Below are 144179 nucleotides of genomic sequence, written 5' to 3'. Positions count from 1 at the left end.
ATCTTGTGTTTAGAGTCATCCCATTAATACTATGTGTTTATATGGAAGGCCACATTGCCATGTGAACTATTACATGGAACATATGTTCAATTCAAGAGCAATGTTCAGAAGAAAATCGTTATGTAAAGGAGATTCTATACAGCTAGATCTGTTCACAGACCCAACATGTAGCAACAAGAACAAGAGCTTAAATATCTGGTGAGAGAATTTTATTACTTATGCAACAAATAGAGGGGATATATCCAACTCCAAAGAACTCATTATGGAGAGGATTGTAAGTGAGTTTTACATTGAAATCTCTGCTCCAAGGCTACTACGGTAAAGTGCAATGATGTCTACTTTTCCCAATACATTTAGATTTAGATACTCAAAAGCAAAGTATACGTAGGAGTAAAAATGATCAAAGGGCTTTTCTTTCTATTATGTCTGTGTGTTCAGGGAGGTGTGTGTGTAAAACCCGGTCACGGTGGCTCACGCCTGTAATTCTAGCTATTCAGGAGGCTGAGATCTGAGGATCGAGGTTCAAAGCCAGCCCAGGCAGTAAACGACCATGAGACTCTTATCTCCAATTAACCACTAGAAAACTGGAAGTTGCACTGTGTCTCAGGGGTAGGTCAGTATCTTGAGCTGAAAAGCTCAAGACAGAGCCCAGCCCCAGCGTTCAAGCCTGAAGACCAAAAAAATAAAATAAAAAAGAGGTGTGTGTGTGTGTGTGTGTGTGTGTGTGTGTGTGTGCATGCATGTGTGCATGCACTCACACTTGGAAACAAATGTACACATATAATGAAAACAAATTATTTTAAAAAGGAAGCAACTAAGGCAAAATGGAAATACAAATCGACATATACTGAATGCATATCTGAGATTCTCCCAATGGAAGCCTTCTAAACAAAAGAAAATAGTGACTTAGAGGGTTGGGGGGAGGGAAATGGGGACAGAAACTGGAGAAGTTGTGTCAATGTGTGTGAAGTAATTGCTCCTTCTATCTGGTAAATATAACTATAACTCCTCTACAATTACAATAAAAATATATGAAAAAAGAAAACTGAATTTGAAGATCTAATTGAACATACACATATGGAGAAGCAAACTGAAAGCTAGAATGAAGATATGTGAAAAAGAATATTATGTCAAAATTTGACAGTAGGCTTCTGGGAAGATTGTGACACTGTTAGTTGTCTTTGACTAAACAGAGATTTTGGGTCCATATACATACATCACCTCAAATGAGTCACACCAACCAAACTATAAACAAACACACATATTCTAGCAAAGAAGAATTTGTACTATTGGTGTATAAGATCAGAAATTGGCCAACAGCCTCTGCAGCAAAGTGATTCCTGCTTCACGGCCATGCCAGGTGCCACATACCTGAGCCCAACTACAGGAACTGTAAGCAGCCCATCAGGGACCCCTCACCAGAGAGGAGTTCCTGGCTTGACCCAGAGTGCCTGGTCCAGAGCCCCAGCATGAGAAAAGGAAAGCAACTTTTCCTCACCTTCCATACCTAGCTGGGTAGAAGGCTGGAATACAGACCTGCTTTCTTATACCAAAAACTCCCAATAGTGGACAGCAACACTCCTTGTACCTGGGAAAGCAAAACCAGAGAATGTGAATTTCCAAGCTGAATGTTCTGTGTTTACTTGTCTGATGATTTGAGCTATCTAAATACGTAGTATATAATCTGTTGTTTGTGATATAGAGATAGACCATACATTATCCTATTCTTCTCTATATTACCTTTCTCTGCCCCAAAGTAGAAGTTTAATTAGCTAGGAGAGTGTCAGCTTAGGCTTTTGAGAGTAGCTAGCATAAAGTCTCAGGTTTTTGACCCAAATTCTCTTTACTTGACTTTGGCAAACAAGAATGTTTTCCTCTCTCATTTGACTCCTCCATCAAATTCATTCACTGTCCTCCATTCTTTTCTCCTCTAACTCACATATAAAGCTGTACCTTTCTCTTACGCATCCCTGGAAACTACCCCCAACATTCTAGGTTTACTTTACAATCTCAGTACTTTTATCTCATAGTCAAATTTTAACAGTACAACTCCTCAGCAAAACTGAACTCTATATATTCACTCAATAGTTTTTATAAGCGCTGAATTTAGATACATAAATCTCAACACAGGGACAGAACACCAGCTATCTTGTCAATCAAAGTTGAAATTAGAAACACAAATCCATTTACAATTGCCCCCTCCCCCCATAATAAAAAAATACCTAAGAATTAACCAAACAAGTAAAGGACCTCTATACTGAAAATTTAAAAATTTGAAAAAGGAAATTGAAGCAGAGTTAAGAAAACAGAAAGAGGCAGGGAGTTTGATCTAGTGGTTAAAGTGCTTGCCTAGCATGCATGAAGACCCGGGTTCGATTCCTCGGTACCACATATAGAAAAAAAAAGCCAGAAGTGGTGCTGAGGCTCAAGTGGTAGAGCTCTAGCCTTGAGAAAGTCCAAGGACAGTGCTCAGGCCCTGAGCTCAAGCCCAGGACTGGCAAAAAAAAGTGGAAAAACAGAAAAAGAAAACAGAAAGATAATCTGTGCTACTAGATTGGAAGGATTGTAAAAATGGCAACACTGTTTCAAGTGCTTTTTTAATATCAAGTATCAAGTCATTTTTCTTTTTTATCTCCTTTTGTTTCAGTCTATTCTTTGAATCACAGTATCATTAAAGAGCATACATGGAGAATGATAATATTAAGAAAATACTTCAAAGAGGTGATATCAATCAAATGAAATGCATTATATTTATAAGCTGCCTTGTTGAATGGCAACACTTTCATCCAACTACCTTTTTAAGAAAATGGCAATACTGCCAAAAGCAATGTACAAATTCAATGTAATACTCATCAAATCCTCCGAAAATTCAAAGACATAAAGATATCAATCCCAAGATTCATACAGAATAACAAAAGATCAAATAGCAAAAGTAATTCTTACCAGGCAGATCAGTGTTGAAGGAATAGCAATACCTAACTTCAAACTCTATTACAGAGCCATAGGCATGAAAACAGTTGGTTACTGACACAGGAATTGGCCTGAGTAACAATGGCATAGAATAGAAGGTGCAGAACTTACCTCACAGATTTATATCTAATATTCAATAAAGAAACAAAAATATAGGGTTCAAGGAAGACAGTCTTCAACAATTGGTGCCAGAAAAACAATATCCCTTTGTAGAAAATTGAAACTAGATACACATTTATAACCTTGCACCATCATCAATTGAAAGTGGATCAAAGACCACAATATAAATCCAGAAGCCATGAGACTTTACAAGAAAATGCTTGGAAAATTCTAGGGCTCCAGAGCACAGGTGAATACTTGATAAATAAAATTCCAAAATCACAACAAATCATAAAAAGAATTGATAAATGGAACTATATCAAACTTAAAAGTTTCTGCACAGCAGAGGGCATAGCCTGCAAGCTGAACAGATCACAGAATGGGAGATTTTTTTTTTACCAAGTATCCATCAAAGGGCTTAATATCCAAAATATAGTTAGAGCTCCCAAAATTGAACCCTCAGCCGAGTGCAGTGGCTGTAATCCTAGCTACTCAGGAGGCTGAGATATGAGGATCAAGATTCAAAGCCAGCCAGGGCACAAACAGACTCTTATCTCCAATTAACCACCAGAAAACCAAAAGCGGTGCTGTTGCTCAAGTGGTGTGGCACTAGCCTTGAGCTGAAGAGCTCAGGAACAGTGCCCAGGCTCAGAGGTAGGACACTAGCCTTGCACTGAAGGGCTCAGGAATAGTGCCCAGGCCGAGTTCAAGCCCCATGACCCACAAAAAAAAGTCAAATCAAAACAACTTTGAGATTCTACCTCTCTCTAGTTAAATGGCCATTATCAACAAATCTGATAGCAGTAGATGCTGGCAATGACCTAGCCAGTAGGGAACACTGTTGGTGGAAGTGTAAACGTGTAAAATTGTGGTATAGTTATTCTTCAAAAGACTAAACATAGAGCTCTGCTATGACCCAGCAATCCAACTCCTAAGCATTTACCCGAAAGTCCATAAACAAAGGCACACAAAAGCTACAATCATGTTTGTTTCATTCTCATTTACCATAGCTAAAATATGAAACCAACCAAGATGCCCCACAATAGATGAATAGGTAAAGAAAATATGGCATTTATACACAGTGGAATTCTATGCTGCCCTCAGAAAGAATACATATATGTATGCATATGCATGTATATGCATACATATACATGCATATGCATACATATGTATATGTATGTATGTGCTACTAAAGAAAAGTTCTCAGACTACTGGCCTAGCTGGGTAAGGAAGTGGGATTGCATCATTTCAGTACAGAACTTGTGCCAGTGACTCAGTTGTTTGTGATGACATCAGTTCATGTTCAGCAATGATAATTGGGCTGGAGACAGTACAGAAATGCCAGAATAAAGTGAAGAACTTACTCACCTGGAATGGAAAATCTACACAGAAATAGAATCCTCTCCTACTAACATTTTTTTAATCACTCAACTGTTGCCAGGAGTTTGGCCTAGTGGTAGAGTGCAGAGCTAGCATTCATGAAGACCCTGGTTTCATTCCTACATATGGCTTACAGAGAAAAAGCTGGTAGTGATGCTGGGGCTCAAGTAGTAGAACTATTGCCTTGAGCAAAATCCAAGGACAGTGCTCAGATTCTAAGTTCAAGCCCCAGGACTGGCAAAAAAATCACTCAACAGTGAAATAAGACAAAATAATGAAACGGAGCTGTGCCTGGAGCAATTGGGAGAACAGTGTAGAGGGGAAAGAAAACAAGGAGGTGTGCACTCAAAGTTCCCTCAGCAAATATCCTTCTTCAGAATAAAATAGTAAATGAGACTAAAATGATGAGTTACATATAGCATGTTCTCTTCATGCCCAGAAGCATCCCTGTTACTACTATCTGTCCCCAAAGTATACACAGGGAAAGAAAAACCATAAATCATCACTTCTCTATCCACCTGTGTACAGTGCTTCACTGGACATAAATAGGTAGTTCCAGCCAAGGACCTGATGAAGGGACAAAAAAGAATGTAAAAAATCAAAGGGTACATCCCTGAAGCATCTGCCAATATAAAATTCTAGCTGCGACTGAGGTCCACGGTATCAGAGTTGAATATTAATATATCCTTGTAGATGTGCATATGTGTTATTATTGAAAGAGATCTACACAATAGCTCAACTTTCATGAAAGCCTCTTGCGAGTCCCCACAATCAATTGGTAGAACTCTTCCCCTGGTGTCTGCACCTGAGGTTTTGCATCTAGGAAGAAAACATGAGTTGTGAAACATGTTTGCAGATTTGCCTTCTTCACGCCAGGTGTTATGATTTCATCCAAGTCCATATATAATGAAGCCCCAGAAATGGAGTTATCTTGAGTGTATTTTGTGCCATACCTGTGTTGAGACTCTATTAGCATGAAAGCCATTTGGGATAATGAAACTAGATTGCCTCAGTGTACAGTGAAATAGAAACAACAACACTATGCCTATGAGATTTCAACCGGAAGTTATAAGGGTGTCATACTCACAGGGTTGATTGGCACACACACAATGTCTATAATCGCCACAAAACACTGTTTTTTGATCCAGGCAGGTTTCAAAAGGAATTCCAAATGGAGAGCCCTCCATAAATGCACCCATTTAGTACCACCTGAGGAAGAAATGATGCTGATGCTATTACATATCAATAACTCAAGGTCAATGGAAAAATTGAATTTCACTTGTATATCCTGAACGTTCACTTTCAAACAGGTAATTATGACTAACCAGGCTAACATTGATCAAGATATTTGCATGATGCACTGGACTGAGAATATATGGTAACAGAGAACATGATTCTCTATCACAAACCCAATTCAATATCAAAACCAAGTTTATGTTTTCTACTTAACATACATTAGACCCAAATTCCCTGCAGACCCTTCAATGGACCAGAAATCTAGAGATACTTCAGGGCAATCAACATAATTTGTTCAAGACTGTAGTAATGGGTTCACATTTTGGTAAGAGATGCCGATAATCATGAATTTGGTGTCAGAAAATATGTTTTTCTTTGTGGGTCATGGGGCTTGAACTCAGCCTGGGAGCTGTCCCTGAGCTCTTCAGCTCAAGGCTACCACTCTACCCACTACCCATTTTCTAGAGGTTAATTGGAGATAAGAGTCTCATATCCTTTTGTGCCTGCGCTGGCTTTGAACTTTGATCCTCAAATCTCAATCACCTGAGTAGCTAGGATTATAGGCCTGAGCCACCATGCCCCAGCTTTTTGTTCTTTTTATATTTTTAATCTTTTTTGAAAATTTACATTGCAAAGGTGATGTACAGAGCAGTTAGTTATGTAAGTCAAGTAATGTGTACATTTGTTTTTGAACATTGTCACCTCTCTCTCATGGTCTCCTGGATTTTAACCTCTTGACCCCCTGCCACGTTGTGTAGTTATTTCCAACATGGTCTCTAGCGAGTGGAACTACTAATTAGTTCACACTTTGTCCCACTTCTTCTGTGCTTCCCTTTATTTTCCCCAAGTCAGATAAATTTACATATAAGACAAAGATTACAAAAATCAAAAATGGTGAAATAAGGTGGAGGAGAATCACAACCCAAACCATAAAAAAAAACTGGTTTCAGTTTCTTAGAGCTCATTTAGGTAAGTATCGTTTTATGTGGTCATGTATACATAGTTATTGGGCCCTTGCGATCCTCTCATAAAAATACACTCCTCTGGCCTCACTGTTGAATTTCTCATGTGCAAGTGTTGTCCTTTTGTCTAGATTCACAGGCACATTTTTAGTTACCAAACAAACAAATGAAGGAAACCATGCAATTTGTTTCTCTGGGTCTGGCTTTATTCATTTAATATAATTTTTTCCAAGTCTATCCATTTCTTTCTGTTTGGGACAATCTCATTCTTTCCGATGAAAGCATGAAATTCCGCTGTGGGTCTACAACACATCTGAGTTGATATTCCATTTCTTAGCTCTGGTAAACAATGCTGCAACAAACATGGTTGTGCTAGTGACTTCAGTGTGCTCTGGTTGGTAGTCAGTTGTATAAATGCCCAGGGGTACAGTAGCTGGGTGATAGGAAAACTCTTATGTTCAGTCTTGAGAGGAACCTCCATATTGCTTTCCAGAGTGACTACAAAAGTTTATATTTCCACCAACAATGTAGTAGTGTTCCCTTTTGACCGTATCTCAGCCAGCATCCGTTACTGTTAGTTTTCTAGATAATGGCTTAACTAGTAGGTTGTGGAATCTCAACGTTTTTTTTTCATTTGCATTTCTTTTATGGCCAAAGATGTTAAACATTTCTTCATGTGTCTATTTGTCATTCTTATTTCTTTCTCAGAGAAGTCTCTCTTTAAGTCTTTAGCCTATTTATTGTGTTGTTTCTTTGAGCATTTGTTGGGTGGGTTAATTTGTTGAGCTCTACGTATATTTTAGCTATGAGTCCCTTGTGTGATGCATAGCTAGGAGATTTCTCACTCTGGGGGCTTTCTATTTATCTTGCTAGGTCTGTCCTTTGCCATGCATAAATTCTTCAGTTTGATGAAATCCCATTGCCTTTCTTGGATTTGTTGTTGGATCTTTCTTTAGGAGGTTTCAACCTGTGACCGGGAGCCACAGTGTTTCCCCTACACATTCCTATAATGTTTTCAAAGAATCTGGCCCTAAACTGGGACATCTGATCAATTTGGAATTGATTCTGGTGGAGGGTGAAATACAAGTATCTAGCTACATTTTTTGCTTATGTATAGTCATTTCTACCAACACCATTTGTTCAAGAAGCTGTCTTTCTTCTACCCTGTGTTTTTTGTTCCCTTATCAAATATTAGGTAGATATATGTTTGTGGATTCATTTCTGGGTTTTCTGCTCCATTCAATTGGTCCTCAAACTTAGTCTTGTGAGAAATTTTAGTAAATTTTGACTGAGAAATAAATTGGTGTGTTGTTTTTCATATGGAAAGATTATATAGAAAATTAACAATTAATTTAATTAATCTAGCTTGCACAAAGACCCAGGTTCAATTTCCCAATTCTACATGCATAGAAAAGGCCAGCAGTGGTGCTGTGGTTCAAGTTGTAGTGCTCTAGCCTTGACAAATTACAAAGATCGTGCTCAGGCCTGAGTTCAAGCCCCAAGACCATGAAAAACTTATGTTTGATAACTTCTAGAAAACAGCAAGTGGGGCTGTGACTCAAGGGTGGTGTGGTATCCTTGAACTGAAGAGCTCATGGACAGGGCTCAGGCCCAGAGTTCGAGCCCCATGGCCCACAAAAAAAATACACACACACACACACACACACACACACACACACACACACACACAGATATTTGTTATATGTAAGACATAGTCTGAGCAAGAAATGGCAAGATGGAAAAATTCCTACATAACTATTGATGATAACACTGAATGCCATACGCATTTATTCAATAAAATATGTTGAATGGAGAGTTTAAGTGAATCTTTCAACTAATTGTTGCTTATTTAAAAAAACAACAATAACAGCAGCAACATACTGCCACCAAATAGACATTACCTCAAATGAAACCATGAAGAAAGTAAAACCCCAAAATACACCTATAATTAGGCAGGAGGATCTGTCCTCATATTGGATAAAGAAGATAGCAAACAAAATTTAGTCAAACAGACAGAACATCAACTCATATGGACACAAGTTATTAGCAATCAAGAGAAAATAATTTTTAACTCGCATACACTTTAAGAATAAACTTGTTGAAATCATTAATGAACTTAAAAACTTTTAGAAGGATTGTGAGTTTGGCCTACAGGCAAAGTACTTCTCTAGCACGCATGAAGACCAGAGTTCTGTTCCTCAATACCACATACACAGAAAAAAGCCAGAAGTGGTGCTGTGACTCAAATGGTAGAGCTCTATCTAGCCTTGAGAAAGCCCAAGGACAGTGCTCAGGCCCTGAGTTCAAGCTCCAGGATTGACAAAAATAAAATAAAATAAAATAAACTTTTGAAGAGATTTTTAAACAATTAATTACTTTATTTTAATTGTTGTAGAAGTGATGTACAGAAGGATTACAATTTCATTAGTTAGGTCATGTGTACGTTCCCTTTCCCACAGTATCTTCTGTTCCCTCACTGTCTCCCAGTTCCTTCCTCCATCGCCACAAGTTGTATAGTTCACTTTCATCAGTGTCCAGTGACCTCTACTGCTGAATCTTTTCACCCATTTTCGCTCCAGTTCTGTGCTCTTACCACATCCTCCCAAAGATATGCAAGTGAACACATCATACATAAAAAAGAGAGAATCATCAAAAACTAAAAATATAAAACACAAAATAAAATCACTTATTCATATATCTTGAGGTACATTTTGATGTATACATATATATACAATTTTATGTAAATGCAAAGAGTCACCTAGGACTTGCACTTTCATGTTTATGTCTTAAGAATATCCTCCTTTTCTCTCACTGTGTTAGAATCTAAAATCCTATATAATTTATCATATTCCAGTGTATTTTAGATCTAATTTCCACAATATCAGAAGTAACACATGTCTTTGTCTTAGTTTGGGTTATCTCACTTAAAATTATTTATTCTAATGGTTAATTTTATATCCTGCTACCCTTCCAAAGTTTTGAATCAGCTCAAGGAGCTTGGGAGTAGAGTCAATAGGATTCTTCACATACAGAATCATGTTATCTGCAAAGAGGGATAATTTTACTTCCTCTTTCCCTATTTGGATCCCCTTTATGCTTGTTTCTTGCCTTTTTGCACTGGGTAGGAATTCTAATACTATGTTAAAGAGGAGTGGAGAGAGTGGGCATCCTTGTCTCGTTCCTGATTTTAGAGGGAATGGCCTTAGCTTTTCGCCATTAAGAATAATACTAGCTGTGGTTTTGTCATACACAGCCTTTATTATATTGAGGAAGGTTCCATGGATTCCTAGTTTCTCCAGAGCTTTTAACATAAAGGGGTGTTGGATCTTGTCAAATGCCTTTTCTGCATCTATTGAGATAATCATGTTATTTTTGTCCTTGCTCCTGTTGAAGTGTTGAATTACATTAATTGATTTGCATATGTTGAACCAGCTTTGCCTCCCTGTGATGAATTCTGTTTGATCATAGTGTCTAATTATTTTTGACAAGTTGTTGTAGACGGTTGGCCAGTATTTTGTTGAGAAGTTTTGCATCGATGTTCATCAAAGAAATAGGTCTATAGTTATCTTTGATGAATCTTTGTCTGGTTTGGGGTTGAGGGTTAAACTGGCTTCATAGAATGAGTTTGGTAAAGAACCTTCATTTTCAATTTCGTTGAAGAGCTTGAGGAGTATTGGTGTGAAGACCAATACTCTGATTTGAAGACCTTATAGAATTCAGTTGTGAGTCCTGTGAATCCATCTGGCCCTGGACTTTTCTTAGGTGGAAGGTCTCTTTTTTTTTGCCAGTCCTACGCTTGAGCTCAGGGCCTGAGCACCGTCCTTGGATTTTCTCAAGGCTAGAGCTCTACCACTTGAGCCTCAGCACCATTTCTGGCTTTTTTTTCTATGTATGTGGTACCATGGAATCGAACCCAGGTCTTCATGCATGCTAGGCAAGCACTTTAACCACTAGGCCAAACTCCCGGCCCTGGTGGAAGGTCTCTTATTGCCATTTCTATTTCAGTGCTTGAAATAGGCCTGTTTATTTGGGTTAGTTCTTCTTGGTTCAATGTGTGTATGTTAATATTGGCCATAAATTCATCCATTTCTTCTAGATTCTCAAATTTGCTGGCGTAAAGGTTTGCGAAGTATTTCCTCATGATACTCTGGATCTTGGTAATTTCTGTCATGATATTACCATTTTCGTCTGTGAACAAATCAGAGAAAGGCTGAATAAGTGGGACTGCATTAAACTGCAGAGCTTTTGTATGGCAAAGGACATAGCTAGTAAATTGATTAGGAAGCCTACAGAGTAGGAGAAGATCTTCACCAACCATACAGTGGACAAAGGCCTCATATCTAAAATATATCAACAGCTCACAAAATTGAATCACTCCAAAACTAATCTCCAAAATAACAACCATCCCATTAAAAAAATGGGCCAAAGACTTAGAGAGTCTTCTCCGAAGAAGAAACAAAAATGGCCTATAGACACATGAAGAAATGCTCCACATCTCTGGTCATAAAAGAAATGCCAATCAAAACAACTCTAAGATTCCACTTCACTCCAGTTAGAATGGCCAGGATCAGGAAAACGAATAATAACAGATGCTGGAGGGGATGTGGCCAGGAGGGATCAATACTACACTGTTGGTGGGAGTGCAAACTCGTTCAACCACTATGGAAAGCTTCAGCAGCTGTCTCCTGTAGTTTACACAGAAACTCCCTTCTTGGAGCAAAATAAACACATCGGGGACACACTGAGCCATAACCCTTGTCTTTTTTTCTGCCAGTCATGGGGCTTGAAATCAGGACCTGGGCACTGGCCCTGAGCTTTTCTCTAGGTTAGAACACTACCATTTTGAGCCACAGCACCATTTCCAGCCTTTTCTATGTATATGGTACACAGGAATTGAACCCAGGGCTTCATGCACATCAGGCACGCACTCTACCAGCAGGGCCCTCAATCCTATTCTTCATCTCTGTTGTGACTATGTTTCTGCATGGAAACAAACTAAACAAATACTTAAATGTAAACATTTTTTAGTTATAATCCCCAAACTGACATTTAAGAACACATAGTAGTGTCTCAAGAATCTTTATAGCCTCAGTAATGGGTGCCCTGTTTGTATTCAGTTTTCCAAGTGTGTTAGATAAATGAACAATAAGTGACACGAAACTGCTGAAGCTAAATTATTCAAACAATTCCTAATTTTGTTATACTAACTGCATAGATTTCAAGTGTTTAAAACTGTTAAAATGTTAAATGGATGAAGACAGAGCTTAGTGAACTTGACTGACACACTAAATCCTGGTTGCTCAATCCTATAATCCTAGCTACTCAGGAGGCTGCGATCTGAGGATCGCAGTTCAAAGCTAACCCAGGTAGGAAAGTCTGTGAGTCTCTTATCTCCAATGAACCATCAAAAAACAGGAAGCAGTGCTGTGGCTCAAAATGGGAGAGCACTCGTCTTGAGTGAAAGAGCTCAGAGACAGTGCCCAGGCCCTGAGTTCAAGCCCCACGATTGACACAACATACACATCCACAACCCACCCACACACGGAAATTTTACCTTCAAAAAAATTCAGATATTACCTATGTACATGGTATATATGTGGCTCAAAGTAGTACGTGTCACCTATATATAGTATATATATATGTGTGTGTATATAAAGATACATATGTACATATAGGTATATATATTATATTGGATATTATACAGTATCTATTATTATCTATTGCTACATATATTACTTATTCCTATATTATATATATGAATCATTTCCAGGTATTCTCATTCAATATATTCTTGAGTTTCTGAGGAACAAAATGCTATATTTCAAGTATAACCTGGGCCTTGTAATGGTCCAACACAGGCATTTCTAATATTTTAAATCATGTTATCTGTTCCTACTCTAGTGGTTTGGAAATTGTTGGCTTCTGTTCCCAGGAGAAACTACAGAAGAGCGGTGTGGCCCTTTTGGTCCCTCAGATTCAGATTGGTTCCATATTCTAGGAGAATACTCAAAAAGTTCAGACTCCATGCTTTCAAACTCAGTTGAGAATGGAACAGGAAACAAATCATCCTATCAATCATTGAAGAAAACTTAGGGCTGGGAATGTGGCTTAGTGGTAGAGTGCTTGCCTAGAATGCATGATGCCCTGGGTTTAATTCCTCAGGGCCACAGAAACAGAAAAAGCCAGAAGTGGTGCTGTGATTCAAGTGTTAGAGAACTAACCTTGAGCAAAAAGAAGCTCAGGGACAGGGCCTAGGCCCTGAGCTCAAACAAGGATTGGAAAAAAGAGTAAAAAAAAAAAGAGGTCCGGGAGTTTGGCCTAGTGGTAGAGTGCTTGCCTGGCATGCACGAAGACCCAGGTTCGATTCCCTGGTACCACATACTTAGAAAAAACCAGAAATATTGCTGAGGTTCAAGTGGTAAAGTTCTAGCCTTGAGAAAAATCCAAGGACAATGCTCAGGCCCTGAGCTTAAGCCCAAGACTGGCAAAAAAAAAGAAAAAGAAAAATTTAAAAATGCATGAGACACAGCAAACTCCATGGCTGAGTAGTTTGTCAATGGGGAGCTACTCTTACCCTAAAACTTCTGCCAACAGCCCCTATAATTCTAGAGCATGTGGAAAACATGGCAGACACACCAACCTGAGTGCCATGTCACTGGGGTGAACTGAGAAACAGGCTATAAGGCCAGAAGTGGACTTGAAGTGTTTAATATACGGAAACGTCCGCCATGTATCAATTTTCAGATACAGTAGGCCTCGTGGTCATCGAACCAAGCTGATGCCAGGTCCTGGATACATACACCCTGCTCATCTTACAGGCCTGCACAGGAGCTGGCTAATTTAGGCAACTGAAAGATCTACTTCTAGATGGCCCAAGGTTATCATCAAACAAAGTACAGAGGGGAACAGAAAGACTAGGAGAAGGTCTTTTTTTTTGCTTTTTAATTCAAGAATATAGCCTCTTGTCCACTTGATCAGAAATGTTTCTCGACTGTGTTAGGGTCTGAGGTTGATGACATTATTTGAAAATTTTTCCCTCATGATTCACTTTTTTTTTGCCAGTCCTGGGGCTTGAACTCAAGGCCTGGGTGCTGTCCCTGAGCTTCTTTGTGCTCAAGGTTAGCACTCTACCACTTAGGACACAGCACAACTTCCCACTTCGGCTGAGTCCACTGACTGGGAATGGAGTCTCAGGGTGATTTTGCTGCCCCGGAGTTGGCTTCGAACCGTGATGCTCAGTTCTCAGCCTCCTGAATAGGTAGAATGTCACTGTTTTTGAAAGTGACTCCACTGAGGGGACTTGCTGGATTATTACATTTTGTGTTTGCGTGTGTGTGTGTGTGTGTGTGTGTGTGTCTGTGTGTGTGTGTGTGTGTGTGTGTGTGTGTGTGTGTAGCATAGATTTGTAGATTTGTCAATGAAGAGCTTCAAAATGATCTGAACCCTAAACCAGGCCTGCCCTGCTGCTAAAGCCTGCCTGGGCCCCAGGCATCTCCAAGGTGTGCAGGGATAGGAGTCCAGGGTAGGAAGAAAGCTTAGTGGCTTGGGGTAGGAGGGGCTGAGCCTCCCCTATCTGATTCCACCCACCCAGCTCTCTTTCCCTCCCTCCCTCTCCTGGGCCAGCTGGAGATAATGGGCATTGCAGACAGGACCCCCACTTCCCTGACCCCCTCAACCCCCACCCTTGCCCAGTCTCATAACCTCTTCCTGTGCCTGTGTCCTCCACAAGGTAATCTGGATTCAGGTGGTACTCCGGGTGGCCCTGGTGGAACCAGTCGCTGGAACAAGGCTTGCGCAACTCCAAGGGCTTTTTCCCAAGCATGCCCTGGAGCAGAGGTGGGGGGGTTAGGAGCTTGGGGAGAGTCCCAGGAACTTCTACAGGGATTCATTCCCCACACCAACTCTCTCCACACATTGTCCCACCAGAGAAGAGGGAGGAGCCAGCAGATACCCCACATACTCAGTGTGCCCAAGCCATCTATCATTGCTTGGCAACACTGGTAAACACAGGATGGGCCTCCTCTAAGCAAAGGGAGTGCAGTCACGCATGTGCACAGCTCTTGGCTATTTCAAGTCTAGGTGCTCTGCCTGCTGCATCCACTGTGGGTCAGCATTGTCACTGGCCAAGTTCAGGAGGCCTAACTAACACCACAGCCAAGCTGAGCTGTCCAATACAAGGCTTCCAGAGCTACTGTGCACCTAGGTGACTTTGTCCTAAAGGACTTGGCTTGGAAGCTGATGGTCCTGGACTATACATGTTCACCACAACCCTCTCCAAAGGGCAGTGACAGCCTAGTCCACCTCAGCTTTAAACTCAAAGTCCTGAGGGAAATCACATTATATACCGTGAAGATCTGCTTTGTCTATGTCTCTTCACCTCACTCCCTCCCCCAGCCCTCTCACAGATAGATACATAGATGGATATATGCGTGCATAGATGGGTGGATGGATACATACGTACATGCAGGCATATATACATAAGATACATAAATTAGATAGATTGATCAAGAGATACATACAGACAAATATATACATCAATTAGATCAACAGATAGACAGATAGGTAGGTAAGTAAATAGACAGACAGAGATAAGATACATAGATAGACAGATTGACAGAGTATTAGGGATTGAACTCATGACTTTTTCATGTTAGGCAAATGCTCAACATTTCCAGCCCAAGTTTTATGTCTAAGACAGCAATATTAGTTTCAAGTACATATTTTCTTTCTATGACATGCAGACAGTCAAATCCAAGAGAAAAACATTTTTTAAAGGTAATGTACAGAGGGGTTACAGTTACATGGGTCAGGTATTCAGTACGTTTCTTTTTGAACACCTCTTCCCTCATTTTCTCCCAGTTTTTCCCCTCCCAATCCCCTAGCCCCCCAAGTTGTATAATTCATTTGCAATATATTGTCTTGTAAGTATCACTGTTCAATTGGTTCATCCTTTGTCCCACCATTTCTGTGCTTCACAAATCTGATAAACTTACATACAAGACAAACAGTGCAGAAATCAAAAACAACAACAAAAGGGGGAAAATGAAAAGAAAACAAAAAAGAACCACAAATAGAACAATTTAAAAAAAATCTCATGTTTTCATTTCTTGGAGTTCCTTTTAAGAAGCATCATTTTATAGATTATATGCACATGGCTATAAAGCCTTTATGATCCTCTCATAAGAATATCCTCCTTTGGTTTATTCTATTGTACTGTTTGCAGTTATTTCTCCCCCCTCCAATCTTTGGTTTATTCTCTGTGGTCACTGTGTAATTGTTTTTGTCTTTTACTATCCATTGGGCTTACTTGTAGATCAAAAAATTTTAATATTCTAAACTTAAATTTAGGAAAGATAGTCCTATTTATTGAAAATTAGGACTTGACTTTGCATACTGTCTGAGCTTAAAATATACAAAAACTTCCATGTGTGCTTTACAGCCACACTCTGCTTGTGCAAGGAAAGAGCTTTAAGGAAATCATGCTATTTCTCTACACAAGTAATTATCTCTCAAGGGACCCAAAAAATCTCCCACTCAAAGCAAGTCTTCAGCTGGGCACCAGTGGCCAATGCCTGTAATTCCACCTACTCAGTAAGCTCAGATCTCAGCATCATGGTTCAAAACCAGCCCAAACAGGAAATTCATGAGATTCTGATCTCCTGTAAACCAGTAAAAAGCTGGCAGTAAAGCAGTTACTCAAGTGGAAGAGCACCAGGCTTGAGCAGAAAGGTAGGGCCAGGCATCCATGCCCTGAGTTCAAGCTCTGGCAATAAACAAAACAAAACAGAGTCTTCATGAAAGCCAATCTGAAAGTTATTTAGGGTTGTGAAAAACACTTATTTGTCTATTAGAGGCTATGCACTAATGATTGTACAGAAATTACTACATGGACTATCCAGGCACTAGCAGCTCACATCTGGCATCCTAACTCCTCAGGAGTCTGAAGATCTCAGGATTCTGGCTCAAAGCCAGCCTAGGTGAGACCCTCAAGATGTTCTGGTCCATTAGTTGTCCTTTACTCTCACAGAGTGCCTGAGGCCGTGTAATTTAAAAAGAGTTTATAAAGATTCCTGCATTCATGGTTCTGGAGACTAAAAAAATCCAAGAGCCTTTGGAGAATTGCCTGCTGCTGTGTTTACTGCTGGTGGAAAGTGGAAATGATTGCAAACGCATGTGAAGGAGCCATTGTGCCAGCAGGTGGCAGTCTCTCTCCGCAACCACTTGCTCTCCTGCTACCCAAATCAGCACTAGGAATGAAGTCTTCCACCCAGTGAACCCAATACCATGAGAAAGAAATGAAAACCTGAAGTCCTAACCACCACTCAACAACTGGAGAGGGAATTACAATGGGAACTGCATTTCACCCTATATTTAATTTTATTTTTTCACTTTTTTATTTATTGCCGGTACTGGGGTTTGAACTCAGGGCCTGGGTGCTGGCCCTGAGCCTCTGTATGCTCAAGGCTAGCACTCTACCACATGAGTCACAGCTCCACTTCCCAGTTTTTCTGAATAGTTTATAGGAGTCCCATGGACTTTTATGCCCTGGCTGGCTTTGAACCACAGTCCTTAGAGCTCAGCCTCCTAAGTAGCTATGGTGACAAGTGTGATTCACCAGTGTCTGGCCCGTCAGACCCTTTCTATTTGCCTGCCATCCTCTGAATGTTTGATGCAATTATTATTTTATATATATATATATATATTAATTGCACCAAAGAGCTTCACCCAGATATCTTGCATGTATGTTAATCAGATTAACCTATTCTATGCCTCTTTCCCCATCCCCTTAGTCATATTGTTTGATAGCAATCAGTGAGACTTCACACACACATATAAAATGTGTGTGTGTGTGTGTGTGTGTGTGTGTGTGTGTGTGTGTGTGTATGAGAGAGAAAGAGAGAGAGAGAGCGTGCACTCTAGGTTCCACAAATGAACAAAAACATGATATTTGACTTTCTGATCTTGATTTATCATACTCTACAGGATGGTCTCCAATATTGTCCTGCAAATGCTGTCATTTTGTTTATCTTTACAGCTCTATAGTAATCCATCTTACTCAGATAATACTTTTTTTTTATCTACTCATCGCTTGGTGGACAACTCCAGTGATTCCATCATTTGGCTCTTGTTGAGAGCTTCAATAAACACAGTGTGTCAGAGCCTTTCTCATATATTGTCTAAACTTATTTATATGTCTATGAATGGTATAGTTGGATCATAGTATAGGTATATTTTTAGATTCTACTGAAATCTACACACTGATTTTCATTGTGACTTCACTAGTTTACATTCCCAACAAAATTATGTAATGGTTCCTTTTCACTGAGGACTGTCATTTTGACCAGAGACCAGAGGTATCTTAGAACAGTTTTTGTTCGGTTGGTTTGTTTTGGTTGGTTGTGGGGTTTGAATTCAGGCCTTGGGTACTGTCCCTGAACAATTCAGATCAAGGCTAGTGCTCTACCACTTTGAGCCACTGTACCACTTACAGTTTTCTCGTTGTTCATTGGGGATAAGTGTCTCATGGGCTTTGCTGCCCAAGGCTGGCTTTAAGCAATGATCCTCATATCTCAGTCTCCTGAGTAGCTAAAAATGACAGACATGAGCCACCAGCACACAACTTATTTCCTTTTATTTTTATGGCCCATCTACTTGGGGATAAACTAGATTTCTTGTAGGGCTTTTAGTTTTTATTTCTCTAATGACTAAGTTGAGCCTTTTTTTCTGTGCTGATTGGTCAGATATAGATCTGATCTGAAGAAATATTTACTCCATTTCCCTTTTCCTTTTTGGTCCTAGGGCTTGAACTCCGGACTTTAAGGTCTGGTTTAGCCTCCCCCCACCCAAATTACCACTTCAGCCAAAATTTCATTTCTTGGTTTTGCTGATTCATTGGAGTCAGGAGTCACAGGGACTTTCCTGGCTTTGAGCCACAGTCCTCAGAGCTCACCCTCCCATGTAGCTAGGATTAGAGGTGTGAGCTGCCAGTGTCTGAATTTTTGCCATTTTTGAGTTGAGCCCTTTGTATTTAGAATACTAGATGGAAGCCACAGTGTTTTCTCCCATTATTTGGTTTCTGTTTGTGTGCATGTGGAGTTGATAATGGAATCAGGTTTTTGCCTGTCTTGCCATCTCTTCCACTCTGTTACTCCCATACTGACCCTCCTCCCTTCCTTTCTTCCTTTCTTCCTTTCTTTCTTCCTTCCTTCCTTCCTTCCTTCCTTCCTTCCTTCCTTCCTTTCTTCCTTCCTTTCCTCCTTCCTTCTTCTTTCTTCTTTTTGCCAGTCCTGGGGATTAAACTTAGGGCCTAGACACTCTCCTTGCTCTTGCTCAAGGCTGGCACTCTACCACTTGAATCACAGAACCACTTCCATCCTTTTCTATGTATATGGTACTTGGGAATCGAACCCAGAGATAATTGCATGCTAGGCAAGCACTCTACCACCAGGTCAAGCTCCTAGCTGTCTTTTCATTTCTTCATAGCACATTTGGAAGCACAGTTGTATTTATTTTCATTACATCCTGTTTATATGACTTTGTGTGGGTTTTTTATTGGTTGAGATTTTTTATTGTTTTTGTCTGTTGTTGGATTTTTGTTGTCCCTGGCTTGAGTTTTCTTTTTCTCTGCTATACTTAGTGTGTTATTTAAGAATACAGTGTGAGTCAAGTGCCATTGGCTCACACCTGTCATCCTAACTATTCAGGATTCAGAGATTTGAGGAACACAGTTCAAAGCTAGCCCAGGCAGAAAGTACCTAAGATGCTCAGGTCCAATGAACCATTACAAAACTGGAAGTGGTGCTGTTACTCAATGTGGTAAAGTAAAAGCTCAGGGCCAGTGCCTAGGCCCTGAATTCAAGCTCCATGACTGACATAAAAATATGAGAAAGGAGGGAGAGAGGGAGGCAGGGAGGGAGGAGGGAAAGAAGGGAGGAAAGAAGTTAGGAGGGAAGTTAGGAGGAATGGAGGGAAGAAAGGAGGGAAAGAGAAAGGGAAAAGGGAGGGGGAAGAGAGGAAAGAAGAGGGAAGGGAATGAGGGAGAGATGAAAGAAGGAAGGAAGGGAGGGACAGTTTAGGTGCTAGGGTCTCATACCTGTAATCCCAGCTACTCAGGAGGCTGAGATCTGAGGATTAAGGTTCAAAGCCAGACCAGGCAGGAAAGTCCATGAGACTCTTATTTCCAATAAAATAGCAGAAACCTAGATATGATGCTGTGTCTCAACATGGTAGGGCACTAGCCTTGAGCACAAAAGCTCAGGGACAGTGCTGAGGCTGTGAGTTCAAGCCTCAGGTCTACAAAAGAAAAAAAGAACAAAAATGGGAGTGAAAGAGAAGAAACAAGAAGAGATATAGAGAATCAAAGGGAATATTTGTGAGTGCTACTATGCTTATCATCACAATAATGTTGATACTGGCATTTGATCTAAAATGGCAGACATCTGATACTTCCACCAAGGCAGGCATGATAGCAAAATTTCTATAGCACTAGCTATACACAAAGGCATGTTTTTGTTATCTCTAGTTTAAAAATGACAAAAATGGAACCCATTGGGATTTGAACCCAGGTATTCTAACTCAGGGTTTGCATTCCTCAACACAATGCTCCTATGATGAGAGGGACAGGCCAGATACTATCCGTAGAGTGTCAGGTGGCTTACACCTGTCATCCCAGCTACCCAGAAAGCTGAGATCTGGGGATCCCAGTTCAAATCCCAGCCTAGGCAGAAAAAGTCCCAGAGACTCTTTATCTCCAATGAACACATTGGAATGTGGCTTAGTGGTAAAGTGCTTGCCTACCATCCACAAAGCCCTGGGTTCAATTTTTCAGTACCACATACATAGAAAAATGCCAGAAGTGCTGCTTTGGCTCAAGTGTCAAAGTGCTAGCTTGAGCAAAAGAAGCTCAAGAGCCTGGAGTTTGGCCTAGTGGTAGAATGCCTGCCTAGCATGCATGAAGACCCCAGTTCAATTCCTCAGTATCATGTAGAAAAAGCTAGATATGGTATTGTAGCTCAAGTGGTAGAGCTCTAGCCTTGAAAAAGCAGAAGGATGGCACTCAGGCCCCGAGTTCAAGGCCCTGGACTGGCAAAAAAAGAACGAAAAAAGAAAAGGAGCTCAGGGACATCACTAAGGCCCAGAGTTCAAACCCCAGGACCGTCCAAGAAAACAAACCCGGGGAGCTGTGGCTCAATTGGTAGAGTACCTATCACGAGTGAAAAACACAGGGACAGCACCCAAGCCTTGAGTTAGAAGCTTAAGTACTAGACCACACACACACACACACACACACACACACACACACACACACACACACACACACTGTTCCTCACAGATCTGGAGGCCTGGCCTTCCTGTGATGGAGCAACCTGCCAGTCCAATTGGCTTCCAGGTAGACCCTGTCATTATTATTATTATTATTATTATTATTATTATTATTACTACTACTACTACTACTACTACTACTACTACTATTTATTTGCAGAAAAGGCTCCCCTCACTGTGTCCTCACATGGGCCCCACTCACAACTACCTCTGGTTTACTGCCCCATCTGGTTTGCACCACAATTGTTTTCCGGGAGAGGGGGGCAGAGTAGTCCAGCACCTGCTTTCTTTGGAACCAGGCCACTGTGAGGTGCCACACGGAACGGGTCTGGGCACAGTAGGTGCACACCAGATCCAAGAATCCTGTCTGAGGGTCTGCAGGCTCCCTTGTTCCTCTCCAGACTCCTGTGACACTGCAGGCTGGGGCCACAGGGGGCAGAGCCCCCCCGCTGCCTTCTGATTCCTTGTAGCCTGTCAGGTGGCTGTGTCAGAAAAGCTGCAAATTTCCCCAGGGGAGGACTTGGGAAAGATCCATCCCAAATTCAGCTCATGTCCTCCTGTGTGAATGAGATGGGGTTTGGATGTGATCAGAGCGTTTAATCTGTTGGGGACCCCAGTCCTTCAGAGAGGGAAGCCTGGGTCCTCCACCCCACTCAGCCTATGTCCCCCTTGGGCTGAGAGACCATCAAAGACACCAGTGCCAAAAAGTCAATGGCCAATCAGGGAGTCCCATGACACACAGGGGCCCCAAAGACTCAGATCACAGAGGGGGGAGTCCCAAATCACAGAAGCCTACTGTCAACTTCTATCACAGGGTCCCAGGGGAAGGTGAGGAATCCATGCTAGGCCTGGATGTCAGGAATGGTTCTGAGAGACCCTCTCAAGTAGATGAAGAGATCAGTGTAAAGAGAAGTAGAAGTTCTTTGTACTTCCCTCCTCTGAAATATGGATGCTCACAAGAAAAGATTTTCTTCCATTTATATTTCCATTTGGGTCTCAAAACATGTTGAAGGCTTACCTCTGTTGGTAGAGCGCTAGCCAATGAGGGAAAGGAGAAAGTAGTGGGTTCAGGTTTCAGTCTTGGAGAAAGAAGGAAAGGAAAAGAAAAGAAAGGAAAGAAGGGAGGGATGGAGGGAGGGAAGGAAAGAAGGAAGATAGGAAGGAAGCAAGATAGGAAAGAAGGGAGGCAAGAAGGAGAAGGAAAAGAAAGGAAGAAACAGAGAGGCAGGAGAGGAAAATGGAGAGAGAGAAAGGAAAGGAAGAAAGAGAGAGGAAGGAAGGAAGGTAGGAAGGAAGGAAGGAAGGAAGGAAGGAAGGAAGGAAGGAAGGAAGGAAGGAAGGAAGGAAGGAAAAGGAAAGAAAGATCAAAGGAAAGAAAGAGGGAAAGAAAAATGAAAAAATGAAGAGAAAGGAAGCAAAGAGGGAAGAAAAAGAAAGAAAGAAAGAAAGTTAGTCAGAAAGAAAGAAAATGGAGGGAAGAGGAAGGGAGGGAGGGAGAGTAGGTGGAAGGAAGGATGGAAAGAAGAAAGGAAGGATAGAAGGAAGAAAGGAAGGAAAGAAGGGAGAGAGTGGGAGATCAAGAGAGAAAGGAAAGGAAGAAACAAAAAGAGGAAGGGAAGGAACAAGGAAGGAAGGGAAATGAAAGGAAAGAAAACTGAATTGAAGGAAGGAAAGAGAAAGAAAAATGAGGAAATGAAGGAAGGAAAGAGAGAAGAAAAGAAAGAAAGAAAGAAAGAAAGAAAGAAAGAAAGAAAAGAGAAAGAAAGAAAATGAAAGGAAGGGGAGGGGAGGGAGAGAAGGAAGGAAAGAAGGAAGGAAGGAAGGAAGGAAGGAAGGAAGGAAGGAAGGAAGGAAGGAAGGAAGGGGAGGGAGGGAGGGAGGGAGGAAGGATGGAAGGAAGGAAAGAAGGAAGGAAGGAAAAAAAGAAAACTGTGCTTTGCTACTCAAGAGGTTGAGATCAGATTTCAGGATCAAGTGTCCAGATCAGCCCAGGAACAAATGTCCCTAAGACTCTCATCTCCCATGGACCACCAGAAAACTGGAAGTGGCACTGCGGCTCAAAGTGGTGGAGTGCTAAGATTGAGCTGCAGAGCTCAGACACAGCGTCCAGACCCAGAATTCAATCCCCATGACCACCAACAACAACAAAAAGCTTAGGGATTGCACCTGAGACCCTAGTTCAACCCTAGGTCCAACACACACACACACACACACACACACACACACACACACACACACACCTAAAAAAGAATTGTGCAGAAACCATTTCTTCCCTGGTATTAGACCCTAGAAAACCTTGAACTCATGTCTGAGACGTTCCCCCTCTCCTATATGTTTAGTTTTTTAGAATGGAGAAATCTGATAAATATACTCATTAAAAGACATCTATCACATTCCACCAACCAGTGGTCACACCTGTTATCCTAGCTACTCAGGGGACTGAGATCTGAGGCTCTTGGTCGAAAGTTACTCTGGGCAGGAAAGTTCATCAGCCTCTTATGTGCAATTAACCACCCAAAAACCAGAAGGTGAGGGGTGGTTCAAGTGGTAAAGAATCAGCTTTGAGTGAAATGCAAAGGAACTCAGGCTCAGGCCTGAGTTCAAGCCCGACAGGCACAAATGATCTTCTAAAAATTCCCTTCAAATTGGGGGTGAGCATTTGGCCTAGTGGTTAAAGTGCTTGCCTAGCATGCACAAAGACCCAGGTTTGATTCCTCGGTACCACATACATAGACAAAAGCCAGAAGTTGTACTGAGGCTCAAGAGGTAGAGTTCTAGCCTTGAGAAAGCCCTAGGACAGTGCTCAGGCCCTGAGCTCAAGCTCAGGACTGGCAAAGAAAATCCCTTCATATTAATTTGAATTTTGTCATTTTCAAGCATGTGCATTCTACCAACAGCATAGAAATTACTTAAATTTCTACTCATTTCCAAATCCAACAGATATTCAGTTACCTATTTTGAGTAAGTTATTTGCAGGTGCCAAAAACATAAAAATAAATTTGAACTTGAATCTCATTTCCAATGCCTACCAAACTTTTTCTGATCTAAAGATGGCATTTTTTTCAGCTATAAGGACATGCATACATTATTCCTTTTTCTATAAAAAGATAGGGGACAGAGAGTATGTGACAGAGAACACTGTCCTGGGGCTTGATCTCTGAGGCTTGAACTCGGGGCCTGAAGACTGTTTGCTCAAGTCTGCTGCACTATCACTTGATCCACAGCTCCTGTTCCATCCTTTTTAGTGTTTAATTGGAGATAAGAGTCTCACACTTTCCTGCCAGGGCTGGTGTTGAACCACAACTCTCAGATCGCAGCCTCCTGAGAAGCTGAGATTACCAGTGTGAACCAGCAGTGCCTGCCAGTGGTGGGTGTCTTTTAATTAGCATATTTATCCGATTTCCATACTTTAAAAGACCGAATATAGGGCCAAGAGTTTGGTGTAGTGATAGAGTGTTTGCCTAGCACGCACAGAGACCCGAGTTCAAGTCCTTGGTACCACATACATAGAAAAAAAGCTGGAAGTGGTGCTGAGGTACAAGTTGTAGAACTCTAGCCTTGAGAATATCCAAGGACAGGGCTCAGGCCCTGAGCTCAAGCCCAGGACGGGCAAAAAACAACAACAACAACAAACCCAAAAAACAAAACCACGAACATATGGGAGAGGCCTGGGGGAGGGTTCAGATATGAATTTAGGATTTTATGTGGGTCTGACATCCCATGGGAGAAATGGTTCCTTCCCAAGGTTTTTACCAATCTTTGTGGTGTGTGTGTGTGTGTGTGTGTGTTTGTGTGTGTGTGTGTGTGTGTGTGTGTGTGTGTGTGTGTCACTAAGCACATGCATGAGTCACTGGCATTGGCACTCGGCTCCACAAACACCATTCTTGCATCAGCTTTCTGATATTTATTTTTTGGACTTTGAGTTATCTTTTTCTAAGGAATTACACCATTGGACTGGATGCCAGTGTCTCCTGCGGTCATCCCAACTACTCAGGACACAGAGATCTGAGGACCATGGTTCAAAGCCAGGCTAGGCAGGAATGTTCATAAGACCCTTATCTCTAATAATAATAATTTAAAAAAAAAACAGAAAAAAAGACCAAAGTTAAGTTGTGGCTCAAGCGTAGAACACTAGCATTGATCAAAAGAGCTCAGGAACAATGACCAGGCCCTGAATCCAAGCCCCAAGACTTTATTAAGTAGTTCAACTTCCACCTAGGAGAGAAATGTGCATTCCTTTTAAAACTCTGAGGCTGTTTTACTTCACTTAACAAAAAAAATTCCAGGAGATTTCTTTTGGAGGGATCATTCATAGGACTTGAACTCAGGGCCTGGGTGTTGTCCCTAAACTTTTTCACTCAAGGCTAGTACTCTATCACCAAGCCACAGCTCCCCCTCTGGTTTTCTGGTCATTCATTGGAGATAAAAGACTCACAGATTTTCTTACCCTGATTGGCTTCTAACCACAATCTTCAGACCTCAGACCTCCTGAGTGGCTAGGATGGCAGTCATGAGCCTGGCTTCCAGGTAATTTTTTTTAAGAAACAACATTCATTCACAGACCTCCCTTTACCTGAATAACTTCAGAAACACTTTTGTCTCTGGATGCCTCAAGCTTCCAGAAATTTCACCAGCGCTGAGGCAAGGACTGTGGAGAGGGTTCTTTCGTAAAGGAGAGAGATGGGAGGTATGTGGGGGTGGTTGTAGTCACACAAGCGTCCTCCCTTCCCTTGGAGGGTGGCCCTTGTGGCCCCTGCTCCCGGGGACTGTGCATGGTGAGTAGCAGCCTGAGCTCACAGATGCCTCTGCTGAATAGTCATCTAGTTGCTGCTGCTACTTTCCACCAAGAAAATGTTCAATTCATGTTTCTAAATTAATTGATTCAATGAATAAAATCAGACCACATCCTCCTTGGGAGGGGAGGGGGAGTCAGGACAAAAACACCATAGGTGAGATTAATGTCATTTGAGACACCCTTCCCCTATCATCCCCCAAAACAGCCGCCCCCTTCAAAATTCAATGGAGAACCCTGCCAGGTTTTTCCTATAGACTTAACAGTCAATTCTCAGCATCACAAGGGCCTTTGTTTAAAGGCTAAGCCACACCCACATGCAAATGAGCCATTTCACATTTCCATCCACATTTGCATATCACCCACACATATTCTCCTACCTATGTTCAAGAATCTCCAGGTATGGAAAGAAGATGTTTATCTTGGATGGTTTTTGTTCTTAATGTTCTATGTTATTCCTCTTTTTTTTTGCCCTTATGGTTAATCTCATGTTGTTAGTGTATCTGGATTTATTACCTGTATATTTTATAAATGTTTATTTGTTTATTTGAAGTAGGGAAGGGGAGAAAACAAGATGATTGGGAGAGGTGAGAGGGAAATGGGGACAAAAACATGAGAGGGGTTATCAATGTGTGAGATGTAATGTACCTACTACCTGGGGACTGTAACTGCAACTCCTCTTTACATTATCCAGACAACTAAATAAATAAATAAATAAGACCCTGCAGGTAACTTGTAATACCTAACTCAGTGACAATTACAATTCCCAAAGCTAGTCCATTTTCCAGAACTCTATTTTGTTTGCTTGGGTTTGCCCCACGTTGGGCTGTGTGTCCCTTCAGGAAAGGGACAGTCCTAAGCATTGCTGCTTACTCATTCTTACTCATGGCTTATTTCCTTGTGTGGGACCTGCAGTCTCACCTAGTGTTAAGCAGTCCTGAGAGCCTCTGCTGGTCCCTGCTGCCTGACAGGTGAGTGCCTTGTGTGCAGTGGGACTGAACATTGCCCTTCCTTCGTACAGGTCCCCCTCCCCTCCCTACCTGGTTTTGCTTCAAACCTTCAGCTCTTTTCCCTTCCTCTCCCTCCCCTTCCCCCCTTCTTCTTCTTCTTCCTTCTCTGAGCCCTCAGTGGCAGCTCTGAGTCAGTGCATATTCCTCCTCCCCCTTTTTAGCAGATGGGGTAAGTTGAGGCCCCCCTCCAAGACAGGGAGTTGTTCATTTGTTGTCAGGATGAGAACTCGGGGCCCTTTTCACTGTGGCTTAAGGAGTAGATAAAGCTCTAGCCTTGAGCTGAAAAGCTGAGGAACAATGCCCAGGCAGAGAGTTAAAGTCCCATGAGTGACCAATTTTTTTTTAAGTTGTTGCTTCAGGTGATAGTGTCAAGGTTTTGTCTCCCACAGTTAATGAGACGTTACAATGGGCCAACATTTGTGGCTCATGTTAGTAAATCAATCTCCTGAAAACACAATGGAACCACAAAAATGTAAATGGATAAGTTTAAGCTGCAAAGGTCCTCAGATTGGGCATTAAACAGGCTTTTTATTTTCTGACGGTCCTGGGGCTTGAACCCAGGGCCAGAGTACTGTCCCTGGGCTATCTCAAGATGAGAGCTCTACCACTTGTGCCACAGCACTACTTCCAGTTTTTTTTCTATGTATGTGATTCCCAGGCTGATGGAGATCAAAACACCTGGCCCCTTAATAGGCTTTGTGTGTGTGAGAGAGAGGGGGCGGAGGTCATGGGCTTGAAGTCAGTTGGGGTGCTGAGCTCCTCAGCTCATGGATACCACCTTACTCTTGGGCCTGGGCACTTTCCCTGAGCTCTGCCTATTTTTTGTCAGTCATTGTGGGTTGGAAATCTCAGCCTCTGCGCTGCCCTTGAACTCTTCAGATCAAGGATACTGCCCTAACCCTGGGCCTGGATTTTTCCCTAAGCTCTTCAGTTCTAGGCTCCCACCTTACCCCTGGATCCACAGCACCACTCCCGCTTTTCTAGTGGTTAATTGGAGCTAATAGTCCCTGGATCTTGGGGCCGGGAGTTTGGCCTAGTGGCAGAGAGCTTGCCTAGCATGCACGAAGACCTGGGTTTCACTCCTCAGTACCACATATATAGAAAAGCCAGGACTGGTGCTGTGGTTCACGTGTTAGAGCACTAACCTTGAGGAAAGTCAACCGGCCTGGTTATAGTTTTTAAAAAGAGAGCAGTAGGGGCCGGGAGTTTGGCCTAGTGGTTAAAGTGCTTGCCTAGCATGCATGAAGACCCGGGTTCAATTCCTTGGTACCACGTACATAGAAAAAAGCCAGAAGTGGTGCTGAGGCTTAAGGGGTAGAGCTCTAGCCTTGAGAAAGTCCAAGGACAGTGCTCAGACCCTGAGCTCAAGCCCAGGACTGGCAAAAAAATAAAATAAAAAAATAAAAAGAGAGCACTTGCTAAGTCTGGAATTCTTTTTACAGTGCAGATCCTTTACATTTTTTTTATCAGTGGGTCATGGGACTTGAACTCTGGGCCTGGTCACTGTCCCTGACTTCTACAACTCCGTACTACTGCCCTACCCTGGAGCTAAGCCCCACCTCCCATTTTTTAGAGGTTAATTAGAGATAGGACTCTCCAGTTCTGCACTCCTCAGCTCTCATCCTTCTGAGTAGCTAGGATTACAAGAGTGAGCCACCGCATCTAGCTCCAATTATATGTCTAATAAAATAATCCAAAATAGAAAACTTCAGATTTTAAGGAGAAATGTTCAGTTACTAAAGTGGATAAGGACAGTCCAAATCCTAAATCACGATGTCTAGTTTAACCTGCTTGACCACATGCGTGTGGTGCTTACCTTTTGAAAGCTCAGTCCCACTGAAACTTGGGGCTGTTTCCAACCAGTCCCAAGGTGGAGAGCAGTCTCTGTGCAGCTACTATAATGACTCCTACCTGTATTTACTGAGTGCTCTTGACTTTAATGCAATGAGTTTGAGTCCCTCCCAAATGGCTTGCATTTAACATAATTATCATACCCTGCAATCATAACATTCATGGGCTCAATCATTGTGAATATGGAGACTTACCATTAATTGAGAAGTAGTTTCTACATCCCTAAGGAATATTTTCAGTAATAACTAGTTTCAGTGCAGGTGTAATATGTTTTCAATAGTTTCAGTTATTGAATTGTTTTTATAGGTGCATTAGTTCTACAAATTCTGTATGTATATTTAGAATGGAATTGCTTTTATAAAATGTATCTCTAATGAACTGGGGAATTCATCTTTAGTGGAGAGTATAATGCTCCACTTGAGCCATTAAAGATTCTTCTCCCATAAGAAGATTTATGCTTTTCCAGCCCATGTATAATTTTTTCATATATTTTTATTGTAATTAATAGAAGGGTTACATTGTACTCATCAGATAGAAGGTGCATTACTTCACAAACATTAATACCCTTTCTCATCTTTTGGTTCCCCTTTCCCTCTCCACACCCTCACCAAATATAATTTTGTGTATGACTTGAACTCTTGAAGTAGGTTTTGTCCCTGCTATCTTGGGCTCAAGGCTACCTCTCTATCCCTTGAGCCACAACTCTACTTCTGGTTTTCATGTGTTTAATTGGAGGTCTCATGGACTAAAAAGTCTCATGAACTTTTAGTGTCAAGGCTTGCTTTGAATTGCAATCCTCAGGTCTCAGCCTCCTCAGTAGCTAGGATTATAGGACTAAGACAATGTAACTTGATTTGTATAATGCTTTGATTAGAAAAATCTGGGGCAAAGTCACACAGGTTCTATCCTGACCACTTGATTTGCCTTCTCTCCCTGGCATGCTTCCAGAATCGTCTGTTCATTGCCAACAGCAAGAAAGAATGGGAGAAGCTCTGGTGAGTTGCTTTTTATTTCTCACTTTATTTTTTAAATTGTATTTTATGAATCTAAGGGTGTCCAAAAATTAAAAACAGAAAAACAGATTCAGCTTTGGGAACATGCTCACAAGTCAGATAAAGATGGTTTGTGGATTTAGCAGATTAGAACATTTTTCATTCTGTCTAAGTTGTGTGCAGATTTGCTTCAGTTTGTTTCTAGTTTTTCTAATGTGCGAAAAATAGTCACACATGGTATGTGATTCAATAACACCTAGGAAGTAACTTCCCGTGGAAGGTAATATTCACAATCAGCATAACTGAGATCAGATCCTCAAGCCTAACATTAAACTATGTTACTGAAGTTTTACTGCAGTTACTGAAATAGTGTGGTCAAACACACCTTCAAATAATCTGGAGAAATGAGTTAGCTATTTGTCCTTTAATTACTCTCCATACAGGCTTCTTGAAGTACTTTGTGGTCTTTGTTTACTTGAAAGTTAAGCTTCCTTTGTTATAGTTTATGGTGTTTCTAGAAAACCCTCTTCCCCTTTCTTGTGAATAATTGGAGATAAGATCTAGTGATTAATTGGAGATAAGGAATCCCATTTCCCATTTTCTACTGATTGATTGGAGATGAGTCTCAGGTCCTTTAGTGCCTGGGCTGGCTATGAACTGTGATTCTCAGATTTTAGCCTGATGAATAGCTAGGATAATATGGCTGGCATAAACAAAAATTTTATCAAGAAATATTTTATACACTTTCCAGCTATATTCTTTATTGTAGCAGGGAGGCAATGTTCACAAAAGTTCCTGCTAGCATTTTTTTTTTTGCTTAGGAAAGAAGTATCAGTAAATCGATGATCAGCGTTAATCTTTGGAAATTAAATAACAAAATGGATTATCAGAGCATATTTTTGTGCTACTTATTTTTTAGCATGTTTTTATTTGGTACCTAAGTCAAATCTTGTAAGGACCAAATCAACCATTACCTGCCTTCTTGAATACTGCTGCTGTCTTTAACATTCAACCAGAAATTATTCTTTTTGAAGATCTAATGATGTGTTTTATATTCTCTGTGATGTCCTACATGATTTGTTTGATTATGAGGGCACTGTACCACTAGGTAAACTCCCAGCCCAATGAAGGCACTTTTTAATGGTAGCTCTAAATAGCTTTTTCAGTGAGGCAAAATATGAACATGGAGTAATTATTATTTGTTTACTTCATTGTTATGTTATGTTGCTATGTCATAACAATAATATGTAGTGAATTTAATCAAAATTAGCTAAAACTACTCTTTCAGATGCCTACTTATGTCTAATGTTGTCATTCCAGATTATTAGCTTTGTAGAACTTTTATGTTGTCTCTATTTCTACTGCCAGAAATGTGTTCTGATGTATTAGGGAAACTTTGTATTTGCAATTACCTACTTAGTATGGGGGAAGCTGTGTCTATTTTTGAGCTTTTTTTTTCTCTCTCACTGTATGGATAACACAGAAAGCTCCAAATATTGTATGTAAGAGAAAAAAAATACTTGTAGAAGAATGAACTTCCAGAAAAGATATGTTCCTGACTCAGAGATAATTACGTGATGGAAAAGTGCCATTGCAGGAGATGGTTTCATTTGTTGATGGCTGTGGACTTCAGCTGTGAGGAGCGGAAGGACAGAAACATTGCTCAGAGAATCCTGTTGGAGAACTACAGCAACTTGATGTCATTGGGTGAGCAAATGTCACCGTATCTTGCAAGATCAAATGATTTGTTATTAGTGGATGGGTGAAGTTAGTTTGATTATTTCTATTTAGATATAAACATGTCAATGGGAAGTGTCATTTCTTGTTCTCTCTCTCTCTCTCTCTCTCTCTCTCTCTCTCTCTCTCTCTCTCTCTTTCTTTTTTTTTGGTGTTGTTAGTCATTGGGTATGAACTCTGGGACTGGGCACTGTTCCTGAGCTCTTCAGCTGAACACTAGTTCTCTGCCACTTACAGCCACTGCACCAGTTTTTGTTTCCTAGTAGTTAATCAGAGATACAGAGTCTCACAAACTTTTGAGCCTGCACTGGCTTTATACTGGCTTTGAACCTCAATCCTCAGATCTCAGCCTCCTGAATAGTTAGGATTACAGGTTTGACCCAGGGACACCTTTCCTTCTCCTTTATTTTGTTCTATTCTTTTCCACACATGAAGCTTGAACTCAGGGCCTGAGCCCTGTCCTTTGGCCTTTTCTCAAGGATAATGCTCTACCACCTGAACTACGGCACCATTTTCGACTAGTCTATGTATGTGGTACCAAGGAATTGGACCCAGGTCCTCATAAATGCTAGGTAAGTACTCTACCATTAGAACAAACTCCCAGCCCAAGTATCATTTTCGTCTAAGGAAAAGTTCAACTTGATTATGTAATTCTTTTTTGGTTTTTTTGTGGGTCAAGGGACTTGAACTCTGAGCTGTCCCTGAGATCTTGAGCTCAAGGTAACTGCCATACCACTGGGCCTGTGCATGGTCTCTGAGCTCTACAGTTGAAGCCTTTCACACTACCCAGGTGTCACAGCCACACTTCAACTTTTTACTGATCAATTGGAGAGAAGAGTCTCTTGGTTTTGTAGTGCTCAAGCTGGCTTTGAATTTTGATCGTCAGATCTCAGCTTCTTGAGTAGCTAGTATTATGTGCATAAGCCACCATGCCCAGCAATTATGTAATTCTTGAGGTAATTTATTCTCATTATTTAAGCATCCAAATTAGTATTTTGACAAAAATTCTGAACTACGCTTCCTAAAACGATACTGTCTTCACAAGCCAAAGGTGATTTATTGTAGTTGGATACACAATCTCCAGTACAATGTATGTGACTATGGTAGTATGATCTAGGAATCACTGGTTGAAGTGTGTATTCATAATCTAAACCTGGCACTGGTGCATTGGTTCATGCTTGTAATCCTTCCTACTGAGGAGGCTGAAATCTGAGGTTTTTAATTTGAAGCCATCAATGCCAACCAAAAGCCTCATGAGACACTTACCCAAAATTAGCCCCTCCAGAAGTGGAAGTGGAGTTTCAACTCAGAATGGAAGAATGTTAGCCTGGAGTAAAAGGTGAGTTCAAGCCACACCATGGGAAAAAGAGATCTAAAGCTAGGCAAAATTCAACCATGTATTCACAGTGAAATGAGAAACAACATTTAGGAGCAACCTTGTGAACAGGATGAGTGAGAGCTTACAACACAGATGACACACCATGAGCAATAGTTCTCCACTATTCCTTATCAACAGGGCATTGTTTTCCCAAACCTAAATTGATTGTAAAGCGGGAGCAAGGCGCAGAACCATGGATAGGAGAAATTTCAGAAAAGAATTTTACAGGTGAGTTGATGCATTTTGCATAGAGATGGTGGAGCCACAACCCAGTAGATAAATACATCTTGTGCAATACTGAGCAATAATATTCCTAGTTTACCTGAGGTCTGAGTGTGGCAGAGAATTAGGTGATCCTTCTTCTCAGAGACTTATGAATCAAGAATTCATATGGATAGATACTGAATTTTGTGTGCCAGTAGACTTAGAAATTCTCTTTCTCTTTGTGGAAATCATTCTGAAGCAAAAACATTAGAGATGTAGAAAATGAGATTTGATTTTCTTTATAACTAGGACAAAAGAGTTATAGAATAAAAAGGAATATGCCAGTGTTGGTGTCCTCTGATAAGGATAATGGCTTATCATTGGTAGACAGACATTGTGATTCAGAATGAAAGATTTTTAGTCTAGAGTGAATGATTGACAAGATCCTTCATCTTGCATGGTTCTAATGGTCAGGACAGGGAGAAAAACGAATTTGACTTAGACTTTGTCTAAGATTGATAGAAATGCACTTTAAAATTCCCAATGATACATGAAGTAATTGTTAGTGAGAAGTTAGTTCTGAAGAAATTCATGTATATATCCTTCCTCTCAGGAACCATTCCCACTTAGGAGAAAGGCAAGGGGATGCATAAAATATTCCCATGGTCTCTGAATCCATTAAATATTCCTGTTCCTCACCTAATGGTTGAGAAGGAAAGCAGCAAAATATTCATATTTTAAGAAAATAAAAGAAGCAGCTTATTCCCCTATGATAAATCAAAACATTATTTGAAAAACACAACCATAGGGATACTATAGACAAATGGTAATTACTCAGTTTAACACTGCAAATTCATATTATTATTTGTTATTATTAAAAGAGGACAACCACAAAAAATAATATTTTCCTCTGTAAAATATCAGTATTAGTTAACATGGTATGGAGAAAATATCTATATCTATCTATATCTATCTATACGTATATATAGATAGATATATTTCTCATCAATCCATTACTATTTTGGTGTTTTAAGTCCTAACAGTTAGGAGGGGAGAAAATGTCTTTACCATGGCCTGGCAGAGTCAAGGCTCATGACTGTAATCCTAGTTCCTAAGAGGCTTATATCTGAGGATCATTTTTCAAAGCCAGATTGAGCACTAAAGACCCTGAGAAAATTTTCTCCAAGTTAACCACTAGAAAACAGGACCTGACACTGTATCTCCATGTGTAGGGTGGTAGCCTTAATCTGCAGAGCCCAGGTAGAGTGCTCTTGCCCAGACTTGCAGTCCCACAACCAAACAAACAAACAAAATAAAGCCAGGTCTTCTGGCTCACACCTGTAATCCTAGGTACTCAGGAGGTTGAGGCCTGAAGTTCAAAGTTCAATGCCATTCCAGGCATAAAAGGTTCTTCTTATTTCCAATGAAACTCTAGAAAATTGGAAGTGTGAGTTGGCTCAAGGGTAGGGTGGTCATCTTAAACAGAAGAGCTCAGAGACAATACCAAGGCCAGGGGTAGGGTCGTAACCATGATCTGAAGAACTCACAGACAGAAGCCAGGCTGAGTTCAAGCCCCAAGGCCCACCAAAACAAATTTAAGGAAAATGTCCCTAATTTGTCATAATCAGTAGAAACCTTGGGCTCTCCTAGCAGAGATTTGCAATAGAGCAAAACCTTGATACAAAAGGCCATATAGTAGGATGCTAAATGAAAGGATCTCTAGGATATAGAAACATAAGCCATATAATGAATGATTGTTGTTCTTAAGGTACTATGTTATCTCTCATCTTTTTTGCTGTCCCTTGGTTATCTCATATTGTTACAGTATCTCACTTTGTCACCTATCATATATATTTGTATTTGGTTATTTGAAATTGGATAGGGAAGGGGGGAAAACAAGATGAGGGATGGAGGTGGGGGAGGGAAAAGGGGACCAAGACATGTGAAAAGGTATCAATGTATGGGAATTAATGCACCATCTATCTGGCAAATATCATGTAACCCTTCTATTAATTACAATAAAATATATGTAAAAAAGAAAATGTCTTTACATTAAAGAAAATTTGAATATTAATGTTTTTGTCTTTTTTTTCATTAAACTTGTTTTAGATGTTTAAGAAATGGTAGACATAATTAAGACCTCTGGGAAAATTCAGATGAATATCCATGTGAAGTAGCAGTTACGAATAGTTATATAGTGGCAGAAAGAGGGAGATTAGTGAGAACTTTTGATCTGAGTTCAAAACATAAGGCACAGATGAGTAGGAAAAATCTAGGTTCCTTAGCAATGAAGAATGAAGAATTCAGTGAGTGTCAGAACATGCTTCTTTATAGTGAGCCTGATTACATACATGCTGCATACATGCCAGGTATGTCTCCTGTAGGTGGATGAATCCTTCAGATATTCAGAGCATATTATACAAAAAATTGAGTGTCCTAATGAGTTGCAGTATTTTGAATGTGGTGAAGAAGGGAAGGTATTACACTCCTCCTATTCCTCCTCCTCTTCTCAATTTTAACAGGTAAAAACCAAATTTTCAGTTTATGTGTGCATTTGGGTGCTAATTCTACTAATCGAAAGTATTGAACTCAGGAGGCACTGGTAAGTCTCCCTGAGTTGGCACTGTTATTTTTGTTTGGTTTTTGTTTCTTTGCTCAACATGTTAGCCATCTTCACACCTTGAACCAAAGCTGAATTTCTGGCTTTCTATTTTTCTTGTCCTGGTAATCTGGCCACATTTTCTAATTCTCCCCCCAATATTAACAGCCTCTTCATAAGCCACAAGGGAGTTTCTGACTTTGGTTGGTTGTTTGGTTGTTTTATTCCTAGGCTTTGAATTGAAGGCATGACCAAGTGTCTAACTTCTTTCTTTCATTCTTTCTTTCTTTCTTCCTTCCTTTCTTTCTTTCTTTCTTTCCTTCCTTCCTTCCTTCCTTCCTTCCTTCCTTCTTTCTTTCTTTCTTTCTTTCTTTCTTCCTTTCTTTCTTTCTTTTCCTTATTGTAGGCTAGCATGTTCAACAAGCAGATCAACAGGTCAATTTCTGGTTCCCTATGACCTTTGTATTAGTTAATGGAAGATGAGAGTCTCATAGGATTGTCCATGAGACTCTTCAATTGACCACCAAAAGGTAGGAAAGTAGTAAGGCTCTAGCCATGAGCAAAACACCACAAGTTCAAGTCCAGGACTGGCACATAATGCAAGAAGTCTCATGGACTTTAATTTCCAGCCTGGCTTAGAACGGTGATCTTCAGATAACAGCGATCTGAGCAGTTAGAATTCTTTAGCTACAAGTTAATATTTATTTTATTTGTTTTTTAAAGAATTTATTAATGTTGATTTTTACATCATATGTTAAATGACAAGTTTAACAAACAAGTGTTCAAGGAGGGAATCTGTATTTACAATCACTGGGACTTAGTATTTAGAACTTAATCAAAATTAGGCTAAGGGTTTGTATGTCATAGAAACATATTAATTTAAGAAATAAAACATTATGTCTATAGAGTCATAGGTTTTTTATGTCTATATAGTTATGTTTATATTTCCATTACCATGTCCATAGCTTTGGGTATGCAATTATTGAGTCCTCGCTCTTGTACTCTTTGGATTTAATAGCCACATATTAAGGATATAATGTGTCTTTTGTTCCTTATGTCTTGACTTGTCTCACTCAACATGATTCACTCTAGATTTATCCATTTCCCTGTGAATGCCATTATTTTATCTTGTCTGTTGGCTATGTAGAATTCCATTGTGTATATATACCACATTTTCTGTATCCATTCATCTGTAGTAGGGCATCTGGCTTGTTTCCATTGCCTGGCTATTGTGAATAATGCAGAGATGAACATAGCTGAGCAGGTGTCCTTATAATATCTTGGGTTCCCAGTAGTGGTATGGCGAGATCTTAGGGAAGGTCTGTTTTCAGTTCTTTAAGAAACCTCCACACTGCTTTCCAGAGTGGCTGAACTAGTTTACATTCCCACCAGCAGTGTAATAGGATTCCCTTTTCCCCACAACCCCGCCAGCAGCTGTCATTGTCTGAGTTCAAAGTCTTGGCCATTCTTTTTGGGATAAGGTGGTATCTTAGAGTTTTGTTTTTTTTTTTTTGCCAGTCCTGGGCTTAAGCTCAGGATCTGAGCACTATCCTTGGATTTTTCTCAAGGCTAGAGCTCTACCACTTGAGCCTCAGCACCACTTCCAGATTTTTCTAAGTATGTGGTACCAAGGAATCAAACCAGGGCCTTCGTGCATGCTAGGCAAGCACTCTACCACTAGGCCAAACTCCAGGCTTAGAGTTGTTTTTATTTGCATTTCCTTTACAGCCATAGATGATGAACATTTTCTCATATTCTATTCTGCCATTTTAAACTTTTTTTTTGCCAGTGCTGGGCTTGAGCTCAGGGCCTGAGCACTGTCCTTGGACTTTCTCAAGGCTAGAGCTCTACCACTTGAGCCTCAGCACCACTTCCGGCTTTTTTCTATGTATGTGGTACCGAGGAATCGAACCCGGGTCTTCATGCATGCTAGGCAAGCACTTTAACCACTAGGCCAAACTCCCAGCCCCTATTCTGCCATTTTAATCTCTTCTTCTGATAGGTCTCTCTTTAGTTCCCTTGCCTATTTAGTGAATGGTTTATTGGGTTTGGGGGGGGGGATTAGTTTCTTGAGTTCCCTGTAGATACTGGATATTAAGCATTTGTCATATGTATTGTTGGTGAATATCTTTTCCCAGTTGGTTGGCTGTCTCTCTACTTTGGTGACTATGTTTTTATCTGTACAGAAACTTTTTATTTTTAGGTAGTCCCATTTATCGAGTCTCTCTCCAATCTGTTGTGACCCTGGGATTCTGTTCAGGAATCTGTTGCCTGTGCCTATGAGTTCCATTGTCTCTCTACTTTATTATGCAGCAGTTTCATGGACTCTGGTCTGACTTTGAGGTCCTTGATCCACTTTGAGTTAATGTGTGTGCATGGCGAAAGTCTAGGGTCAATTTTTAGTTTTCTGCATGTGGCTGCCCAGTTTTCCAGCACTAATAATTGAATAGGCTGTGTTTTTTCCACTGTTTATCTTTGGCTCCTTTGTCAGATACAAGTTGACTATAGGTATGTGGTTCTATTTCTGGGTCTTATATTCTGTTCCACTGATCTTCTGGTCTGTTTTTGTGCCCATACCAAGCAGTTTTTGTTATTATGGCTCTATAGTAGAGTTTGAAGTCTGGTATTGTAATACCACAAGCATTGCTCTTTTTGCCTAGAATTGTTTTGGCTAGTCTAGGTCTTTTCTTGTTCTGTATGAATCTTTGGATTATATCTTCTATTTCCATAAAAAATGTCTTTGGGATTTTGATGGGGATTTCATTGAATTTCTATATCAATTTTGGTAGTATAGCGATTTTCACTATGTTGGTTCTCCCTAGCCATGAACATGGGATGTCTTTCCATTTCCTAGTGTCCTCTTTAATTCCTTTCATTAGGCTTTTATAGTTTTCACTGAATAATTCATTTACATCTTTCGTTAAGTATATTCCTAAGTATTTTATTCTCTTGGGAACTATTGCGAATGGGATCATTTTCTTGATTTGGCCTTCTGTTTGTGTATTGTTGGTGGACAAGAAGGCTACTGACTTCTGAAGGTTAATTTTGTGTCCTGCCACTTTGCTAAAATAGTTTATTAATTCTAGATGTTTTGGAGTGGAGTTTGTTGGGTCTCTCAAGGAGAGGATTATGTCATCTGTGAATAGGGATATTTTAATTTCTTGTTTTCCTTTGTGGATCCCTTTGATGTACTTTTCTTGCCTTATTGCTCTGGCTAAGGGTTCCAGTACTATATTGAAGAGAATTGGAGAGAGTGGGCATCCCTGTTTAGTTCCTGATTTTAAGGTGAATGGTTCCAGTCTTTCAGCATTTAGTATAATACTGGCTGTAGGTTTTTCATATACGGCTTTCACTCTTTTGAGGAATGTACCTCTTATTTCTATTTTTTCTAGTGCTATCACCATAAATAGATGTTGTATTTTGTCAAATGCCTTCTCTGCATCCAGAGAAATTATCATATGATTCTTATCCTTAGCTCTATTGATGTGATGTATTACATTGATTGATTTGCGAATGTTAAACCAGCCTTGAATCTGTGGGATGAAGCCTACTTGATCATAGTGTATGTTTTTTAAATTTGTTTCTGGATTCTGTTGGCCAATATTTTATTGAGAAGTTTTGCGTCTGTGTTCATTAGAGAGATGGGTCTGTAGTTTTCTTTTTTTGTTGAGTCTTTCCTTGGTTTGGGGATGAGAATAATATTAGCTTCATAAAATGAGTTTGGCATTGCTCCTTCTGTTTCTATTTCTTGGAAGAGTTTCAAAAGTATAGGCGTTATTTCATCTTTAAATGTCTTGTAGAATTCCACAGTGAATCTATCTGGACCTGGGCTCTTTTTGGTTGGCATTTCCCTGATTGCTTCCACAATTTCATTGTAAGAGATTGGTTTGTTCAATTTGTTTATCTCATCGTTGTTCAGTGTGGGTAGCCTTTATTTATTTAAGAAATCATCCATTTCTACTAGATTTTCTTGATTCTTTGAACATAGGTCATTATAGACTGAATTCCTTGGGAATCAGTTGTAATTGTTCCCGTGGGGTCTCTAATCTTGTTTATTTGAGTCTCTCCTTTCCTTTTTTTGATTAATCTTGCCAGGGGTCTGTCTATTTTGTTGACTCTTTCAAAGAACCAACTTTTTAATTTATCAATTTTTTATAGTAGATCTTATTTCAATCTCTGATATTTCTGATTTTATTTTTGTGATTTCTGTCCTTCTAGTTCTTTTAGAATTAACTTTTTCTTGCTCCTCTAGGTGTTTCAGGGTTTTTTTAGTTTATTTACGTGCTCTTCTTCTGTCTTTTTAATATTGGCTCCTAGTGTGATAAATTTGCCTCTTAGAACTGCCTTTGCTGTGTCCCATAAATTCCTTTGTGTTGTTTCTTGATTGTCATTACATTCAAGAAAGTTTTTAGTTTCATTTCTGATCTGATCTCTTATCCAGGAGTTATTCAGAAGTGTGTTGTTCCAAGTGATTGAATGTTTTTTGACTTTGACTGCATTGTTTAGAATAGGTCTGCCTCCACTGTGGTCTGATAGAATGCATGGGATTATATCAGTCCTCTTGTGTCTGCTTAAGTTTTCTGTATGAAATATTATATGGTCTATTTTGAAGTGTGTTCTATATACTGCTGAGAAAAATGTAAAAAGTTTCGCTGTTGGTTGGAAGACTCCGTGTGTATCTGTTAAGCCCAGCTGGTCATTTAAGTTGATGGTATCTTTGCTTAACTTTTGTTGAGTTGACCTGTCATTTGTTGAGATTGGTGTATCAAGGTCTCCCACTATGATTGTGTTTGAGTCTATCTTTTCTGTAATTCGAAGAGAGTTTGTTTGACGAATTTGGGTGCTCCCATATTGGGAGTGTAAATGTTTATAACTGTAATATTATGGGAATTGATTGTAACCTTTACTAATATGTAATGGCCATCTCTATCTTTCTGTATTGATTTTGCTGAGAAGTTAATTTTGTCAGAGATTAAGATTGCTACCCCTACTTTTTTGCATGGTGCATTGGAGTGGAAAATTCGTTTCCATCCTTTCACTTGGAATAAGTTTCTGTCTTTGGCAGTGAGGTGTGTTTCTTGGAGGCAACATATGGATGGGTGGTGTTTCTTTTTTTTGAATTTTTTATTGTAATTAATAAAAGTTACATGATATTTGCCAGATAGAAGGTGCATTAATTCACATACATTGATACCCTTTCACATGTCTTGGTACACATTACCCTCTCCCCACCCACCACCAACTCCCCGTATTGGTTTTTCCCCCTTCCCTATCAAGTTTCAGATGACCAAATACAAATAAATTCAATATATCAGATAACAAAGTGAGATACTGTAACAATATGAGATACCCAAGGGACAGCAAAGGAGATGAGGGATAACATAGTACATTAAGGACAACAATCATTCGTTATATGGCTTTTGTTCAATATCCTGGAGGTCCTTTCAATTAGCTTCATACTATATGGCCTTATGTATCAAGGTTTTGCTCTTTTGCAGATCTCTGCTAGTAGAGCCCAAGGTTTCTACTGATTATGACAAATGAGGGAAACCACTGAGCCTAAGTTCCTTTGAGTATGGATTAATTCACTTAATATGATTTTTTTTTGGTCTTTCCATTTTCAAAAAAATGGGACGATGTCATTCTTTCTGACAGCAGCATAGAATTCCATTGTGTACAAATACCACAAGTTGTTGATCCACTCATCAACTGAGGGATATCTAGGTTGGTTCCATATCTTTGCTATGGTGAATAATGCTGCAATGAATATTGTTGTGCTAGTGGATTTAGTATGCTCTAGATTCTGGATGGTTGGGTAAATGCCAAGTAGTTGAATTGCTGGGTCATAGGGGAGTTCTATGTTTAGCCTTTTGAGGCATTGCCATAATGCTTTCCATAGTGGTTGAATGCGTTTGCACTCCCACCAACAGTATAGTAGTGATCCCTCCTCACCACATCCCCTCCAGCATCTGTTGTTATTCGTTTTCCTGATCCTAGCCATTCTAACTGGAGTGAAGTGGAATCTTAGAGTTGTTTTGATTTGCATTTCTTTTATGACCAGAGATGTGGAGCATTTCTTCATGTGTCTATAGGCCATTTTAGTTTCTTCTTCAGAGAAGATTCTCTTTAAGTCTTTGGCCCATCTTTTAATGGGATCGTTGTCACTTTGGAGAATAGTTTTGGAGTGATTCAATTTTTTGCATTGTTGATATATTTTAGATATGAGGCCTTTGTCTGTGGTATAGTTGGTGAAGATCTTCTCCCACTCTGTAGGCTTCCTAATTAATTTACTAGCTATGTCCATTGCCATACAAAAGCTTGCAGTTTAATGCAGTCCCACTTATCTAGCCTTTCTCTGATTTGTTGTGATTCTTGGTCCTTATTAAGGAAGTTTCAACCTGTGCCAAGGAGATCTAGTGTATCTCCTATTCCTTCTTGTAAAGTTTTCAATGTGTCAGCTTTTACCTCCAGGTCTTTGATCCATTTGGAGTTAATTATAGTGCAAGGTGACGAAGAAGGATCCAACTTTTGTTTTCTGCAGGTGCTTAACCAGTTCTACCAGCTGTCTGAAGAGGCTGTCTTTCTTCCATTCTGTTTTTTTGGCTCCCTTTTCAAAGATTAGGTGGCCATAGGTCTGTGGTATAATATGTGGGTCCACAGTTCTATTCCATTGGACTTCAGGCCTGTTCTTTTGCCCGTACCAAGCTGTTTTGAGAATTATAGCTCTGTAATAGAGTCTAAAGTTTGGAATTGAAATTCCTCCTGTGCTGTTATTTCTGCTGAGAAGTGTTTTTGCTATACGGGGTCTTTTATTATTCCATGTGAAATTTTGAGTTGCCTCTTCTATTTCTTTAAAGAATGCCATTGGGATATTGATGGGTATTACGTTGAATTTGTAGATAGCCCTTGGCAAGATTGTAATTTTCACAATGTTGATTCTTCCAATCCAGGAGCATGGGAGGTTTTTCCATTTCCTTAGTTCTGCTTTAATTTCATTTTTTAGGGTTTTAAACTTTTCATCAAACAGGTCCTTTACATTCTTAGTTAAGCTAATTCCTAGGTACTTTATTTTCTTTGAGGCTATTGTGAAAGGAGTTTCTTTCCTGATTATTGCCTCTTTCCTCTCACTGTTGGCGTAGAGGAAGGCAGTTGATTTTTGAGGGTTAATTTAATAGCCTGCTACTCTTTCAATATTTTGAATCAGCACAAGGACCTTGGGAGCAGAGTCTATAGGATTCTTTAAATACAGAATCATGTCATCTGCAAAGAGGGATAGTTTTACTTCCTCTTTCCCTACTTGGATCCCGTTTATGCTTGCTTCTTGGTTTATTGCACTGGCTAGGAATTCTAGTACTATGTTAAAGAGTAGTGGAGAGAGTGCGTATCCTTGTCTCATTCCTGATTTTAGAGGGAATGGCTTTAGATTTTCACCATTAAGTGTAATACTAGCAGTGGGTTTCTTGTACACACCCTTTATTACATTGAGGAATGTTCCATGGATTCCTAGTTTCTCCAGAGCTTTTAACATGAAGGGGTTTTGGATCTTGTCAAATGGCTTTTTCACATCTATTGAGACAATCATGTGATTTTTGTCCTTGCTCCTGTTGATGTGTTGAATTATATTAATTGATTTGCGTATGTTGAACCAGCTTTGCCTCCCTGTGATGAATCCAGTTTGATCATAGTGTATAATTTTTTGATGAGTTGTTGTAGACAGTTGGCCAGTATTTTGTTGAGAAATTTTGCATTGATATTCATCAAAGAAATAGGTCTATAGTTCTCTTTCTTTGATGAATCTCTGTCTGGTTTGGGGATGAGGGTTATACTGGCTTCATAGAATGAGGTTGGTAAAGAACCTTCATTTTCAATTTCGTTGAAGAGCTTGAGGAGTATTGGTGTGAGCTCTGCTTTGAAGACCTTATAGAATTCAGCTGTGAATCCATCTGGCCTTGGGCTTTTTCCGCCGGCTTGGAGCCGGCGGAAAAAAGATGGGGGAGGGGTCTTCGCGTTCCGAATTCTTTGAGAAAGTTGGCTGTAAGCTTTATCTGGATTTCTTTTCCGGTTCGAGTCCTTCTCCGTTGCTTCTTGAGTTTGTTGTTGTGGATTTCTTAAGATAATTGGCTCGTGGGACTCCTTGGTTCTCTCTTTTTGTGAGAGAGAGCTAGGCAACATCCCTATTGTCTCGGCACCAACTTCTGTTTGCTCAGTACCTGAGGTAGATAAGATGGTGAAACTGGTCCCCACAGCAATGCTTCAATTTCTTGATTAGTGTGAGGCTGAAACTTCAGTTCCAAAACCAGGCCATTCGCAGGCTAGGAAACCTCACACACATGTAATCTTCAGGGTCCTGGCTTGAAATGGGGAATGACAGTAGGATTTAAATCTCAAGTCCTTTCTCCCCAGATCCTGGGGTGGAGAAAAATGGCCTCTCGAGCCTATGGTGCTCAAGGCTAGCGGTCCACTTGAGCCACACAGCTCCACTCCCAGCTTCTTCCTGGTTTTGGAGGTGGGTCTCGCAGTATTCCCCCGCGCGGGCTGGCTTTGAACCTGCGATCCTCCGGGTCCCTAATGAGCTGACGCACCGTGACTTCCATCAACCGCCAGAGTCTCATCACCACTGCCGGGTGGTGTTTCTTAATCCAGTCTGCTGCTCTGTGTTTTGATTGGATTGCTCCGTCCATTCAAATTTAGGGAAATTATAGAGAAGTGGTCAGTGTCCATTGTCATTATTTATTTTTACTTCCAAGTTTCTTTCTCTCTCTTTTTCCCCCTTTTGTGTTTAGTGAATTATAAATATTCACTTCTTCATGGGGGTTCTCGATGTTCTACAATTTGTTCTCCATTAATTAATATTTTTGTAACACTGGTTTAGTATGCACGTATTCATAAAGCTTCTCTTTGGAGTGAAATATTCTTGTTTCTCCCTCAAATGTAAATGCTAGTTTTGCTGTATATATCAGTCTGGGTTGGCAGTTGTTGGTTTTCAGGACATCAATGATGTTTATCCAAGCTTTTCTTGCATTTAGGATTTGTTTGGAGAGATCTGCTGTAATTCAAATTTTCTTCCCATTGTAATATAGCTCCTTCTTTGTTTTTGCAGCATTTAAGATCAATTCCTTGGTATTCGGGTCTAGTGTCTTTACTATGATATGTCTAGATGAGTTCCTTCTAGGATCTTGTCTGTTTGGGGTCCTGAAACCTTCAATAATGTGAGTATTTTCCCTTTTGAAGTTGGGGAAGTTCTCTGCTATGATTTTGGTGAATAAAGATTGCATACCTTTGTCCTGAAATTCGGCCCCCTCCTCAATCCCTATTATACAAAGATTAGACTTCTTTGCTGCATCTGCCAATTCCTGGAGTTCTCTCTGGTGGATTCTGACTGATTTTTCCAAGGTGGCGATTTTCTGTTCCAGCTCTTGTGTTTTTTTTTGCCAGTCTTGGACTTGGGCTCAGGGCTTGAGCACTGTCCTTGGATTTTCTCAAGGCTAGCACTCTACCACTTGAGCCTCAGCACCACTTTTGGCTTTTTGCTATGTATGTGGTACCGAGGAATTGAACCCGGGTCTTCATGCATGATAGGCAAGCACTTTACCACTAGGGCAAACTCCCGGCCAACTTTATTTTTTTGCCAGCCCTGGGCTTGAGCTCAGGGCCTGAGCACTGTCTTTGGACTTTCTCAAGGCTAGAGCTCTACCACTTGAGCCTCAGCACCACTTCCAGCTTTTTTCTATGTATGTGGTACCGAGGAATCTAACCTGGGTCTTCGTGCAAGCTAGGCAAACACTCTACCACTAGGCCAAACTCCTGGCCCTCCAGCTCTTGTGTTTTATCTTCTGTTCCTGATGTTCTATTCTCTGTCTCAGTCAATCTTCTGCTTAATGCCTCCATTTTTGCTTAAAGTGTGGACACTGAGCTGATCATGTCTGCTCTGAGGGTATTGAACTTTTCTTCCACTTCTCTTTTGAAATCGAAGAGTTCCTTGGAAATTTCTTGCTTTTGTTTTTGGAATTCAGCCTTCATTTCCAAAATCAGCTACTTGATTTGAGTCATATTTCGTCTCTTCAGGTGTCATTTCTTGGGATGGTGACATCTCTCTTGTCCTGTCACTCTTGTTTCCCTTTGGGCTTTGTGTGGGACTTTGATTATTTATGTATGTTGTAATTTGTCTTTGTGCTCTTCTAGGCATCGAGAACTCTTGTTGTAGTTCGCTCTGTGGTCGGTAGGTAGCGGTCTTATTTGGATTAGGACCAGTGGTTCTCAGCCAAATTGATTCCGCTGATGACTAGGTCAGTTTGCAGTTTTTGCAGGTGTTTGGCCTGTTCCCGGAGGCTGTGTGCCAATGTATGACTAGCTCTCAGCCCTACCTGTGGCAATATTCTTGGGAATTCTCAAGGCTAGTGCTTTACCATTTGAGCCCCAGGATCATTTCTTTTTCTATGTATGTGGTACCAAGGAATCAAATGTAAGGCTTTGGGAATGTTAGGCAGGCACTTTACCACTAGGCGGTGCTCCCAGTCAAAGATTATTATTTATATATTTTATGCCTTCCTAGTGTTTAGATCCTGGGCTTCAGTTTACTAGGCAAGCATGCTTGAACCACAACTTCAGCCTTATTTTTTCTAGCTACCTACCTATCATTCTACTGATCTATCTAACTATCGATCTATCTATCTGATATCTATCAGTCTGTTTGTCTCCTGAGTAACTAGGATTACAGGCATGACCACTGGCACCCAGTTCTGAGCTATCATTTTAAAAATACTTAATCCTGGTGGGGGTGGGGGTGGGATTTACTAAAGCAACTCCTTTACCTCCACACATATTTACAAAGAAAAATATTTACTTCAAGGTTGGACAGACACTAGTTTTGAAAAAATCAACATCTGGGGCCAGGAGTTTGTCCTAGTGGTAGAGAGCTTCTCTAGCATGCATGAAGATCCAGGTTTGATTCCTTGGTAGCACATACAGAGAAAAAAGCTGAAAGTGGTGCTGTGGCTCAAGTGATAGAACTCTAACCTTGAGGAAAGCCCAAGGATAGTGTTCAGGTCCTGAGTTCAAGCCCCAGGATTGGTAATTGAAAAAAAATAACATGTGATTTTTAATAATCCTTTACGTAAAGGCATGCTAAATAAAAGTGACAAGTTTCATTATCTTTACACCCAAATGAGAATATCAGTCTTAACTACAAGTACCATCAATGCAAAAGGTGTCTAGAACCAAAGGAAAGTCAGCTGGATACCAATGTCTCATGCCCATAATCCTAGCTACTCAAGAGGCTGAGATCTGAGGATCATGATTCAAAGTTAGCTCAGGCACTAAAGTCCATAAGACTCTTACATCCCATTAACAACCAGAAAAGAGAAGTGACACTGTGTCTCAATTGGTAGAGTGTAAGTCTTGAGCTCAGAGCTTAGGCACAGTATCCAATCATAGTAAAATCTCCATCACCCACAAAAAAAACCTACAAACCCCGCAGAAAACACCAAAAAGCTATTTTTTCTTTTTTAACCTAGGAGAGTTTGGATTCATACATTAATATTCTCATATAAAATCATCTGATGAAATTAAGTATATTTGTGCTATGTTCAACAACAGAAGAGAAAAGAAAGGGCCTGTTTCTTTCCTGATTTCATTCATGTAATTGAAAATGAAAGGGAGGCCTTGTATCCCTTCCTGCCACTCCTGTGAAAATGAAAGCATTTTGTTTTCATTTTGCTTTTTCTAATTTTTGTGTTCATGATTGCATATATGTGTGAATGAACAGTCTAATTTGATGACTGAAAGTTGACCAGACTGATCAGGAATATTTTACTACTCAATATGGGCCATTATGAAATGGCTGTTTTATAAAATGTACTTCATAAGTAGCCAGTACTTTAAGGATTTGCTCATGAAATCAAAACCCTTGATTCATGACTGTTTTCAGATTCCCACACCACATATTCTCAGGACTGATGTCTTAGCACAACCACTTGTATGTCCTTGCTTTCATTCAATTTCTCCACCTCTACCTGGCCTTTGGTGGTACCTGGCTCATTAGAGGTGCCCTGCTTCTCCCACTGGGCATATCAAACTTTTCAGGATTTCTGTTAAACATGCAGAGCCGAGAAAAATATAAAATCGAAACAGGAACTGCACCAGGTCACTGTGTTGAAGCCCCAAGACCTGTAGATATAGAGAGAGCAATTGCACCCCCAATATCCCTGATCTTATAGGATAGTGCTCAAACCTAGAAAGAACTCCCTGAATTCCCCTTTTTCCGTGATTTGGTTTGGGCATTGGCCTCAAGGCCAATGTGCAAAGGGAGCTGGACTATCACAAGATTAGCGCAGAGCTGCACACCTGCATGCGCGCATGCATAGCCATACAATGCTGGGCCCTGGAGCAGAAGTATCATGCATGAGTATACCGCCATCAGAGAAGAAAGGCACACTCAGAGGCCACCTCAGCCTCTCTTCTGGCCTTGGTGCCAGGTTTCTTAGCTCCTTGTCTTCATGTGATCATGAGAGATGCCAGAGATTTCCCCCAACTGGCTCTGCACCCAGGGTGGTGACCTGGTGCCAGTGCCTTTTCCGCTTGGGCTTCGGTGTTTCTGGTTCAAGTGGGGCTGCATGGGGCCCCCGCCTGAGGACTCCTGGAGCTGTAACTGTCCCCATTCTGAGGTAAGTCAACACATCCTCTTCTAGAAAGAAAATGAACACAAATTGTCCTTTATGTGCTCATTATTTAAATATTTAAACTTTTTTAAATGATTGTGTCTATTAACATTTAGTTTCCCAAATATCCACAAAGTCATGCAAAACTGGTTGAAAACAAAAATTTCACCATTTGTAAAAGGTAAGATTGGAAGTGGCTCAAAACATGCTTTTTAATTTTTTGTTAGTTGTGGGGCTTGAACTCAGGGCTGGGACCATCTGTAAACATTTTTTCTCAAGGCTAGGTCTCTACTACTTTGAACAATAGCTTCACTATCTTTTTATTGTGGGTTTTTTTTCTTTTTTATCATTTTTTATTAAAAATTGATTAACATTGATTTTTATATCATCTTCCAAATGACATGTTTAACAAAGAAGTATTCAAGAAGGGAATCTCCATATACAATCACTAGCACTTATATAATTAGAACATAATCAAAATTAGGCTAAGGGTTTGTATATCATAGATACATATTAATCTATGTAATAAAACATTATGTCTATAGAGTCATAGGTTTTTACGTCTATGTAGTTATGTTTATATTTCCAATACCATGTCCATAGCATTGGGTCTGCAAATATTGAGTCCTCGCTCTTGTACTGTTTGGATCTAACAACCACATATTAAGGATACCATGTGCCTTTTGTTTCTTTGTTTTGACTTGTCTCACTGAACATGATTTGCTCTAGCTTCATCCAGTTCTCTGCAAATGCGATTATTTTATCTTGGCTATGTAGAATTCCATTGTGTGTGTGTGTGTGTGTGTGTGTGTGTGTGTGTGTGTGTGTGTGTATACCACATATTCTGTATCAATTCATCTGCATTAGGGCATCTGGATTGTTTCCATTGCCTGGCCATTGTGAATAGTCCAGAGATAAACATAGTTGGGCAGTTGTCATTACCATATCGTAGGTTATGACGTTCAGGGTAGATGCCCAGAAGTGATATGGTGGGATTGTAGGGAAGGTCAATTTTCAGTTCTTTAAGAAACCTCCACATTGCTTTCCAGAGTGGCTGAACTAGTTTACAATCCCATCAGCAGTGCAGTAGGGTTCCTTTTTCTCCACAACCCGCCAGTATCTGTCATTGCCTGAGTTCAAAATCTTGGTCATTCTTTTTGGGTAAGGTGGTATCTTAGGGTTGTTTTTATTTGCATTTCCTTTTTGACCGTGGATGATGAGCATTTTCTCATATGCTTTTCTGCCATTTTAAGCTATTATTTTGATAAGTCTCTCTTTCGTTCCCTTGCCCTTTTAGTGAATGGTTTGTTGGGTTTGGGGGGGAATAGTTTCTTGAGTTCCCTGTAGATACTGATATTGAGCATTTGTCAGATGTATTATTGGTAAATGCCTTTTCCCAGTTGGTTGGCTGTCTCTCTACTTTTGTGTCTATGCTTTTATCTGTCCCATTTATCGAGTCTTTCCAATCTGTTGTGACCCTGAGATTCTATTCAGGAATCTTTTTCCTGTGCCTTTGAGTTCCAGTGTCTCTCCTACTCTATCATGTAGCAGTTTCACAGTTTCCGGTCTGACACTGAGGTCTTTCTTCCACTTTGAGTTAATGCTTGAGAATGGGGAAAGGCTAGAGTCAATTTTAAGTTTACTGCATGTGCCTGCCCAGTTTTGCCAGCACCAATAATAGAATAGACTGTGTTTGTTCTACTGTAAATTTTTGGCTCCTTTGTCAAATACAAGTTGATTATAGGTATGTGGTTCTATTTCTGGATCTTCTGATCTGTTCCATTGATCTTCTGATCTATTTTTGTGCCAATACCATGCTGTTTTTTTATTATGGCTCTATAGTGGGGCTTTTTTTGGCTCTTTTGTTTGTTTTTCTTTAGTTGATATTATTAATTGAGAGAAAGATTCTCAAGGACTTTCCTGCCCAGTGTGAGCATGATGCTCAGATCTCAGCCTCCTGAAGAGCTAGGATTACAATTGTGAGCCTATCTTATTCTTTTTTTCTTTTAATGAATTGAAATGTGAAGAACTCCACAGTGGAAATTTTTCCATTTGAGTATTTTAAGAATTCTCCTCACACTATTCCCCTTGTGTCCTATGTTCTCATTTGGAAACGTTTCTTTTAGTGCTGCTGCATGAAAACAAAGGAAGATTGCTCAGTATTTGGAACTGAGGATAGAAAGGTAGTGTTGTATGACACCTACTCCAACAAGAACTGCTGCTGAGTGCTCTGCCCACTGACGGTGATGTCAGGTTGTATTTAATTTTTAGTTAATAAACTTACATGCACAACAGTATCATCTAAGACTTTGTAGAATAAGTCTGCCTGCAGGATTAAGGTTCAGAACTGTAAAGCTTGTTTTGTGATGGCATGGAGCTTGAACTTGGCATTGCCACTGAGGTTTTGTTTGCATGTGGATAGGCTTTACCACTTGAGCCATAGGTCCACTCCCAACTTTTTGGTGGTTAACTAGAGATTAAAATGTTAGCGTTTCCTGGGCCAGGAGTTTGGCCTAGTGGTAGAGTGCTTGCCTAGCATGTCCGAAAACCTGGGTTCAATTCCTCGGTGCCACATACATAGAAAAAAGCTGGACGTGGTGCTGAGGCTCAAGTGGTAGAGACTGAGGCTCAAGTGATAGCCTTGAGAAAGTCCAAGGACAGTGCTCAGGCCCTGAGCCCAAGCCCAGGACTGGCAAAAAAAATATTAGCATTTCCTAGATGGGCTAGCTTTGAAAGATGATCTTCAGGTCTCCATTCATTTTATTTTATTTTTTTCAGGAGAAACTGGGGAAAATGAAGAAAGGGGTCCCAAAGAGAAATGTAGGCATTACCTGAATTTTGAAATGGAAATCCCTCCATACAACACCTTAACAATACTGCACATGAAACTTGTTTTCACATTTAAAAATTTTACTACAAACTTGTCTAGCGTTGAAATGCCACCTAAATGAACTATTTGCTTTTTTTTTTCCTGTGGGTCATGGAGCTTGGACTGTGGGCCTGGACATTGCCGCTTAGCCCTTCAGCCGAAGTATACTGTCCTACCCATGTGTTTAGGCATTGTCCCTGAGCTCTTCAAGGCTACCTCCCTATCCCTGGAGCCACAGTCCGACTTCCTGTTTTCTAGTTATTAATTGGAGATAAGTCTCTCATAATTTTCCACAATATTTTAATAACACTTAAAAAAATTAACAGTATATTTTGTAGACTATTAATTTTAATTATACATTCATGCTGTGGTGGTAACAACTTCCACATTATTTGTAGGACTAATGTTCTCAATGTAAAAAGCACAGTCAAGAGGACACTAACACTTATATTAAACAAATGTGGAAAACAATTTGAACTATTAAACATAAAACATTTAAATATGGATGGACTCAGAACATATTTTTGTTCTGAAAAATAATTTTACTTTTCAGTAACTGTCTAACTGTGATGACACTTTCAGGGGCCCAGTGAATTCTTATATCTAATCAATTTCTAACAACTGAAATCAAGCATTCACATGACTGGATAGCTCAACATCTCAGATTTTTACAAATATTTCAGATTTTTAATGTGAATTTTATTACAAGTCCTACCTTAATATTTTAATTAGTCCTGTGAAAATCACAGCTTTTTTTCTTCCTCTGTCCTTTGGCCGGTAATCCAGCTATTTTAAATTAAATAAATGGGAATTTAACCAACTATTATTAAACTGAGCAAAAACCATCCAATCATAACACTAAAATATTATCAAAGTGACTGGCTTTTGGAATAGAATATTTTGTTTCAATACAAAGCAGGTATATGAATAAAATGGAGTAATGTACAACTGCTTTGCCTTTAAAAGTTTAGATATTCTTGTAGTTTTTTTTTTTTTTGGCCGGTCCTGGGCTTGAGCTCAGGGCCTGAGCACCACTCCGGCTTTTTTCTATGTATGTGGTACCCAGGAATCGAACCTGGGTTTTCATTCACGCTAAGCAAGCACTTTAACCACTAGGCCAAACTCCCGGCCCAGATACTCTTGTAGTTTTACAGACATTTGTAAGCATCTGGTCTCCAAGGATCCTTTATCATGAGTATGAATATTTCGAATGTGTTTTCAGTCATCGAAATATAATTCTGGGAAGAAACCAAGAAATTTTCATTTTCTGCATTGTTTTATAAAATTTAGGTCCCCTTGGTCTTAAGACATAAATCATATTTTTCGGTCCTGAAACAGCATATCATATTAATTCCCTGATTATTCCATGACCTTCAAGTTAATTATTAATTAGCCAAAAAAGTAATCGGTCACTTTTTATAATCCTACAGTTATGTTTCAAGCTTCGTTGGAGTCCATTAGATCCTGCTTTCTCAAAATGTACTTATCTAGGTCAAGAAAAGAACGGGCAGAAGGAAACTTCACCCAAATCATGTAGCAGCGTTAAACAAATTCATTTTTTGAGCCAACATTAAATCATTTGTGTCTTTAAACTCTCTCTTTGTAACTTTTCTTATTGCAAAATCACTTTGCATTTTGGCCAAAGAGAGCTATTTTCTTCTGGCAGACAAAGATCATGCTTCGGAAAAACACTGTTCTAACTTCTGGAATTGTCTCCTTTTCAGCAAAGCACTAATAAATCATTATGTATTCATTTTACCTATGTTGGTCTCTTAAAAGACAGCTGCACTGCTCTGAGTATTTTTTTTATTCACTACATATAATTATAGTCAAACTAATTTCTTTTCAAACTGGCTATGGCCAAGATTCAAGAAACCCAAGGTCAATTAGCAACTGACAATAATTAAGCCATAGTCCTTAAGTTCAATGTTTTAAAACCAAACTTATACTACTGCATGTCCTTGGAGATTTGCAAATAAAATACTCTGACTAGGAAAAAAAACACTTGGTAACACAACAAGAATAAATCCATGAATGTCAAAATAACTAACCTCTGTTAAGTCATCAAAATTAGTTTAGAATGTTACTCAATAAGTCAACTATTTTGAACAATTTTAGTTGCTCTTTCAAAACTAAATTGTTAACTTTTTTCCTTTTTAAGGTTTATATTTTCTTACAGGATTATCCCCAAACCATCCTTATAGATCTCAATTTAATTAATCTTAACCTAGCCCAAAGTAAAAACTCACACTCACAAGAATACACATTATAGTCACATTTTTAGGAATGTGTGTGTCTCCCACTGCAAATTGACAGTGCACTACCGATTACATCACACATTTCATTATATGAATTTACAATACTCAGAAGACTCATGCTCTTCCACCTAACAAGTACATTAATATGCTTGTAGTCTTAAAATACTTCATGAACCCTGAAGTGATTCTCTATGGAAGTAGCTTCTCAAAATGAATCTGGCTAGTCACCTGCATACCAAGATCTTCAAGTATCTGAACCAATTTCTTATGCTGTTTTCCAATCCAAGATCTTATTGGATCACGCACTTGAAAAGGTGTTACATGGGTGTGAACAACAATTCCTGTTTGTGCAAATTCTTTCAAGACTTCTGGGTACGCGGAACCCAAGTATTGCTTCCTCCAGAATGACCACCATCTAACCATTACACTGTTTTGATTCTTTTGATGAAAACATCTATGTTCTGTCTTTCTTGGCTTCCTTTAATTCAAACAGTAACTGATTCAAAACAACACAACCTTCACTGAATCCAATCAAAGTAAAAGACGCACCTTTCAGTGATGGCAGTTCTCCACCCTCACTCGTGGCTGACTCATCAAGGCTTTTCCAGGTCCTCTCCTTCTCTACCTGGAAACCATTACTAGAGGAATTCGGTCTATAGTCAGATGCTTTGGAGTCCTTATTTCAAACATTCGCATTCTTCAACAAACTATTCTGACATAAGTTAAAAGCATTAACTAACAACATATAAAGGTGCTTAAAAGCTCCAAAGTCAGTGTCATGTTCTGGGGCACCAAACATGTTGCTCTTCACAAAGTTGTCATAGCAGGTGAATTTGTACAAATGCATCCGGGAGCACTTTATCATCCAAATATAACTATTGGGGAACTGATTAACTAAAATGGTGGCAACATTTTCTAGACTCCAGTTTTCCCACTGATAGTTCTCAGGATGACAAGTCATAACTTCAAGGTACTTCTGCACACCCCCGGGGAAATAGAGGACGTGGTGCTGGGGCGCCTGCAGTGGCTCCTTGGAGGCCAGGTCCACGGGGAGACCCCGCGGCTTCAGCATCTCCGCCTCCACCAGCAACAGCAGCAGCAGGTCCTTGCCACAATGTGGATCGGATCCAGGCACCAAGGTCAGCTGCAGGCGGAGTCCCTCTGCTAACGGGGTGCACCCTGGCCCATCGCTGGCCCCCACTTCCCTCCCTCCCTTCCCTCACCCCCCCCCCTTCATGGTGTGGGCTGGCAGGGGGAAGGAGCCATTTCTGGTCCAAGCCAGTGAGGACCACATGAGAGCAAAGGCACACATGGGTGTTGGCTGCCACAGGGGTTCGGAGAGGGGGGTGGGGGTGGAGGGCAGGGCTCGGGTCCGCAGCACAAGGCACATGGAAATGGCCCTATTCCTGGAGCCACAGCCCCACTTTCCATTTTCTAGTGATTAATAGGAGATAAGTCTCTCATAATCATCCACGATATTTTATTTACACTTAAGAAAATTAACAGTATTTTTATATTATGTGCTTATATCCAACACACATACATATTTCTTTGGCTAGGCCAAAAATACTAAGTTGTCATTCAAGTTAATTTTCATCAGGACTCAGATGGTGTATGTAATGTCGCTTTAGTTTCTCATACTCTAAAATGTTACCCCTATATCTTTCCATAATGTTGTCCTTTCAAATAAAAGATTCTGAGTCAGTTGTGTAATAAGCTATTGCATATATCATATTTGCCTTTTGGTGGCTTTTTTCCTCCTTTTTAAAAAATTTCCTGTGGCTTGAACTCAGGGCCTGAACACTGACTGTTGGGCTTTCTGAAGGCTAGAGCTCTACAGCTTGACCATAGTACCACTTCCAGCTTTTCTCTATATATGTGGTACCCAGAAATTGAACCTGGGTCTTTGTGCATGCTAGGAAAGTACTCTACAACTCAACCAAACTTCCAGCCCTTAGACATATTTTTTTTTAATTGTGTAAATGTAAAGCTAGGTAAATGAGGACAATACCTCTTTTCCAGAGGCTACGGTATAGAATCAAGATTTGAAGCGTGCCTGGGCAGAAAAATTTGTAAGGTTTTTACCTCGATTTAACCACCAAAAAATCTGGAAGTGGATCATTTGCCTTAGTAGTAGGGAAAAGCTAAGGGACTTGAGTTAGGTCTTCAGTACTAGCACTTACATGCATGGATTTGTGGACACATAGACAAGCACTTGTGCAGAAACACACACACACACACACATTCACAGAGGAAAATACAAATTTCAGTGTGTGTAACTGAAGTTTGAAAGTATTTATTCTGTAGCTGCCATCACATTACCACAACAGAGTGGAATACTTATGGTAGATCTATTGACTCTGTTCCTTTACAGAAATGTTTGTCTGAACCTGTCCCCCAATGAATGTCATTTCTAATGCAGATTTACTCTCCTTTGTATATGCATTCTTTTCTGTCCTCTCCTCTCTTCCTCCCTTCTTCCCTCCTCCTTTTCTTTCCCTTCCTTTCTCTCACTCTCTTTGTCTGACCTCCTACCCCCTGTGTGCATGCACGCACATAAGTATATGTGTGTGTGTGTGTGTGTGTGTGTGTGTGTGTGTGTGTGTGTGTGTGTTGGGAACAAAACTCATGCTACGGTACCAAACCTGTTTGTGTTTTTTTAATTACTGATGTACAACCTATATGCAGTTGATAATGTTTCATTTCTAATTTAAAAATGAGAGAGTGGACCTTTTCAGATAGACAGTTAACTAAGCTGTATTGATTTAAATAACTCAGCATTATCACAATATTGCTTGGTAGTTCTATCACACAAAATATAATATGAAGACAAATAGCAAGGGGATGATGAGTAGACATTCACCATTTAATAGATAAATGTCAGGAGTGAATGGTCCACATTATATTCTAGGAGCAAACAAGGCATCTACCTTAGGCACAGCTGATCAGCTATTTGGAGAAGCCCAGGAACAATCAAGTAAATAAACAAATCTATGAAGCCACCATAGGAAAACCAAAAGGGCAGGTGAGAGTGTTTAAGAGGGTTCCTGTTAATCAAATGCTGGTGGTTCACACCTAACTATTCAGGAGGCTGAGATCTGAAGATCTTGGTTCAAAGTCAGCCTGGGCAAAAATGTCCGTGAAATTTTTATCTCACATTAATTAGCAAGAAGTCATAACTGGGATCTGTGGCTCAAGTATTAGAATGCCAGACTTGACATAAAAAATGATAAGCATCAATGTCCAGATCCTAAGTTCAACAGATTCAAACCCCAGAATTCACAAACACAGACACACGTGAAAGTGTGTTTGTGAAAGGTGCCATTGAAGCCAAGACCTATAGGATGAGGGGGGCAGCTGGTCAGGGAAGGGCTTGCTGAAGCAAATTCTTGATCTACGTCCTAACATGGGGACAACTATACAAAATGTTTATTTTTATTGTGTGTGTGTGTGTGTGTGTGTGTGTGTGTGTGTCTGTGTGTCTGTGTGTCTGTGTGTGTACTACTACTGGGGTTTGAACTCAGGGTCTAATGCCAATGCTTGATTTCTTCTTGCAAGGCAGATGGCTGTACCACTTTAGCCAAACATTTACTTTGAGACTTTAATAGTTTATTGGAGATAAGTGCATGTAAAATTTGTCTGCCCAGGCTGCATTCGAATGTTGTGCCCAGATTTTGGGGTCCTCAAAGACCACCAAGGAGCCAAATTTGATGTAAGAGCATGAGTCTTTATTGCAAGCTCGAGCCTCGACTCCCAAAAGATGAGGACATAGTGGGTCTGAGTTGAGAGTCCTGACTTCCTGTTGTACAAGGTTTTTATAGGGTCCTGGGAAGTTTCCAAGCATAGTCACAACTTTGAGCAAATCATGGCACATTGCGGAACAAAAGGCTGGAAGTGATTGCTTAGCTCAAAGGACTGAGATATTATGAATTGATTGGCTTGTGCTAGGGGATCTGTGAGGTTCTTGTGGTTCATGCTAGAGGATACATATTGAACTGCAGAGCAGCCTGTCAGGATCGCTTTTCTCACCTTATCCTGGAGCCTTAAATCATTGGGCATGGTCAATACAGAGAGAGTTGTCTGAAATTTACTGTTTTCCTTGAAGCTGCTAGCTCTGCTGGTTTAGAATTGGGTCAGAGTGACTCTGGCAGGGCCTGCTTAAAAATAACTTTTTACTGAAGTTGATCGAACTTCAAAATTAATTTAGGCTTCTCATGAACAGGGATACTCAGATCTCAGCGTCCTGAGTCTCTAAAATCACAGGCATGAGACACTGATGCCCCATTTGAAGGTTGAGTACACTGAGTTCCCTGGGTCAAATCAGGTCTTTGCATCCTCATGCCAGGCCAAAGCAAGTGAGGATCCCTAGACCCAGAGTGCTGGGCATCGGTGGGGCTGCAGCATACCTGGAAAGACAGGAGTCGAATCTCAGCAACAGAAACATCATCATCAGAGGAACACAGGATTGAATCCTAGCATCAACAGGAACCACAACAAAGTGAACCCCATGCACCAATTGCCAGGAAGCACCAACTAGTGCCCATAACCCAACAACTGGACTTTCTCACCACCCCTGAGGCAAGCAGGAGCCAAGGAATAATGGGGACTCACCATTGTGGCCAGAGAAGGGGGAGATTGGTCGTCAGATCCATCAGATCACACCCGGATAGGCTATAACACCACACATTAAGGTGGATATTGGCAGATGCAGGGTTTTCCTAACAACTGTGGAAGAGGGAATTGGGGTCTGGTGTCTCCTTGGTGCCCAACATTGGCATTGGTGGGGATGACTCACCCCCTGGCTGTAATTTAGTGGTAGTGTCCGGTTTCCTGCCATCCAGGGGCAGAAGTGCAAGAAAGTTGAAGCAGGGCTTGCTCTAGCAGAGCTAGTAAGGAGAGTTGGGACCACAGCCACCGCCACTGCCACCACCACCGCCACCACCACCCCTGGACCCTGAGCACGGATGGGCCTGGAGCCGGGAGTGGGGCACGGAAGGACACACAGTCTCCAACACAGCAGAAAGAGAAGCAGCTCCTGCAGGTGGTGGCTGTGGAACTGATGGTCCTGGGATTCCTGTCCCACCTTGTGTGTTCCTTAGGAAGAGTAGCAGTACTGAGCTAAGCCGCTGGTCCCAGCTGCCTGATGGGTTAGTGCCTTGCATACTGTGGGGCTGGATCTTGCCCTCTTTTCCCTGTCTGCTTTTGCTTCAAACCTTCAGCTCTTTCCCACTCCTCCTCCTCCTCCTCAGTGGCAGCTCTGAGTCAGTGTTTCTTCTCCCAACTCTTTTTTTGTTGCCAGATGGGGTAAGTTGAGGTCTTCCCACACTCCCCCTGCTGGATAGGGATTTGTCCCCTCAGTAAGGGTCAGGATGGGAACCCAGGGCCCTTGGCACTGTGGCTTAAGGGGTAGAGCACTAGCCTTGAGCTGAAGAGCTGAGGAACAACGCCCAGGCCCAGCGTTGATGTCCCACTACTGACCAAAAAAAAAAAAGTTGTTTCTGCAGGTGTCTCCCACAAATAATGAGACTTGCCAATGCTCTGATATTTATGGTTCATGTTAGTAAATCAATTTGAAAACACGATGGAACCACAAATCTCCAAAAGATCCTCAGATTTGAGCATTTAACAGGCTTTTTTTCCCTGCCAGTCCAGGGCCTTGAACGCAGGGTCTGAGTATTGTGCCTGGGCTATCTCAAGACTAGAGCTCTACCACTTGAGACATGGCACCACTGCAGGTTTTTTTTCTATGTATGTGGTACCAAGGCCTATCCCTAGGCAAACTCCTGGCCCCCTAACAGGCTTTATTTATTTATTTGTTTATTCATTCATTCATTCATTCATTCATTTATTTAGTGAGTCATGGGGCTTGAAATCGGTCTGAGCCCTGTCCCTCAACTCTCAGCTCCAGGCTACCACCCTAACCTTGAGCCATAGCCCTACTTCCTGTTTTCTAGAGGATAAATGGAGATAACAGTTTCAGGTTCTTTTGTGGATAAATGGAGATAAGAGTCTCAGGTTCTTATGTGCCTAGGCTACCTTTGAACCTTGATTCTAAGTTTTCAGCCACCTGAATAACCTGGATGACTGATGTGAGCCACCTGGCCTGGGCTTAACAAGGGTGTATGTGTGTGTGTGTGTGTGTGTGTGTGTGTGTATATCTGTCTGTCTGTGTATGTATGTATGTATGTATGTATTAGTTATATTGCCGTGGAACTCTGGGCTGAACGCTATCCTTGAGCTCTTCAGCTCAAGGCTATCGCCCTATTCCTGGCCCTGGATTTTGTTCCTGAGCTCTTCAGTTCTAGGCAACCACCCTACCCCTGGAGCTACAGCACGACTTCTGGCTTTCTACTTGTTAATTGGACATAAGAATCTCTTGTTCTTCAGTGCCCAGGATGACTTTGGATCATGATGCTCAGATCTCAGCTCTTGGTAGCTAGGATTACAGGCAGGAGTCAGCCCACTAGGCTTTAAGGATCTGTTTGATTTGCAAATTGAGATCTGGTATTTTAAGACACAAAGCTGGGGTTATTGGCTTAGATAAAAGGCATCAGGGCGTTTGGGTTTTCTTTGTTTGGCTACAATTTGGGGACAAGTGTTAGAAATTTAAATTTGATGGTCTCTTAATTTCAGAAACCTGTTCTGTCTAAAACCACTTGGGTACTTAGGTATCAAGAGAAAGGGAAAGGGAAAACCAAGGAGAAGTCCATGCACGGTGGAAGAGAATAAATAAGCTGGCATGAAGATGCTTCACCTAAACCTAGTGAGATTGGCAACAGTGGGACATCTTCATCCTGTCTCTTTTCCTTGCAGACTGACAGTGGAAATCTGATGCAGATGATGTGATTGGTATTTCTAAAAATTGCTCCTTGGGAAACTTTAAAAGAGAGTTAAAGATTTATCTGAGTTAGATAATTTGGCTTCAATATTATTTTGTAATTGATTGTAGGTTTCAAAAAGAGGCACATGATAAGCCTGGATTTCTTGGTATAGTTCTGGTACTTAAAATATATTTTGGTTGGTCATGGGGCTTGAACTCACCCTGGGAACTGTCCCTGAGCTATACAGCTCAAGGCTACCACCCCACCCTAGAGCAAAGCTCCACTTCCCATTTTCTAGAGGTTAATTGGAGATAAAAGTCTTAGGTCCTTTTGTGCCTGGGCTGGCTTTGGATCTCTATCTCAGCCTCCAGAGTAGCTAGGATTACAGGCTAAAAGCCTCCATGCCCACCTGACTGGCAGGTGCTTGTACTTTTTGCATCAAGGAAAAATAGTCATTTAAAACCAGGTACTTATGTTCTTGCCTGTAATCCTAGCTACTCTGGAAGTGGGGATTGGCTCAAGGGTAGGGCATTCCCCTTGAGCTGAAGAGTTTAAGAACAACACCCAGGCCCTGGGGTAGGGCAGTATCCTTGAGGTGAAAGGCTGAAGGACAGTGCCTGGTTGCTCAGCTGAGTTCAAGCCACAGGACCCACAAAAAAATTGATGGCAAGATTGGCACAGATCTTTGTCACAGGATTGACATAAGATATGGCCTAAAACTGCTACCAGCTCTAAGGTTTCTAAACAGAATTAGGAAATGAAGAGTGCTTTTCCTCTACAATAATCTAGCAATTATGTAATCTTGCAGATTGCTCTTTTGTGATTTAGAAAGAAAAATTGGAAATTAGGCATTCAGCATTAAAAGAGATGTATTATTATAAAAACATAATGTTATGCATTAGGATAGTTTTATTGTTTAAGTACTTGTTATCAAACCCAGAATCTCTGGTGAGGAAGTGCTGCACCTGTGTATGAGTCTTGGTCTCCCTATGTTAACCCTGGTTAGCCTTCATGTTCTGGGCTTGAATGATCCTCCCTGCTCAGCCTCCCAAGTTTTTGGACCTACACTTGTACCACTGTGTTCCAGGATATTAGGCTTACATGGAAGATGTACAATTTCCATAAGTTTTCTTTTTTTTAATTTTTATTTTTTCATTGTAATTAGTAAAAGGGTGACATGATATTTGCCAGATAGAAGGTGCGTTAATTCATATACATTGATACCCTTTCACATGTCTTGGTACCCGTTTCCCTCCCCCCCCCACACCCCCCACCCGTCTTGGTTTTTCCCCCTTCCCTATCAAATTTCAAATATCCAAATACAAATAAATTCAATATATCAGATAACAAAGTGAGATACTATACCAATATGAGATAACCAAGGGACAGGAAAGGAGATGAGAGACAACATAGTACATTAAGGACAACAATCATTCATTATATGGCTTTTGTTTCACTATCCTGGAGGTCCTTTCAATTAGTTTCACATTATATGTCCTTATGTATCAAGATTTTGCTGTATTGCAAATCTCGGCTAGTAGAGCCCAAGTTTTCTACTGATTATGACAAATGAGGGAAACCAATGAGCCTAAGTTCCTTTGAGTCTGGCTTACTTCACTTAATATGATTTTTTCTAAGTCTTTCCATTTCCTAACAAATGGGGCTATGTCATTATTTCTGACAGCAGCATAGAATTCCATTGTGTACAAATACCACAACGTGATGATCCACTCATCAACTGAGGGAAATCTAGGTTGGTTCCATATATTTGCTATGATGAATAGTGCTGCAATGAACATTGTTGTGCTAGTGGGTTTAGTATGTCCTTGTTTCTGGGTGGATGGGTAAATGCCAAGCTCTCATTCATAACTGAGGGAACAATAAAAACATTCCATTCCAGGGAAAAGCTGCAACAATATGTCGCAACAAAACCAACACTACAGAGAATTCTGAAAGATGTTCTATACATAGAAAACCAAAATAAATGCAATATAGGGAAAGAAATGGCACCTAAACAGCATACCACCTAAGGACCACAAGAACTGTCAAGACACAGGCCCAAATAAAAGCTTTTAAAAATGGTAGGATCTAATAAATATCTCTCAATCCTAACTCTCAATATCAATGGACTCAATTCTCCAATTAAACGGCATAGGCTGTCGAGTTGGATCAAAAAGCAAGAGCCATCGTTCTGCTGTCTTCAAGAGACACATCTTACCCAAAAAAACAAGCATCTTTTGAAAGTGAGAGGTTGGAATAAACTCTATCAAGCTAACGGCCCCCATAAACAGGCTGGAGTTGCCATCCTCATATCAGATAAAATAGACTTCAAACCAAAATTAGTAAGAAAAGACAAAGAAGGTTACTACATATTACTAAAGGGATCTTTCCTCCAGGAAGACATAACGATCCTAAATATTTACACACCCAATCCCGGAGCTCCAAACTTCATCAAGCAAACTTTACTTACACTGAAACCATACATAGATCGAAATACAGTGATTGTCGGTGACTTTAACACACCACTTTCACCTGTGGACAGATCAACAAGGCAAAAACTCAACAGAGAAACCTTAGAACTGAACAACTATATAGACCAACTAGATCTAACAGACATCTGCAGAATATTCCATCCAGCAACAACACAATATACGTTTTTCTCAGCAGCACATGGAACATTTTCCAAAATAGATCACATCTTAGGCCATAAAACAAACCTGGACAGATTCAGAAACACAGAAATTATCCCATGCACACTCCCAGACCACAAAGCATCAAACTGGAACTGAACACACATCTCCACCAACGAAAACCCTGTAACTCATGGAGACTGAACAACACATTGTTGAATCACCAATGGGTCATCGAAGAGATCAGAACAGAAATCCAACAGTTTATGAAATTTAACAGTAAGGAGCACACAAAATTTCTATAAGTTTTCTAGGAAGCTTTTCCTGGGAATTTTGGAATTCTCTGTTAAAGCTGCATTATCAGTGAAGGAACTCTTTTGTCCCAAATGATGGCTGACTATTCCTGACTGTGAGGCAAATGTCAGAAGGCAGGCACAAGCCTGACTTCTAGAAGTGGCCTTCTTGTCTGTTTCCACAGTAATAGTTTGGGAGACGAAAGTTTTATTCCACAGTGTAATGGATACGGTCTGGCAAGCCAAGTCTGAGGTCTGTAGCCTAGAGTTACTGAGAGGAAATTTTTGGATCAAAGAATAGGAAGGAAATGAAATCAAACTGGGGCCTGCAAAACTGGCAAAGAGAAACTGACTGGTTTGGAGCAAGCAATCAAGCCTCACATCTACAAAAACCTCCTCTAAACATCACTCATGTACCAACACTCACATTCACACTTTCTCATTCTCCCCACCCCCAACCACTACCTGTTTTGAAGAGCAATGGAGGTGATGTAGAATGCTAAAAACAAAGAAACAAAACAAAGCCAAAAACCTGGGAGTAACATTTCACTATTTTTTATTTATGCCAGTTCTGGGGCGTGATTTCAGGGCCTGAGCACTGTCCTTCAAATTTCTCAAGGGTAGAGCACTACCACATGGGCCATGGCACCACATCTACCTTTTTCTATATATGTAGTGAAGAGCTGTAGCTAAAAATGAAGAGCAGAAGCTGAGAAGCTATAGCTTGTCCAAATCCATCTTGTTAGAACTACCTCCATCTTGCAGACAGCTGGAAGACGATTTCCCGTAAACCCTTCTTGGAAGGATTACAAAGTGCTGTAAGCTATTCGACAAAGTTCCCTAAGCTATTTGCTCAGAGACTTAATGGAGACACCTGGAATTTGTCCCCGAGTGAGCAGCTGTGCTTCACAACTGTTTTCAGTTTATAAAACAGATAAGGGGTTAAGGAGTCCATCAATGTAAGGGTTAATTAACTATAATATTGTGAAAATGAAAATACCCCAAACTTGTTTGTTCTCTACTATAAAAACTGTGCTGACTCTGTGGTGGGGCCTCCAAGCATCTCTGACTTCCATGGACATGGAGGACCAAGTTCGAGCTTGCTAATAAATGGCTCTTTGCGGCTTGCATTGATCGTGGTCTCTGGTGGTCTGTCGGGGGGGTTCTCGAACTTAGGGTACAACAGTAGTACTGAGGAAACCAACCTAAGTCTTCATGTATGGTAGGCAAGCACGATAGCACTAGGCCAAACTCCCCGCCCTACAATACCCTCTTTTAAATACAAATTATACTTCTTTCTTTTTTCCTTTCTTCCTTTTTTTTTGTTGGTCATAGGCCCTATCCCTGAGCTCTTCATCTCAAGCCTACTGCCCTACCTTCCCTTTGAACCACAGCCCCACTTCCTGTTTTCTAGATATTAATTGAAGATAAGAGTCTCATGTTCTTTCCTGCCCAGGCTGGCTTTGAACGGCAATCCTCAGATCTAGGCCTCCTGAGTAGCTAGGATTATAGGAGAGGCCACCGCACCTGGCACAAATTACATTTCTACTAAAATAATCCAAACTAGACGGCTTGAGATTTGAAGGAGAGATGTTCAGTTACTAACGTGTATGAGAATAGTCTAAATCCTAAATCAAGAAGTCCAGTTTAACCTGCTTGACCACCTGCATGTGGTGTTTACCTTTTGAAAGCTCAGCCCCACGTAAGCTTGGGGCTGTTTCCAACCAGTCCTAAGGCAGAGAGCAGTCTCTGTGGAGCTATTAAAATGACTCCTGTGCTGGGAGTCTGCCCTAGTGGTAGAGTGCTTGCCTAGAATGCACAAAGACCTGCCTGGATTGGATTCCTTGGTACCACATATATAGAAAAAATCTGGAATTAGAGGTAAGAGCCTCATGGTCTTTTAGTGCCAGGGCTGGCTTTGAACCACAGTCCTCAGGTCTCAGTCTCCTCAGTAGCTGGAATTACAGGCATGAGCCAATGCACCTAGATTTGTATAATGTTTTGAGGATGAAAATGTGGGGCAAATTCACATGGGTTCTTTCCTGAACACTTCATTTGCCTTCTCTCCTAGCCATGCTTTCAGAACCTTCTATTCATTGTCAACAGCAGGAAAAAATGAAAGAATCTCTGGTGAGTTGCTTTTTATTTCTCACTTTGTTTTATATATTGTATTTTTATTGAGAAGCGTAGATAAATCATATATATATATATATTTGATGAATCTGTGCTAGCCAATTGCATTTTTGAATTTGTATTGAATTTGTATTTTCTTAACTTGCCTTTCTGCTTCTGTATACTTGCTTGCTAAAACCTTGAGGAATGTAGTAACTGTTCTCATGGTTAATCTACAACCACCCACCGGTCCTGGACCCTAGACACTCCCAGATCTGGAGAATGAGTTGACCCTCCGGCAGGCAGGGAGTATGTGACAAAGCACACATTCCAGACCCCCTCACGTAGGAGTGGAACTAGAGATAGTGGCCATCTGGCACCTACAAGGTCAGACTTGCGGGGCCAGCAAACTAGGGCAAATGTCAACCAATCACAAGCCTGCCACCATGGAGACCTCCCTAGACCCCTGTTGGCCGTAAAACCAGCCTCCTAGGATCACCATAGGGGCTCTGTCCAATCAATTCAAAGCACGATAGCCCCCTAAACAACCAATGCTTAGCCTCGGCCCATTTCCCGCTTTGCGTTGCGTCAATCATTTCTAGAAGTTTGGTATGAATTTTCCCGTGTGGTGTATTGATTTGCTGCTAATGCTAGCTGGGGCCTTCCCCCTACCAAACAATGTATAAAGAGTGCTGTAATTTTGGGCTCGGGGCCTCTAGTCTGCACTCAGTTTTCAGTGCGCAGAGACCTGTGCTCGAGCTCGTCAATAAACGATTCATTGCAGTTTGCATTGATCTTTGGCCTCTGGTGATCCTTCCAGGGGGCTTCAAGTTTCTGGGCATTATATTATGAATCTAGGGATGTCCAAGAATTAAAAAGAGAAAAACAGATGCAGCTTTGGGAATATGATCATAAGTCAGATAAAGATGGCTTGTGGATTTAGCAGATTAGAACATCTGATATTCTGTCTAAGTTGTGTACAGATTTGCTTCAGTTTATTTCCAGTTTTTCTAATGTGAGAAAAAGTAGTCACATATGTTATGTGATTCAATGACACTTAAGAAGTAGCTTCCCATTGAAGGTAAATTTTCATGATCAACATATATGAGATCAGATCCTCAAGCTTAATATTAAACTATGTTACTGAAGTTTTACTGCAGTTACTGAAACAGTGTGATGAAACACACTTTCAAATATTCTGAAGAAATGAGTTATCTTTTTGTTCTTAAATTACTCTCCATACAGGTTTCTTTTTTTAGTATATCTTTTCTTTTTTTCTTCATGTATTTTTATTGTAATTAATAGAAGGGTTAAATTATATTCACCAGATAGAAGATGCATACTTCACAAACATTGATACCTTTTCTTATGTCTTGGTCCCCCTTTCCCTCCCCCTCCATTCCCCATCTTGTTTTTCCACCCCTTCCATATCCAACTTCAAATAGTCCAATATGCACATATATAATATATCAGATAACCAGATAAAATACTGTAACAATATGAGATAACCAAGGCACAGCCAAAGAGATGAGAGACAACATAGTACATTAAGGAAAACGATCACTCATTATATGGCTTTTGTTTCTATATCCTGGAGGTCCTTTCATTTAGCATCATTGTATATGGCCTTATGTATCTAGGTTTGTTGTATTACAAATTTCTGCGAGGAGAGCCCAAGGTTCTACTGATTAGGACAAATGAGGGAATCCATCGCGCCTAAAGTCTTTCCATTTCCTTAGAAATGGGGCCATGTCATTCTTTCTGACAGCAGCATAGAATTCCATTGTGTATAAATACCACATCTTGTCGATCCCCTCATCAACTGAGGGGCATCTGGGTTGGTTCCATATCTTTGCTATGGTAAATAGTGCTGCAATGAACACCGTTGTGCTAATAGATTTAGTATGTCCTTGTTTCTGGACAAGCGGGTAAAAGCTAAGTAGTGGAATTGCTGGGTAATAGGGGAGTTCTATGTTTAAGACTAAACATATGAGAAACTTCCATACTGCTTTCCATAGTGGTTGAATGCATTTGCACTGCTACCAGCAGTATGGTAGTAATCCCTCCTGGCAACATGTCCTCCAGCATCTGTTGTTATTAGATTTCTTGATCATGGCCATTCTAACTGGGATAAGGTGGAATCTTAGAGTTGTTTTGATTTGCATTTTTTTATGGCCAGAGAAATTGAAATTTCTTCATGTGTCATTCTTATTTCTTCTTCAGAGAAGACTCTCTTTAAGTCTTTCACCCATCTTTTTTTTCTTGTTTCTTTTTTTATTTTTAATAATTTTTATTGTGATCAATAGAAGGGTTACATTATATTTACCAGATAGAAGGTGCATTACTTCACAAACATTGATACCCTTTCTCATGACATGGTCCCCATTTCCCTCCCACCCTCCCCCCGTTTATCTTGATTTCCTCCCTTCCATATCCAATTTCAAATAACTAATCAAGCACATATAAAACATACCAGATAACAAGGGTAAATATTGTAACAATATGAGATAACGAAGGGATGGATGATTGTTTCTTTGGAGATTAATTTTGGAGTGATTCAGTTTTTTGAGCTATTGATATATTTTAGATATCAGGACTTTTCTGTTGTATGGTTAGTGGAGACCTTCTCCCACTCTTTAGGTTTTCTAGTTAATTTGCTATCTATGTCCTTTGCCATACAGAAACTCTACAGTTTTATGCAGTCCCACTTATTCAGATTTTCTCTGATTTGTTCTGTTTCTTTGTCTTTATTAAGAAAGTTTTGACCTGTGCCAAGGAGACATAGTGCATCTCCTATTCCTTCTTGTAAAGTTTTCAGTGTATCTGCTTGAACCTTGAGGTCTTTGATCCATTTGGAGTTAATCCTGGTGCAGTGTGACAAAGAAGGATCCAACTTAAATTTTCTGCAGGTGCTTACTTAAACAGTTCTGCCAGCACCATTTGTTGAAGAGGATATTTTTCTGCCATTCTTTTTTTGGCTCCCTTATCAAAGATTAGGTAGCCATAAGTCTAGGGTTATTATCTGGTTCCTCAGTTCTATTCCATTGGTCTTCAGGCCTGTTGTTATGCAAGTACCAAGCTGTTTTGGTGACTATAGCTCTGTAATAGAGTCTAAAGTTTGGTATTGAAATTCATCCTGTGGTGTTCTTTCTGCTAAGAATTGTTTTTGCTGCACGAGGTCTTTTATTATTCAATATGAAATTTAGGATTGCTCTTCTATTTCTTTAAAGAATGACATTGGAATATTAATAGGTATTGCATTGAATTTGTAGATAGCCTTTGGCAAGATTGCCATTTTCACAATGTTAAGTCTCCTAATCCAGGAGCATGGGAGGTTTTTCCATTTCCTCAGTTCTGCTTTAATTTCCTTTTTCAGGGTTTTCAACAAAAAGGTCATTTACATTCTTAGTTAATTCATGGGTACTTTATTTTCTTTGAGGCTATTGCCAAAGGAGTTGCTTTCCTGATTGTTGACTCATTCCTCTCATTGTTGGCATAGAAGAAGGCAGTTGATTTTCGAGGGTTAATTTTATACCTTGCTACCTTGCCAAAGTTTTGTATGAGGTCAAGAATCTTGGGGTGGAGTCTATAGGGATTTTTTAATACAGAATCACGTCATCTGCAAAGAGGGAATGTTTTGCTTCCTCTTTCCCTATTTAGGTCCCCTTTATGCTTGCTTCTTGCCTTATTGCTCTGGCTAGGAATTCGAATACTATGATAAGAGTGGAGAGAATGTGCATTCTTTTCTTGTTCCTGATTTTAGAAGAAATGGCTTTAGCTTTTCGCCATAAGTATAATGCTAGCTCTGGGCTTGTCATAAACAGTCTTTATTATACTGTTCCATGGATACCTAGTTTTTCCAGAGCTTTTAGCAGAAAGGGGTGTTGGATCTTGTCAAATGCCTTTTCTACATCAATTGAGACCATCATGATTCTTGTCTTTGTTCCTTTTGATGTGTTGAATTATATTAATTGATTTGCGTATGTTGAACCAGCTTGGAACCCTGTAATGAATCCTGTTTGATGATAGTGTATAATGTTTTTGATGAGTTGCTGAAAACGGTTGGCCAGTATTTTGTTGAGAAGTTTTGCATCGATGTTCATCAAAGAAAGTGGTCTATAGTTCTCTTTCTTTGATTAATCTCTGTCTGGTTTTAGGATGAGGGTTATAGTGGCTACTTAGAATGAGTTTGGCAAAGAGCCTTTGTTATCAATTTCTTTGGAGAGCTTAAGGAGTATTGGTGTGAGCTCTGCTTTGAAGACCTTATAGAATTCCGCTGTGAATCCATCTGGCCCTGGGCTTTTCTGAGATGGAAGGTCTCTTATTGCCATTTCTATTTCAGTGCTTGAAATAGGCCTGTTTATTTGGATTAGGTCTTCTTGGTTCAGTTTGTTTATGTTAATATTGGCTAAAAATTCATCCATTTCTTCTAGATTCTCAAATTTGTTGGCATAAAGGTTTGAAAAGTATTCCCTTATGATGTTTTGGCCTTGGTAATTTCTGTCATGATATTACCATTCTCATCTGTGATTTTGTTTATTTGTATGTGCTTCTTTTTTTAGTAAGATTTGCTAGGGGTCTGTCAATTTTGTTATTTTTTTTCAAAGAACCAACTCCTTGTTTTGTTGATTCTTTCTATAGTTTTTTTGGACTCCAATTCATTTAGTTCTGCTTTGATTTTAATTATTTGCTTCTTTCTACTGGGATTAGGGTTAGTTTGTTGTAAGGTGCAGCATTAAATTCTTGGTTTGCGATTTTTCCAATTTATTAAGGGTAGCAGTCAGAGCTGTAAATCTTTCTCTGAGTACTGCCTTTGCTATGTCCCAAAGGATCTGGTATTTTGTGTGCTCCTTTTTGTTAAATTTCATAAACTGCTGTATTTCTGTTCTGATTTCCTCAATGACCCATTGGTGATTCAAGAATGTGTTGTTCAATCTCCATGAGTTTCAGGGTTTTCATTGGTCGAGATTGGTGTCCAGTTCCAATTTGATGCCCTGATGTCTGAGAGAATGCAGGGAATAATTTCAGTTTTTGTGAATCTGCACAGGTTTGCTTTATGCCCTAAGATGTTGTCTATTTTGGAAAAGGTTCCATGTGTGCTGAAAAAAACATATATTGTGATGTTGCTAGGTGAAATAATCTGCAGATGTCTTTTAGATCTAGTTGGTTAGATCTGGAATCATTATGCCCTCCTGGAGGAGAGATCCCTTTATTAGTATGTAATAACCTTCTTTGTCTTTTCTCACTAATTTTAGTTTGAAGTCTATTTTATCTGATATGAGGATAGCAACTCCAGCCTGTTTATGGAGGCCATTACCTTGATAAACTTTATTCCAACATCTCACTTAAATAAAATGTGATCCATTGACACTAGGAAGTAACTCCCCATAGAAGGTAAATTTTTAGTATCAACTTATCTTAAATCACATCATCATGCCTAACAGTAAACTGTTACTGAAGTTCTACAGCAGTTACTGAAACACTGTGGTCAACACACCTTCAAAAATTCTGGAAGAATTAGTTAGCTGTTTGTCCTTAAATTACTCTCCATACAGGCTTCTTGAAGTGCTTTGTATCTTCATTTACCTGAAAGTTAATCTTCATTTGATATAGTTTATGGTGTTTTCAGAAATCCGTCTTCCCATTTTCTACTGATTAATGGGAGATAAGAAGTCCCACTTTCCATTTTCTACTGATTAATTGGAGATGAGTCTCAGCTTCTTTAGTGCCCGAGCTGGTTTTGAACTGTGATCCTCAGATCTCAGCCTGCTGAACAGCTAGGATAACATGGCTGAGCATAAACAAAAATTTTATCAAGAAATATTTTATGCACTTCTCAACTATATTCTGTATTTTAGCAGGTAGGCAATGTTCACAAAATTTTGTGCAAGCCTTTCTTTTGCTTATGTAGGAAGTATCAGTATCAGGTTATGGACGATCAGCCTTAATCTTTGGAAATTTAATATAATTGATTACCATAGCTTGTTTTTGTGCCAGTTAATTTTTTGTCATGTTTTTATTTGGGGACCTAAGTCAAATCTTGTAAGGACCAAATTAATCATTACATACCTTCTCAAGTACTGTTGCTCCCTTTAATACTCACCTGGAAACTATGCTTTTCAAAGATCTACTGGTGTGGTTTTATTCCCTGTGATTTTGGCGTGTTTTGATTGCTTTTGAGGGCACTTTATTTTCTTTTTGCTTTGTCCTGGGCTTGAGCTCAGAGCCTGAGCCCTGTCTTTGGACTTTCCCAAGGCTAGAGCTCTACCACTTGAGCCTTAGCAACACTTTCGGCTTTTTTCTATGTATGTGGTACCGAGGAATTGAACCCGGGTCTTTGTGCATGCTAGGCAAGCCCTCTACCACTAGGCTAACCTCACAACCATGAGGGCACTTTTTAATAGTAGCTCTAAATGGCTTTTTTAGTGAGGCAGAATATGAACATACAGGAATTATTATTTTTTTTACTTCCTTGTTACCTTGATATGTAGTGAATTTTATCAAAAGGTGCTAAAACTACTCTATCAGACATCTACTTATAACTAATGCTGTCATCCCAAATTATTAGCTCCTTAGATTTTTATCTTGTCTCTATTGGTAGCGGCTGAAATGTATTCTAACATACTAGGGAAACTTTGTAATTATCTACTTAATATAGGGGAAAATATGTCTATTTTTAGTTTTCTTTCTCTCATTCTATGGATAACACAGGAAGCTGGAAATATTTTATGTGAGACCAAAGCTTACATGTAGAAGAATGCAATTCCAGAATTGATGTGCTCATGACTCAGAGCTAATTTCTTGAAGGAAATATGCCATTTCAGGAGATGGTTTCATTTGGAGATGTGGCTGTGGACTTCAGCTGTGAGAAGTGGCAGAACCTAAACATTGCTCAGAAGACTCTGTATAGAGATGTAATGCTGGAGAACTACAGCAACCTGGTTTCATTGGGTGAGCACAATTTACCTCATCTTCAAAGTTCAAGTGATTTGTTTTTAGTGGGTAGGTGAAGTTAGTTCTATTAGTTCTATTTAGATGGAATATTTCTTTCAGTGGGAAGTGTCGTTTCTTTCTTTTCTTTTTCACTTTTTTTGTAGCTGTTTTTTGTAATTGAGTATGAGCTCTAGGACTGTGCACAGTCAAGCTCTTCATCTGAAAGCTAGTTCTCTGCCACTTTGAGCCACAGCATGAGTTTTTGTTTTCTAGTGGTTAGTTGGAGATAAAGAGTCTCAGACATTTGTGCCTGCACTGGCTTTGAACTGCAATCCTCAGATCTCAGCCTCCTGAGCAGCTAGTATTACAGGTGTGAACCATGGGCACCTACCAGTATCATTTCCTTCTTGTTTATTTTACTTTTTTCCAGTTGTAGAGCTTGAAATCAGGGCCTGAGCACTGTCCTTGGGCTTTTCCTCAAGGCTAGCGCTCTCCCACCTGAACCGCCACACCATTTCCAACTTTTATCTGGTACCAAGGAATCAAACATGGGTCTTTGTGCATGCTTGGTAAGCACTCTACCACGAGGACAAACTCCTGGCCTGAGTATCGTTTTCTTTCTTTTAAGGAAAACTTCAACTTGATTATGTAATCCTTTTTTTTTTCATTAGTCAAGGGCCTCAACGCTGTCCCTGAGTTCTTCAGCTCAAGGGTACCACCCTACCCTTGAGCCACAGCCTAACTTGCCTTTTTCTAGTGATTTATTCTCATTATTTAAGCAGCCAAATCAGTAGTTTGAAAAAAATTCTGAACTATGTTCCCTAATAAGGGACTGTCTTTACAAACCTGAGATGATTAATGTAGTTGGATATATAATCTAGAGTACAATGTATGTGACTATTGAAAGTATGATCTAGGAATCACTAAAGTGTGTATTCATAATCCAAACCGGGCACTGGTGCACTGGTTTTGCTTGAAATCCTACCTACTCAGGAGGCTGAAATCTACCTACAATCAAGCCCTCATGAGCTGGAATTTGAACCGAGGGCTCAAACTGATTGAATGCTAGCCTGGAGTAAATGCTGAGTTCCAGGCACACAATGGGGAAAAATTCTAAAGCTAGGGAAAAGTTAATAAATGGAACCAGTGAGAAATGAGAAAGGAGTGTTAGGAGCAACCTTGTGAACAGCATGTGTGAGACCTTATAACACAGATGACACACTATGAGCAATAATTCTCCACTAATCCTTATCCACAGGGCATTGTTTAGCCAAACCTATATTGATTGTACAGCTTGAGCAAGGTGCAGATCCATGGATATGAGAAGTCTCAGAAAAGAATTTTACAGGTGAATTATTGGATTTTGCAAAGTGATGGTGAAAGCAGAGCACAGTAGGTAAATACATCTTGAGCAGTACTAAGCAATAACATTCCTAGTTCCTGTAGTTCTGGGTGTTGCAAGAATTCATATGGAGACGTAATGAGTTTTGTGTGGAAGTAGAGTTAGAGTTAAAAATTCTCTTCTTTGTGGAAATTATTCTGAAGCAAAAAAAATAGAGATACAGAAAATGAAATTTCATTTTCTCTGTAACTAGGAAAACACAGATATAGTATAAAATGGAATATGCCAGTGATGGTGTCCTCTGATAAGAAAAATGGCTTGTCAGTGGTGGGCAGAGACTGTGATTTTGAATCAAAGGTTATAGTCTACAGTGGATGATTGACAGCTCCTGAGCTGGATTATCCTCGATCTTTCATTGTTCTGATGGTCAGGATTGCCTGAAAAGGGATTTAGACTTAGACTTTGTCTAAGATTTATAGAAATGAACTTTAAAATTCCCATAGATACATAAAGAAGTTGATAGTGAGAAGTTAGTACTGAAGAGATTTGTGTATAAATCCTTACTCTCAAGAACCATTACCACTTAGGTAAAAGGCAAAGGGATGGATAAAATACTTTAGTGGTATCCTCTAGAAAATATGCCTGTTCCTCACTTAATGGTTGAGAAGGGAAATGGTAATATACACATATTTCAAGAAAATAAAAGAAACATCTTATTCCCTTATGATAAATCAAAATAGTATTTGAAAAACAGAACCATAAGGATACTATATGCAGATGATAAGTACTCATCTTAAAACCCTACCAATACATAGTAGAATTATTTGTGATGTTTTAAAGTCCTAACATTTAGGATGGGAGAAAATGTCTTTACCTTGACCTGGCATGGTGGTTCACACCTGGAATCCTAGTTACTCCAGAGGCTGATATCTAAGGATCATAATTCAAAGCCAGCCTGGGCACTAAAGACCCTGAGTCTCTTATCTCCCAATTAACCACTAGAAAACAGGCCATAGCTCTGTGTCTCCATGGGTATGGTGGTAGCCTTGAGCTGAAGAGCCCAGGGACAGTGCCCAGGGCCAGACTTCAAGCCCCACAACCAGAACAACAACAAGAACAATAACAACAACAACAAAGCCGGGTGCAATGGCTCACATCAGTAATCCTACCCAGGAGGCTGAGGTCTGAGAATCAAGTTTCAAAACCAGTCCAGGCACGAAAGGACCTGAGACTCTTATCTCCAACTTACCTGGAGAAAATGGGAAGTGGGGCTTGGCTCAAGGGTAGGGTGGTATCATTGAGCTGAAGGGCTCAACACCCAGGCTGACTTCAACCTCTGGAATGCAAAAAAAAATTAAGCAAAGCAAACTTCTTTACATTAAAGAATATTGGAATCTTATTTATATTTTTGTCTTTTTTTAATTTTAACTCGTTTTAGATGTCCAAGAAATGGAGGACATAATTACAACCTGCCAGGAAAATTCAGTTGGATGTCTTTGTGAAGTAGCAGTCACGAATAGTTGTACAGTGGAAGAAAGAGGGAGATTAGTGAGAACATTTGATTTGACTTCAAAATGTAAGACAGAGCTGAGTAGAAGTAATCTAGACTCCTTAGTGATGAAGACTGAAGAATTCAGTGAGTGTCAGAACATGGGACTTTATAGTGAGCTTGATGACATACGTGCTGCATATAGGCCAATTGTATCTCCTGTAGTTGAAGAATCCTTCAGATATTCAGAGCATTTTAGACCAAAATTTGAGTATTCTGATGAGCTGGAGTATTTTGAAAATGGTGAAGAAGGGAAGGTTTTAAACTCAGAGAGCATAATTTTAAAGCAGAATTGTGTTCTTGTGGGAGAGTCTGACAATATCCATAAGCAGCATAGAGATGACTATGATAATTCTACTCACAATACCCAAACAGTAGTTCAGAGAGGGAAGAAAACACTTGAATGTACCAGATGTGGAAAACCATACACCAGGAAATCAGCTCTTAGGAGACACTGGAGAATTCATACAAAAAAGAAACCATATGAATGCAACAGACATGGAAATTCTTTCACCCAGAAGTTAGAATTTAATAATCATCAGCAAATACACACCAGAGAGAAACCTTATGGATGTAAAGATTGTGGAAAGTCCTTCTCCCAGAAGACACACCTTTCTACCCATCAGAGATTACACACAGGAGAGAAACCTTATACATGTAACATGTGTGGAGAGTCTTTCACCTGGAAGGATCGCCTTACTAACCCATCAGAGAATACACACAGGAGAGAAACCTTATACATGTAACACATGTGGAAAGTCTTTCACCCAGAAGAAACAGCTTACTACCCATCACAGAGTGCATACAGGGGAGAAACCTTATACATGTAACACGTGTGGAAAGTCTTTCACCAAGAAGGAATACCTTACTAACCATCACAGAGTGCATACAGGGGAGAAACCTTATACATGTACTGTGTGTGGTAAGTCTTTCAGCGACAAGTCAAACCTTTCTGATCATCAGAAAAGACACACAGGAGAGAAACCTTATACATGTAACATGTGTGGAAAGTCTTTCACCAAGAAAATAGAACTTACTCTCCATCAGAGAACACACAGAGGAGAGAAAACTTATGAATGTAATGAGTGTGGAAAGTCATTCTCCTGGAAGACAAGCCTTACTAATCATCAGACAACACACTCAGGAGAGAAACCATATGAATGCAAGAAATGTCAAAAGTCTTTCAGAATGAAGTCATACCTCATATTGCATCAGAGAACACACTCAGGAGAGAAACCTTATGAGTGTAAGAAATGCAGAAAGTTTTTTGCCTACAAGTCACACCTTAATACCCATCAGAAAACACACACTGGTGAGAAACCTTATCAATGTAACAGGTGTGGAAAGTCTTTCAGAAAGAAGTCATACCTCCCTTTGCATCAGAGAATATACACAGGAGAGAAATATTATCAATGTAACAGATGTGGAAAGTCTTTCATCTGGAAAACAAGCCTTAATAATCATCAGAACACACACAAGACAAAAATTTTATGAATACAACGAATGTTTTTCACCCCGAATGCAAAACTTACTAATCCTCAGAATACACACACAGGAGAGAAAACTTAGGTAATCAGTGTAAGAAACCATTCATCCAGAAGACAGACCTTGCCAACTATCAGAAAAAAAATAACAGGAGAAAAACCTTATGAATGTTATAAATGTGAAAACCCTTTCATCCAGAGGAAAGCCTTAGTAATCATCAAAGATGACAAAATGAGAGAAACCATATGAAGGTAACAAATATGCAATGTTCTTCACATAGATATGACACCTAAGCAACCATAAGAGAATTCTCACCGATGAGAAACCTTAAGACTGTAATAAAATATGTGAAGTCTTTTTCCTAAAAGAAAACTCGGTTTGCATCAGGGTACTCACAGAGTGAAGGCTTATGAATATAGCAAATATGCAGTCTTTCACTCAGAAGGCACAGTTCAGGGTTCCACATGAGAGAAATCCTATGAATGAAACAAATGTGGAAAGTTGCTTGTTTTTGTTTTTCTTTTACTTTATTTGTCGGCTAGTTAATTGTATGTAAGAGTAGTTAATGTCTGGTAGTTAATTGGATATGAGTCTCTTGGACTTTTCATGCCATCGCTGGCTTTGAATCATGATCCTCAGATCTCAGCCTCCTGAGTAGCTAGGATTCCAAGCTTGAGACACCAGCACCTGCGAAGTTTTTCCAAAAAGTCATACCTCAGTTTGCAGCAGAAAACACACAGGTGAGAAATTGTTTCAATGGAACAACTGTGGAATGTCCTTTACTAAGAATTCATGGCTCTGTACTTATAAAACACACAGGAGAGAGAAGTCTCATTATTATAACAATCGAGGAAAATCTTCCATCTGGAAGGCACACCTCAGTGTTTATCAGTGAAGTGATTTGCTAGAAGAAAAGTGGCAAACAGAGCAAATGTTCAATGAGTTTTAATCAGCCAAGAACACAGAAAGCATCTATTTCTCCACTACTCCTCTAAACTCTCTCGCTGTATGTGTGGTCCATGCATTATAGCAATGACATACTACATAGAGTTCAATTTTTGAATAGAAGATGCAATTCCATGTTTATCATAAAATTTGCACAGAAGTCAAATCTCTCTTAACACCTATTTTTTTTTGTGGGTCATGGGAGTTGGACTCCGGGCCTTGGCAATGTCCCTGAGCTCTTCAGCTCAAGGATACCACCCTACCCCATTCAACCACAGCCCCTCTTCCCCTTTTCTAGTGATTAATTGGAGATAAGAGTCTCTTGGCCTTTAGTGATCTTTACTGCCCAGGCTGGCTCTGAAAGTCAATCCTCAGATCTCAGCCTCCTGAGTAGCTAGGTTTACAGGTGTGAGCCACCATTCCCAGCTTGTCTTAACACCTTTTATTCCCTACTTAGTTCCTGAAATATTCAGAGAACATGGAAGGACACACTATTGGGTATACATTTTCTTTGAGTGTTGGTAAAAGTCTTGGCAGCTTGAACTCGGAACCTAGGCACCTTGTTAACCATTTTTGCTCGAGGTTAATACTCTACCAGTTGAGCCACTGCACCAATTCTGGTTCTTTGGTGGGTAAATAAAGAGAAAAATCTTTAGAATTTTGATGAGTAACCCCAAAATGACTAGTTTTTCCTTTTTTTGAATTAATCACTAGTGATGTGTTGTTTGAGATGGTTTATCTTACTCATTGTTTTTTCCTGAGTTATAATAAAACACAGGTGTGGATGATATGAAGTGTCTTTGCTTTCTCCCTGTTCTGGAGGTTGAAAGAGAAGCTCTCAGGAGGATGACTATCTCTCTGCCATCACTACTTTTCCTTACTCCATCTCTCTGAAGATAGCTGTACCAAAACACAATTAAGGGGGCCAGGAGTTTGGCCTAGTGGTTAAAGTGCTTGCCTAGCATGCATGAAGACCCGGGTTCGATTCCTCGGTACCACAAACATAGAAAAAAGCTGGAAGTGGTGCTGAGACTCAAGTGGTAGAGCTCTAGCCTTGAGAAAGTCCAAGGACAGTGCTCAGGCCCTGAGCTCAAGCCCAGGACTGGCAAAAAAAACAAAAAACAAAAAAAACAAAACACAATTAAGACATGGTTTTGTTAAACTTAATTCTGGAAGTAATGGGAAAAATGAGGAAGTAAAGGAAGTTAGAAGATGGTTAGATGGAGCCAGTCCTGGTGTGTCACGCCTATAATCTTAGCTACTCAGGAGGCTGAGATCTGAGGATCAAGGTTCAAGGCCAGCCTGGGCACAAAAGGACTGAAAAAAATTAACTTTACTTTCTATTATTGGGGTAATGTATAGAGGGGTTACAGTTCATTGGCCAGGTAGTAGGTGCATTACTTCTCACTCATTGACACCCCTTCTCATGATTTTGAGACTTGTGATTCTTATCTCCAATTACCTCTAGAAAACTGGAAGTGGGGGTTGGCTCAAGGGTAGGGTGGTAGCCTTGAGCTGTAGAGCTCAGGGACAACGAGCAGAGTGAGTTCAAGCCCCATGACCCACAAAAAAATAAATAAGATGTTAATAGTAAAAGTAGCCTTGAGCCAGGAGTTGTTGGCTCACGCCTGTCATCCTAGCTACTCAGGCGACTGAGATGTGAGGATCACGTTTCAAAGCCAGCCTCGGCAGTAAAGACATATGGGTCCTGGCATTGAGGATCAGGGGCAAGGCAAAAGAAGCTGGTCCTTCCCATGGGCACTGAACCATGAAGCAGCCCCAACCCAGGGAAGACCAAATCAGTGGTTGGGGTCAGTCCCCATCTCCCTTTGTACCCCACCTGTTGGTGACCATTACTCAGCCTGTTCACAGAGTGATATGGGATGGTTCTCCTGATGACTGACCTGTCCTATTAATAAATTCATTTATTAGATAAATCAAAAATTTTAAATTAATTTTTTGACAGTCCTGGGGCTTGAACCTGGGGCCTGAGCAATGTTCTTGGGCTTTCTCATTGCTAGATTTCTACCACCTGAGCCACAGCACCACTTCTGGCTTTTTTTCTATGTATGTGGTACCAAGGAATTGAATCCGGTCTTCATTCCTAGTAGTCAAGGACTCTACCTCTATGCCAAACTACTGGCCTTGCCTTTTCTTTAATAATTTTTTTCAGCTAACTACTGAGTGGCTAGGATTGCAGTGTGAGCCCTATCCTATTTCAAAAAAACAAATATATGTACAAAAATATGGAATGCTTCACAAATTTACATGTCATCCTTGCACAGGGGCCATGCTAATCTTCTCTGTATCATTCATTTTGGATATATTTATTACTAAGTGTTTTATTGTTTATACTAGTGTAAACAGTATTGATTCCTTAATTGTAAATTTCCCACATATGTATGTCCACTTTATAAAATTACTACATCCTGTTACTTCACATTGAACTGTTATTGACAACAATAATTTGTAGTGAAGTCTTGTGAGTTTTTAAATCAAAGATAATGTAAGCTTTGGGAGCCACTGGCTGCTGCCTGTCATCCTAGATCCTCAGGGTGTTAGCTGCTTAGGTTCCACCTGGGCAGAGACAGTGGCTGCTGGAGAACAATTACCCGCAAGGCCTTGCAGGCTCCAAGTTTCCACTGAGTCAGCACTGTGGGGAGAGTCCCACCCTCAAAACTAGTGTTGGACACCATGGAGCCACCAGACCCCTGGTGCCCTCTTATGCACTTGCTAGTAAATACCTGTATCCGTAGAGATCGGCCTTCTTGTGTAGCTTTCCAGTCTCTCCCGGTGCAATCTTGTGGTTCCAACCTCAGACCTCCCCCCTCCATCCTCAATGGTGCACCCTGCTTCTCTGCTGATCCAACCACACCCAAAGGTTGGTGAGAAAGTGGTAGGGGTGGGTGAAGTGGTCCTCTACTGGTGTGCACTGGGAGCTGTTGTGCAGCGTTCACTTGGCCTGGATCCCTTGGGACCCAGCATTGGACCCCAGCATCCTCTGCTGCTGCTGTAATGAGTCCAGCTCCTTTGGCTCTGCAGATAGTGCTAGAGCCTAACTGATACCCAGCTCCTCTGGTCTTGGGCTCCTCACATGCCTTGGCCTGGGACTGAGGACACCCAGACCTGCTTTGACCTCAGCATTTCAGTATCCTCAGCCCTGAAAAGGAGTCCACGCCTTGACCGATGCACATCATTCCACCTACGGGCCATGGGTTTCTTCCTGTCGAATATTCTAGTTGTCGTGTGCACACACCCATTTTTAAACCTGAGTGCAGTCAGTGCGCGCTGCCCTGAGACATGTGTCTATCTTGCCTACCAGTGTTGTGGGGAGTCCACATTCTTGGGGACGACACAAAAGTTGTTCAAACATGGCATTGGTGGCACCTGCCTGTAATCCTACTGCTAGGAGGTTGAGATCTGAGATGTGGCAAGAGAGTCCTTGAGACGTTTTTAATTTTGCTAGCTCTGGGGTTTGAACTTAAAGCCAGAGCACAGGAATTGGGCTTTTCCCTTAGCTCTTTTGCTCAAGGCTTATTGCCCTACCCCTGGACACACAGCTCCCTTTCCCATTTTCTAGTGATTAACCAGAGATAAGAGTCTCAGGTTCTCGGGCCAGGAGTTTGGCCTAGTGGTAAGAGTGCTTGCCTAGCATGCACAAAGTCCTACATTCTATCCTTGGTACCACATATATAGAAAAAAGCCAGAAATGGTGCTGTGATTGCAGTGGTAGAGCTGTAGCCTTGAGAAAGCCTAAGGACAGTGATGAGGCCCCAAGTTCAAGGCCCAGGACTGGAAAAAAAAGAGTCTCATTCTTTAGTGCCCGAGCTGACTAGTAGCTAGGATTACAAGTCTGAGCCACTGTACCCAGTGCCATTTTGAATTTTATCATAGGAACAATTATGACAGACTTTGGTGGCTTATGCCAATAATCCTCTGCTTAGGAGGCTGAGATCTGAGGATCAAGAGTCCAGGCCATCCCAGGCAGGAAATACGGTGAGACTTGTCTCAAGTTAAGCAGTGAGAAACCCGGACGTAGTGCTATGGCTTATTTGGTAGCATGTTATCTGTAAGAGAAAAAGCCAAGAGAGAGGAAGAATCCTGGGTTCAAGCCACAGTCCTGACACACATGAAAGAAAAACAATGAAATTATTTTACAACTGAGAAACCAGACTCTTGTTCATCATAACACATTACAAATTGCTTATATGAGAGTTGGCTAATGGTTTTGTCTTTCCTTCACAGAGGTGAGCTACTGCTTTGTGTTCTCAGCCAGTCTTGGTAATGGAAATAGACTCTCTGTAGCACATCTGCAGAAGGGCAGAATCATTCCAGAATTGTGTTCAGTTTATGTCCTTGCAAACTGAAGATGACCATCAGCTGCTACTTTCTACATCAATGGCTAGGGATATAATCAGTGGTTTGTTTCAGCGAGCATCATAGAACTGTGATTTCTAATTTGAGTGAGACTAAAAGGGGTCAGTCATTCTCCTTTTCTGTTTCAGAACTTCCTATTAGTGTCAGTACTAAAAATGTCAGGCATGCACTGGTAAGGGAATCTCCTCTGAGTATAATATACTCTGCATTTTATTTATTTATTTTTTTGTCAGCCACTATTTATTTTGTTTACCTAACACTGATAATGAACTAAGTGCTATATTAAAGCAATTTATAGGTCTAATAGTCTTGAAAACACAGTTTGAATTCATCTTACATTACCAAATAAGCACATCACAATTTTCCAAATTAATGTCAGCTCATGTAACTGTGTAATTGCCTTCCATTTTTCATCGTAAGTTAGAAGAATAGCACAGATGGCAAAGTCATTCTGCTGCACAGTAGGGTGACTAGAGCTCACAACATAATAATGTAGAGTCACATAATGGTGTAATATAGTTCACAATAATACACAATATATTTACAAAAAGATAGAAAGGAGAATTTGTAATGACCTTATCATAAAGACACATGTGTAAGGTGATAGGACTGCTAACTACCTTGAATTTATCATTTTACAATGTATACTCTGCGTTTTAGAAAACAGCCACTTAATTTTTACTTTTCTGTTGTGTTGAGGCTATTGTTTTTATTTAGTATTCCGAATGAAACCACCACTGCTATAATAGAGTAAAAAAGCAATTGACAGAATGAAAATGCTAGGTTGACAGAATGAAAAGGCTAGATACTCATTTCTCAAGTATGCAACACTGAATTTATTGCTCCAAGATGCCTTTGAGGTTTCATTTGTTGCTCTTTTTTTGTAATAGTAAAAGATGTTTGTTCAAATACCTACCGTAAGTGTTATACACAATCTTTACCCACTCTTTGATCTCATATATTTGGAAAATTGATTTATTTTTTCCTATTCCTCTGATTTGATGTTATGTTTAACCTGCCCTTATCCTTGAATCATTTCAGGTCAAAAGTTGAGAGATGGCCACTGTGATTTCCCTTGGTGGGGTTTCAGACAGCCTGGCTTTCTCTCCTTTGTACAGGCTGTTTCAGAATAAGTGATGAGGATGACAAGATCTGTGCATGGGATACACTCTCCATAAAAATCAACTATGATGTCAAATCTTTTTGCAAAGTTATGCAGGCAAGGATGCTTTCTTTTAAGCTTTTTTTTACTTTTTTTCAAATACTTAATCACCTTTTTTTTTACTCTGGGAAATAAAAAGTTAAACAAAAATTTGGTGAAATTTGAAACTAGGAAACTAAAAAGCAGCCATTGTCCCTGAAGTCAACATTTAAAAATATTAGAACTATGTTCATACGTTTTAAATTATTAAAACTTTGTTCAAGTGTTTTAATTGTTAGTAATTAGAGCAAAGCATGATAGCTGTCATATGTATTCCTAGTTACTTCAATTACTGAGAAGCCCTGGAGGGTGTCTCCTGACTGTAATCCTAGTTACTCAGGAGGCTGAGATCTGAGGACCCCGATACCAAGAGACTCATCTCCAATTAATCACTAGAAAATGGGAAGTGTGGCTGTGGGTTTAGGGGTAGGGTGGTAACCTTGAGATGAAGAGTTCAGATACCACGCCCAGGCCCAGAGTTCAAGACCCATTATCCCACCGCCAACAAATAAAAGATACTGAGAAACGGAGGATTAGGCAAAATGTTCACAATACTGTATCTCAATCAATAGGTGAACCCAGTGCATTGTGCTTTTTACCTCATCTACTTAGAAAGGGTAAAAAGAAAGATTGTGTTCCAAGTTGACCTGGTCATAAACATAAACCCTAGTATAAAAATGAGTAAAACAAAAAGAGCAGGGTGTGCAGCTCAACTTGTAGAGCACTTACCTAGCATGAGTGATGCCTCGAGTTTAAGCACAAGGATAGACAGGAGGGAGGATTGAGAGAAAAAAGGAAATTGAGGAGTTATGATATAATCACATACTGGAATTATGTGAAGTACTAAGTAAAGGGGTTACACATGTTTTATATGAAAAGAGAATATAAGTTGTTTTTCTCCAAAATGATACTTACGTGCCTGTTTAGTTTAAAAGCAGTTAATGATTTCAAAACAAATAATACAAGAGTGATTAGAAATGAATCATTGTTTTCTCATCATTTTTTGCTACATTCCTCATTTACAAATTTCAAAGAATTGTTGTTGACTATATTCATTATTTGTTAATTTAATCATTCATCTTGAGTCTGTAGTCTATTGTGTGCACTGTTTATATTTATGATCTTTCTTTTCCCTTCAGTCTTGGGGCTAGAACTCAGGGTAATGTCACTGAGCTCTTTTGCTCAAGGCTAAACCACTAGCACATTGTGCCACTGTGCCACTACTGGTTTTTTAGTACTTCACAAGATGTAAGAGGCTTACAGTATCTTTTCTGCCTCGGCTGACTTTGAACATGAATCTGCAGGTGTGAGCCACTAGTATTTGGCTGAACTCATTTACTTTAACTGTTATGTCTGTGTAACCTTATCCCCCAAATACCTTCAAAGTGAGATGCAAAACTAGCTTTAAAGAAAAACCACCATCTGAGGCTGGTATCCCTTCTCTGAGCACAGTGCCAGTACTAGTTTCCTGGTGGTTTATTAGGGATAGAGTCTCACGGACTTTCTTGCCCAGACTAGCTTTGCACCTTGATCATCAGATCTCAGATTTCTGAGTTGCTAGGATTACAGAACCAATACTTTAAGAGGCATTTTCAGTGTATGTCTTTGGATCCTTTGTGGAAGATCAGACAAATGTAAGTATATGGTTTTATTTCTGGGTCTTCCAATCTGTCCCATTGATCTTTGGGTCTATTTTTGTGTCAATATCAACTTGTTTGTGTTACTATGGCTCTGTAACACAATGCATTATTTCCATGTGTACTGTTAAAGAGGGATCACTTGACAGTGGTACCTGTCACATGTATGGCAGCATGTCCTGTTCCATATATACCATTCAGTAACACCTCCTACCCAGTATCTTAGATAATACTATTTCCTTTTATTTTATCATGCTAAACTTAAGTGCTAAAAGACTCATAGGGTCCCTCAGAGAGTGCTTCAGAAAAAGTGTCCTTATGAGAGATGACAGTTCCATGAATGTAGCTTCTCCAGACATTTCAAGGGAAAAATGTGGAGTTGAAGAGAGAGAATTAATAGTCCTTAGTGTAGGCTAATGTGTGCACTTGTATCTGAGAATTCAATAGAAAAACAAGTATAAAAAGGTATAAAGATAGAAAAACTTGTGAGTACATGAAGGAAATTCCTTTACAGAGTTACAGGATAACTTTGTATGTTAATCTAAGTGCTATCAGAAAAGAACTCAAAACAAAAATTGAAAGTGCATATCAAATGAAGTGAAAATAGATTTTATTTTCATTATAATTATTAGATATTTTGGAGAATATTCTCAGAATATAGTACTACCTCCGAAACCAAACTGTACACTATATCTAAAAATAGTTGTAATAAATTAAGAATCCTAAGTTAACAGTGTTTCTGAAGTAGCATGGTAGCATAGTTGTGGACAGCGAAGAGCACAGACCTATGGCCACCTAATCTTTGACAAGGGAGCCAAAAAAATAGAATGGAAGAAAGACAGCCTCTTCAACAAGTTGTGCTGGCAGAACTGGTTAAGCACGTGCAGAAAACTAAAGTTAGATCCTTCTTTGTCACTCTGCAATAGAATTAACTCCAAATGGATCAAAGACCTGGAGGTAAAAGCTGACACACTGAAAACTTTACAAGAAGGAATAGGAGATACACTAGGCCTCCTTGGCATAGGTCGAAACTTTCTTAATAAGGACCAAGAATCAACAAATCAGAGAAAGGCTGGATAAGTGGCACTGCATTAAACTGCAGAGCTTTTGTATGGCAAAGGACATAGCTAGTAAATTAATTAGGAAGCCTAAAGAGTGGGAGAGGATCTTCACCAACCATTTCCACTTTTAAAAGATACTTTGTCTTTACCCCATAGAGTGGCAATGACTCAGGCAGGCCTGTGATTGTGCCCTATAATGTGTGAAGCCTGGAGGCAAGCCTGCTGGAGATGCTGGTGATGAACCTGGTCCCTGCACACCAGAAAGGTCATCTTTTTCTTTATTTGAAACTTTCTACACAATTATATACTCTGTGGGACAATGGAGCAAGTACTGGCTATTTTGTTTAGAAAGTGAATGTTCCTTCTTCAAGCTCAGGGCTACTCGGTCTTTCATGGGTGAGACTGGGGAATACTTGGCATCTAGAGCCCATTTGTTCCCACTGGGGTATTGTATTGGGAATGTGGGATCAGACAAGTGCACACCTTGTCCAGTTTTCTAGACCTGGCCACCTAGAATATTTCATTCCACTCAGAAGCTATAGAAGCCTCAGAAGTCTACTTAGTGAGAGACTATGATCAGAGGCACAAGATGCTGGCACACAACTTCAGCTGTCACATGGTTGAAGTCCTAGGAAACCACATTTCCAAGTAAGGTTTCAAAAGCAATCTTGGAGGCCTGTGGAATAATGTAGAGGGAGGAGAGCTAGGAAGAAAGTGGACTGAGGACCCTGTGTCTACTGAACCACCAGGCAAGGACAATATTGGGCTATTGCATTTACAGATAGATGAAGCATTTTTATTTTTGGTTCTGATTCTGTGCCTTGAATTCAGGACCTGTTTTTTTGTCTCTGATTTTGGTGGTGAAGTATTGGAGTGCTCATCACTTGAGCCATAGCTCCATTTTTGGCTGTTTGCTGGTTAATGGAGATAACAGTATCGTGGAAATTTCCTTCATAGGCTAGTGTTGAACTCTGTTCATCAGAGCTCAACCTCCCAAATAGCTAGGATTTCAGGAACAAGCCACTGTCACCATGCAGAACATTTATTTTTTAGAGAAAAGCATAGACTTATGCCATGTGCTTTCTTATTGTGCATTATCATCTGTGATTTAGCCAAAGCCATAGATATCCCCTTAGTTCTGGAAGAGAGCCTCCAGGTGACTTTCTCTTCCTTTTCTTTATCAGATACAAATCACTCCAGCCTAATTGTGAGGAAGATGAGCAGGTGAATAAGAAAGTAGGCTTTGGGGCCAAGAAAGGGCTGTCCTTGGATCTGGGAATCTTTGGACCTTCTAACTCCAAGTGCAAATTTCTCCTTTGCACACCACTTGTGATTTTTAGCAGGGGATTGAGTCTTGGGACTTGAGTGGATGGCAGAGCACACAGTTGGGGATGTGCTTCTGGTCTGAGGAATGACAGGGAGGGCTTTGGGAAGAAAGTCTACAAGTAATGTTAAAATTGCCTCTCTCAAAGAAATTTTGAGGACTTGTACACTAAAACTTTCTAGAATTGAGTGGTGAAGATCATTCTGCTTGCAGTAGTGTCTACTTCTTTCACAAGTTGCATGTGTATATCTAAGATGAATAGCCTCTGCCTGGGAGTCAAGCGAGAAAGGAGCTTGGTGGGAGGGTCCTGATGATAGGGAGGGTGGCTGCTCACTCTCCTGTCACCAATCTGCCCACAGCACCCCTGTTCCTATTAATATCAGTACCATTAAAAGGAAAAAGAAACAAAGAAAACAGAGGAGAGGGACAGAGACAGAGAAGAAAAAAATAAATAATTATATTGTCGGGCATGGGGGTTCACGCCAGTAAACCTAGCTACTGAGATATGAGGATCAAGGTTTGAAGCCATCCCAGGCACTAAAGGACTTTAGAATCTTATCTCCAATTATCATCTAGACAATGGGAAGTGGGTCTTGGCTTCAGGGTAGGGTAATAGCCTTGAGCTGAATAGCTAGCTCATGGACAATATCCAAGGCCCATGACTCATACAGAACAGAAAAGAAATAATTATAATTTTTGAAATCCAGAGGCTAGGCCCTGAGTTCAAGGTGTAGTACCAGCCATGGAAAAGCAAAACAAAACCAAACTTGACATATGGTGCAAGTAATAACACTCAGTAGACTTGAGAAAATGAAAAGTTCAGATAGAAGCACCAGCCCTTGAGTTTGAGGCATAGTACCAGCACCCAAATTTTAAAAATAAACATGAGCAATCAGGGTTTGGCTCAAAGTCGACAGCCTGCTAGCTCTGAACAAAAACTTTCAGGGAGAGTATACTAGGCCCTGATTTAAAACCCTAGGAAAAGCACCAAAGGGCAAAACAAAACAAAACAAAAAATAAATGTTAACTTGTAGTTAAAAACTTCTAGCTGATCAGCTCACTGAAATTTTAGGATCACAGTTCTAAGCCAGCTTGGACAGGAAAATCCATGAGACTTCTTGCATTATATGCCAGTCCTGGGACTTGAACTTGTGGTGTTTTGCTCATGGCTAGAGGCCTATTACTTCCTACCTTTTGGTGGTTAATTGAAGAGTCTCATGGAGATCCTGTGGACTTTTATCTTCCATTAACCAATACAAAGGGCAAGGGAACTAGAAATTGACCTGCTGATATCACTGTAAACAATTTTAGCCTATAGAAAGGAACAGAAGGAAGGAAAGAAGGAAGGAAGGAAGGAAGGAAGAAAGAAAGAAAGAAAGAAAGAAAGAAAGAAAGAAAGAAAGAAAAAGAAAAAGAAAAAAGAAAATGTTAGTCATTCCTTCAGTTCAAACCTTAGGAATAAAACAACCAAACAACCAACGAAAGTCAGAAAATCCCTTGTGGCTTATGAAGAGACTGTTAGTATTGAAGGGGGAAAATTAGAAAATGTGGCCAGATCACCAGGACAAGAAAAAAAAGAGTGTCAGAAATTCACCTTTGACTCAAGGTGTGAAGATGGCTAACATGACAAGCAAAAGAACAAAAAGAAAACAAAATAAATAAAAATGCCAACTCAGAGAGACTTGCCAGTGCCTCCTGAGTTCAATCCTTTCAATTAGCAGAATTAGCGCCCAAATGCACACGAAAACTGAAAATTTGGGTTGTAGCTGTTAGAAATGAGAAGAGGAGGAGGAGGATGAAAAGGGGAAGAAGAGGAAGAAAAAGAAGTAAAGAAAGAAAAGGAAGAGGAAGAGGAGGAAGAAGCAGCAGGAGGAGACCCTAAATATAAGCCCCAGTATCAACAAGCTTCTTCCCCATCAAAATAATTAAGAATAAAATGAATGTAAAAGAGGGTAAAAGAAAAGAAAAGCCACAGAAACACCTTAAAGTGACCGGTGAGATGTTTGCTTATGTCTGTAGTTCTAGATTTTTAGAGGGCTGAGAGTTGTGGATTTTAATTTTCACCCAGCCCAGGTAGGAAAAATTCCTGAGTATCCATGAGACTTGTAACCAATAAATCACACACAGGGGGAAAAAAAGAAACAACAACAACAAAATCTAGGAAGATTGAGCTGTAGTTCAAGTGGTGGATCAGTAGCTTTGACCAAAAAGCTAAGGGACAGTGCCCCAGACCTGATTTCAAGCTCTATAACCAGCAGAGAGAGAGAGAGAGAGAGAGAGAGAGAGAGAGAGAGAGAGAGAGAGAGAGAGAGAGAGAGAGAGAGAGAGAGAATTAGCTGTAGAGACAAAAGGACAGAGGGACAGAGAGGAGATCTGAAAACATTTAATATGATTTTAAAATGAAATATAGAAGTTGAAAAAGAGTTGTTTAATAAGACACAAGAAAAATATAAGAATTTTTTGACAATGAAGGTTAAAATATCAAGCTGAACTCACGCAAAATTTACCCCAACCTACAAAAAGCCCCGTAATTTTGCTTTCTATCAGAGTTGTCAGTACTTTAGAACTGAAACTTCACAGCCCATGTTGAGATGATCTTCATTCTCTGATGCCTGTGGATGTGCAGCCCTGGGAGAACTGATGGACTGTACAGTATCTGACCTGTCTTATTTCCCTTGTGTCTGGGACTAGTCATGTGTTGGGGGTGGGGGCATGGGTACAGGAAGTGGAAATCAATCTTGAGGCACATTCTCACAGGAGGAGCTCACAGAATTCAGAGTCTTAACAAGCACTGATTTAAGCTACATTTTTCTTTTTTTTCCCAAGGAAGGGTGGAGTTATGTTACACTTATACAATTACTGATAGACTTCACAGATATCTACCATAAAGAAAATACGGATTTTTCTACATTTTATAAGTAAAATTAGAATTAAAATGAAATTCAAGCTTAAAAGATTCAGTCATGAAATTACATTTTAAAGAGGGAACACAAATACCTTTAAACTATTCCTAAGTGTGTCAAGGAATGGGGGCATACAGAGAGGACAGCATTGCCAGCCACCCACAGACAGTTAGTCTTCATTATTTTCTTGTCATGATTGATCATGTTTTATTCTTTGGAGAACATTCACTCTATTTTTCCTATGAAAATCAGTTGTGTTTTCAGGCAGTATAATTTGTGACTACCTGAACACTGATCCTTTTATTGGAGTCACAGTGCCAGAGACTCAAGCTCCTTCTCTCTTGCATGACCCTGGTGTTACAAAGCCCCTGGCTGAGATTTTTATGTGAACAAATGGGTGGGTGAGAAGCTTCCCTGTGTCAGTGACAGGGCTTCTGGCTCTTGGTGGCTTTGGTATTTTTCAGGACTCTTCACTGCCATCTCTGAAACTGCCCGTTATTGGGCCTGCACACAGCAGCACAATCTCCTCAAAGTAGCCATCATCCTGTTCACCACCCCCTTCATTCTCTGTTTTCTTCAGGAGCTAGAGGCTCTGATATCAAGCTGTGTCTGCTCCAAGGGAAGGACACATTCCTCTGAGATGTTGTTCCAGGTCCAAAGCTAGAGCAGCCAGGGGTCTATGCTGAGCATGCTGGGGGCTCAGCAGCGGGAACTTTGTGCACAGCCTCTTCTGGCGGCTCCTTACAGCCATACCAGGCATATCTTTTAGGCCTCATTTCAAGCTCCTTGCAGCCCTGACTCTTGGTATCCCACAAGACTCTGTTTTCATTCTGGGGCTGTGCAGAGGGCAGGGATTTTGCCTTACCTCTAGGGCAAAATGTCTCATGTCTCTGTGGCAGGGAGAAGCCTTCGAGGGCAGCCACTGCCTCATAATATGCCATGAGGCTGTGACTGAAGCTCCTCTGCAGGATCAGAGGGGAATGGAGGCAGGGAGGCAATTGTGCCTGTCTTCTTTTCATTACAGGTCTGCAGACACTGAGAGGACAATGGTAATGAATGAATCTTGGAAGGAAACATACCTCTCTCATCCAGTAGGAAGTTGGAAATGTTAGGGACAGTGGCATATGGCTGAATACCCCACTCCAGGCATTGACCTGTCACAGGGCTGACTCTCTGTGCCTTCAGTCCGACTTGAATGAAAAATAAGTGCCCATCACATCATCAAAGGATCTGTACAGAACTGATGCGGGGATGTGCTCCCTTTAAATGGGAACTGTCCTGTTATCATAAACAACAGGATGGGGCCCAGACTCTAGACATCTACCGTGAAGCCATCGTAGGCTTGCTTCAGAATATTTCAGGTGCACAGAACACATAGACACCATGAATATTTGTGATCAACTGCCCTGGGGCAATCCTCAGGCTCAACCCAAAGTCACTGACCTTGGCATTGCCATATTCATCCAGAAGGATGTTGTCAGGCTTCAGGTCCAGATGTGCAATCCCATGCTGATGCAAGTACTACAGAGCATTTCCTATCTGCTTCAGCAACCTCTTGGCTTCCTTCTCATAAAGCCAGCCTGATGCTTCGATACAGCTCTACAGGTTTCCCTTGGTGGCCATTCCCATCAACAGGTAGACATGTTCCTCTTCCTGGATCACTTGATAAACCCTGATCACATGGGGTGATTCAGAGCCTTGACAATATCCACCTGATTGTCCACCAGCATGAGGTACACTTTTGTCCCCAAAATTTTTACTGCTACCTCACTGTCTGTGAGGCAGGGATAGGCCTTTTTCACCTGCCCAAAGGAGCCATAGCCAATGGTCTGCTGTACATGATATTGACTAGCAAGGAAATCCTCCTCTGAGGAGGAGAATGTAGGGCATTTCCTGTCTGTTGACTCCATTTTTCTCATGGGATGGCAAGCAGCCAACCCCTACCAAACAGCTAAGAAAATATGGTGGCTAGGAAATTTTAACTATACTTAGCTAAGTTAATATGACAATAAATATAAATATTAATATATATATAACAATTTTATAAATCAGTGGAGTAGGTATCAAATCTTAATGAAATTTAGCTAAATCAATTTAGTGGTAGCATATCTTAAATTAGCACAATCTAAACCACAAAGTAATGTCAGTCCTCCAACCCACACAATCCAAAGCCTCCCTTCCTCCCTTACCCTCCAATAAAAGCATCAGCTTAGATCTGATTTACTCCAGCACTGCAAAGTAGCTCTCTCAGCACATTAAGTGAAAATGGAGAGAAATTAACAGCCTTCTGTAACCCCTGCAGGCACCTCACAATGGCATGTGAGGTGGGTGAGGAAATGGCCAAATAACAGTGGCCTAATGGCATCATGGAAGAATGGACCAATCGCAGCCAGGCCTTGTGTCACCAGGATTGATCGGACCAGTTATAGCCAGACATAGACCCACTGAGGTTCTAGTTCTTAGGAATGTTGTAAAACACTTCAAGTGGACTCCTATGTGCATCCTCATTGCAGCATTTTGGGAACCATGAGGACTGGACAAGTGCCTCCTTCCTTTTCCAGGGCCATGCCATCCTAGGATCTGCTTTTGCAAGTCCTTGGCTTTCTGGGATTTGCTCCCACAATCCCTGAAACCATGGTGAACACAATGATCTCTGGAACACACGGGGAGTAGCAAAAGCTACGAGAGTGGCATCAAGTTTAAAAAGAAAAAATTGATGTGTCTGGTTTGGTACCATCTTTTTTTCCTGATTATTTTTAAAAACTGAAAATATTTGTTACAACTTGAGAGAATAATTAAAAGGCTTGGACCGAGAGTTTGGAATAGTGGTAGACTGCTTGCCTAGCATGCAGGAAGACCCAGATTTCATTCTCGATACCACATACATACAAAAAGCTGGAGGTCTGAGATAACATAGTACATTAAGGACAACAATAATTCCTTATATGGTTTTTGTTTCAATATCCTAGAAGTCCTTTCAATTACCTTCATACTACATGGCCTTATGTATCAAGGTTTTGCTCTATTGCAAATCTCTGGTAGGAGAGCCCAAGGTTTCTACTGATTATGACAAATGAGGGAAACCATTGAGTCTAAGTTCCTTTGAGTCTGGCTTACTTACATGATTTTTTCTAAGTCTTTCCATTTCCTAACAAATGGGGCGATGTCGTTTTTTCTGACAGCAGCATAGAATTCCATTGTGTACAAATACCACATCTTGTTGATCCACTCATCAACTGAGGGACATATAGGTTGGTTCCATATCTTTGCTATGGTGAATAATGCTGCAATGAACATTGTTGTGCTAGTGGATTTAATATGCCCTAGTTTCTGGATGGTTGGGTAAATGCCAAGTAGTGGAATTGCTAGGTCATAGGGGAGCTCTATGTTTAGCCTTTTGAGGCACTGCCATATTGCTTTCCATAGTGGTTGAAAGAGTTTGCACTCCCACCAACAGTGTAGTAGTGATCTCTCCTGGCCACATCCCTTCCAGCCTCTGTTGTTATTAGTTTTCCTGATCCTGGCCATTCTAACTGGAGTGAGGTGGAATCTTAGCTTTGTTTTGATTTGCCTTTCTTTTATGACCAGAGATGTTGAGCATTTCTTCATGTGTCTATAGGCCATTTTTGTTTCTTCTTCAGAGAAGATTCTCTTTAAGTCTTTTGGTTATCTCATATTGTTACAGTATCTCACTTTGTTATCTGATATATTGGATATATTTGTATTTGGTTATTTGAAATTGGATGGGGGGTGGGAGGAGGGTAATGGGGACCAAGACATGTGAAATGGTATCAATGTATGTGAATTAATGCACCTTCTGTCTGGCAAATATCATGTAACCCTTTTATTAATTACAATAAAAATATTTTTTTAAAAGCTGGAAGTCATGCTGTGGCTCATGTGGTAGAGCACTAGTCTTGGGGAAAGACCAAGGACAGTGTTTAGGCCCTGAGTTCAAGCCCCAAGACACTCAAAAAAAAGAAAAATAGCCTTGCTGGGCGGTGGCTCATGCATGTAGTTCTAGCTACACATGAGGCTAAGATCTGAGATTAAGGATCAAACCCAATTAATCTCTATAAAACAGGAAGTGAAGCTTGGCTCAAGGATAGGATGGTAACTTAGCTCCTGGACAAAGCCAAGGCCCAGATGAGAGCTGAGGAACATCGCCCAGGCCCAGTTCGACTCCCATGACCCAAAAAAAATGAAATAAATAAATGAAAATAAAACTAAAACATTAAGAAAATCATAGATAAAATCACAAAACAAATTCTCACAGTAAGAGAAACTTGTTGAGTGTTGCAATGAAAAGATACATAGTGACAAACATGGCCAAGAAAGACTCTGTCATGGAGGTGGGGTGAGGAAGGGAGAATCAGGAGTGAAGCCAGGGGCAGGCTCCTTCTTTCTGCCTTCTGTGGATTTCCATCCTTTGCATGTACATTTCTTTCATTTTATGCAGCATTTCTTGCACTGGATCACAGGGTCTCGCTCCATTTAACCCACTTCAATTGCTTGTGTAAACATGAGCGACATCTGGTCCATATCCACTCCCTGTAAGATTTACTATCATCTGTCAGATGAAAGGAAACCTTATTTTCCAAAAGATTCTTCCTTTGTAATCCAGAGTTACTTGGATGAAATATTGAAGTTGATGGGCAAGGGCTATAATAGGGGGCATAATTGCCAGACCCATGCCTAAAAAGAGGGACCTAGTTTTGAACTACCGGCTCTTAGCCTGAAAGCTGGAACTTCACTTTAAAAATTGATAATTTGGGCCAGGACTTTGGTTTAGTGGTAGAGTGATTAGCTACCATGACTGAAAACACAGGTTGGATTAGTTTGTACCACACTGAGGAAATGGTGCCAATGAAAGTGGGCAGGGCTTCCTGCAGGCCGGGCAAGCACTCGGTAATTGGCAACCCTCACAACCCCCTGGTCTGCCTTTGGAACTGCAATTGTCACATCTCAGCCTGCCAACAAGCTGTGATTTCAAGGGTGATGTACTGGGCCCAACCAGGCCAGGTTATCTTCCCAATCATTAGAACTTGTAAGAAAATCCGCATTCATACATAAAAACATGATAAGGGTCTCCCTAAATTTCAAAACACACCAGGAGATATACTTAGGAAATTGAATGACCAGGAAGTTCCCAGACTTGTAACCCCATATGGAATAAAGAGTCTGAAGAACTGATTCAGTTGCAATTTACTGATAGAATAGAGTGCTGTTGAAAGAGCAAACATTTCAGGATGATTGACTCAGCCGAATACTTTGATCCATCTTGTCTCTTTGAAACATCATCTGGCACTCTCTATCCTTCAGTCGCAGAGGGTTCTTCTCCAGAAACTCCAGAGAACTGCTGAGAATGAGGTCACAGAGGTGTTATCTGTTGGGGTCCTTTATTGAAGGAACCAGACTGACAGAAAGCCAATGTTAAGCAAAGTTTTATTTCACACCAAGCACAGAGAATGACAATGACCAGTCAGGGCCGGCTCTGTGAAGAGAGAGTGACCCCTCCCAGCCTCACAGGCTATGTTCTATAGGGCAAAACCACAAAGCCCAAGTTTATCACAGCTCCGCAGCTGCTACAGGCTGATTGGTTACAAACTGCCCAGTTACACATGTGCTTCTGATGATTGGATATCTTCACCTGGCCTGTCCCAACCTTGAGACTGAGCCTCGTGTTTGGAAATGGACTGGTTTAGGGGACTGTTTGCAAGTCATTTTCAGTGTCTTCACGGTCAGTTTGCTTTGAACTTAATTCAGTAGTCTTATTTTGAGTGTAATATTTTTAAACAAGGTCAATTTGTTTTTTGCATCCATAAAAAATTGTTCGCTCAAACAAGATGGAGTTACTCAGGCTAGGATGAAGTCACTCAGGCTAAACACTGGTCCTTACAGTAAAGAAACTGATCCTTAAAAAGTCCACAGATCCAGCAGAAGTGGGAAAATCATACACACCATAACACAGTTCAAAGAGAAGTCAGCAGGTCCTGTGATCTGTCATGTCATTGCGTTTTCAGGACACCAGTGAGATGCATATCACTTTCACAGCTTCTGATACCAGTAATGGTGACAGGGAAATCTCCCCTCGGAGTCCATGCACATTCTGAAGAGTTTCCCAGCAGCTCCAATGTCATTGGCCTGCGGGAAACACAAGTACTTCTACCTAATGGCATACACTTTATTTTCTGGAGAAATAAATGAATGTCCATAGGTGATGATCTCAGTGAAGTTTTTCCATTGAAATATATAGAGGGGTTACAGTTATATTCACCAGAGAGTAGGTGCATTACAGCTCACACATTGGCACCCCTTTTCAGATTCCTGTTCCCATTTCCCTCCCCCTTAATTTATTGCTTTATCATTTACATGTATAAGTTTACCAGTGCTTCATCTATTATTTTTACAGAGACATGGAGCTGCCTTGATCAAATTCCTATTTCCTTATTGCCCGTCCTATCTCTACTTCCCATCTTGTAAGTTTCCTACTCTTCCACATGGGACAGGTACATATCCTAAATGGAGATCTAGCAAGCCCCAGTGTCTCAGGCCTGTAACTCAAGCTACCCAAGAGGTTCAGATTTGAGGATCACTCTTTGAAGGCAGCATTGGCCAGGTCTTGCGGCTCAAGCATATAACCCAACCTACTCAGGAGGCTGAGATCTGAGGATCAACATTCTAAGCCAGCTAGGCATAGAAGGATCTGAGACTCTTATCTCCAATTAATCAGTAGACAACAGGAAGTGGAGCTTAGCACCTTGCTATGGCAGTAGCCTTGTGCTGAAGTGCTCTGTGACAATAGCCAGGCCCAGAGGAAGGGCCGTGGCCTTGAGCTGAAGAGCTCAGGGACAGCACCCAGGCCAAGTTCAAGTCACTTTATTCAACCCGCACCCACTCTCCACGGACCAAAAGAAAAAAAAAAAAGAAGGCAGCATGGGCAGACAGGTTCATGAGATTCTTCTGTCCTCCAGACCGCTAGGCCCTAGAAGTGGATCTTTGGCTCAAGTTATTCCCCACTCATCATGAGGTCATATCGGGAAAGTGCGAACCCTCAAGGTCCAGGGACAGGACCAGCACCAAATTGCAAAACAAAACCAAAACTGAGAGGAACCCGGCGATGTTAGGAGAGCACCAAAACACAGGTCTTTCCTCGCTTGTTCCTTCCCTTCTTCGATCAGGCCCTAGAGTCCTCACAAGGTAGTTGGCCAGCATTTTCAGAGAGCCGAACTGTTGTATTCTGGCAACGGTTTGGGGGTGAGGATTCTTCCTTCTCAGAATGGTTTACTCTCCTGTGATCTCTGTGTTTGGATGGGTGAATCAGGACTAGATTGGGATCCTGTGTGAACTCTATTTTCCTGAGGTTGAGCTGAGACTTTGCCCGGTTTTGGTCCCTGAAGACCTTTTACTGTTATAGGGAGATTTCTTTCAGTGATGTAATTTCCACATATGGTGGTGACTCGACAAGTTCATGAGGAGTATCCTTTTTCAGATGAAGATGGTTGGTGCTTCTCTGCTTTCCATGGATCTTGGGAGCTGTTGAGTCCCCGCCTAGCCACAGATCCTCACCAGTTCCCTTCTGGTTACTGCCCTTTTGGCTATAAAAGAGGACGTTGGCTCGTTGACTCAACACCGAGGAAACAGCACAGGTGCTGACCTTCACATCATCCATTTTATACCACTGGCCATTCCCAGCTATGATGTAAGAGAAATAATGTCCATTGTGAGTCCTCCACCCACCATGAACCAGCATGGTATACAGGTTGTACCAAGTGTTTCCTCCCTCAGTTGACCCACGTATGGTCACTTATGAAGACACTGAGGAAGCTGCACAAGCCCATCCACTTTGTCCCCCGTCAAAGGAGAAAACCTTTTTACCATGAGGTTGAGGACCTTGGAGGCACTGTGCAGAGTCAAGGTTTTGTATGCTGACACTTTGTGCAGACAAACCCCACAATAATAGGCATCTTCTCTGGCCAGCTATTCCGGATTGATAAGTTGGGCCAAAGCCTGCTGAACACTCTGCTCAACATGATATCCAGCAAGATGTCCAGATAAGGATCAAAGGTATCTGAAGTGCTCTGGCACTGGAAACACATGATTTGGGACCTCCAGTATCCTCCAAAGATTTCCCAAATGAATCCCACCTCCTGACTGGCAAGATCCAAGCTCTTATCACAAGACTAATCAGTTTTCTCCATGGACTCAAAGATGAACATGAGAATCTCATGGGCATCCTCCTGCTTGTGCACGTGGAAGCCAGCTCCGAGTGCACAGGAGGGCTGAATGATAGCCCCGGAGTGCTGGAAAGGCTTTCCTGGTGAGCTTGCATCACACACATCATGCAGGTTGTCTTCTGGCAAGCCATAAGGGAGGACCCAGGGGACAGCATGTGGCTGGCAAGTGGGCCTGTGTGAGTCAGACAATGCAGAGTGGAAATCATGTAGCAAGCATTGCCTGTGTTCTTGAAGCCGGCGCCAACCGTGCGAGGTGGCTCCCAACTTAGAGGAATATGCTCTGTGGGATCCAGGGCTGGCTGGAGAGGAGACATATCCTTCGAAAGGTTTGGATCTTTCCCAGGTGACCTGGAGGAACCTCGGAATAGATGATGCCACAAAGATATTTTAGAATTCACAAGGGCAAAAGGCAGAGAATCCAAGCCTCTTGCTTATTTCCTACCTTTCTCATGCTTTGGAAGAATGGAGCTGACAAAATTCCCAAGGGTGAGCCCAAAAGTGGTCACCAAATGTACTAATGGAAATCCCACTGTGATGGCAGTGGTTTGCATCACGCAGAAGGGGGTAAACTCACTGCTTGCGGATCCCTCAGAGTAACATTCTCCATGGGGGAATAGGGGAGACAACACCTTTCCCTGGCATCCTAATCTTTTCCCACCAGATACACAGGAACTCTGGAATTTCTCAAGCCTGAATCTGAGCCCCATAGAATGGGAGAAAGAAGCAAAGAAAAGAAGGAAAAAAGAAAGTGCCCAGGAAACGTTTTCTAAAATTTTCCATTCCTCTCCAGTGTGAAAGGAATAATCTCAGCTAGAGAGTAGATGAATGACAGGTAGAACCACAAAGCAGCCTCTCAAAGTTTTCCAAGGTATGCAAGAAACACCCCCCTTCCAAATTCAGGCCCACGCTAACCAACCCTCCTGGAGAAAGGAGCTCCTCAGTATCCCTCCTGGAATCAGCAGGATATGATGTTTCCTCCTCAGCAGTAGCTGCCAAGTGGTCATTCTTCTCTTCCACTCTAGCTTCTTTTCTAGTTCAGCCCCTCCTGCCATGCCTTCTCCTTACCATTGGCTGATGGGTCCCATCCTAAATTCCACACACCTTTGCCTGGTTGCAGTTGGGATGGGCTTGCTGTGCCCTGTCCTTTCAACAAGAATGCTCAAGCTAAAACTGTTTCCATTTTCTAGTGTATGAGCAGGTGTGATGCACTTAGTATTGGTTCATTGAAATAAGGGAGACATTTTATGTGGATTCCAGTTAGGACAATTCTGATCTCGGAAATGAAGGAACTTGAAGACAGGGTGGGAGGGTTGGGGATAAATATACCAGATCCTTGAAAGATTGCTTATTCTTCCTTTTCAATCTCTCATTTGGCTTAAACCCTTAGCCTGGGCTCATTCCTTGGACACTGTTTGCTCACGGCTAGCCATCTGCCATTTGAGCCACTTTTGGCTCTTTCTGATGTTGGGTACTAAGGAATGTACCAGGGCTTCATGCAGGCCAGGCATGCACTCTAGCATTTGGCTTCCCTCCCAGCCTTTGGAACTGCAATCCTCACCTATCAGCCTTCCGAGTATCTAGGATTTCACGCACAAGCCACTGGTGCTCGCAAGGATAGATCAACTTCCCACTCATGAGAACTAGGAAAAGAATCTGAATTCTCAAATTAAAACACGAAAAGGGTCGCCCTTAATTCAAAACACATCAGGAGATGTACCCAGGAAATTCAATGACCAGGAAGTTTCCAGACTTATAACCCCGTATGGAATAAAGAGTCTAAAGAACTGAATCAGACGTGATTTATTCATGGATTAGAGTGCTGTTGAAAGTGCCAATATTTCAGAAGGCATCAGCTTAGCAGAATACTCTTGATCCACACAGTGGTAGCATTGTACTGAAGATCTGAGGGACAATACTAAGGCCCAGAGTTCAAGTCCCATGACTGACCCAAAAACAACAATCTCAGTTGTTTAATAAGACATAAGAAAAATTGAATAATTTTTTAACGATTCGAGTTAAAATAAAATCAAGCTGACCTGACTAAAAATTTACCCCAACCAAGAGAAAACCCTTAGTTTTCTTTTCATACAGGTCAGTTATTTAGAACTAAATATTCACAAACTATGTTGAGATGGTCATTCTCTGACCTCTGTGGCAGTGCAATTGATACGCTATTTGAATTTTCTCATTTTCCTTGTGTTCTGGGACTAGTCATGGGAGGGAGGGGAGAGGGGGGATGGGATGTGGGACACGCAGTGCTAATCACTCTTGAGGTGCTTGCTTACAAGAGGGAGAAACAGAGTTCAACATCTTAACCTGCAGTGATTAATGCTACATTTTTCTCTCCTTTTTCATACATTTTTTCAGGCGTTTTTTCATTTTGTTTTTCAGTTTACAAAGAAAGGGTAGAGTTATATCAAACTTATGACAAGAATATGGATTTGCTATACACTATAAGTAAAATTAGAATTAAAAGTGAATTCAAGATTAAAGGATTAGGTCACTTAGCTATATTTTAAAGAGGCAACACAAACACCTCTAAACTATTCCTAAGTGTGCTGAGAATGGGGCATATAGAGAGGACAGCATTGCCAGCCAACCACAGACAGTTTGGCCTTCCTTGTTTACTTGTGATGATTGTTCTTGTTTTGTCTTTGCACAACTTCCAATTGATTTTCCTCAGGAAAATCAGTTGTATGTGTTTTCAGGCAGTACAAATTGTGATTACCTCAGCAATCTTATTTCTGTTGGGTTTACAGAGTCAGAGACTCAAGCTCATTTTCTTTTCTATGGCCCTGGGGTTACCAACCTGTGTCTGGGGTGGTTCTGGTGTGACCACAAGCGTGGGTGAGAAGGTTTCCTATGTCAGTGACAGGGCTTCTGGCTCTCAGTGGCTTTGGTGTCTCTCAGGGCTCTTCACTGCCATCTCTGGAACTGCCTGTTACTGGGTCTGCACAAAGTAGCAAAATCTCTTCAAATCAACCCTCATCCTGCTCACCACCTCCTTTCTACCCCATTTGCTTCTAGAACTAGAGGCTCTGCTATCATGCTGTAGCTGCTCAAAGGGAAGGACAATGTCCTCTGAGGTGTTGTGTCCAGGCCCAAAGCAAATTCAGCCAGAGGTTATTGCTGAGCATGCTAGGGACTCAGCAGAAGGAATTTTCTGTGCAGCCTCCTCTGGCAGATCCTTACAGCCATACCAGTCATATCTCCTAGGCCTCATTCCAGGCTCCTTGCAGCCCTGACTCTTGATACTCCACAAGACTCTATTCTCATTTTGGGGCTGTGTAGAGGGCAGGGATTTTGCTTCAGCTCAACAGCTCTGGGTCTCCTCATGTGTCTTTGGGAGGTACCAGCTTTGGAGGGCAGCCACTGAGTTATGTTGTGAGATGAGGTTGTGGCCTATGGCTGGATATCCTCTGTAGGAAGCAGAAGGAATGGCAGGCAGGGAGGTTCTTCTGCCTCTTTGCTTCACATCACAGTTCAGCAGACACTGAGAGGGGAATGGTAAAGAAGAAATCTAGGAAGGAAACCTTGCTCTCCCCTCCAGTAGGAAAATGGAATGTTTTGTGACAGTGGCATGTGGCTTTGATCCACAAGCCTCAAATTTCAGCAACCTCAGCAGGTATGTTTCCAGGTGTGAGACATTATTTGAAAGTCTTTAATTGGCTCTTTATTTTCCTGTTTGTTTTTTGCGGGTTCACTATTTCTGTTTATGTAATACTTTCATCGTTGTTCAGTTTATTTCTGGACCTCTACTTTCTTGTTGGGGCTTTACCCTCAAATTTTTAAATTTAGTTTTCTTTGTTTTCTCTCTCAACATTTAGAAGCTCTGATACTTAGGCCACAGGTCAACTACTGGCTTTGTTTACCACACTATGGACCTTAAACTTAGGGTCTGGGCACTGTCCCTGAGCTCTTTTGCTCAAAGCTGGCACTCTACAAGTTTGATCCTCAATGCAAATTTTGGATTTTGAGGATCTGAGTAGTAATTGGAAGTAAGTGTCTTCCAGATAATTTTCTGCCTGGGCTGGCTTTGTACCAGTTCTATCAAATTTTGGTCTCCCAATTAGCTAGGATTACACTCATGAAACAATGTTGCATTGCCTGTTTTTTGTTTACTTGTTTGTTTTGTGAGAGGGAGGGGAAGGTTCTCATAACAGAGCTTGAACTCAGGGCTTGTTCATTTTCCAAAATAAATTTTCCCTAAAAGTTTCAGGGAGTATCAGTAAAGCCAATACTGGACTTACAAGTTTGGTGTTTTGTTTTTAATTCAAGACTCCTTGGCTCTACTCCACAAGCCAGAGCTCAACTTCTGCCTATTTATTTTTTATTTTTTTGGTGGTTCATAGGAAATAAGACTGCCCCTGAAACACAGAGAACACCACACAAGGTAAAATTTGGTAACAATATGAGATAACCAAGGGACATCAAAAGAGATGAGAGACAACATAGTACATTAAGGACAACTTATTATATGGCTTTTGTTTCTATATTCTGCAGGTCCTTTCATTTAGCATCATCCTATATGGCCTTATATATCTAGGTTTTCCTCTACTATAAATCTCTGCTAGGAGAGTCCAAGGTTTCTATTGATTATGACAAATGAGGGAAACTATTGAGCCTATGTTCTTTGAGTCTGGCTTACTTCACTTAGTATGATTTTTTCTAAGTATTTCTATTTCCCTACAAATGGGGCAATGTTGTTCTTTCTGATAGCAGCATAGAATTCCATTGTGTATAAATACCACATCTTGTTGATCCACTCTTCAACTGAGGGACATCTGGGTTGGTTCCATATCTTTGCTATGGTAAATAGTGCTGCAGTGAACACCGTTGTGCTACTGGATTTAGTATGTCTTGTTTCTAGACAAGTGGGTAAAAGCTAAGTAGTGGAATTGCTGGGTTATAGAGGAGCTCTATGTTTAGTCCTTTTTTCATATATTTTTTATTGTCATTAATAGAAGGGTTACATTATATTCATCAGATAGAAGGTGTATTACTTCACATACATTGATACCCTTTCTCATGTCTTGGTCCCCATTTCCCACCCTCCATCCCCGCCCCTCATCTTGTTTTCCTCCCTTCCCTATCCTACTTCAAATAACCAAATACGCATGTATACAATATACGCTGTATACAATATATTAAATAAGCAGGTGAAATACTGTAACAATATGAGATAACCAAGGGACAGCAAAAGAGATGAGAGATAAGGGTATAGAAACAACAGCCTTATAACGAGTGATTGTTGTCCTTAAGATACTATGTTTAGTCTTTTGAGGAAGCACCATACTGCTTTCCTTAGTGATTGAGTTTACACTCCCACCAACAACACATTTTATTACTTTTTTTTAAATTTTGGTTCAGGTCTTTTCACTTGATATTAGAGGCAAACCGCTAATATGCCATTCATTTTTGTTTTTGTTTGTTTGAGGGTTTTGCTTGAAAATTTCAATCTTGGTAGTGGCACTGTGGCTCAAGTGATAGAATGCTAGCCTTGAGCTGAAGAGCTCAGGGGCAGCTATCAGGCTCAGAGGGCAGGCCCCATGCCCACAAAACTAAGTATACAATAAAAATGTATTTATAAAAAAGAAAATTATTTTAAAAATAGCAGTCTCAGTTTTGAGGAAAGAGGAACTCTTCTGTACTGCTGGATAGAATGGAAACTATTATATCCACTCTGGAAGGCAGTTTGGAGATTTCTTAAAGAATTGAAAATAGATCTTCCCTTTGATCCTGCCATACCATTCCTAGGCATCTATCCTGAACATCATAACACAGGGTATAATAAGAACACGTGCTCATCCATGTTCATCTCTGCATTATTCACAATAACCAATCGATGGAAAAACCCAGAAGCCCTACTGCAGATGAATGGATACAAAAAATGTGGTTGGTCTATATAAACAATGAAATTCTACATAGTCAACAGTTAAGATAAAATAATGGCATTTGCAAGGAAGTGGATGAAATTAGAGTGAATAATATTGAGTGAGATTAGTCAAGACGAAAGGAAAAAAAGGCTCATTGTGTCCTTAATATGTACATATTAGATCAAACAGTACAAGAGAGATGACTCAATATTTGGGTACCCAAGGTCATGGACATGGTCTTGGAGATTTAAACATAATTACATAGACATAAAAATCTATGATGGGCTATATACTCTATAGACATAATGTTTTATTATGTATATTAATATGTATCTATGGCATACAAGCCCCCAGCTTAATATTAATTATGTTCAAAAATCTAAGTGTTAGGGATTGTATGTAGAGATTCCCTTCTTGAAAACTTGTTTGTTAAACATGATGTTTGAAATATGATATAAAAATCAATGTTAATAAAAATCTAAAAAAAATTTAAAGGAATTAAGATAAAAGAAATAACATAAAAATTACTCAGGATAACCAATTTTGAAATATTACAAAGTTGACAAACAAACAAAAGCTAGTATAAATAAGTGAAGAAAATATGAGACAACTTAAAAAAGCAGTCTCACCAGGCACCGTGGCTCATGCCTGTAATGCTAGCTACTCAGGAGGCTGAGATTGAGGATCAAGGTTTAAAGCCAGCCTGGGCTATACAAAGCTGAGAGACTCTTATCTCCAATTAATCACTATAAAATGGGAAGTGGGGTTATGTCTCAAGGGTAGGGTGGTACCCTTGAGCTGAAGAGCTCAGGGACAGTGCCCAGGCCAGAGTTCAAGCCCCATGACCCCCTCCTACCACAAAAAAGTAGCAGTTTCTTCAATTTGGGCTTTATGTCTACTGGCTTTGGCTCTTTTAATTCTTATGCTAGGACTTGAACTCTGGAACTGGTCACAGTTTCTGAGTGCATTATTCTTTTACCACAAAAGTAGTAGCACTTTTTTGGCTCTCTGACCAGCACCATGGCAGTCGGCAAGAACAAGTGCCTTATGAAAGGCGGCAAAAAAGGAGCCAAGAAGAAAGTGGTTGACCCATTTCCTAAGAAAGATTGGTATGATGTGAGAGCCCCGGCCATGTTCAATATCAGAAATATTGGGAAAACACTAGTCAGGAGGACTCAAGGAACCAAAATCACATCTGATGGCCTCAAGGGTCGAGTGTTTGAAGTGAGCCTTGCTGATCTGCAGAATGATGAAGTTGCATTTAGAAAATTCAGGCTAATTAATGAGGACGTTCAGGGCAAGAACTGCCTGACCAACTTCCATGGCATGGATCTCACCTGAGACAAAATGTGCTCCATGGTCAAAAAGTGGCAGACCATGATTGAAGCTCATGTTGATGTCAAGACTACAGACGGTTATTTGCTTCGTCTGTTCTGTGTTGGCTTTACTAAAAAACTCAACCATCAGATCCGCAAGACCTGGTATGCTCAGCATCAGCAGGTCCGCCAGATCCAGAAGAAGATGATGGAAATCATGACCGAAGAAGTGCAGACCAATGACTTGAAAGAAATAGTTAATAAGTTGATTCCAGACAGCATTGCGAAAGACATAGAAAAGGCTTGCCAGTCTATTTATCTACTTCATGATGTCTTCATTGGGAAAGTGAAAATGCTCAAGAAGCCCAATTTTGAATTGGGAAAACTCATGGAGCTTCATGGTGAAGGTGGTAGTTCTGTAAAAGCTACGGGGGACAAGACTGGTGCTAAAGTTGAGCGAGCTGATGGATACCAACCAGCAGTCCAAGAATCTGTTAAAAATTCAGAGTTTTAGTAATGACAAATTAAAGGCCTATTTGTGAAAAAAACCTAGTAGCATTCACAATTCAAGGCAAAACTCAACTTCTGAGTCTTTTTGTATTTTTCATTTAAAAAATAAAATGCATATGATTATGAACTGTATTTTCCATCGTTTATATGGGTTCTTTGTTATCTTCTTTTTTTATTCATTTTTGTTCTTTTTAAAATTTTTTCTTGCTCTTTTAAAAACATATTCTAGCTTGTTGTTGTGGATTGGCAACTCTCCCTGAGGTGTTTTGCTTTACTTCACTTTTTTTCCCTCAAGGCTAGCAGGCGTCACACCTGAGCAACAGCTCAACTTCAGCCAGCCTAACTTGCTTCTTTCCTTCCTTCCTTTGTTCTTTCCTTCCTTTATTCCTTCCTCCTTCCCTCCCTTCCCTTCTTCTAGCCTTCCTTTCTTCCTTTCTCTCCACCTCTTTGTCTCTTTTTTATCTTTCTCTTCCTCCCTTCCTTCCTACTGTTTTCTTCCTTGTTTTCTTCTTTCTTCCTTTCTCTCTGCCTCTTTGTCTCTTTACTTCCTCCTTCCCTCCCCCATCATCTTTCTTCCTTCATTCTTCCCTTCCTCCTTCTTTGATTCTCACTCCCCCTCCCTCCTTTCTTCCTTTCTCTCTGTCTCTTTGTCTTCCTTCCTTTTTATCTTCTTTCCTCTCTCTCTCTCTCATTCTTTCTTTCTTCCCTTTCTTTCTTTTTTGGTGGTTTATAGGACAGAGTCTTGTGTACATGGGGGCATACACAGGCTCTGATCTGAGGGTTGGGTTCATAGTCAGCATGGGCAAGAAAGTACTTGGGACTCTTACCGGTAAGTAACCACCAAGAGGCAGGAAGGAGTAGAGCTCTTGCCATGAGCCAAACACAGCTAGTTCAAGGCCAATCACTAAAAAAAGTCTCATGGACTTTCCTTCCCAGGCTGGCTTTGAACCATTATCAACAGATTTCAGTGACCTGAACAGGTAGGATATATATTTCAGTCATTATTTTAAAATATTTAAGTGGCTCTTCTGTCTTTTCACTTTCTTTTGAATTTATTTTATGTATTGTGTCATTTTTTTATTTTAGGTCATCAGGCTTGTTGTTAAGGACTAAATACTCATCCTCATTTTTGTTAGTTTTTTTGTTTGCTTTTCGCTCAACATTTGGAAGCTCTGCCACCTAGGCCACAGGTCAACTACTGCCTTTGGGTATTTTGGTTTTAATGCTAGTGCTCAATCTCTGTGCTCAGTCACTGTGCATAAGTAGTTTAATTTAGTGAGATCTTTTGCTTCCATTGTTTAACTTCTGGGTTTTGAGTGCTTCATTGGAAGTAAATGTCTCATGGAAATTTCTGCCTGTGCTCCCATTGATCTGTCATCGTCAGTTAGCAATTCCCTAGCCCCCAGTAGCCAAGATTATAGGTGTAAGTTACTCGTTCTTTTTGTTTTTTGTGTGCTAGGACTTGACTCTGGGCCTGTTCAATGTCTAGGAATTGTCTGTCTGTCAGCCTTTATTTCTTTTTTTCTTTTTCCTCAAAGCTAGAAGGGTGTACAATTCAAGGTAAAACTCAACATCTGAGTCTTTTCAAAAACTTGGATGTTCACCTTCTATCTAGTGAATATAATGTAACCCTTTTAATAATTACAATAAAACATATGAAAAAATTGGGTGTTGATACTTAACTGATTGAACTCAATACCTGGTGACTCTCCCTGAAGATTTTTTAAAAAGTATTTAATACAAGGCTCACAGACTCTGCTATCTGAGCCACAACTCAACTTCTGCCTTTTTTTTGATGGTTAAAAAGAGATAAGGGTTCTATAGAAAAAACAAGTGCACAGGCAGTATCCTAAAATCTGAGTACTGTGATTCAAAGCCCTCCTAGGCAGGAAAGTGCATGAGATTCTCATCTCCAATTTACCCCAAAAAGCAGCTAGCTAGGATTACAGGCATGAGCCACTGGCACCTACCTGGCTTTGCTGTTGTTCTTGTTCTGGAGCTAGGACTTAAATTGTGGTCGTGCGCAGTGTCCAAGGGTTAGTTTTTTACACCCTCAATGTTAGAGGTGAAAAGGATCTTAGAAGTTTTTCTTTTTTATTCAATACTCCCAGGATCTACTACAGGAGCCACAGTTGAACTTCTGCCTGTTCACTTTTTTGTTGGTTCATCAGAGATAAGAGTACCTACACAGATGGGCACAATGGCTCACACCTGCCAGGGTAGTGTGGTAGCCTTGAGCTGAAGAGCTCAGGGACAGTGACCAGGCTGAGTTCAAGCCACATAACCCACAAAAAAAATTAAAAATGAGTGCCTACACAGAGTCTTGAAATCTGAGGAACATGGTCTGAAGCCAGCCAGGGCAGCAAAGTCCATGATTCTCCAGTAAATCACCAGGAGGCAGAAAGTGGTAGGGTCCTAAACATGAGCAAAACACCACAACTTTAAGTCTACCACTGACAGGCACACACTAAAATGATTCTTGTGGACTTTCCTGCTCAGGCTAGCTTCAAATTACAATCCTTTGATTTCAGTGACATGAGCATGTAGGAGACAGGAATGAACAGTGTTTTCAACTTTTTGAGTTGGTTCTTTGATATTCTCTCCTTTGTCATTTTGATTTTTTTTTGTTTTTGTTTTTCTTGTGCAGATTCTTTAGCTTGTTGTTATGAATTAGTGACTTTCCCTGAGGTCTATTTCTTTGTTTTGCTTTTTTTCCCCCCCTCAAGGCCAGCAGAATTCACACTTGGAGCCAAAGCTCAACTTCAGTGTTTTCTATTATTATTATTATTGTTATTATTGTTATTATTATTATTATTATTGTATTTTATTATCAGGGTAACAGTTACATTCATCAGGTAGTGGTACATAACTTCTAAAACACTGATACCCTATCCCATGTTTTTCTCCCACTTCCCCATCCCTCTCCCCCTCCCAATCATCTTGTTTTTCCCTTCTCTTCTGTATTTCAAAGAAACAAAGAAACATGTATACAACATACCAGGTAACAAAGACAGATATAGTAAAAACATAAGATAAACCATGAAGAGGAAAAAAGAGAGAAGCAACTTCAATTGAATATTAAGAACAACAATCACAAAGAAAAACCTCTTATTTCTCTATCCTGATTTGTCTGTCACTGTCTTCCTTTTTTTCTTTCTTTCTCTTTTGATTCCTTCCTTCCTTTCTCCTTTTCTTCCTTCTTCTCTTCCTCTCTCTTTCCTTCCTGCCTCTCTCTCCCTTCCTCAGTCCCTCTCCCTCTCCTAATCCCTCTCCCCCTCTGTTTTCTCCCTCCCTCTCCCTCTCACTCTCCCCCCCTCTTTCTCTGTTTATAGGAGAAAGAGTTTTATGTGAACACAGGCCCTGAAATCTTAGGATTGTGGTTTGAAGCCAATCCAAGTAGGAAAGTCCATGAGACACTTATCTCCAATTAACCACAAAGATCCAGGAAGTAGTAGAGTTCCAGCTATAAACAAATCACAGTAAGGTCAAGCTCACCAGTACCACTCATTCAAACTGGTGTCCTGGACTTTCCTGCCCAGGATGGCATTGAACCACGATCCTTCAGCAAGCTAAGCAGGATTACAAGTGTGAACCATGATTTGAATTTAAATTTCTTTATTTGGCTCCCCTCTTATCTTTTTTTTGCCTTTTTTTGTCTTGTTTTTTCTTCTTAGTTCAGGTCTTCGGATTTGATGTTAGGGCCTAGCCACTAAGCCTGTTTGTATGATTGTTTTGTTTGAAAATAACTGTCAGGGGTGCAGTACCTCATGCCTAAAATCCAAGCTGCTCAGGAGGCTGAGATCTGAGGATTGAGGTTCAAAGCAAGCCTGGGCACTAAACTCTATACGACTCTTATCTCCAATTAACACCTAGAAAACCAGAAGTAGTGCCGAGACTCCAGGGATAGGGCTTTAGCCTTGAGCTGAAAATCCCAGCGGCAATGCCCAGGTCTAGGGGTAGATTGGTAGCCTTGAGCTAAAAAGCTCAGAGTCAGTGCCTAGGCCCAAAGTTCAATCTGCACAACCAACAATCGCAGCAAAAAAGGCCTTGATGAAAATAACTGGCAGGTATACAACTTGGGCCACAGTTCAACTCCTGGCTTTGGGTCTTTTGGTTCTTAAGCTAGGGCTTAACCATCAGGCCTGGGTCACTGTTCAGGACCTTTTCTTTATTTCCTCAAAGCTAGCAGGGTTTACAATTTGAGGAAAACCTCACTTCGTATTCTTTTTGTATATAAATATGTATATTGATACTTAGGGTTTGAACTCATGACCTGGTGACTCTACCAGAGGCTTTTATTTTCTTTTATATTCAAGGCTTGCAGACTCTACTACTTGAGCCAAAAGAAATCTTCTGACTTTTTTTTTCCTTTTTCTTTTCTTTTACTTTTTATTAATAGCAGATAAGAGTTCCATGATAAACCCAGGGCACTATACAGTATCCTAAAATCTGAGGACTGAGATTTGGAGCTAGCCAGGGCAGTCAAGTCCATGAGACCCCTATCTTCTATTAAACACGGGGTGTTTTGTAACCTAGATGCAGCTGTGACTGCCTCTTTGCCATACCCCCAGCCAGCATGCTTAGGGCTTCATTGTGATCCACCATAATTTCACAGATTGTTGGTTCCAGGACCTACCCACAAGAAGGCTGCGGTCTTTGAGCCTGGAGCCCAGGGGCAGTGTTCTTGGGGGAAGCAGGTCCTAGGATCTCATGGTCCCAGAGAAGGAGGATAGTGTTTCTCCAGTGATTACCTTAGCAGTCCACCTGGAGCCCTTGACAACAGTCCTCCAGGTCTAAGAGCTCAAGGGATACATGCCTGGATATGATTGGTCCATTCCTCCACAATATTACTAGCCTGGCTGTGATTGGCCCATTCCGCCCAGCTTTCAGAAGGCTCAGTTGTGATTGCTCCATTTCCTCACTGACCTCATATGCCATTGTGATGTCCCAACAGGGGTTATTAAAGGCATTTGGTTGCTGTTCCTCTGAGTGCTGAGCTCTCTTTACATGACCTGCTGGAGGAAATCAGAGATAGATGAATGTTTTCTTTTCGGTTATTTTTTTGGGGGGGTATGAGGGAGGCTATGTGTTGTGTGGGTTTGGAAATTTCCATTAATCTTTGGTTTAGATACAGGTAATTTTACTTAAGATTGCTACCCATCAAATTGATTCCATTCATTTCGGATAGGATTTGCTACCCATGTTGCCAGTTGCAGTAGCTTATACCTGTAATCCTAGCTACTCAGGAAGCTCAGATCTGAGGACTGCAGTTCAAATCCAGCCCAGGCACTAAAGACTGTGATATCTTTATCTCCAACTAATCACTAGAAAAGGGGAAGTGTGGCTGTGGCTCAAAGGGTTGGGCAGTAGCCATGAGCTAAAAATTTAGGGACACTGTCCAAGCTCTAGCATTGAAGCCCCATGACCCCCTCCAAAAATATTTGGTACCCAACTTCTTTATTGAGTAAAATTTAATTATTGATTACTTCCCTTCACCATGTTTATGTAGGTAAGTTATTAAGATTGACTGCATGATACCCTATCTTAAGATGGAACCATGCACGTTTAAGTACATGTCATACTAGGTCCTCTGGAGATTTTTTCTGACCAATATGATGCCAATGAGATCATTGGGGGTGGTAGCTATGGTGTGGAGGTGAAAGCCTATCACTGCCTCACAGACAGCAAAGTGGCAGTGAATTCCCCTGGCTGTTCTTACTTTGGACACAAAGCATGTCAGAGGCTAATGTTCTTTTCAGCCCCCAGAGAATGATAGTAGAGCCTCTAGCTTCAGGAGAAAATGGGGCAGGAAAGGGGTGGTTAGCAGGATACTAACCAGGAACAGAGCAGTTCCAGGAATGGCAGTGAAGAGCCCTGAAAGGCACCAAAGCCATGGAGAGCCAGAAGTCCTGTCACTGACACAGGGAAGCTTCTTACCCACCCATCTGATCACAGCAGAACCACCCCAGATAGGAGCTTTATAAACCCAGGGGCATGACGGAGTCTTCAGAAACTGCTCTTGGTGCATGGCAGATTGGCTGGGGTTCCTTGGAGGATTTTCAGAGCTACTCCCCAACCACACCCAGTGTTGCTCCCCAGCAGGACCTGCTCGCTGTTTTCCACCTTTTCCTCTTCATGACTGTCCTAGGTGCAAGTTCTTAGCATAAGTCTGTTTGTATGTCCGATGCAATGGGATTCGTCATAGACAGTGTACCCTTGGTCCCTACACCTGTGGTGTGTGAGAGAGTGGGGGATATACCTACAAGTATGTCACTATCTTGTCCTGTTATTCCCAATATTTTATTTTCATTCATGCATATGAAATCTCTAATATTTTGGTGGAATATATTGAAAAGCAAGAGAAATCAGATAAAAACTTTCATATGGCATTTGATTTCCAATTCAACACACACACACACACACACACACACACACACACACACACACACACACAACCAAAATAGGAAAACCATGATTCATGGACCAAACCGAGCCTGTTTGTTTTGTTTTAGTGGGTCATGGAGATTGACCTCAGCCTGGGAGCTGGCCCTGAGCTCTTCAGCTCAAGATAATCACCCTACCCCTTGAGCCACAGCCCCACTTCCCATTTTATAGTAGTTAATTGAAGATAAGAGTCTCCAGTCCTTTTGTGCCAGGGCTGCTTTTGAACATTGAGCCTCAGATCTCAGCCTCTTGAGTAGATAGGATTACAGGCATGAGCCACTGTGCCAAGATCATATATATATAATATAATATATACTTTACATATATTATATTATATATTACATATTTCTGAGTGTCAAATTAGTAAAGTGTGATTAAATGACAATAAATTTAAAAATATAACCAACCATGGAGGAAGAAACTATTATTCATTATAGACATTAATCTCAAGGGAAAGTAGAGTGTCCAAGGAGAGCACCCAAGCCCTGAGTTCAGGAACCAGGACTGGCAATAAATACATAACAAGAGAGAAAGAAATGTAAAAATTCTTATGCACTTTAATCATAAAAAAGGTAAAAACTTTCTTGGGAACATAGCTTAATGGTAGAGAGCTTGCCTAGTATGTGCAAAGCCTTGGGTTGGATTTCTTCATATCACATATGCACAGTTTAAATGAGAATCACCATCACTTGTGACTATGAGAAAAATGAGCTATATATATTCACTGAAGTAATTATTTCACAATACAACTAATATAGCAATGGAAAATTACTGTAGATTTAATTCAGACCTTCCATGTACTCATCAAACACTGATGAGTTTCAACTTAAGAATTTTCATTTCTCCTAGTATTTCTTTTATCCTTGAAGTCATGCTGAGAGTTTCTGTTTTGCATTAGCAAGATGACATAACATTTTGGGGGAAAAAACACAGACTAGGAGCACCGCACCAGAAGCCAAGATTGAGAACACCTCCACGACCACCATAACTTTCCCATTGGCACCGTGGTAGACTGGCAGGAAGGTGAGTCAGACACTGCAGAATACCTGCGTGCTGAAGGTCTGGAGCTTGGCTTCATTGAATGTGTCAGGAAGATTCCCGGCTAGAAAAGTCTTGGTGAAGCTGGCCAGGGCCAGGGAGCCCAGATATGCCAGGACACAGTAGAAGGACAGTTATAAGGATGAAATGTATTTCATGAAATGTAGATTCTTTTTTTTTCTTGCCAGTCCTGCGGCTTAAATTCTGGGCCTGGGCACTGTCCTTGCACACTTTTTGCTCAAGACTAGCACTCTGTCACTTGAACCACAGTACCACTTCTGGGTTTTTTCTGTGTATGTGGTTCTGGGGAATCTAACCCAGGGCCTCGTGCCCTAATGCACTAAAAGAAATTTCTCAGACTACTGGCCTAGCTGGGTAAGGAAATGAGGTTATATCATTTCAGTACAGAACTTGTGCCAGTGACTCAGCTGTTTGTAATAACATCACTTCATTTTCAGCAATAATAACTGGGATGGAGAAGACACAGGAATGCTGGAGTAAAGTGAAGAACTTACTCACCTGGAATGGAAAATTTCACAGAAAGAAATAGAATCTTCTACTAACAGGTTTTTAAAAATCACTCAACAGGGGCCAGGAGTTTGGCCTAGTGGTAGAGTGCTTACCTAGCATTCATGAAGACCCTGATTTGATTCCTACATATCACCTACATAGAAAAAGCTGGTAGTGGTGCTGGGGTTCAAGTAGTAGAACCTTGAGAAAAACCCAAGGACAGCGATCAGGCTCTGAGTTCAAGCCCTAGGACTGGCAAAAAAAAATCACTCAACAATAGATATAAGACAAAATAATGAAACTGAGCTGTTCCTGGAACAATTGGGAGAACGGTATAGAGGGGACAGAAAACATGGAAGTGGGCACCCAGAGTTCCCTCAGCCATTACTTATCCTCAGAATAAAATAGTAAATGAGACTAAAATGATGAGTTGTATATGGTGTGTTCTCTTCATGCCCAGAAGCATCCCTGCTACTACAATCTATTCCCAAAGTGTGTAGAGGGGAAAAAAATCAGAAATCATCATCTCTCCATCCACCTGTTTACGGGGCTTCATTGGAGATAAGTAGGTAGTGCCAGCCAAGGATCTGATGAAGGGACAAAAAAAAGAGTGTAAAAACCAAAGAATACATCCCAGAAGCATCTGCTAAAACAAAATTCTGGCTGCAACTGAGGCCCATGGTGTCAGGGTTGAATATTAATATATAATAATAGATATGCATATATGTCTTTACTGAGATCTACACAATAGCTCAATTTTCATGAAAGCCTCTTGTGAGTCCCCACAAGTAATGGGTAGAACTCTTCCCCTGGTCTCTGCACCTGAGGCTTTGCATCTAGGAGGAAAACATGAGTTGGAAAACATGTTTGTAGATTTGCCTTCTTCATACCAGATATTATGATTTCATCCAAGTCCACATATAATGAAGCCCCAGAAATGGAGTTATCTTGGATGTATTTTGTGCAATACCTGTGTTGAGACACTATTAACATGAAAGCCATTTGGGATAATGCAACTAGATTGCCTCAGTGTATAGTGAAATAGAAACAACAACAACAGCAAAAAAACTACACTAACACCCACTGCCGAGCTGAGCTGTCCAATACAAGGCTTCCAGAGCTACTGTGCACCTAGATGACTTTGTCCTAAAGGACTTGGCTTGGAAGCCGATAGTCCTGGACTATGCATGTTCACCACAACCCCCACAAAGGGCGGCGACAGCCCAGCACATCCCAGCTTTAAACTCAAAGTCCTGAGGGAAATCACATTATATACCGTGAAGATTTGCTTTGTCTAAGTCCTCTTCCCCTCCCTCCCTCCCCCATCCCTCTCATAGATAGACATATAAATGGATATATGCGTGCATAGATGGGTGGATGGATATATACATACATGCAGGCATACATACATAAGATACATGGATCAGGTAGACTGATCAAGAAATACATACATACATACATACATAGATACATACATACATACGTACATACGTACATACATACATACATACACCAATTAGCTCAATAGATAGGCAGGTAGGTAGGTAGATACGTAGGTAGGTAAGTAAACAGATACACAGACATAGATAAGATACATAGATAGACTGACAGACTTCTTGCAGTATTAGGGATTGAACTCATGGCCTTTTTCATGTTAGGCAAATGCTCAACATTTCCTTCCCAAATTTCATGTCTAATACAGCAGTATTAGTTTCAAGTATATATTTTCTTTCTATGACAGGCAGACAGTCAAATCCAAAAGAAAAACATTTTTGTAAAGGTGATGTACAGAGGGGTTACAGTTACATGACTCAGATATTGAGTACATTTCTTTTTGAACACCTCTCCTCATTTTCTTCCAGTTTTTCCCCTCCCAATCCCCCCAAGCCCCCCAAGTTGTATAATTAATTTCCAACATAGTGTCTTGCAAGTATCACTGTTGAATTGGTTCATCCTTTGTCCCGCCATTTCTGTGCTTCACAAATCTGATAAATTTACATACAAGACAAACAGTGCAGAAATAAAAAAACAACAACAAAAGGGGGAAAATGCAAAGAAAATAAAAAAGAAACACAAATAGTACAAGTTTTAAAAAAATCTCATGTTTTCATTTATTGGAGTTCCTTTTAAGAAGCATCATTTTATAGATTATATGCACATGGCTATTAAGCCTTTATGATCCTCTCCTAAGAATATCCTCCTTTGGGTTTTTCTATTGTTCTGTTTGCAGTTATCCCTCCCCCCAATCTTTGATTTATTCCCCGTGGTCACTGTGTAATTGTTTTTGTCTTTTACTATCCATTGGGCTTACTTGTAGATCAAAAAAATTAAATATTCTAAGCTTATATTAAGGAAAAATAGTCGTCTTAATTGAAAATTAGGACTTTGCATACTGTCTGAGCTTAAAATATACAAAAACTTTCATGTGTGCTTTACAGCTACACTTTGCTTGTATAAGGAAAGAGCTTTAAGGAAAACATTCTATTTCTCAACAGAAATAATTGTCTCTCAGGGGACTAAAAAATCTGCCATTCAAACCAAGTCTTCAGCTGGGCACCAGTGGCCAATGCCTGTAATCCCAGCTACTCAGGAAGCTGAGATCTCAGCATAATGGGTCAAAAATCAGCTCAAACAAGAAATCCCATGAGATTCTGATCTGTAAACCAGTAAAAATCTGGCAGTGAAGCTGTTACTCAAGTGGAAGAACACCAGGCTTGAGAAGAAAGGTAGGGTCAGGCATCTAGGCCCTGAGTTCAAGCTCTGGAAATAAACAAAACAAAACGGAGTCTTCATGAAAGCCAATCTGAAAGTTATTTAAAGTTGTGAAAAACACTTATTTGTCTATTAGAGGCTATGCATTAATGATTGTACAGAAATTACTACATGGACTATCCAGGCACTAGCGGCTCACATCTGGCATCCTAACTCCTCAGAAGTCTGAAGATCTCAGGATTCTGGTTCAAAGCCAGCCTATGTGTGACCCTCAGGATGTCCTGGTCAATTTGTTGTCTGTTACCCTCACAGAGTGCCTGAGGCTGTGTAATTTAAAAAGAGTTTATAAAGGTTCCTGCACTCATGGCTCTGGAGACTAGAAAAATCCAAGAGCCTTGGGAGAATTGCCTGCTGCTGTGTTTACTGCTGGTGGAAAGTGGAAATGACTGCAAACGCATGTGAAGGATTCATTGTGCCAGCAGGTGGCAGTCTCTCCCTGCAACCACTTGCACCTCTGCAGTCCAAATCAGCACTAGGAATGAAGTCTTCCACCCAGTGAAGCCAGTCCCATGAGAAAGAAATGAAAACCTCAAGTCCTCACTGCCTCTCAATAACTGGAGACGGAATTACAATGGGAACTGCATTTCAACCTATTTTTAATTTTTATTTGTTTACTTATATATTTATTGGTGGTCCTGGGGTTTGAACTCAGGGCCTGGGTGCTGGCCCTGAGCCTCAGTATGCTCAAGGTTAGCACTCTACCACTTGAGCCACAGCTCCACTTCCCAGTTTTTCTGAGAAGTTTGTTGGAGTCTCATGGATTTTTATGGCCTGGATGGCTTTGAACCACAGTGCTCAGATCTGAGCCTCCTAAGTAGGTAGAATGACAGGTGTGAGTCCCCAAGGCCTGGACCATCAGACCCTTTCTATTTTCCTGTCATCCTCTGAGTGTTTTAATGTTACTATTATTTTATATATATTAATTGCACCAAAAAGCTTCACTTGGGTATCTTGCACATGTATGCTAATCAGATTAACCTATTCTATGCCTCTTTCCCCATCCCCTTAAGCATATTGTTTAATAGAAATCAGTGAGACTTCACAGACACATATAACATGTGTATGTGTGTGTGTGTGTGTGTATGTCTGTATGAAAGAAAGAGAGTGTGTAATCTAGGTTCCACAATTGAGTAAAAACATGATATTTGGCTTTCTGATCTTGATTGGATGGTCACCAATTATATATATTTCCCTGCAAATGCTGTCATTTTGTTTATCTTTACAGTTCTATAGTAGTCTATCATATTCAGATTCCACTTTTTTTATCCACTCATGGCTTGGTGGACAGCTCCACTGATTCCACCATTTGGCTCTTGTTGGGAGCTTCAGGAAACACTGTGTGTCAGAGCCTTTTTCATATATTGTCTAAACTTCTGTATATATCTATGAATGGTATAGTTGGATCATAAGATAGGTATATTTTTAGATTCTTCTGAAATTTCCACCCTGATTTTCATTGTGACTTCAGTAGTTTATATTCCCCAAAAGAGTATGTAATAATTCTTTTTCACTGAAGACTGTCATATTGACCTGAGGTCAGATGAATCTTAGAAGAGTTTTTGCTTGTTTGGTTTGTTTTTGTCAGGTGTGATGTTTGAATTCTGGCCTTGGGTACTGTCCCTGGGCACTTCAGATCAAGGTTAGTGCTCTAACACTTTGAGCCACTGCACCACTTCTGGTTTTCTGGTTGTTCATTGAAGAGAAGAGTCTAATGGACTCTCCTGCCCAAGGCTGGCTATAAATCATGATCCTCATATCTCAGTCTCCTGAGCAGCTAAAAATGACAGGAATGAGCCACCAGCACGCAACATATTTCCTTTTATTTTTATGGCACATCTACTTTGGGATAAACTAGAAATCTAATAGTGCTTTTAATTTTCATTTCTCTAATGTTTAATTAATTTAAGCCTCTTTTTCTATGATGATTAGGCACATATAGATCTGGTCTGAAGAAATATTTACTCCATTTTCCTTTTTCTTTTTGGTCCTAGGGCTTGAACTCAGGACCTTAAGTCTGGCTTAGCTCCCCCCCACACTATCACTTCAGCCACAATACCATTTCTTGGTTTTGCTGATTCATTGGAGACAGGGGTCTTGGGGACTTTTCTGGCTTTGAGCCACAGTCCTCAGAACTCAGCCTCCCATGTAGCTAGGATTAGAGGTATGAGCTGCTAGTGTATGGCTTTTGGCCATTTTGAGTTGAGCTCTTTGTGGTTAGAATACTAGACAAAAGCCATAGTGTTTTCATCCATTGTTTGGTTTCTGTTTGTGTGCATGTGGAGTCGATAATGAAATCAGATCTTTGCCTGTCTTGCCATCTCTTCCACTCTGCTACTCCCATACTTGTCTTTTCTTTCCTTCCATCCCTCCTTCCTTTTTCTTTCTTCTTTTTGCCAGTCTTGGGGCTTGAACTCAGGGCCTACACACTCTCCTTGGTCTTGCTAGAGGCTAGCACTCTACCACTTGAGCCACAGCACCACTTCTGGACTTTTCTATGTATAGGGTACCTGGAAATTGAACCCAGGGCTAATAGCTTGCTAGGCAAGCACTGTACCACTAGGTCTAGCTCATTTCTTCATACCACATTTGGAAGCACAGTTGTTTTCATTTTCATTATATCCTGTTTATATAACTTCGTGTGTACGTTTGTTTTGGGGCAGGATTTTTTTTATTGCTTTTGTCTGATGCTGGGTTTTTTTGTTTTGCGCTTGAAGGTTGTTTTTCTCTGCTGTACTTAGTGTCTTATTTAAAAATATGGTGTGAGTCAAGTGCCCTTGGCTCACACCTGTCATGCTACCTATTCAGGAGTCAGAGATCTGTGGAACACAGTTCAAAGCAAACTCAGGCAGCACCTAATTCACTGCCACACTCAGAACACAGGGAAACTAGGAATATTGCTCAGTATTGCACAAGATGTATTTATCTACTGGGTTGTGGCTCCACCATCACTATGAAAATGCAGTAACTCACCTGTAAAATTCTTTTCTGAGATTTTTATCCATGGTTCTGCCCCTTGCTCCAGCTTTACAATCAATTTAGGTTTGAGAAAACAATGCTCTGTTGATAAGGAATAATGGAGAGCTATTGCTCATGGTGTGTAATCTGTGGTGAAAGCTCTCACACGTCCTCTTCACAAGGTTGCTCCTAAATGTTATTTCTCATTTCACACTGGCTACAAGGTTGAATTTTGCCTAGCTTTAGATTTCTTTTACCCATTGTGTGGCTTGAACTCACCTTTTACTCCAGGCTAGCATTCTTCCAGTTTGAGTCAAAGCTCCATTTCCAATTCTGGAGGGGTTAATTGCAGCTAAGTGTCTCATGAGGCTTTTGATTGGCATTGATGCTTCAAATGAAAAGCTCAGATTTCACCTCCTTAATAGGTAGCATTACAAGCATGAACCAATGCACCAATGCCAGGCTTCGATTATAAACACACACTTCAACTAGTGATTCCTAGTTCATATTTCCATAGTCATATCCATTCTACTCTAGATTGTAGTGCTCAGGCACTACAAAACCAAGAGACTCTTATATCCAATTAATCAATAAAAAACTGTAAGTGGGGCTATGGCTACCCAGTAGGGTGAAAGACTTAAGCTTTAGAACTCAGGGACAACACCCAGCCCCAGGGGTATGGCAGTTTCCTTCAGATAAAGATCTCAGGGACAGCACCCAGGACCAGAATTCAAGCCCCTTGACCCACAAAAAGACTAAAAAGAATTACATAATCAAGTTGAAGTTTTCTTTAGAAGAAAATGGTACTGGGACCGGGAGTTTGTTCTAGTGGTAGAGTGCTTACCTAGCATCATGAGGACTCCGGTTTTTTTACCTAGCATCATGAGAACTCAGGTTTAATTCCTTGGTACCACATACACAGAAAAGTCAGAAATGGTGCTGTAGTTTAGGTGGTAGAGGGCTATCCTTGAGGAATAGCCAAAGGACTGCGCTCAGGCCCTGAGATCAAGACTCATGATTGGAAAAAATAGAACAAAATAAAGAAGGAGAGGTGCCCCTGGGTCACACCTGTAATCCTAGATACTCAGGAGGGTGAGATCTGAGGATTGAGATTCAAAGCCAGTGCAAAGCAAGTTCAAGCTCAAAAGTTTATGAGACTTTTGATCTCCAAGTAACTACCAGGAAACAAAAAATGGTGCAATGGCTCAAAGTGGCAGAGAACTAGGCTTCAGCTGAAGAGCTCAGGAACAGTGCCCAGTCCCAGAGTTCATACCCAATGACCAATAACAACAACACCAAAAAAAAGAGAGAAAAATGAAAGAAATTACACTTCCCATTGACATATATTATATCTAAATAGAAATAATTGAACTAACTTCACCCATCCACTAAAAACAAATCATTTGATCTTGCAAGATACAGTGACTTTTGGTCACCCAGTGACACCAGGTTGCTATAGTTCTCCAGCATTACAGCTTTATACAGGGTCTTCTGAGGAATGTTTAGGTCCTGCCACTCCTCACAGCAATATCACCAAATGACACTGTCTCCTACAATGGCATAATTCCATCAAGTAATTATCCCTGAGTCAGGAACACATGAATTCTGGGTCCAATTCCTCGGTACCACATATGTAGAAAAAAGCCAGGAATGGTGCTGTGGCTCAAGTTGTTGAGTTCTATCTTTGAGAAAGCCCAAAGACAGTGCTCAGGCCCTAGGTTCAAACCCCAGGAATGGCAAAAACATTAAAAAAATAAATAAGTACCCTCATAATCAATCAAAACATGCAAGACAGCACAGGGAATCAAAACACATCATTAGGTCTTCAAAAATAATAGTTTTCAGTTGAGTGTCTTTAACAGCAGCAGTATTCAAGAAGGTAGGTAATGATTGATTTGGTCCTTACAAGATTTGACTTAGATACCAAATAACTATATGCTAAAACAAAAAAGTAAGTAGCGTTCCCTCATATTTCCTGGATTTGGCTTGTCTCATTTTCTGTTCTTTCTCTATAACAACTAAATTATTCAACCCCAGAAATTCTCTTTTCTACATTGTCTAACCTGCTATCAAAGCCTTCTACTTTATTCTTCATCTCCCTACCTTCCAATTGCTCATTTTTGATGCCTTGCATCTCTTGTTTTAGGTCATGTATGGATTTCTTTAACTCCTTGATTTCCATTTGAGTGGTAAGATCAGCAGCTTTATTTTCTTTGGATATTTGTTGGAGTTTGGTCACCTTTCTGTTTGCAGATTCTATGAATTCATCCATTTTTCTTTGAAAAAAACGTTATTATGGCCTCCTTTATGGCTTCCTCTTTTTCACATATCACCTTGTTTATGGTTTCCTCTTGTTTAGCTATGGCTTCCTCCCTTATCTCTTTATGTATGTTTTCACACTTTTCATTAATGATGTTTATCAATTGCATATGTATAGCACTTGGAGGACTCTCCTCTAGATTTGCCATTGACTGCTCCATTGCCTGTTAATATTCAGTGGGAGATGCTTATTCCCTGATTTGACATTTTTCTTGAGTTTCTTGTTCTGACTATTTGAAAATGGGAGTGAGATTAATACTAAGCAAGATTATAATTTTTAATATATAACCAACCTAGCCCTCTTTAGCTGGCCAGATAACAGATGTTCACAGTTTTAGATTGGTAATAATACTCTGTTTCTTTTTTGTGTACTTACAGACAAATCTAATACCACCACTGATCACCATTTTATAACCAAAACAATAAACCCCTCAAACCAATCTCTATTGTATTTAAGTCCCTCTGGACCTGGAGTATAATTGAATGCCGGGTCCTACCGGCAGCAAATTGGGGTTCCTGAAATAGGGGGCAGGGACTGGAAAAATTAGAAGAGAGACAAACACATAGGGTCCGGGAGGTCTGCAGCCCAGGCAAAAACTGCAGCGCCCCGTTTATTCTCCACCCAAAGCTTATATCCCTTCTTGAGACCAGGGCACTGCCAGGTGTTACATCCAGATGGTTAATCAGGGAACTGTTGGGGGTTACATTCATATGGTAAATCTCAGATCAATTGAACAGGAGAAGGCCAAAAAACAATAAGACAATCAAGCAATTATCTGATGCAAATCAAAGTACAGTTTGATTCCACTCTTGCTCCCGACAATTGAACACCTAGATATACAGTATTGCTCAACAACCATCAACTCTCATATATATACCTCCCTCTTTTCTCTATCTATTCTTCTTATTACTCTTATGTTCATAAGTTTAATCTTATTTTTTCTAAACTTTTTACCCACTTCTTCTCGCGAAATGGCATTGGGAATGAATCCCCTCCCCCACCAGCTGAGAGCAGCACCATCTTGACTGCTGGCAAAGACCCTGCCAAACCAACTGGAGCCTGAGAAGTGGTGCTGGAGCACCATCATTCAAAAGGGCAAAGGATTTTCCAGAGGCAGCTTAGCCGGACATCTGCCCCCGGCACTAGCTGAAGTCCATCCCCTGCACCGGGCCACAGTCCTTGTAAACAAAGCCGCTGGTGACACTTCCAGTTTATTTTTTTTCTGCCCAATCAAGCAAAATGATCAGAAAAATTGCAAAGCCAAATCACAAGAGAAAAAGACTTTCTAAGTGTTTGGATCCTGAATTTTGTGGAGAGACAAGTGTCCTAGCATGCCCCCCTCCAAAAAAACTGAAGAACCCCCCTTTTTTTCTTTATTTAGCTTGTTTATTTCTTCATGTATCTTGATGTCCCACTTAGATACTCAGCAAGGTGCTACTATTAGTTTTCTTTAATACAGGCTTGGAAATAAATTCAGGAGTACAAGGCTAAGATTTGACTATTTCCATGAATTTTTCTTTGAATGATATAACATCTTTTTACCATGCTAACTCTTCCAGATTCTGAGATTCAGAACTTAAACTCAGGAGAAGAGGCAGCAACTGGTTCTCCTCATCTGCTCTCAAATTTTGCTTGAGAATGCCTTAGTGTGATACCTGTATATCTCTAGGGTTTTCTGAAAATACTGGAACTCCTAGAATTCGGATTGCCAGATTAACTCTTGAGTCTTTGGCCCTTATCTTGGGTGGGCCTGAACTTGAACAATAGGGAATACAAAAAGACCTCAAAGGATGTCTTAATCCCAAGGGAAATAAAGCAGCTAATATGATTTATACCAAAGTATTATACTTTCTCTTACACTCACATAGTTCTGGGAACTTGCATCACTTCAGAGTTCTTGTTGCTTGGGCAACATATATGTGAAAAGAGTTCAGTAAGCTAAAGTGACAGTGTGTAAGCAAAGGTAAGTTCACATGTAAATGTAGTTACTTTTTGTACCTGAAAAATCTGATTTCTGCAACAATGAAAAATTTTAATTCAGATTTTAAAAAAAAAGAGGATGAGGTTGTTGGGGAATATGGAAAGAGGGCTCAGAATAAGAAATGTAGCACATTTATCAGGAGGTAAGCTCCCCAGTTTCCTCTCCTTGCTGGCTTGGCCTTTTAGTGTAGCATCCAACCCCTAAGAAAAACTATTGATGTAGAAAACTATGGACAGGTGCCAGGAGGGGACAGTAGATTAAGCTGCAATCTCACTCTTTTCCTCCCCCTTTAACATGTAGAAGGCACATATTCAACTGTTCCTTTAATGGCTAGACATAAATACCAGTACTATTATAAAGGCCTGGTTAATGGCACCATAAGTAGCTTTCTTCACATCTCAGGCCCCTGGAGTTGGTGATGCTGACATTTTGCCTTTGTCCTACAAGGACCTTGGATTTACCCACATTCACTGACTTCTAATGCAATTTTCATCTAATACATTAGATAGTGTGAGTGCTGGAGCCAGGAATTAGCGACTTGGGGCTGGGAATTGTTAGATGAAATATTCTTCCTTTTCCCTGCTCTTGGCTGAGTCAGTCTCCATCTGGAGGATGGCGCTGGGCTCGCCTTCTGCAGGTTCATAGGTCATGTAGCTGCCTTTGTTCTTGTACAGGTAAAAGAAGATCAAGATCACGACTGAGAGCAGGGTGAGGAAGACCACGGTGATCACAACTGCAATGAGTGCTGTGCTGGCTTCTTCTGCTTCTGGAGAGAAGGTTTCAGTAGCCTGAAGCATTGGGGTGGTATTCAGCTCTTCTCCAGGAGAAGGCGTGGTTAAGAGTCTGCTCATCGCTGCCAGGGGGTCAGCACCTGGTGGGAGGAGCAGATATTTCTAGTGTGACAGGCTGCACAGGAGCAAAAACCCCTTTTTTAAATCTTTTGTCTACCCTTTTTCATTTGCATTTTTTATGTGTTCTTATTTTTTCTATGCCTTTTTACCTACACCTTTTTTTTTTAAAGTTATGATTCTTTCCATTTTTCTTTTCCCGCATTCCTTCTGTCATTGTGGTCATTCCTAAAAATGTAGTGACAGCACTGGGTACAGACTGGATAAAAATGATATTTATATTGATACAGTGACCTGTTTTTTAATCTGTTGGTTCTTAACCCTAGTATCACAAATGTGTGGGATCACGCCCCACTCTTTTTCCTTTTCTTTTTGTTGTTTTTGCTTTGTTTTGTTTATTTTTTCTTATTAAAATGTTTATCATTGAACTCCTCTCCTATATATACCTCATTCTTTTCTCTATATATTCTTATTACTCTTATTTTCATAAGTTTAATATTATTTTTTCTAAACTTTGTACCCAACTATTTTACCTATCACCTTAGGTCAGTAATCCTTACATTATCCCTTTTCTTCATTATTATATTAATCTTACACTCCTACATTACTCTTTTCTTAGCTCCCTTGTTGTCTTTCATATTATTTTTATATCTCTGTTTCTCTGTTCATCCTTCAGCTCTTATAATGCATGGATTTACAGTTGATGGTTGTTGAGCAATACTGTATATCTAGGTGTTCAATTATACTCTAGATCCAGAGGGACTTAAATACAATAGATAGTGGGTTGAGTAGTTTATTATTTTGGTCAAAAAACATTGATCAGTGGTGGTATTAGATTTGTCTGTCAGTGCACAAAAAGAAATAGAGTGATAATACCAATCTAAAATTGTCAACACATATTGTCTGGTGAGCTAAAGAGGTCTAGGTAGGTTATATCTTAAAAACTGTAATCTTGTTTAGTATTAATCTTGCTCCCATTTTCAAATGGGCAGAACAAGAAACTCAAGGAAAATATCAAATCAAGGAATAGCATCTCCCACCGAATATAAACAGGCAATGGAGCAGTCAATGGCAAAACTAGAGGAGAGTCCTCCAAGTGCTATACAAATGCAATTGGTAAACATGATTAATGAAAAGTTTGAAAACATGCAGAAAGACATATGCAAGGAAGCCATAAATGAGGCCATAATAAAGGTTTTTCAAAGAAAGGTGGATGAATTCATAGAATCCACAAACAAAAAGCTGACCAAACTACAACAAATGTCCAATGTTAATAAAGCTGCTGAGCTAATCACTCAAATGGAAATCAAGGAGCTAAAGAAATCTATACAAGACCTAAAACAAGAGATGAAAGGAATCAAAAATAAGGAATTAGAAACAAGGGAGTGGAAGAATAAGGTAGAAAGTTTTGATAGTGCATTCAACAATGTAGAAGAGAGAATTTCCAGGGTTGAAGATAATTTAGTTGTTATAGAGAAAGAACAGAAAATTAGTCAAAGCAAATCTAGGAAATACGAGAGAATGCTGCAGGAGGTCCAAGATACAATTAGAAAGCCTAATTTAAGGCTAATTGATATTGAGGAGAGTCTAGAGAAAGAGGCCAATGGTATTGGAAATATAATTCAGGGAATCATCTCAGAGAACTTCCCAAATATCCAGAAGGGCAGGCCCATCCAGATACAAGAAGCTTTTAGAACCCCAAACAGACCTGATCAAAAAGGACATCCCACCACCACATTATAATCTGAACTTGATCAATAGAGACCAAAGAAAGGATCCTAAAAGCAGCCAGGGAGAAGAGAACAATCACCTACAAGAGCAAACCAATCAGAATAACCACAAATTTCTCAGCAGAGACTATGCAAGCAAGAAGAGATTGGAAGCATATATGTCATGCCCTTAAGTCAAATAACTACCAACCAAGAATACTGTGCTCAGCTAAGCACTCATTCAAAACTGTGGGAACAATAAAAACATTCAATTCCAGGGAAAAGCTGCAGCATTATGTAGAAACCAAACCAACAGTCCAGAAAATTCTCAAAGATGTTCTACACATTGAAAACCAACACAAATGTAATACAGATAAAGAAATGGCACCTAAAACTGATACCATCTAAGTACCACAAGAACTGTCAAGACACAGGACCTAATGGAATCTTTTAAAAATGGCAGTAACTAGTAAATATTTCTCAATCCTAATTCTCAATATCAATGTACTTAACTCTCCAATTAAATGGCATAGACTGTCTAGTTGGATCAAAAAGCAAGATTCATCGATCTTCTGTCTTCAAGAGACACACTTTGCCCCCCAAAACAAACATTTTTTGAAAGTGAGAGGTTGGAAGAAAGTTTATCAAGTTAATGGCCCACATAAACAGGCTGGGGTTGCCATCCTCATATCAGATAAAATGGACTTCAAACTAAAATTAGTGAAAAAAGACAAAGAAGGTTACTACATACTAATAAAGGCATCTCTCCTTCAGGAGGACATAACGATCCTAAATATCTACACACCTAATCCCGGAGCACCAAACTTCATCAAGCAAACTTTACTTTCCCTGAAAAGATATAGATCAAAACACAGTGATTGTTGGTGACTTTAACACACCACTCTCACCCATGAATAGATCAACCAGCCAAAAACTCAACAGAGAAACCTTAGAATTGAATGACTGTATAAACCAATTAGATCTAATAGACATCTGGACATTATTCCACTCAGCAACAACACAATATACGTTTTTTTTCAGCAGCACTTGGAACATTTTCCAAAGTAGACAACAATTTAGGGCATAAAAGAAACTTGTGCTGATTCAGAAACACTGAAATGATTCCCTGCATTCACTCAGATCACAAGGGCATAAAATTGGAACTGGACACCAATCTCCACCAATGAAAACCCTGTAACTCATGGAGAGTGAACAACATATTGTTGAATCACCAATGGGTCATTGAGGAGAACAGAACAGAAATCCAACAGTTTATGAAATTTAACAAAAAGGAGCACACAAAATACCAGCTCCTTTGGGACATGGTAAAGGCAGTACTTAGACGAAAATGTATAGCTCTGAGTGCCTACAATAACAAATTGGAAAAATTGCAAACCAACAATTTAATGTTGCACCTTAAACTCCTGGAAAAAGAGCAACAAACCAACCCTAATCCTAGAAGAAGGAAGCAAATTATTAAAATCAAAGCTGAATTAAATGAATTAGAGTCCAAAAAACTATAGAAAGAATCAACAAAATAACAAGTTGATTCTATGAAGAAAAGTAACAAAATTGACAGAGCCAGAGCAAATCTTACCAAAAAAAGAAGGGAGCATACCGAAATAAACAAAATCACAGATGAGAATGGTAATATCATGACAGAAATGACCAAAATCCAGAGCATCATGAGGGAATACTTTTCAAACCTTTATGCCAATATATTTGAGAATCTAGAAGAAATGAATGAATTTCTAGACAATATTAACATACACACACTGAACCAAGAAGACCTAATCCAACTAAACAGACCTATTTCAAGCACTGAAACAGAAATGGCAATAAGAGAACTTCCACCTAAGAAAAGCCCAGATGGATTCACAGCTGAATTTTATAAGGTCTTCAATGGAGAGATCACGCCAATATTCCTCAAGCTCTTCAACAAAATTGAAAACGAAGGCTCTTTGACAAACTCATTCTACAAAGCCAGGATAACTCTCATCCCCAAACCAGACGGAGATTCATCAAAGAAAGAGAACTATAGATCCATTTCTTTGATGAATATTGATGCAAAACTTCTCAACAAAATACTGGCCAACCGTCTACAACAACTCATCAAAAAAATTATACACTAAGATCATAACCCAAGATATGATAAGGAAACCTGTTCAGCTATGTTTATCTCTGCATTATTTACAATAGCCAGGTGATGAAAACAATACAGATGCCCTCCCTACTGCACATGAATGGATATAGAAAATGTGGTATATATACAATGGAATTCTACATAGCCAACAGACAAGATAAAATAATGGCCTTCGCAGGGAAGTGGATGAATCTAGAGTGAATCATGTTCAGTGAGACAAGTCAAGGCCAAAGGAAAAAAAGGCACATGGTATCCTTAATATGTGGCTATTAGATCCAAAGAGTACAAGAGTGAGGACTCAATATTTGCATACCCAATGCTATGTACATGGTAATGGAAATATTAACATAACTATATAGATATAAAACCCTATGACTCTATAGATATGTTTTCTTTCATAATTAATATATGTCTATGACATACAAACCCTTACACTAATTTTGATTAAGTTCTAAAAACTAAATCCCAGTGATTGTATATAGAGATTTCCTTCTTGAACACTTGTTTGTTAAACTTGTCATTTGAAATATGATGTAAAAATCAATGTTAATAAATTTTTTAATAAAAAATAAAAAATTATACATTACGATCAAACAGGATTCATCACAGGGAGGCAAAGCTGGTTCAACAAACATAAATCAATTAATATAATTCAACACATCAACAGGACCAAGGATAAAAATCACATGATTGTCTCAACAGATGTAGAAAAGGCATTTGGCAAGATCCAACACCCCTCTATGATAAAAGTTCTGGAGAAAATAGGAATCCATGGAACATTCCTCAGTATAATAAAGGCTGTGTATGACAAACCCACAGCTAGTATTATACTTAAAGACGAAAAGTTAAAGCCATTCCCTGTAAAATCAGGAATGAGACAAGGATGCACACTCTTTCCACTCCTCTTTAACATAGTATTCGAATTCCTAGCCAGACCAATAAGGCAAGCAGCAAGCATAAAGGGGATCCAAATAAGAAAAGAGGAAGTGAAACATTCCCTCTTTGCAGATGACATGATTTTGTATTTAAAGAACCATATAGAGTACACTCCTGAGCTACTTTAGCTGATTCAAAACTTTGGCAAGGGAGCAGGGTATAAAATTAACCCTCAAAAATCATCTGCCTTCCTCTATGTCAACAGTGAGAGGAATGAGGCAACAAACAGGAAAGCAACTGCTTTTGCAATAGCCTCAAAGAAAATAAAATACCTAGGAATTATCGTAACTAAGAATGTGAAGGACCTTTTTCATGAAAACTTGAAAACCCTGAAAAAGGAAATTAAAAAAGAACTGAGGAAATGGAAAAACCTCCCATTCTCCTGGATTAGAAAAAACAACATCGTGAAAATGACAACCTTGCCAAGGACTATCTACAAATTCAACCCAATACCCATCAATATCCCAATGTCATTCTTTAAAGAAATAGAAGAGGCAATCCAAAAGTTCATATGGAATAATAAAATTCCCCATATAGAAAAACAATTCTTAACAGAAAGAACAGTGCAGGAGGAATTTCAATACCAAACTTTAGACTCAACTATAGAGCTATAATAATCAAAACAGCTTGTTACTGGCACAAGAACAGGCCTGTAGACCAAATGAATAGAACTGAGGACCAAGATATTAAACTACAGACCTATGGCCTAATCTTTGATAAGGGAGCCAACAAAATAAAATGGAAGAAAGACAACCTTTTCAACAAGTGGTGCTGGCAGAAATGGTTAAGCACCTGCAGAAAACTAAATTTGGATCCTTCGTTGTCACCCTGCACTAGAATTAACTCCAAAAGGATCAAAGACCTCGAGGTAAAAGCCAACACACTGAAAACTTTACAAGAAGAAATGGGAGATACACTAAGCCTCCTTGACACAAGTCAAAACTTTCTCAATAAGGACCAAGAAACACAAGAAATAAGAGAACGTCTGGATAAATGGGACTACATTAAACTGCAGAGCTTCTGTATGGCCAAGGACATCATAGCTAGCAAATTAACTACAAAGCCTTCAGAGTGGGAGAAGATCTTCACTAATCCTACAACAGACAAAGGACTCATATCTAAAATATATCAACAGCTCAAAAAATTTGAATCATTCCAAAACTAATCTCCAAAGAAACAACCATCTCATTAAAAGATGGCCCAAACACTTAAAGAGAGTCTTCTCTGAGGAAGAAATTAGAATGGCCTATAGAAACATGAACAAATGTTCAGCATTTCTGGAAATAAAAGAAATGCAAATCAAAACAATTCTAAGATTCCACCTCACCCCAGTTAGAATGGCCAGGATCAAGAAATCTAATAACAACAAATGGTGGAGAGGATGTGGTGAGGAGGGATCACTACTACACTGTTGATGGGAATACAAACTCATTCAGCCACTATGGAAAGCAATATGGCAGTTCCTCAAAAGACTAAATATAGAGATCCCCTATGACCCAGGAATTCCATTACTTGGCATTTACCCAGTCATCCAGAAACAAGGTCAGACTAAATCCACTAGCACAATAATGTTCATTGGAGCACTATTTACCTTAGCAAAGATATGGAAACAACCCAGATGTCCCTCAGTTGATGAGTTGATCAACAAGTTGTGGTATTTATACACAATGGAATTCTATGCTGCAGTCAGAAAGAATGATATCCCCCCATTTGTAAGGAAAAAATCATATTAATTGAAGTAAGTCAGACTCAAGGGAACATAGTCCCAAGAGTCTCCCTCATTTGTCAAAATCACTAGAAACCTTGGGCTTTCCTAGAAGACATTTACAATAGAACAAAATATAGAGACATAAAGCCAAATAGTATGATACTAAATGTGAGGATCTCCAGGATAAAGAAACAAAAGCCATATAATGAGTGATTGCTGTTCTTCACGTACTAAGTTATGTCTCATCTCTTTTGCTACCCCTTGGTTATGTCATATCATTGCAACACTTCATCTTGTTATCTGATTTATTTTATAAGTGCTTAATTAGTTATTTGAAATTGGATAGGGAAGGGGGGAATCTAGATGAGCACGGGGAGGGAGGAAGGGAATGGGGACCATGTCAGGAGAAAGGGTATCAATGTTTGTGAAGTAATGCACCTTCTATCTGGTGAATATAATGTAACCCTTCTATTAATTATAATAAAAAAGTAAGTAGCACAAAAAGATGCTAAAGATTAAGGCTGATCATTGATATCCTCATACTTCCTTCCTAGCAAAAAGAAATGCTAGCAGGAACTCCCAAACCATTACTGTGGGAGCAGACAAGTGTCATTTCTAGAAGTCAGGCTTGTGCCTGCCTTCTGATATTTGCCTCACAGTCAGGAATAGTCAGCCATCATTTGGGACAACAGAGTTCCTTCACTGATAATGCAGCTTTGACAGAGAATTCCAAAATTCCCAGGAAAAGCTTCCTAGAAGGCTTATAGAAAATGTATACCTTCCACGTGAGCCTAATCTCTTGGAACACAGTGTTACAACTGTAGGTCTGACAACTTGGAAGGCAGAGCAGGGAGGATCATTCAAGCCCAGAACATGAAGGCTAACCTGTGTAACATAGGAAGACCAAGACTCAAACACAGGTGCAGTACTCCCTCATCAGAGATTCTGGGTTTGATCCCAAGTACTTGAACAACAAAACTACCCTAATGCATAACATTTTTATTTTAGTAATAGTACAGCTCTTTTAATGCTGAATGCCTAAATTCCAATTTTTATTTCTAAATCAAAAAAGAGTAATCTGCAAGATTACATAATTGCTAGATTATTGTACAGGAAAAGCACGCTTCGTTTCCTAGTTCTGTGAAGAAACCTTGGAGTTGGTAGCAGTTTTTGGCCATTTCTTATCTCAATCCAGTGACAAAGGTCTGTGCCAAGCTTGTCATCTATTTTTTTTGTGGGTCCTGTGGCTTGAACTGTGAGCAACCAGGCATTGTCCCTCCGCCTTTTAGCTCAAGGCTACTGCCCTAACCTTGGACCTGGATGTTGTTTCTAAACTCTTCAGCTCAAGGGTAATGCCCTAATCTTGAGCCAATCCCCACTTCTGAGTAGCTAGGATTACAAGCAAGACCCTAAGTATCCAGCTTAAATGACTATTTTTAAATGCAAGAAATAAAAGCAACAGCCAAGCAGGTGGGCATGGAGGCTCTAGCCTGTAATCCTAGCTACTCAGGATACTGAGATCAAGGTCCAAAGCCAGCCCAGGCACAAAAAGGACCTAAGACTTTTATCTCTATTTAACCTCTAGAAAATGGGAAGTGGAGCTTGGTTCTAGGGTAAGGTGGTAGCTGTGAGCTGTATAGCTCAGGGATAGTTCTAGGGTGAATTCCAGCCCCATGACCCACCAAAAAAATTTTAAGTACCAGCACTATACCAAGAAATTCAGGCTTATCTGGTGCCTTTTTTTGAACCTACAACCAATTACAAAATATTATTAAAGCCAAATTATATCACTCATATAAATCTTTAACCCTCTTTTAAAGGAACAAGGAAATTGTTCCCAAGGAACAATTTTTAGAAATGCCAATCACATCATCCACATCAGATTTCCAGTATAAGTCTTCAAAGAAAAGGGACAGGATGGGGCCGGGAGTTTGGCCTAGTGGTTAAAGTGCTTGCCTAGCATGCATGAAGACCCGGGTTCGATTCCTCGGTACCACATACATAGAAAAAAGCCGGAAGTGGTGCTGAGGCTCAAGTGGTAGAGCTCTAGCCTTGAGAAAGTCCAAGGACAGTGCTCATGCCCTGAGCTCAAACCCAGGACTGGCAAAAAAAAAAAAAGAAAAGAAAAGCGACAGGATGAAGATGGTCCAGTCTGTCCATCTCATTAGTTTTAGGTGAAGCATCTTCATGCCAGCTTATTTATAGTCTTCCACCATGCATAGACTTCTAGGTTTTCCCTGTCCCTTTCTCTTGATACCTAAATACCCAAGTGGTTTTAGTCAGAATAAAGCTTCTGAAATTAATAGACCTTCAAATTTAAATTTCTAATACTTGCCCAAAAATTGTAGCCAAACAACAACAACAACAAAAAAACCAAATGCCCTGATGTCTTTTATCTAAGCCAATAACCATAGCTTTGTGTCTTAAAATAACAGATTTCAATTCTCAAATCAAACAGATCCTAAATGCCTGGTGGGGTGTCTCCTGCCAGTAATCCTAGCTACCAAGTGCTGAGATCTGAACATCATGCTCCAAAGCCATCCTGGGCACTTAAGACCAAGAAATTCTTATGTCCAATTAACAACTAGAAAGCCAGAAGTGGTGCTGTGGCTCCAGGGGTAGGGTGGTAGCCTAGAAGTGAAGAACTTAGGGAAAATTCCAGGACCAGGAATAAGGTAATAGCCTTGAGCTGAAGATTTCAAGGACAGCATTCAGCCCAGAGTTCTAGCACACCATAACATATAAATATACATAAGATAACATAACAAATATATACATACATGCATATACACACACACACAGACAGGCACATGAAACACACACACACACACACACACACACACACACACACACACACACACACACACCTTGTTAAGTCCAGGCCTGGTGACTCACACCAATAATACAGACTAATCAGGTGGCTGAAAACTTAGAATCAACTGTCAAGGAAACCCAGGAAGATAAGAACCTGAGACTCTTATCTCCATTTATCCTCTAGAAAACAGGAAGTAGGGCTGTGGCTCAAGGGTGGGGTGGTAGCCTGCACCTGAAGAGTTGAGGGACAGGGATCAAGCTGAGTTGAAGCCCCATGATGCACAAAATAAATAAATAAATAAATAAATAAATAAATAAATAAATAAATAAATAAAGCAAGCCTGATAGCGGGCTGGGAGTTTGGCTAGGGCTGGGCCTCAGTACCACATACATAGAAAAAGTTCGGCAGTGGTGCTGTGGCTCAAGTGGTAGAGTTCTAATCTTGAGATAGCCTAGGCATAGTTCTCCGACCCTGAGTTCAAGGCCTAGGACTGGCAGGAAAAAAAAATCCTGTTAAATGCCCAAACCTGAGGATCTTTTGGAGTCTATACTTACCCATTTTTGTGGTTCCATTGTGTTTTCAGATTGATTTACTAACATGAACCATAAAAATCAGAGCATTGTCAGGTCTCATTAGTTGTGGAATGCAGAAGCAACTTTGTTTTTTTGTTTTTTGGTCAGTCATGGCACTTGAACTCTGGGCCTTGGCGTTGTTCCTCAGCTCTTCAGCTCAAGGTTAGTGCTCCACTCCTTGAGTGACAGTGCCAAGTGTGCTGGGTTCTCATCCTGACCCTTACCAAGGGGACAAATCACTGTCCTGGTGGGGAGGGGATCTCAACTTACCCCATCAGGCCAAAAAATGGGGGAGGGGGAGAAGAAACACTGACTCAGAGCGTCCACTGAGGAGGAGGAGAAGAAAGAGGAGGAGTGGGAAGGAGCTGAAGGTTCAAAGAAAAAGCAGGCAGGGAAGGGTAGGGCAAGGTCCAGCCCCAAGGCATGCAAGGCACTCACTCACCCATCAGGCAGCTGGGACCAGCAGCTTCACTCAGGACTGCTCCTCTCCCTAAGGAACACACAGCCAGCCCAACCTGGAGCAGGCAGCCCAGGGACTTCAGTTCCACAGCCACTGCCTGCAGGAGCTGCTTCTCCTTCTCCTGTGTCACAGGCTGTGTGTCCCTCAAAGCCCCACTTCTGGCTCCAGGCCCATCTGGGCTCAGGGTCTAGGAGTAGTGGTGGCAGTGGTGGTGGTCCCAACTCTGCTTACTCTGTTGGTGCAAGCCCTGCTTCAACTTTCTCGCACTTCCGCCTCTTGATTGCAGGAAACCAGATGCTACCACTAAGTTACGGCCCTGGGGTGAGTCTCCCCCACCAACACCAATGTTGGGCACAGGGAGCCATCAGACCCCAATTACCTTTCCACATTTGTTTGGAGACGCCTGCATCTACCTACATCCACCTTACTGTGGAGTGTTATAGACTATCTGGGTGTGAGCATATGGATCTAAGGACAGATCTCCCCACACTCAGGCCGAAATGATGGGTCCCTTTCCTCCTTGGCTCCCCCTTGCCTACGGGGAGGTGAGAAAATGTTATAGTTGAATTGTTGGGCACTAGCTGGTGTTTTCTGGCAACTGGTGCATGGGGTTCACTTTGCTGTGGTTTCTGTGGGTGCTAGGATTCAATCCTGCACTCCTCTGATGCTGTTGCTTCTGATGCTGAGAGTTGAGCTTCTCTGTCTTTCCTGGTATGCTGCAGCCCCACTGATGCTGTTGTGCCAAGATTGTTCCATGTTCTGGGAATGACCCCCTCCCCCACCCTTGTTTAGGGCCCATGTACTTGAACCCCAGGTGGTAACAGCTTGGTGCTCAGTGGTTAGACACCTGAACTCTGATTTGACCAGTGGTTTGAGTTAAATAGCCAATCAGGTAATTGTATAAAAGCAGTGTAAAGTTGTTGCTCAGGGCCTTTTCAACGTTGCCGGCTGCTGGTTTGCAGAGGCCCGAGTCTAGACTCATAAATGAAATGACCCCTGCTTTTTAGCTTTGACTGTGGCCTCTGTTGGTCTTTTCAGGGTTCTAGGAATTCAGGCACAACATTTGGTGCATGGGCCGGGAATCCCCAAACCCACTCAAACGCCTAGTCAAAGGGTCGTGGAAGACCGCGGTAAATAGGCTGGCTTCGTTTGTTTCTGTGTATTATGCTGAATTTACTGTGTGTCGAAAAATATTGTACTTAACACCGACCATCACTACACATCAGATAATATACACAGGAGAGACTCCTCGTACATGTAGTGAATGTGAGAAATCTATCATTAATGAAATACACCTTACAATACCTCAGAGCAAATATCCTGAGATATCCGGTGAGTATATCAAGTGTGAAAATTTAATTTCTGAGAAATCAGACTGCACGTTCCGACCTCGATCTCCAACAGAAGGGAAACCTTACAAATATGAGGAACGTAAGAAAATTTCAGCCCAGAAGTCAGCTCTCAGCAGGCATCAGAGAACTCACAAAGAAGAGAAATATTATGAATGCAATAAATGTGGGAAGTTTTTCAGACTGAAGTCATTCCTCACTTTGCATCAGAGAATACACACAGGAGAGAAACCTTATGAACGTAACAAATGTGGAAAGTCTTTCACCCAAAATGTACACCTTCGAGTTCATCAGAGAACACACATGGGAGAGAAACCTTATAAAAGTAATGAATATGGAAAGTCTTTCATGTGGAAGGAACAACATATTGTTCATCAGGGAACACACACTGGAGAAAAATCTTATAAGTGTAATGAATGTGGAAAGTCCTTCAACTGGATGGCACGACTCCGTGTTCATCAGAGAATACACACAGGAGAGAAAACTTATGAGTGTAACAGATGTGGAAAGTCCTTCACACAGAAGTCAAACCTCAAGAGACATACGACAATTCACACAGGAGGGAAACCTTATGAATGTAACCAATGTGGAAAGTCTTTCAGACAGAAGTATTCCCTCAGTTTGCATCAGAGAACACACACAGGAGAGAAACCTTATGAGTGCAACAAATGTGGAAAGACCTTCAAGTGGAAGTCATATCTTGCTACGCATAATAGAGCTCACACAGGAGAGAAACCATATGAATGTAGTGAATGTGGAAGGTCTTTCACCTGGAAGGCAAAACTCCGTGTTCATCAGAGAATACACACAGGAGAGAAACCTTATGAGTGCAACAAATGTGGAAAGACCTTCAGGTGGAAGTCACATCTAGGGAGGCATAACAGAATTCACACATATGAGGAACCTTAGTAATGTAACCAAAGTGGAAAGTCCTTCATGCAGTCTTCACCCCTCAGGAAGCATAAGGGAGTTCACACACTAGGGAAGCCGTAGCAATGTAATAAATGGGAAAGACTTTTTAGTCTTTGGAAGAAAACTCAGCTTGTGTCACACAACCACCACAAGATAAAACCCTTAATGAATGTGGCAAATTTTCAGTCTTTAACGCAAAAGGCACAACTAAGGATTTATCACTAAACACCCATAGGAGAGAATCCTATGAATGAAATAAAAGGGAAAGTTTTTCAAGAAGTCATACTTGAATTTGCATGAGACCACACACACAGGATAGAAACCATATGAATGTAAGGAATGTGAAAAATCTATCATGGACCCATGGCTAACTATAGAATGAACATAGAAGAGAAAAACCTTATGAATACTACAAATGTGGGAAGTGTTTGACCTGGAAGGCATACCTTTGTGTTCATCACAAACCTGATTCACATAGAAGAAACGAAAACCAATGAATATAACAAATGTGCAATGACTTTTAATCAAAAGTTAGTCTTCAGTACATTTCAGAACATACACAAGAGAGAAATTCTGAGTAATGAAAAACTTTTAGCTATATATAGAATCTCTGAATATGTAAGCATTAGGGGAAGTTCTTCAAAACAAGTCAACCTTCAGCAAGCATTAAGAGCACTCACAGAAGAAATAAATACAATATAGAAAAACCATTGTCAGAAACCTGTATATGGGGTGACTGTGTGGCTTAACTAACAAGCATGAAGGCCTGGGTTCTATTCCTAATTACTACATAAAAAGCAAGCCAGAAGCAGCACTGTGGTTCAAGTGGTAGAGTTATAATCTTGAGCAAAAGAAGCCCAGGCCCTGAGTTCAAGCCTGAGGATTGTCACCAAAAAGAGAAAGAGGGGGGTAAGAAAGACAGAGAGAGAGAGAGAGAGAGAGAGAGAGAGAGAGAGAGAGAGAGAGAGAGAGAGAGAGAGAGAGAGAGAGAGAGAGGGAGAGAGAGAGAGAGAGAGGGAGAGGGAGAGGGAGAAACAGAGAGACAGAGAGAGAGACAGAGACAGAGAGAGAGACAGAGAGAGAGACAGAGACACAGAGAGAGACAGACACAGAGAGAGACAGACACAGAGAGAGACTACTAAACTGGACAAGAAATTCTGCATGGCAGAGGTAAGCTAGGTGTAATGGAAATGACTCTTCAGCTTGGGCACTTACTGAGCCAACACTTCTCATTGTGTTTAGTGGTGAAATCCTGAATATTATCCAGAGGAAATGAACACAAACGATGGGCATTAATTACTTCAGGCTTTACAAGTAATTAAGGGAGTGAAGTTGTTGACTTGTGGCTTTTATAATAGGGAATGTTTTGTGAAGTTAATTTTATTAACTCAGTAATAAGAGCTCTGTCCTACTGAGACTGGAATAAGAATCTTCACGATGGTATGGGGAGTGATGGATGGGGAAAGACTCAAAATTTGAGCCAAGGACCTGAGAGCATCAATTTCTCCACTGCTCCCGTAAAGTCTCTTGTGTGTGTGGTCCATGCATTAAAACACAAATGACTTACTATTTCAAATTCAATTTTTGAATGGAAGGTATGATGGAAGATACTATTCCTTGTTTATTGCAAAATTTGCACAATAGGAAAATGTTTTTCATCACGTTATGCGTCAAGTTATTTAGGAAATATTCAGAAAACATGTAAGGACATAATTTTGGGGATATATTTTGTGTGTGTGTGTGTGTGTGTGTGTGTGTGTGTGTTCTGTGTGTGTGTTTGTCTGTGTACACAAGTCATTTAGCTTGAACTTAGAGCATAAGCACTCCTTTAGCATCTTTGCCCAATGCTAATGCTTACCACTTGAGCCCCAGTTCTACTTCTGGTTTCTTTGGTGGGTAAAGACAAGAGTCTTAAGTATTTGGTTTTGGAAGAGTAAGTCCAAAATGACTTCAGTGCTGCCTTTATTTTTAATTACTCACTGATGATGAATCACTTGTTACTCATAGCCTGTACTTTTGTTCTGCTGAATGAGTTTTAATAAAACACCGGTGTTCATAAAGTGAAGAGCCTGTGTTTTCTCACTGTTCTGGAGGTGAAATTAACAGGAGGATGAATATCTTTCTACCACCACCAATTATTCCTTTAACCAGCTCCCTTCAGAATTTTGTGGCCAAACACTACTAAGACATAGATTTGTTAAACTTAACAGTAGTGTCAAAAGTTACAAGCATGGCAGGGCGCAGTGGCTCACACCTATAACCCTAGCTATTCAGGAGGCTGAGATCTGAGGATCAAAGCTCAAATCCTGCCCAGGCACAAAAGAATCTGAGAATCTTATCCCCAGTTAAACTCTAGAAAATAGGAAGTGGGGCTTTGCTCAAGGGTAGTGCCTTGAGCTGAAGACCTCAAGGACAACCCTCAGGCCTAGGATAGGGCAATAGCCTTGAGCTGAAAAGCTCAAGGGCAGTGCCCAGGAGAAGATCAAGCCCCATGACCCCCCTACAAAAAATTAGAAACATGGAAAAGATGAGGAAGAGCAGCTAGTTAGAAGATGATTATGGAAATCAAAAGGATGTGGTCTGGGAGTTTTACCTACGGGTAGAGCGCTATCCTTGCATGCACAAAGACCCGGGTTTGATTCCTCAGTACCACATACACAGAAAAGGCTGGAAGTGGTGTGGTGGCTCAAATGGTAAAGTTCTGGCCTTGAGAAAGTCCAAGGACAGTGCTCAAGCCCTAAGTCCAAGCTCTAGCACTGGCAAAAATCTAAGGGATGAGAGAGACAACTAGATATAGGGAGAAATGTGGTAGGTAATTGAAGTACAGTATTATGTTCCATGTTCTCATTGTGCAATGATTGCATATACAAAGCCAGATTGCATGTTCCTTTGTCAGGAGGACAGTCTCTCTTGGATGGTTATGGCTGATAATACATTAAGCTAACATACAGAAAGATATTGAGCAATTGCACAAAAAGAATCATGCATTTCTAGTTCCTTTTCTTGACTGCTATCTTGTTCAATCTGCCAGGCATCTCCTACTTTCTCCTATTACTTCAGGTTCCCTTTGTTTTTCCATGTTGAGCCAGTCTCTTCCACTTCTTCACTGATAGTTTTGTAAGCAACACAGATGACTCCTCTTGTTGCTCTGACTATGCTTCGTGTTCTTCGGCTTTCTTAATGAACTGAAATTCATCATGCTCATCTGATGATTCCATGGAGGCATAGTCTGGCTTCTTTTCTTTTTCGTATATTTTTATTGTAATTAATAGATGGGTTATATTCACAAGACAGATGGTACATTATCTCACAAGCATTGATACGCTTTCTCATGACTTTGTCTCCATTTTCCTCCCCTATGCCCATCCCTCTTCTTGTTTTCCTCCCTTTCCTATTGTATTTTAAATAACCAAATATGCATATATACAATATATCAGATAACAAGGTGAAACACGGTAACAATATGAGATAACCAAGGGATAGCAAAAGAGATGAGAGATAACATAGTACATGAAGGACAACAATTACTCTTTATATGCCTTTTGTTTGTATATTCTGGAGGTCTTTTCATTTAGCATCATTCTATGTGGCCTTATGTATCTTGGTTTTGTTCTATTATAAATCTCTGCTAAGTCTTTCCATTTCCTTACAAATGGGGCTGTGCTTTTGGGAGGCACTCATACCACAGACAGAATTACCTGTGCCGTGACCATGACTGCCTGCACCCCTCACGCCCCAGTCTTCGCATTCCCCTCTACCCCACTCTCAAATCCTGTGGGACTGGATATCCAGGCTACATCTTCCCACACTCACAAAGGGTCTACACTTGTATTCCAGGGGCCCTTTCTTCTGCCATCCAGAGCACAGAATACACACCATGGCGATCACAGAGCTCAAACCCAAAGGCTGAGATGCAGAAGGGGGTGGCCCAGCAGCTTCCCAGGGCCTATCACCCATCCTGTGCATGCTCCAGCTTGTGACTTCCCCTGCTCCACCCTTTGCAAGGAAGTGCCATGCCCACAACCTAATCCCTGGTTCCCACCAATTCCATTCTCCCTTGGATTTTGCAGACAATCTGCCATAAGGGCCTAAGCATTCTGTTCATCACTTTATGTCCTTGTCACTGATTAGCTGCTTTAGCAGGCTCTACCCCTGCCATGGAGAGTGTCCATGTCATGTTCTCTGTGGAGAAGTTGCCCCAGGAGAAGAAATGTGCACTTCATATGAGTGCAATGGAGCAGTTGCTGGATATTCTCTTGAAAAAGTGAGTGTTCCCCCCCAAACCCAGGCCTGATCAGCCACTCCTGGCCTAGTCTTGGAATACTTGGCACATCTCTCAGCCTGTTTGGTTCACTGGGGTGTTTACAGGGAAATTGAGCATGACACAAGTGCACAAGCTGACTATTTTATTAGGACTGGGCCACCATCCCATTTCATTTCCCAAGCATCAATGAAGTCCTAGGAAAAGACATTTCCCAGTAGGAAATAAGGTTTCATTAACAATGGCAGAGGCCTGTGAAGTACTGGAGACAGAGGAAAGGCTGGGAGCTGAATCACTTCTGAGCCATCAAGGAGGGATTGTGTTAGCTTTGCCTGTTAAAACCTTAAAGCATTTACATTTTGGTGTGTAGTTCAGTCCTACCTCTTGAACCCACAGCCTGAATGTTCTCCCTTTGCTGTTCAAAGATTAGCACTGTACCGTTTGAGTCATAGGTCAAGTTCTGGCTTTTTGCTGTCTAATTGAAGACAAGTGCCTTTAGACTTTTACTGACTACACTGGCTTCCAACTGTGATCCTCAGATCTCAGCCTACTGAGTGGCTAAGATTACAGGCATGGCATTTACTTCTTTATTTTGAGAATTCTTTAATTCATTCATTTATTTATTTAGAGCATTTAGTTATTTAGAGGTGCATTTACTTTGGACAGATGCATAGAGGCCTCTTAGGAGACTTTTCATGGAACTGTATAGACATATATCACTTGGGTAGTTTTACATTCCTGCCTGGGATTTAGCTAGCCCTGTACTTGTCTTGTTAGCTCCACATTGAAAAACCATAGAGTTAACTTCCTTCTCTCCTTCCATCACTACAGATCCATCCATTGTAGTTGGGAGGAAGATGAGCAAGTAAAGAAGTGGACTTACGCAGAAATAGATCTGTCATGTAAAACTGGGTATCTTTTTAATCGGTCATGAGACTTAAACTCTGGGCTTGGGTGGTGTCAATGATCTCTTCAGTTCAATGCTATTGCTCTACTCTTGAACCACAGCACTAATTCCCAATTTTCTGGTGGTTAATTGGAGATAAGATTTCCACAGTCTTTTGTGCCAGAGCTGGCTGTAACCCTCCTTCCTCAGATCTCAGTCCCTTGGGTAGATAGAATTGCAGGCATGAGCCACCACGCCTGCCCAAAAATTGGGTATTTTTGAGGCGTCTATTCAAAGCACAAGTTTCTTATTTGCACATCAGTTGTGATTTCCACTAGGTCTTGAGGTTCAGACTTCAGTACATGTTAGATAACATAGTTGTAGGGCCCCCGAGATTTGGCCTACTGGTAGATTGCTTCCCTAGCATGCACCAAGGCCCAGGCTCGATTGCTAGGTAGTGCATCCATAGAAAGAGAAAAAAAAGCTGGAAGTAGTGCTATGCCTCAAGTGGCAGAGTGCCAACTTTGAGGAAAAAGCCCAAGGACACTGGTCAGGGCGCTAAGTTCAAGGCCCAGGACTGCCAACAAAAATGCAGAATAGAGTTGTGGGTGCAATTGTGAGTGTGGACTCTCATGGATTACAGCTAGGGATGTGTGCAGACAGTCAGATCCCATAGGGAAACAACCTTCACATTGCCTATGATATTGAGCATTTTGGAGGATTGTGTCTCAGAAGCTTCTGAAAGTGGGGTGTAAAAGTCATCCTCTTTTTCGGTATCTCTTCCCTCCTCCCAGCATACAAGTGCACATCTCTGCAGGACAACCACAGCATTGGAGTTGTGCAAGAAAGGGGCTTTGGTAGAAGTCTCAGGATGGAGAGAGAAGGCTCTCACTTTCCTTGTCCCCAATGTGCCAGCAGCATCATGTGTTCCATCGTCATGATGTAGATGGATTTATAACCCAGTGATTTCTATGAGCTCAAGGACTGCCACACCCTGACACAACTCAAGCTCTATATGAGGCTCCACATGCCGGCCTCAGAGCTGCTCATCTGCTTTCACATCCTTTTTGACCAGCTGGAGGAATGTGCGACCAGTAAGACCAAGAAAAAGAAGAAGTCCTGGTGTGGGCACCTCAGAGCCTGTGAGTACGAAGCCGATGTGGTCTAGGTACTGGTTGGCCCTTACTTCAACCCAGCTTGGCAAAATTCCCTTTATGGGTGGTGTTGGCCAGGTAATGTCTGTTCTCTCTTTGAAAGGACTCGAGCATAAGCACTCCTTAGAAAGACCCTCCATCTCCTCAGTGTTCAGTCCAAATTCCAATTCTACAGCTTCCTCCATTAAAGCCTCATGGAAGTTGAGTGACACTTCAGCTTGCAGAGTCCACTCTAAGAATCCTGTACCTATTTCCATTCATAGGTTTGGGTTGCCGTAGAAGAGCTTCTCCTGAACTCCAGATGAAAATCCCATCAGTGGATCTATTGACTGACGGAGTTGGAGAATCATCCCTTCAGTCCAGGAAAGCATGGACCTACTGTAGAAAATACCAAACAGATTTGGAATCCTGTGGATATAGCTTGTGCTCTGAACCACACTTGTGACACAGTTGAACCCACAGCTACTCTGGAGGAAGAAAAAGAGCAGCCATAATTCCTTCTGTTTACTTTCACAGTCCAGCCAGAGAGGCTCCACATG

General features: G+C 40.6%; 1 protein-coding gene, 1 long non-coding RNA gene, 1 other non-coding gene and 3 pseudogenes across 4 annotated transcripts in view; 3 read left to right on the top strand and 3 right to left on the bottom strand.

Annotated features, from left to right (window-relative positions):
- Positions 1-53295: 53295 nt before the first annotated feature.
- Positions 53296-65397, bottom strand: LOC150039542 (mitochondrial protein C2orf69-like; annotated as a pseudogene).
- Positions 65398-75063: 9666 nt separating this feature from the next.
- LOC150039538 (uncharacterized) lies at positions 75064-137475 on the top strand. The gene is given in 7 exon segments (XM_090327763.1): positions 75064-75696; positions 75698-76471; positions 76628-76658; positions 94281-94285; positions 136515-136652; positions 136654-136863; positions 136866-137475. Coding segments are annotated over 7 exon segments (2262 nt in total). The 3' UTR covers positions 137337-137475.
- LOC150039541 (U6 spliceosomal RNA) lies at positions 79666-79770 on the bottom strand. The gene has a single exon (XR_016534335.1). It is a non-coding gene; the product is annotated as a U6 spliceosomal RNA (small nuclear RNA).
- On the top strand, positions 105062-105871 carry LOC150039540 (small ribosomal subunit protein eS1 pseudogene; annotated as a pseudogene).
- Positions 124442-124738, bottom strand: LOC150039539 (small cell adhesion glycoprotein pseudogene; annotated as a pseudogene).
- A 4094-nt stretch (positions 137476-141569) lies between the features above and the next one.
- The window catches only part of LOC150039537 (uncharacterized), a 2812-nt gene continuing 202 nt past the window's right edge, over positions 141570-144179 (top strand). The window contains exons 1-3 of one of the 2 annotated variants that reach the window (XR_016534334.1): positions 141570-141603; positions 143405-143628; positions 143904-144179. The exon at positions 143904-144179 is cut by the window's right edge and continues 202 nt beyond it. This is a non-coding gene — a long non-coding RNA (uncharacterized LOC150039537). Of the gene's footprint in view, positions 141604-142365; positions 142513-143404; positions 143629-143903 lie in introns of those variants that run through there. The other variant, XR_016534333.1, reaches the window with a different exon arrangement.

The sequence above is a fragment of the Megascapheus bottae genome, unplaced genomic scaffold (assembly GCF_031878675.1).
Source record: "Megascapheus bottae isolate mThoBot1 unplaced genomic scaffold, mThoBot2.hap1 HAP1_SCAFFOLD_144, whole genome shotgun sequence".
In the NCBI taxonomy this organism is placed as follows: Eukaryota; Metazoa; Chordata; class Mammalia; order Rodentia; family Geomyidae; genus Megascapheus; species Megascapheus bottae.
Note: the sequence above shows the minus strand (reverse complement) of the source record. Positions and strands in the feature narration are given on the sequence as shown.